Source organism: Telopea speciosissima, chromosome 2 (assembly GCF_018873765.1).
Source record: "Telopea speciosissima isolate NSW1024214 ecotype Mountain lineage chromosome 2, Tspe_v1, whole genome shotgun sequence".
Classification (NCBI taxonomy): domain Eukaryota; kingdom Viridiplantae; phylum Streptophyta; class Magnoliopsida; order Proteales; family Proteaceae; genus Telopea; species Telopea speciosissima.
Genome location: NC_057917.1, coordinates 25383297 through 25527475, shown reverse-complemented (window position 1 = coordinate 25527475; position 144179 = coordinate 25383297). Strand labels below are relative to the sequence as shown.

Below are 144179 nucleotides of genomic sequence, written 5' to 3'. Positions count from 1 at the left end.
CCAGAAATGAGCTGGAATGCAAGCCCGGGCCAGTCTGTGATTTTTCAGGGGTATATTTGGCATCAAAGAAGACAATCATGATCAAGGGTTGAGATTCTCTCATGCAAATACCCCCTTTTTGCATTTATCACTTTTAGAGGAGAGAGAAAATCACCATGGGACCCACTTACACGTTTTCAAGGGAGAGAAGGATTTTGGAATTTTGGAGATTTATATTTCCTATTTTGTCTCCACCTCACCACAATATATGGACCGAATTTTGCTTGAAGGGAGGAGATTTATCTTTTCTAATTTATCTCCTACACACCTAATTGGATGGATCTTTATTCGAGGAGATCGAGTTTCCTATTTTATCTCAATTCTTCCATATCTCATGGACAAGAAATCGTGGAGCACAAGGGAAAGGAGAAGCAATCAAATTACCTCTCTCATCCAACGTGTTCTATCAAGGGGAGTCCCTAATTTTTCTCTCAAGATCTCACCATCTCACAACCCAAAACCATGGTGGAGAAAAATATTGGGATTGGATTGCATGGAGGAAAGAAGGAAAGAAAATAGGTGGGAGGATTCTCTTTGCTCTTTACAACCCTACCTACCCAACGTTTTTTTTTTTTTGGGAAAGAGAGATCTTCTATCTTTTATTGGGTGTAATTTTGGGTAGAAAAAAAAAGAAAAAAATAAAATAATATGGGAATCAAAGAAGGGAAGGAAAATCATGGAGGGGTGTGGTGTATATTTTTTTTGGTGTAAAAAAATTGTATAAGAGGGGAGAAAAATCGTGGCCCAAGGGGGGTGAGCTTGAGAGGAGTAGTTTTATTTTTCTCCTTTGGGGAATTGTCTTCTTCATTGAGTTCTCAAGTTGTATTCTTCAATTGACGCAGTTTCAATTCAGTTTTTTTTTTACAAGCCTTCTAGAGTAATTTTTATTTTCAAGCTTTCTAGCTCTAGGATTTCCAATTCTTGTGAGAGGGATTAGGGGTTCTAGAGAGAGAGAGAGTAGGCATTCTTCCATTCAAGCAATGCAAGCTTCTTCAACAACACTTCAAGTTCAAGTTTCATTCAAGTTCAATCAACACAATAATCATCAACATCAATTGCAAGTTTGGTAGAAGGGAGTAGTCGATCCTATTTTCATTTTTCTTTCCAGTCTCATTCTCTTTATTTCAAGTTCTTATGTTGGGATTTTATTCTTGATTATTCTCATTCTCATGTCTTACTATGTTCTTATAAAAGAATTTTATTTTGATTTTCAGGTTGGTAGATGTAGATGTGAATTCTTTGGTAGAGAAAGCTTTGTCGAATTTGACTCAAGCAATTTCTGGTTTAGTAATTTCTTTACTCTTAGATCTAGGTTTTCATTTGTGTGGTTGTGATATTTCAATCCGTTAATCAATCCCGTATTCCACGTTAGATTTTGGTAGGTTAGATGATGAACAGTTAGGCCATTGGAATCGATAGATGCATGTGTTAGGACCGTTAGTTTAGTCTAATGTTACTTCAAGTAAGTAAGATAGAGTGGCTTATCTCCCTGAGATCGACCCATTAGCTACATTGACCCGTACGCTTGCAGTTATTTTATTTCACGAACAAGTTTTTGGCGCCGTTACTGGGGAGATAATTGTCCACTTTGTTTTACTTATTTTTAAGTAAACCGGAGTGTTGTATTTTCCTTTTCCTCTTCTTTAGAAAAAAAAAAACCCTCATCTTGTTCTTATTCTGTTTTAAAGATTGAATGCCCAATCCAAAATTCTTCCTATGCCCAAACCCAGCCAATCTTGGTCGTACCTTATAGGATTTTATGACCTGTGATGCTGCTCCTTGGTTCGTTTGGGTGGTTTGCATTGGCATCAGATCTGTTGTTTGGAGGTGTTCAACTATCTTAACAGGAAGCGAACAGTGTGAGATCTGTTTTCTTTTGTTTTCAAAAAATAAATAAATAAAAAAAAACATAGGAAGTAGAGTAGGAAACCTCAATTCGGGAAACAGAACGTTGATTGAGCACAACACTATTGTCTCATTCGAATGGCACAGCGGGGACAAGCTCAAGGGCCACAGACATTCCAGGGCTACGATTCTTTCATAGAACTAGCTTTACTAGCGGAATAGTCCTATCAGTTTTAGTGCCAATTTGTTTTTCAGTGGCTAATCAAGGTTCTAAGAAGCATGGTTGGACTCGTGATTCATCATCAGGTAGACTTGTTAGAATCTTACCTTCACCTCCACCAACTTTGACCATGAGAGATCCACCTAGGACTCTTAAGGATAGGTTCTACCCTGCTAGGACTGCACATCCTTTCTACGTCAGTCTACTTGCTACTATAGGAAATAATTATGAACTCAAGTCAAACTTCATTAGTATACTGCCCCATTTCCATGAGATGGCCAATGAAGATGTCTACCTCTTCCTTAGGGAATTTGAGGAGGTATGTGTTCTGATTAAAGTACAAAATTTGTCTGATGATGCAGTTAGACTTCGGTTCATGAACTTTGCTCTGAAAGACCAAGTCAAGAAGTTGCTCTATGGCCTGCCGACTAATTCCATTGCTACATGGGATCAGTTTACGATTGCCTTCTTGAAGAAGTTTTTCCCTCTTCACAAAACTAATAAACTCAAGAGTGACATTCCTCAATTTAGGTAGAAACCACATGAGTCCTTCTCTAGATTTATGGAAAGGTTCAAGGATCTCCTATTAGAATTCCCTCACCACGGTATTGATTTGTGGCAACTTTGCCAAATCATTTATGAGGGCATTGACTTTTAGACCAAGCAGCTACTAGAATCTATGTGTCCCACCAGATTTACATTTTTTATAGATGAGAATGAGGCTTGGACATTTTTGACCAACTTGGCTGATAAGACTAGAGAATGGAGTCCACCCAAGAGGTTGAAAGGACCACTAAGGGTTTCCTCATTGAGGGTGTACCAACCAAGGAAGCTAAATTAGATAGCCTCATTAAAAGGTTGGAAGCCATAGTTCCTAAAGAGCCAGTCCCAGTTAACCAAGTCGACCAGGTCTCCATGTGCAGTTGGTGTCATACTGTCACACCCCCATCCCGACAAGGGATAAAATACTATAAAAGAGGTATGACTAGGATGCTTTCCAACATCCTAACCACTACCAGGATCTCGATGCAGTGGTTTACCTCACAATCACACAAACGAGAATCAGAACTAATATTAGAATAGCGGAAGACTTGTAATAAATACTGCTGATTCTCATTTAAGGAAATAACTACAATGATAATAGATACATAAGGTGGATTATCCTTGAATTTAAAAGTTATTACAATAGAAGCTGTTTGATAGTACAGAGAAAGGAAGGAAACATATATTAAGGAAATACAATATTAAAAGCAACAAGAAGAAAAGAAGTATCAACGGTCATAGACCAACTGTCACATCCATAACCTTTACCGGGTCTTTTATCATCCACCGGCACTATACAACCTGCATCACAATCTAAAAAGAAGGGTTTCCCGAGGGGTGAGCTCCACTAACCCAATGAGCAGGAAATTGAACCACACACACACAACAAATATGGGACTGCAAGCCGAACCTGATGAGCGAACATCCTTGACGTCTCATACCACCAATGATGACTCGCACATCAGATCCGATTTATAGTCATACAACATCCACAACAGTATGATATGCAATATGAATAAGGATGAATGATGTTGATGATGATGATGAGATGTAATGTATGCATGAATGCTATGCTGTGTAGAGTAATGGAACTGTATCCCTGGTACAGAAACTTACCCTTGATCCCCAACGATACAACACCATTAATCTACGACATAGTAGAGCCATATCCCTGGTATCAGAACTTACCCTTGATCCCCAATGATATAACCCTAACTACGTCAGTGGAAGCCTACCTGTCCCAGAACACACCATCGGTCTCCCAGCAAACCTCAGATAATCTCAACCACGGTACCGAAACACACTCTTGATCCCCGAGCTGGATTATCAATAAGGCAATCACGGTGTAGGAACTAACACATCTATCACCCGTATCCCTTTTATCATAATTTACAAACCCAATATGCAACATGCTATATGAATCTATCGTATTGAGAGGTATTCTGGGTGCATCAACGTCCCATACCATCTATCACCTGGGTACCAGCATGACACAGCACATAACAGGCCAAATATAATACATGATAAAAGACATTAAATAACCACAATACCATCTCATCCATTTCCAACACAATCACAACGTATAGCCATTAATTAACATACACATGAACATAATCATAGGTAAATAATGTAAATATGCGTTATGCAAAAAGTATGATAAGTAGCTTGATTGCAACAAAACATAGCATTTAAACATAGAATCAATCAATGAACAAATGAAGTCCAACCCCCACTCACCAATGATTCGTGTAATGTTTGGGGTGTCTATTAGTGTTTGCTTTGGTACATGCTCTCCCGTATGAGCTTGACAGCCTAAAGGTGCGAGAGCAAGTGTTAGAATATGTGTGGTGGGATCCCATTAGGAGTCCCCAAGTGTTACTATTGTATATAGCAAAACACAATACGAATGGATTAAGGAGTTGAGGCAACAGCCTAGGTCCATTCCTGGATCCGTTCAGGCTTGGACAAGAAATTCTTAAGTCTCTCTCTTCCAATCTTCACCATTAAAGGTATTGGGACCATAGGATCCAAAAGGATCACTTCAAGGTCCAACAAGGCTACCATGGGCTAGCCTAGGCATTAGTTTTGGGGATTCAAGGGTTTGGAATCACCTTAGGGCTTTTCCATTTCTAGGTTGAGGTCACAAGTCCCTTAGGACAACAAGGGGGGGTTTTGAGGGCATCAAGGGTAAACCTTGGCACCACAATAGGCCATTTAATTAACATATATTTATGAGGGTAATTTAGGTGATAATTAACTCTCATTAAAATTTAACAAGTCTTACACAAGTCGCCACGACGTGGGCGAGGTCACCGGATTACAGTTATGCTCTAAAGTTGCTATCAAAACATAACCTTAGTGTTTGGGCCCACCTTTTAGGGTCTTTTATTTGGATTGGGCCCACAGTTCCTTCATAGAAAATGTATCCCATTGAGTCTATTTTACAACGCAACTTGAATTACGTCGATACAATATGTATAGACAAAGTTATGGCTAAACTACTGAGCAACAGTCAAGCTGTCAACTGCGGACGGATTCACGAACGAAGGCACTCGTGTGAATCCGTCTATGCATCCATTCGAACCCTGAGACACACCCGAGAGGGACGGATTCATGGACGGAGGCATGATGGTGAGTTCGTCGCTGAGTTCGTTCGCAGCAGGAATGAGTTTTTCAACTCCGAACTTCATCCAAATCGATCCCCAAGGCCATTAATGGCTTCAAGGGCTTGTAGAGATGGTTCCTAAAGCTCATTAGGGTCCTAATAACCCTAATGGCACAATCAATTAAGCCATCTATGGTCCATACCCAATTACCCAAACAAAACTTGGATTTTTGGGTGAAAAACCTAGGTTTACAAGGATTGGGTCATATGGTACCTCAATGGGATGAGTAAGGGTGTGCAATGGCACTTAAAGGGACTAAGAGCAATCCCCACACAAGGGCATTGAGTCCGAAGTGGAATACAAGGTCATCCCCAACCCCAAAATCTAAAACCCTAAACTAATAAATAGAGAAATGGACGAGGAGAGATCGCTTACCTTCAATGGAGGCAGCAAGGACAAGACTAGGTTAGCCTTCTTGACCTCATTCCTTCTCCTTCTTCTCCTCTTCCTTTCTTTCCTTTTCTTCTTCTCCTTCTTCCTTCTTTTCCTTCCTTTTCTCCTTTCCTTGCCCGGAGAGCAAGAGGGGAGGGAGGAGATGAGGTATAAGAGAGGAGGATAGCAGCTTCCTCTCTTCTTCTTCCTCTCCTTCTTCTTCTTCTTCTTCTTTCTTTCCTCTTTCTTTCCTTTCTCTCCCATGATTTCTGATTTGGGAAAATGAAAGAGCTAAGGAGCTCATGCCTTCTTTTATGACTTGAAATGGGCCTTAGGGCCTGTTTGCCTAGGTCCTTAAACTTAAGAATCCATTTAATTTAAGTTGGGCCTTAGGACTAGTTTGGCTAAGGTCCTAAGCCTCTAGGTCCAATTAGTTAGGATATGTTTGGCTTAGTTTAAGGCCCTAAAATGTATTTTAGTCTAGGGCTTGTTTGGCTTGGTCCAATTAAAAGAAAAACCATTATTTGTTTTAGTTAAGCCTTGTGGGCCCCACGACATAGCAAAATCAACATTCAAAGGTCAAGGGTGGGGTCCACCATGTCCGGGGGCATAGCCCCAAGGTCCAGGACACAGGGACGTGGATCCCACACAGGAAAACAATTAAAACCAGCATGACAGCACGGACGGATTATCAGACGGATTCACCAGTAGTGGATCCGTTCGTGGTTTTGTTCCTGCTGTCAAGGCCGAAATCAACAATAGGGGATGTGGGGTTTTGGCCCACATATCAAGGACTTTGAGGGGGTCTGTATACCAAACATTTAGGGTTCAAAGCTTACCCATGGTATGGTCCAATCGCCCATCAAGGTGTCAATACAATCCTTGTGTTCGAGCTTTCCCTTTGATTGTTACGGTCCAAGGTCACATGTGTTGACCATTGGCATCGTGGCGACACCCGTCAGCAAAAATTCAATTTGGCCCAGGATATTAGGGTGTATTTTGGGCGTGGGTGTAACACATACACCTGGTCATCTGGTGGAGGAATGCCCCAACACCTTTGTGGGTAATTTCAACACTAAAAATGTAAGTGCTCTTTATCAGAACAATCCATATAGCAACACTTACAATCCAGACTGGGGAAATCACCCGAATTCCTCCTGGAACCAAGGGAATCAAGCAGGCCCATCCAACATCCACCATCAAGGCCAGCCTGGTCCCCCAAGGCCTAACTTTGCACCACCAAACCCTAGTTTGACTCTCCCTCCTCATCCTAATCTAAGACTACAAAAGAATTTTGCTAGGCCACTTCTTCTTGCACCTTATCAGCAATCCCCTGGGTTTACCAATATTGGAGAGGCAGCAAGAATAAGTGAGCTGGAGAAAAGCATGGCCCTTCTCATGATAAGCCATAATAATATAGAGAAGCAACTCACCTAGCTTGTTACAATCTTGCATGAGAGGGAAAAAGGAAAATTGGCTGGCCAACCTGAGCTGAATCCTAGACATCAGACTCACACTCAGCAAGTAGCCCTTGTTCCTCAACTAAATGATGTACAGAGTCAACAACAACAACCAAGGCCCTCCAACCAATGTAATGCCATTTATTCCTTATAGAGTGGTCGTGATTACCAGTGGGAATTTTTACCCCAAATCTTCATCGTCTGGCAATCCCGTTGGACACCCTTCTGTTGAGGCAAAATCTAAGCCTCCAGTTCCAAGTTTGTCTGAGGAATCTGAGGAAATTTAGGATGATTTGGTTGATAAAACCAAAGATGGTTTTTCTAAGAAAGTCAAAGAAACCACCCCTGAAAGAGTGTATACTCCACCTGCCCCATTCCCAAATAGATTGGTTAGCAAGAAGTCTCCTTCTATGGAGAAAATACTAGATGTCTTTAAACAGGTTCAGGTGAACATCCCTTTGTTGGATGCTATAGCCCAGGTCCTCGCTTATGCAAAAGTCCTCAAAGACTTATGTACCCAAAAGTGACCACCAATGTGCCCAAAAAGGCATTCTTGGTTGCTCATATTAGTTCTCTCATTACACAGCCAGTAGCAGCCAAGCATAAGGACCTTGGGAGCCCCACCATATCTTGCACTATAGGCAACACCATTATTGATCATGCCTTATTGGACCTTGGTGCAAGTGTGAACCTACTTCCTTTTCATGTCTACCAACAATTAGGATTGGGAGAGCTGAAACCCACTAAAATCACTCTTCAGCTTGCAGATCAATCAGTAAAAACTCCTAAGGGGATGGTTGAGGATGTCCTACTCAAGGTTAGGGAATTTGTATTCCCTGTGGATTTCATTATCTTGGATACCCAACCTGTTACAAACATCAAAGACCAAATCCCTATCATCTTGGGTAAACTATTCCTTGCTACCAGTAATGCTTTAATCAATTGTAGGAATGGTCTCAAGAAATTATCTTTTGGCAACACATCTATGGACTTTAATGTGTTTAGGTTGAGCAAGCAGCCCAATATAGATGAGGAGGTACATACGCTTCAGGGATTCCCCAATGACGTTGAGACTTTCTTTGAGCTTGATTTTGATTCGGTATTTCAGGAGTATATGGAGGAGTTAGAAGGAGTTGATAATACCATCTTTTCTGAGGGTTGGAGCATCCAACCACTTGTGGAGCCCCTTGGACCCCTATCCACCTCCATTCCTAAACCCTCCATTATTGAACCCCCCTCCCCCCATATTAGAGTTGAAAGTGTTGCCCTCCAACCTAAAATATGCCTTCCTAGACTCTCCCTGTCATTATTGCCTCTGATCTAACTTCAAGTCAAGAAGAAGAGTTGATCAAGCTTCTGTAAGAACATAAGGAAACCATAGGTTAGTCCATGTCTGATATCAAAGGAATTACCCCTACCATAGTTCAGCATCACATCCATCTTATGGAGGGTTCCAACCCTTCTAGGGAACCCCGAAGGAGGTCCAATCCTGTCATGAAAGAGGCAATAAAGAAAGAGGTCCTAAAGTACTTGGACTATGGGATCATCTATCCCATTTCTGATAGCCAGTGGGTGAGTCTAGTTCAGGTAGTTCCAAAGAAATCCAGTGTCACTGTAGTTGCTAATGTTGACAATGAGTTAATTCCAACCCGTGTCCAAACAGGATGGAGAGTATGCATTGACTACGGAAAGTTAAATGCGGCAACATGGAAGGACCACTTCCCTTTGCCTTTTATTGACCAGATGCTGGAGAGGCTAGCAGGCCATGAATACTATTGTTTTTTGATGGTTATTCTGGCTACAATCAAATTCCAATTGCCCTAGAGGACCAATACAAAACTACATTCACATGCCCCTATGGGACCTTTGCTTACTAGCGTATGCCCTTTGGGCTCTGCAACACTCCTGCTACGTTCCAGCAATGCATGATGAATATCTTCTCTAATATGGTAGAGCACTTTCTAGAAGTGTTTATGGATGATTTTTCCATTCATGGCTCTACCTTTGCTGACTATTTGCACCACCTTTCATTGGTACTCCAAAGGTGCAAAGAGAAGAACTTAGTCTTAAATTGGGAGAAATGCCATTTTATGGTAAAACAAGGCATAGTGCTTGGACATGTAATATCCAAAGACGGGAGCCAAAGTGGATCTCATTGCTAATTTACCACCACCCAAGAGTGTGAAGGATATTAGATCTTTTTTAGGTCATGCTGGTTTTTATAGAAGATTTATCAAGGATTTTAGTGAGATAGCTAGACCTCTAACTACCTTGTTAGAAAAGGACCATCCATTTGATTTTTCTCCCGAGTGTCATAAGAGCTTTGAAAGGTTGAAGAAACTACCTTGCTAGAAAAGGACCATCCATTTGATTTTTCTCCCGAGTGTCATAAGAACTTTGAAAGGTTGAAGAAAGAATTGACCACAACCCCCATCATTTAAGCTCCTATTTGGTTTGAATCATTTAAGTTAATGTGTGATGCATCGGACTTTGCTATTGGTGCGGTCCTAGGTTAAAGACTCAATAAATTACCCACTGTGATCTATTATGCTAGTAGAACTTTGAATGATGCCCAACTCAACTACACTACCACTGAGAAGGAATTTTTAGCTGTGGTATTTGCTTTAGAGAAATTTCATTCCTACTTAATTTGCTCTCATGTCATTGTCTATACCGACCATTCTGCCATTAAGTACCCTTCTGGGTAAGAAGGATGCTAAAGCCTGACTCATCCATTGGGTTTTGCTTCTTTTAGAGTTTGACCTAGAGATACAGGATAAGAAAGCGACGGAAAATTTGGTTGCAGACCGCCTGTCCCATTTGCCCAATGCAAAATAGGATGATTGCCCCATTACAGAGAACTTCCCAGATGAGCAGTTGATGACTGTTTCTAATGAACCATGGTATGCTGACATTGTGAACTACCTTGTGAAAGGTGTGACACCTGATCATTAGTCCACCTAAGAAAAATACTGGTTCCATTCACATGTTAAAATTTTCTTTTGGGACGACCTGTACTTATTCAAGACGGGTCCTAATCAGATCATCAGGAGTTGTGTCCCCGAGCATGAGCAGATTTCTATTCTATTGTTTTTGTCATGATCATGCTTGTGGGGGTCATTTTGGTCCCAAGAAAACTACTGTCACAGTCCTTCAGTCTGATTTTTACTGGCATACCCTTTTTAGGGATGCTTACCTTTATTGCAAAGCTTGTAAAGCTTGCCAATCTTTAGCCCAAGTAACTAAGAGGAATATGATGCCCCTAAACCTGATTCTTGTAGTTGAAATCTTTGATGTTTGGGGTATAGATTTTATGGGTCCCTTCCCAAATTCTTTTGGGAATCTCTATAATCTGTTAGCCATTGATTATGTTTCAAAATGGATAGAGGTCATTGCCTGTAAGACTAATGACCACAAGGTGGTTGTTAAGTTTTTTAAAGAAAACATTTTTTCCCGCTTTGGTACACTTTGGGCTATTATCAATGATAGGGGTACGCACTTTTGCAACCGTTCATTTGAATCTTTGATGAAAAAGTATGGTATCACACGTAAGTTAGCTACCCCTTACCATCCTCAAACGAGTGGTCAAGTGGAGGTCTCTAACAAGCAGATAAAATAAATTTTGGAGAAGACTGTTAACCCATCCCGTAAGGACTGGTCTACGCGGTTGGTTGATGCCTTATGGACACACAGAACAACTTATAAGACCAACCTTGATCAGTCTCCCTACCGCCTGGTATATGGAAAAGCTTGTCACCTTCTAGTAGAACTTGAGCATAAAACATTTTGGGCCCTCAAAAAGCTCAATTTTGATATGTTTGAAGTGGGTACCCACAAGAGACTCAAACTATCTGAGTTGGAGGAGCTTAGGAATGATGCATATGAGAGTGCAAAGATCTATAAGGAGAAGACTAAGGTCTTTCATGATAGGCACATTACTAAGAAGTCGTTCCAGGTGGGCGATAAGGTCTTGTTGTACAATTCTAGGTTACATATTTTCCCTGGTAAATTGAGATCTAGATGGGATGGGCCCTAAATTATTAAGTTTGCTTTTTCTCATGGGGCTGTTGAGATTTTAAATCCAAGTACAGGACCTATTTCTAAGGTAAATGGCCAGCGTTTGAAACCATTTTTGGAGTTGCCTTCTGATAAAGTGGAAGAGATCATGGATCTCCATGAGCCCCTTTATCTTGATGATTGACATTATCAGGTATAATCCCTCCCTTTTCTTTATCTTTTATTTTCTGCATGCATTGAGGACATTGCATGGTTTTAGTGTGGGGGGAGGGAATGAGCTTAATTGGTAGATTTTGATTTTGGCTTGTGGTAGTATGTGCATGTTCTTTTTGTTACTTTGATGCGAAATGAGAGAAAGAGAGACTTAGGTACCCTAATCTGAAAAGAAATAGAAATCATGTTGAGAGGAGGGTAACTAGTTGTATCTTGAGGTGGGATTTGACTCAGACAATAAAAGCACCACCTTATCTGAATGGACGGAAGCACCACCTTATCTGAATGGACGGACCTTCTATTTTTTTTGTGGTTCCTTGAGCCTCTGGTTAGGAGCTAAGACCAAATTATGGCATGGCATGAAAGTGAAAAAGAAGAAAAAAAGAGAGAAAAAAAAAGTAGGGAAGTCAGAGTTGAATTCCTTGGAACTAGACAGGGAATTGATGCCTCAAGAAGCGAGGTAACTTGATCGAAATTCCTTGGAAGGAAACTTTTTGAAAAGAATTCTAGCATTACTGTCTTTATAGATATATGCAAAAAGCAAAGCTACCAAGAACTTGGGCGTTTGGTGTATGCTCCACCATGTCATTCAGGGAACTGTAGTGGAGTAGAAATGGAGTTCACTACTAAAAAAAAAAGAACGAAAGAAAAAAAAAATAAAGAGTTATTGCCTTATTGCCTTGATAAATGGTGTGGTCAAAAATGCTCCAAAGCCTAAATCCTTAGTTCCCTTGATGTCATAAGTGGTCTTGTTTTAGGGTGAAGTGGTGTTTGGAAGATAAAAGGAGAGTCCCTAATTAAGATGTGTGCTCGTTGCTAGAATCAATACGGGGTAATAAAGTTCAAGTGTGGGGGTCCCTTTGTTGTCTTAATCTTAAGTGGAGTGTCATGGTTTCCGAATTTGGGTGCACTCTCTTACCTCATGCCAAGGTTAAAATTTACATAATTTTTGGAATCATGAATTTTGGGTGTACATTAACTGCAAACACCCACGAGACAAAACATGTCTCCGAGGGGTAACCTAGTGGTTTAAAGGCTTGTTGCACATGCTAAGTGCAACCGTGATTCCTACAAAAATGAGTTAGGATTTTTCTTTGTTTTACTTTTTGTTTTTGCTTTGCTCGAAGACTAGCAAAGTATAAGTGTGGGGGAATCTGATGAGCACATTTATGTGTGAAATCTTTAAGGCATAAAGCATGCATTTTACATACTTAGAATGGAGCTACCTTGGGTATTTTTTGTCAATTTCAGGTTTTAGGTCCATTTGTGAGCTTAAAGGCTGTTCTGGACTATCAGGCGCTATATCCTCAAATTTACATGTAAAGTGGTCCAGTTCTTTTCATGGTTGTGAAGAGGGCTGAATTATGAACAAGATGGATGTGATGCATTAAAAGTACGCATTAGTTTTGACTTCCTTACATGTGATTATTCTTTTTGGGCCAGAAATGAGCTAGAATGCAAGCCCGGGCCAGTCTGTGATTTTCCAGGGGTATATTTGGCATCAAAGAAGACAATCATGATCAGGGGTTGAGATTCTCTCATGCAAAGACCCCCTTTCTGTGTTTTTCACTTTTAGAGGAGAGAGAAAATCACCGTGGGACCCAGTTACATGTTTTCAAGGGAGAGAAGGATTTTGGAATTTTGGAGATTTATCTTTCCTATTTTGTCTCCACCTCACCATAATATATGGACCGAATTTTGCTTGAAGGGAGGAGATTTATCTTTTCTAATTTATCTCCTAGACACCTACTTGGATGGATCTTTATTTGAGGAGATTGGGTTTCCTATTTTATCTCAATTCTACCATATCTCATGGACAAGAAATCGTGGAGCACAAGGGAAAGGAGATGCAATCAAATCACCTCCTCATCCAACGTGTTCTATCAAGGGGAGTCCCTAATTTTTCTCTCAAGATCTCACCATCTCACAACCCAAAACCATGGTGGAGAAAAATATTGGGATTGGATTGCATGGAGGAAAAGAAAGAAAGCAAATAGGTGGGAGGATTCTCTTTGCTCTTTATAACCCCCCCTAACCAACTTTTTTTTTTTTGGAAAGAGAGATCTTCTATCTTTTATTGGGTGTAATTTTGGGTGTCAAAAAAAAAAGAAAAAAAAATTAAAATAATATGGGAATCAAAGAAGGGAAGGAAAATCGTGGAGGGGTGTGGTGTATATTTTTTTTGGTGTAAAAAAAATTGTATAAGAGGGGAGAAAAATCGTGGGCCAAGGGGAGTGAGCTTGAGAGGTGTAGTTTTGTTTTTCTCCTTTGGGGAATTGTCTTCTTCATTAAGTTCTCAAGTTGTATTCTTCAATTAATGCAATTTCAATTCAGTTTTTTCTTTACAAGCCTTCTAGAGTAATTTTTATTTTCAAGCTTTCTAGCTCTAGGATTTCCAATTCTTGTGAGAGGGATTAGGGGTTCTAGAGAGAGAGAGAGTGGGCGTTCTTCCATTCAAGCAATGCAAGCTTCATCAACAACACTTCAAGTTCAAGTTTCATTCAAGTTCAATCAACACAATAATCATCAACATCAATTGCAAGTTTGGTAGAAGGGAGTAGTCGATCCTATTTTCATTTTTCTTTCAAGTCTCATTCTCTTTATTTCAAGTTCTTATGTTGGGATATTATTCTTGATTATTCTCATTCTCATGTCTTACTATGTTCTTATAAAAGATTTTTATTTTGATTTTCAGGTTGGGAAATGTAGATGTGAATTCAACTTTGGTAGAGAAAGCTTTTTCGAATTTGACTCAAGCAATTTTTGGTTTAGTAATTTCTTTACTCTTAGATCTAGGTTTTCATTTGTGTGGTTGTGATTTCAATCCGTCAATCAATCCTGTATTCCGCGTTAGATTTTGGTAGGTTAGATGATGAATGGTTAGGCCGTTGGAATCGATAGATGCATGTGTTAAGACCATTAGTTTAGTCTAATTAATCACTGCAATTGGTTCACTCTCGCGTTACTTCAAGTAAGTAAGATAGAGTGGCTTATCTCCTTGAGATCGACCCGTTAGCTACATTGACCCATACGCTTGTGGTTATTTTATTTCACAAACACTTGACATTGTTGCTGAGTGTACTATAGCCAACCCCGAGGCTCAAGATGTGGAAGCACCGACCATAGAAGCGGAGGCCGAACGAGCATGGGTTATGAATGTAGATGGCTCAAGTAATTTAGTCGGGAGCGAAGCGGGGTTAATGTTGATCACTCCAAAGGGGTTTCGCATCCAATATGCTTTAAGGTTCAAGTTTTCAGCCTCTAACAACGAGGTCGAGTACGAGGCCCTGCTAGCCGGACTCTGAGTCGCCAAAGCCATAGGTATCACCTGACTAAAGGTAAGAAGTGACTCACAGCTTGTGGTCAATCAACTCAATAGCAAGTACGAGGTGAAAGATGATCGGATGGTAGCCTACCTTGGTCGAGCCCGAGGCATGATCGCCAAGTTTGAATAGTTTGAGATGACTCGAGTGCCACGAGAGGAAAATGCCATAGCTAACTCCCTGTTCAGACTCGCTAGGCCGAGTTCCATAGTCTATCAAGCTCGGTTTAAATTAAAATTTTGGACGAGTTGTCGTCACAAGGGAAAAAGATCGACTATATTGAAGAAGGTCAAAGCTAGATGGACCCGATCGTCAATTATTTGGAAAATGACCAACTCCCAAAAGACCGAGACGAGGCTAGAAGAGTCAAAATCCAAGCTACCAAATGCACTATGATTAACCGAGTTTTGTAGAAGAGAGAAGCCTCAACACCGTTATTAAGATGCCTCGGACCAAAAGGAGCCGAGTACGCCCTGGCGGAAGTACATAAAGAAATATAAGGAATCATATGGGGGATTGGGTGCTCGCGTAAAAGGTACTTCGGCAAGGGTTCTACTGGCCGAGAATGTAGGAAGAAGCGATGAAATATGTAAAGACTTGTGAAAAATGCCAACTATTCACTCCAGTCCCGCACCAGCCCGCGATGCAACTGACCTCGGTGCTAAGCCCCATACCCTTCGCTATGTGGGGGATGGATATACTCGGAGATTTCATCCCAACCTCGGGAAATAGAAAATATTTGGTGGTCACTATTGACAACTTCACTAAGTGGATTGAGGCCGAGCCATTGGCCACCATCACTGAGAAGAGTATGAAGAAATTCTTTCGAGACAAATTCGTTTATCGTTTTGGCTTTCTCAAAGTATTAATCATCGAAAACGGCAAGCAGTTTGACAACCCGAACTTTCATGAATTTTACAAGCACTTTTACATAGACTTTTGCTCGGTGGCAGTGGCTCATTCAAAAGCCAATGGTCAAGTAGAGGTGTCTAACAGGACACTACTAGCGGGGGTCAAGAGGAGGCTAAAGAAAGATGGGTGGAAGAGTGGCTGAGTGTATTATGGGCCTATAGGATGACTATGAGAAATCTAACCGGTGAAAGTCCATTTAGGTTGGCATACGGGATAGAAGCACTCGCTTTAGTAGAGGTTAAAGCCTCGTCTCACCGAGCCTTAAGCTTCAACGAGAGGACATATGAAGATGGACTGAGAGCCAACCTAGACTTGCTCGATGAAGTATGGGAGAACGCACTACTCATAAATATGATGTACCAGCAAAGAACGACCAAGTGCTATAACTCCCTAGTGAAGAAAAGGTTATTCTGACAAAGAGACCTCATCCTAAGAAAGGCTAGTGGGTCTCAGCCGAAGAAGAAAGGGAAGCTCTCACCAAATTGGGAAGGACCCTACATAGTCTCCAAGCAGATCCAACCAGGGATGTACTGCTTGAAGACTGCGGGGGGTAAGAAGATACCCCAACCTTGGAATTTTGAGAACTTAAAGAAGTTGGAAGCCTCATCAGTAGGCAAATTGAAATTTTTTGACATCAATAAAGAGAAGTTTTCGTTCAAGCTCCTAGTCTACTTTAAGCTATTTATTATTTAAAGGCATAAGGCCGACCCTTATAGGTCGGCAGTCCCAAGGTCATAAGACCGATCCTCATAAGTCGGCAGATCAATAACTTTTAAGACCAGCCCTCGTAGGTCGGTAACTCTGAGGTCATAAGACCGATCCTCATAGATAAGCAGATCCACAACTTTTAAGATCGACCCTCATAAGTCGGCAGTTCCGAGGTCATAAGATCGATCTTCATAGATCGACAGATCCATAATCTCTAAGACCGACCTTCATTGGTTGACAGTTTTGAGGTCATAAGACCGATCCTCATAGATCAGCGGATCCATAATCTCAAAGACCGATCCTTATAGGTCGGCAACGTCAAAGTATAAGACCGAACCTCTTAGGTCAGTAGCAGTCAATGATAAGGCTTTTTGTAGTATTTAAAGAGTACAGTTTAAAAGTGGCCGATCAAGCCGAAATGTAGTCGTCAAAAGAAAATAGTAAGAAACCCTTAAAGAACCAAGGTCGGCCAGAATGGATCGGCCTAAGGTTCGGCCTCACAAGTCGGTACAACCAAAGGCACTGCGTAATCCCCAAGTGAAAAAATTCTAAGGCAAGAAGCTTGGCCTAGAGAGGTTGGCGTCGAGGGATTGGGTCCCCCTCAATTTGGAGCGGTCGGCCACGGGGCCATACTATATCCAGAAATAGTAAATCCGACACAAAACACTTAGAAAAAGAAAAAGAGATTTCATTGATGAAAGCCGATGAGTTGGCATGAGTACCAAAAACCCCGAACAAGCGAGGCCATACATACAAAAACAATAAAAAAACAACAAAAAGAAAAAAGATGGCGAGAGTGGTGGCGTCCTCGTCAAACCGGGAGATGTCCAAGTCAGGATGAGCCTCTCGGAGAGCATTGAGAATCTTTGTCCGACCGTCAACAAAGCCCGAAGCATAAGTAGGCTATTCCTTGGAGGTGTCCTTGGCAGGGAGGTCGGTCAGCACGGTAGTGGGCTTAGTGGTTGGTGCCAGAATCGGCTTAACCTATATGCCCTCCTCGATGGTAGGACCCTCGGCGAGAGTGGTGGCATCCTCATTAAACCGGGAGACATCCAGGTCTGGATGAGCCTCTCGGAGAGCATCGAGAATCTCTGTCCGACCGTTAGCAAAGCCCGAAGCATAAGTAGGCTCGTTCAGTTTATAGAGCAAGTCATTGAAGTCTTTAGACTTCAAATACTCGTCCAAGGTCTCCTTCCGCGCCACCTGAAGGTCGGACTCAGCTTTCTCCCTTAAGTTGTTGGTCGGTCTCTAGCTTCTCAAACTTCTTTGTCGATTCCTCTTTCAAGGTCTTCATCCCCTCTTTTAAGACCTCTAGGTTAGACTTGGCTTTTTCCCTCCTGCTCTCCTCCTCCCGGCGCTGCTTGATGGCATTTTTAGCTTTGTTGCCAGCCTTCTCAGCCTAGACCTCGAGAGAGATGAGCTTTGAGGACAAATGGTCGAGGCAAAGGGCCGACTCAATAGCCTTGGAAAAACCCTGCAAAATTAAGAGGGGGGTCAGCCAAACAACCTCAATAATTATAATTATAAAGTCATACTCAGGAAGGAAACTTACCATCGCCATACCTTGGAAGACTGTGGTCGCCAGTTCGGCATCACTCATGTCAGAAAGGAGGCCTCAGTCAACGAGAAGCCAACCTACATCCAACCATTCCCAAGCTTAAACCCCCGACTGAAGAGTTGAGTCTCCCTGGTATAGCCGCCAGATGGGTCAAATGGGGAGGTTACTCGATGAAGCCTTCCCAAGGGGGTCAGATGGGGTACGCTCGATAGTTTCCCTCAGTATAGAAGGCACGGCGAGAGGAACCCCTGGGGGAGTAGGACCCCTCAGGTTGACTAAAATCTTAGGGTTCTTGTGTTGCTTCCCTCCCTTCAGGCTCGACTCCTGTCGATCCCTCTTCTTTTGGGTGGATGCCGTCGCCTTTGCAGGGTTACCCTCGATGCCGATAACGAAGCCCTTCTCGGTCGGCTCTGTCGCTGCTTTGGCCTAAGCCTTCTCAGTTGCATTCTTCTCCTTCTTCTCTAAGAACTCAACCTTCAAACGGGCCGGGTCGAGCGATTGAGTGTCTGCCACTGTAAAAGGAAGAGCAAGATGTATAAGAGGATGATGAAAAGGATTGAGGTTTGAGGAGTATAAGAGGTTGGAGACGACCACGTACCTGGGGTCAGCTTCCACAGTCGGAGAAAGCTCTCTTCTTGGAGCTATAAGACGTTGAAAGCCTGACCTTGAAGGATCATGTCAAACGAAGCATAATCGTAGTCGTTTAGGGTCGGGGGTCAGTTGACATATTTTAGGTCAATCTCCATCCACTCGGTCCTAAAATGACAGTCGGGAGTAGAGGCAAAGAAAAATTGAGACTTCCAGTTCTTATTGAAGCTTGGAGCATTATCCAAAAACTTGAACGAATCCAAAGCTTTGTGCTAAAAACGTCGGCGGGTGAAGTAAAACCACCCCCTGGTCCTTGAACTTCTTCAAGTAGTAGAGTCGGGAGAAGAGGGCCACGGTCGGTGCCCGACCCAACCTACTGAAGAAGATGTGGAAGTCATAGATGATGAGCCAGGCGTTAGGGGACAGTTGGCTTGGTACCGGGTGTCAGTGGTTGAGGATCTCGTCAACTAGATGAAGGATCAAAAAGCGGTGATCGTACTGAAAAGGCTTATAGAGAGCCACCTCACCAGGTCGGATAAAGCATGCCATCTCGTAAGGCTTGGGGGCTCATAGATCGATCTTAGCGGGGATCCTGTACGTCTGCCAAACCTGAACCAGGTCGGCATCGACCACTGTAATCTCTACAATCACTATGCTGTCGACCACTATCTCTGGAGCTTCGAAAGACGACTCCACAAACTCGTTCCCCATGGCCTCCTAGGACGACCCTGAAGATTCATCATCCTCTGAGGATGCCCCTAAAGACTCATCTTCCCTTGAGGATGACCCTAGATCCCCTTCACGTTCCTCTGAGGTGGGACGAGCAGGATGGTCGGTCTCTTGAGGTAAAGGGACCTCGACAGCGTTGGATGGCCAGGAGTCCACCAACCCGGGCTCGTCTGATCCCGAGTCAAGAACGTCTATTAATGGTGACAAAATGTCAAAACTCTGGTGCGCGACTTCTCGCAGCTCACCGAGAACTCCCTCTTCTAACCCACTACCAACTGACATAAAGAAGGATTGGGAGACTTACTAAGCGTCGAGGCTAGAGAAAGATCGGGTCACAAAGAAGCAAGTGGCAATAGCAAGCTTGGGCAAGCCCCAACGCTGAGGGCACGAGAACAAAGAGTGATTGGAAGGCCGAGTGCACAGGGTCCGTGTGCTCAAGAGTTGGAAGAAAGTGCAAGAGAAGAACAACTCTCACCTATTTATAGGGGCAGGGGGCAGCCAAAGTCGACAAACATCCAATGATCGAGAAGGATCCGAGAAGATCCAATGGTCCAGTTCATGTGATAGTTGGGCTGCCCGAGCGTCATGATGACTCTGGATGATGTGTCACGCGAAAGACAAGGCACCACCTGACGTGGCACTGATAACACATAATGCCTGATCAGGCATCCGCACCATTACTCGAGTCTGTAAGGGTCGGCCTTGGCCAAAAACTGGGTGGCCGGCACTTATAAAGATATACTCACCAAGGTCAGCCTAACCTTGGACCTTGATGAGTGGGGTGCAAGAGATGAGCCATAAAAGTAGCCACCAATCAAAGATTGATAGGTGGCCGATCCAGCGCTGAGTGGAAGAGCCTGGTCACGAGAAAGAGCCAGACACCAATCCACTTCAGGTCGGAAGACCCACCAAGGGGCACTGGTATTTGAATGAAGGAGCCGACCCGACAGGGTCAGATGATGTAAGACCATGCAAATTGACTCCTTCATAGTCAGCAGACAGATCGATCTCTCCACAGTCCGCAGTTGGGCTAACCCCTTTGCAGATGGCAGCCAAGCCGAGTCCTCCTTGGTCTGGAATCAGGTCAAGCCCTCCATGGTCGGCTACCCAGCCGAGTCCCCCAGTTGGTAGCCAGGCCAAGTCCACAATGGTCGGCAGGCAGGTCGACCCTTCGTCACCCGGAGGCCCAAGTGAGCCATGTACACTCAGATATCAAGCTAAGGCCAAAGCGCCTGGAACACCCCGAGGCTAGAGGGTCGGATGTCCCCAATCGAGCCATAATACAAAACAATAACTGTAACCCGCCTAAGTCGTCAGCACATCCCAACGTTCACGGGATATGCTAAGTCAGCTGAATCTGGTCGTTATCCAACGATGGAACCGTATCACACTCAAATAAGGATTCTTACCAAGTGGAGAGTCCACTGTAATCTTGTTGGCGCACCAAACTTCCTTAATGTGGTATCCCTCCTTTGTAGCATACTCCAATCCTTGATTAATGCCAAACAATTTTGTTTCCAGAAAATCATTAGTACCCAAAAAACCCAACCAGATCTGTTTAATGTGGAGATGGTTGTTCCAGCACTTATCAAAATTGGATAGTGAATTAATGGCAGATTATCTAAGAAATAAAAAAAATAGGAATGTCACTACTAGAACATGAGGGATAATCATAATTATTTAGGGTGGGGGGGGCAAATCGAAAGCTCACACAACCATTTATTGGAGATGGTAATAATCCACATCGGATCAGGTTTAACTACCTAAAATAAAATCCTATTCCTATGTTGCCAAATGAAATAACATGTTATAATGAAAGCTGAAAAGAACCAATTAGCCATGGCCCTATCTTTGAATTTGTTTTGTAGGAGAGATTCACAAAGGTGAATAAAAGAGGGATATGAAAGATGTTCTGTTCTCAGCCCCAATGGACCAACCGCTCAAAGATGTTTTGTCCAGTCACATGAAATGAATAGATGTCAAATGGTTTCATTGTTCGAACCAAAAAATACACAACTGGAATCAATCTGGGCCCACTTCAAAAGGGTCGCTTAAACTAGTGTTCAAAAAAATTGGTAATGGCTCTACTACTTTCTTCTGGTTTGACAAATGGATCCCTAACTTGTCAGGTAATCTCTCTACTTTACACCCTTCCCTTTTAACTTCCACTGACAAAACTACATTGGTAAGCCCCTTTCTTCAAGGTACTCATTGGAACTCCACCCTACTCCATTCTTGCATTCATCCACGATTAACTACCCTCATAAGCTCGATTAATATTTCTGATTCTATTGATAAATGGTGTTATATCAAAGCAAAGAATGGTGTCTTAACAACCAAACTAGCTGCTCTTGGACTTACTACTTTTTGTGCTAATGTTTCTGCTGTTGAGTTTTCATGGTGGAAATTCTTTTGGAAACTTCCAATTCACCCAAAATTTAAGTTTTTCATTTGGCGTTTACTAAATGCAGGAATACCCACCAAGGCTACTCTATTGAAATGGATCCAACTTGACTCTACATGTGCTCTTTGTGGAACTGGTGTTATCCTCATGGTACTTGTTCTTATCTTGTGATTGGGTCAAACACATCTGGGCGGGAGGTCCTTTGGGGTTAAGAACTGATTCTCTAGATTTGGATAATTTGAAATCTGTTTGTTTCTTCTTTTTCCTTCAATTCAAGTCGGATAAACATACGCCACTCTGGTTTTTTAGTGTTTTTTTCATTACTTGTTATTTTATCTGGACGGTTAGAAACAAAGCTGTTGTGGCTTTGGAGTTGCCTGATCCCGTTTGGGTCTTGGAAAATATTCACAAATGGATTTTTTATCTTAATATTTCCCCCCCCCCACCATTCTATCCCTGGTTGTAACTAATACCTATGATGATTTTTCAATTTCTCCTTTATCTTTAACCATACCCCTTCTTAACTTTCCTGTTTTAATATGTGCAGGATACTCTAGAACAGGACTAACTATAGCTGGATGGTCCTATGTCTTTTTGATAGATGGCAGACTAAAGTTTTTTGATACAGGAACTCTCCCTAACACTGCAGAGTTAGTAGCTATTCTTTTTGCGATCCGCAGAGGCTATGATCAAGCAGCGTGCATTGGGTTGAAGATTAAAGAAGTTTGGGTGGATCACAAGTTGGTTACTGATACTCTTCCATCTCTAACCAAATGCCCATGGCCGTGGTTTTTGTTTAAAGATTTTCTATATATATCTAACCATACCCAAGGTGTAAAGTTTACTATGGATTGTGATAAGTTCTGTCTAACTTTAGCTAGAAATATGGCTAGAAACGCCTGCTCTGGAACTATTACAGGAGATGTACCTCTATTTTCTACTTAATCTTATTCTTTCCTTTCTGTTTGTGGCCCAAAACCCCTGGTCTTGGTCAGGCTGGGCCAGAGGGCCCAGGGCTGCAAGGTTGTCGCTGGGAAGCCAAAAACCTAGGGACGCTGGAACGTGGGTGCACCCTGACAGTTAAGGGTTGGCCCACATGTCAGGGGCGAAGGCAGTATTGGACGTAAAACTGCATCGTTCAGAGGACATGGAAGAGTCTCACAGGGGTGGACCCCACCACTGCCTTGGCAGTTGGAGGCAGGGTGAGGAAATGGCGCACACGTGGCGACGACTAGTTGGAGCTGAGAAGCATGGACCGAAGAAGGTGGCTCAGGTGGGAGTAACTATGCAGACTGATAACCGCTGGTGCTTATCTTATAAAAGGAAGGCAATGGATCTAAAAATGGACAAAAAAAACACACCTGACAACCAGCATTTGTTTTATTCTCTTTACGTTCTTCGCTTTACTAGTTTTGCTTTTGAGTTCTTTATTGCTGTTCTTGTCATTATCTGAGGCTGAAGGAATGTACAATCACATACTAAAGGAAATGAGGGTGTATGGACAGAGCTCGCATTTGTATCTGGTATGATTGATTAGTGAATTCATTATTTTAGTTTCAATTATTGTTTGTGTCCCAAATCTTTCTTTTCTCCTCATAGATCAATAGCATCTCGGGTTGTAGTCCGTAGTTGTTGGCTTAACCCAAAAGACCTTAGAGCTACTCAGGCAGGAGGGAAACCTACTAGCCTGGTAAGGAGTCAGATCAAGCTATTCTCGGCCTCGTTTGAACCTGCGCAAAGGTTCTGGCATGCCCGCGCTATTCGCACCATGTGCGTACCCCCACGTGTGAGTATTTGGGATTTTTATCACCAACACATTTTGGCACGCCCGGTGGGACCCTCAAAAGTCAATGACTGCTATGGTCAAGTAAAAGAAAGGACCAGGATGTCCTCGTATTCAGAAGGAAACTATGGCGGATGAAGAGATGGAGAACCCCACGACAGTCGAATTTGTAGGCCAAGTTGAGGATGAACCATGCGGTTCACATGGCAGTAATGCCAGCCATGACTCAACGCATCAGCTGGTGGCTATGGTGCATGATGTTGTAGACCACCTTGTGGGCAGTATACAACAACTTGTGGACGTCTTCAGACCCATTTTCGATGACTTACGACATATGATGGCTGCAGTCGATAAGTCTGTGGCCAGTCAGCAAAATCAGTTTGAAGAGTTTCGTGAAACCCTTGTTGCCTTAAGGCAGCAGGCCACGTCAGGGGCAAGACCGAACACGACGGTCACACCACCTGATGGGACTACCACGGCGGTCGAAGGTAAAGGACTCGAGGTAGGCTGAATAGGCTTGCCAGCTCAGGCCGCATATGGCCGCAACTCGAGCCAAAATCCTACTGTCGGGGACCGACCTAGGGTCAGTCTGCCAGTGATGACTTTCATCAACCCCCTGTATTAGGCTGCCTCACCCAGCGCCGTCAACCCAATTGGGAGTTACGTGGTTAACAGCCCTCCCACAGTCGTCCCCAGGGGCACTAGTCAAGCAATCGCCTTAGGGGCAGGCAATGTGCCCACAGCAGCTATCCTAGTTGGACTACAATGGCCAGCTGCTGCAATCACTGCCCAGATAGGGGGCATCAGGCCCAGCCCGGGGTCCAGTAACACGATCGTCATAGGGGCAAATGCTGTCCCCTTAGGAGGATACCACCCTTTGGGGGGAGGTAATGCGACCACCGGCATGTCTGGATACAGGCCCGCAAGGGTAGGCATCAGGGAAAGTGTGCCCAGATTTGAACAGAGGCCGGAGGCGTTCCCAAACACTCAGCCCGGCTTGGCCTATCATGGTAACCCGTGGCCACCCGACACGGTAGGGTATCCCGCTGCCGAAGGGGCACCAGTGGTAATAGACCGGGGAGAGCTAACTAGGATCATCCAGGACAGCATTAACCCTTTCTACAGGACGACCCCACATCCTGCATATCGAAAGCCCTACCCCGAGTATTTTGATATAGTGGACCTCGGGAGGAACCCCAAATCCCAGAGTTCACCAAGTTCTCAGGTGAGGGCAAGGTGTCCACCATTGAGCACATAGCCCGCTTCACCGTGTAATACGATAATTTGGGTGGGTTGGAGGTGGCCAAACTTAAGCTGTTCCCCAACTCTCTAACGGGGTCGACCTTCACCTGGTACTTTAACCTGCCCGCCAATTGGGTCTAGAGTTGGCAAGAGATGGAGGAACTCTTTCACACTCAGTTCTATCACACTGAGACAGAGGTTACCATAGGGGACTTGGCCAAAATGACCCAAGAACCAGGTGAAGCCGTCTAAGGGTTCGTCACCCGGTTCAAGATGGCCAAGTATAAGTGCCCAACTACTTTGCTCGAGGCCGAATAAGCAAGGATGGCCTTGGGAGGACTCAGTTTCAAGCTTTAAAAGAGGTTTGCTAGCCAGTACTTTCCTGACCTCGGGCAGCTGGTACTGCAGGCCGTGCCCTATGAGCAACTCTTGAAGGAGGAGGGCCAGCGGAAAGTGGCCTCCATCAGGACGTACTATAAGGATACTGCTGGTCATACTTTCCCACTGGTGGGGAACAGCGACCAGAAGCAAGTTGATTATGTAGAATTTGAGGTAGACACTGCTGAAATAGCAGAAGGAAAGCCCTACGTGTGTAAGGCCTTATCCAGGCCGAATGACCAGGCCAAGTAGGTCGAGCAATCTAAGACTACTCCTCAGAGGACCTTCGACTCGAAGGTGGTACATTCCTTTGACATTTCGAAGGCCGAGATGATTTTTGATTAGCTGCTCAAGGAAAAGTAGATAAAGTTGCCACCAGGGCACCAGATACCTCCTAATCACAAATTGAAAGATCAGAAGTACTGTAAGTGGCACAATACTCGCACCCATACTACTACTAATTGTGTGGTTTTACAGAATGTCTTGCAGAAAGCTATTATAGATGGACGTCTTCAGTTCCCTGGGAAGGAGAATGGAGTCATGATGGTTGATGAAGACCCTTTCCCAGTTAACATGGTCAGTGCCAACTTTTTGAAGTTGGCTAGACCAAGGGGCTATTCGGCGCCTACCTGGAGCTTCGGACAGACAAGTGCCTCACCTAGGCCAAATCTGGTAGCACGACCGCAGGGATCTCAGCTCAATCCATGGCAACTCCTTTCCAGAGTCAGGCCAGTGCTGGCAGTACAACGAATGGTCTAGAAGTTACAACTGGCCAGACGACACAGGGATTCCTGACCCCACCTGAAAGGCCTAATGTGCCTGTCATGGGCTGAAAAGCAGACAGCGGCCCCAAAGCGGCAAAGGTATGGCAAGTGGCCCGTCGTGAACACCCGCTATGAGTTCAATCCCCCAGAAGACTTGGGGAGAGGAGAGGAATACGGGACTGGCACACCCAAGCTGAATGAGGCACCAAGGCTGCATCAGGAAGTCTGTCCCAGTTACAGTCAGCCAATTGAGGGACAGTAGAACGGAACCACAACCCGATCAAGTCAGGCATCGTCCGATCAGGGCAATCGGCCTGCCCCGAGAGCCAGAGAGGAGGTTAATCCATATCTCGTACAAGACAGGAGGCCGATTTCTCATCAAACAACCAACATCTCCAGGCCGTCAGCCAAAGACCGGCTTGGAAGGGTCTCAGTAAGAAAGCGTCTGACATATGAACAGTACGGACTAGATTACTCTCGTACAGGGCACTTTGGTTGGGAGGCCCCTCAACACCAACGGGGCCACAGGCCGAGGATGGTTGTCCCTAAGACAGATGAAGAAGATTGGAAGGTCGTAAGACACCCGAAGTTCCCAGCCAGCCTTGATCCAGCTCACATGACCAGAGCACAAAAAAGAAGGTGGCAGAGAAAGAGGGCAGCCCAGAGACGAAACCAGCAGGCCCAGGCCAATGAGGGCCACAGGAATGTGTTCCCCTAGGATTGAGTTGAGGGAGGCGTGAGCTCCAAAGAACAGAGCCAGGCGATTAACGAGCCTGCAGGGGCAGAAGACCCAAGTACTACTACTGGGGGAGAAGGAGCTTTGGAGCCAGATGTGTCAGACTACAAGACCAAAGATAGTGACCTAGATGTTTTCGGGGACATAGTGATAAGCGCCAGTCCAAGAATTGACAGTGCGAACACCAGTGGCCCCATCCACTCACCGGATATCAACTTCGGCGGGCTAGTTGAAATGATGTTCGGTATAATACCAACCCAGGTGCAGATCTCGATGGTTTACCTCTTGCCGAGGACGTTCCAGTATCAGCCTAGTCAAGCGAAAGAGCTGGAAGGAGACGTGGATGAAGGGGATTCACCCCCCAGAATCCTCGGGATAGAATTGGTTCCCGCTAAAGAACAGGCTGAGAAGAGGGTAGACTACGACGAACCAAACCAGCACGGCTCAAAGGACAATGTCAGGATGGTCATCACCAGGGAAAAGGAGTACACTTTTGATACCCCAGTACCACGAGGAAAGGTGGCCAACATATTTGAGGAGCCAATTCGCGAGATGACGCGGCATTTGAAGCCGTTGTACATTCAGTCTCACATGGATGGTAAATCAGTGGCCAGGGTTCTGGTCGACAATGGAGCAGCAGTGAATATCCTACCTTCAAGGATGATGAAACGCCTTGATAGAGACGAGACCAATTTACTACCCGCTGATGTCTCAGTCACAAACTTCCTAGGCGGTTCCACTAGGCCGAGGGGAGTGCTCTCGATCGATTTGAAGGTCAGAAATCATACATCCTTGACAGCCTTCTTCGTCATGGACGCCATGGACAATTACAACGCCTTTTAGGATGAGACTAGATCCATGCAAACTCATGTATCCCTTCATCTCTCCACCACTTTTTGGTGCTCTGGCGTAAGGGAGGAAAGATTGAGTTGGTGATGGTCGATAACCGGCCATTCATGGTCGACGCTAGCCATACGGGGGCCGCTCTATATGACGGATGCATAGGCCCTATCTAGTTCACTGGGGCTAATGAGCATGGGAAGCCTACATCCCTAGTTACCTCATCCACGATCTTGGAAGAAGTGTTCCAGTTGAAGGGATCGCGAACAGAAGCCCTGTCGAATCTCGGAGAACAGCAGAGTAAAACTGACCAAGATGATTTATGAAGACAAGCCAGAAGACTGTGGTAGACATAATGCGCCGGCTGATAGTTGCAAGCCTAGAGCAGAGAATGTCTCATGAAATAGGAGTGGTGGTCGAGGCCTTGGCCAAGGAGCAGGCGGTGGCTGGCCTGAAGTTAGGTTGCAAGATCTGCCACCTGCACCATTGAAGATGGAAGAGATGCTGGCGGAGGTCCAAGACCCGTTGGTAGAGGTAGATTTAGGAACAGCCAAGGACCACTGGCCTATTTATGTTAGTGGTCTACTCCCACCTGAGTTAAGGGAGGAAATTGTAAGTTTATTGAAGGAATTTAAAGATTGTTTTGCTTGGGATTATTTTGAGATGCCTGGTCTTGACCGAAAGTTGGTTGAACATCGGTTGCCCATCAAGGATAACTACAGGCTGGTAAAACAACTACCCAGACGAATGGCACCAGATGTCGTGCTGAAAATCAAGGATAAAATCGAACGATTGCTCAAGGCAGGTGTCATCAGGACCGCCAGGTATGTGGAGTGGGTGTCAAACATAGTTTCGATCGTAAAGAAGAACGGGAAGCTAAGAGTGTGCATCGACTTTAGAGACCTAAACAAGGCTACCCCTAAGGACGAGTATCCGATGCCAGTAGCCGATATGCTGGTTGACGCAGTCGCAAAGAATCGTATCATGTCTTTTATGGTTGGCCACGTCGGGTATAATCAGATCTTCATCGTAGAGGAGGATGTCCCAAAGACAGCCTTTCGTTGCTCAGGTGCTCTGGGGACGTATGAATGGCTAGTCATGCCTTTCGGGTTAAAGAATGCCAGTGCCACCTACCAAAGGGGGATGAATACTATTTTTCAGGACATGATCGGCACCTTTGTTGAGGTCTACATTGATGACGTTGTGGTCAAGTCGAAGCATGAGCACGAACACCTTGAGTACTTGAGAAGGGTGTTCTCTAGGATGAGGACTCACGGCTTGAAGATGAATCCAGTAAAGTGTGCCTTTGGAGTGGCAGCTGGCAATTTCCTTGGATTTTTGGTTCATTAGAAAGGAATTGAGGTTGACAAAAACAAGGCCAAAGCCATCTAGGACGCGAGGCCGCCTTCAAACAAAAAGGAGCTACAGAAGTTTTTGGGACAGGTGAACTTCCTCAGGCGCTTCATTTCTAACTTTGTAGGTCAAACAAAGGTTTTCTCCTCGCTACTAAAGTTGAAAGTCGACGAAGACTTCAGATGGGATGGTACTCACCAAGAGGTGTTTGACCAGATAAAGGCTTATTTAACAAGGCCTCCAGTTCTAATGCCTCCAAGAAAGGGGGTACCACTAAAATTGTATGTATCCACAACAGAAGGATCAATAGGGAGTCTACTCGCATAGGACAATGAGGCCGGGAAAGAACAGGTTGTGTTCTACCTAAGTCGGGCCCTGATGAAAGTAGAGCAGAAGTATCTTGCCATTGAGAAGCTTTGCTTGGTGTTGTTCTTTTCCTGCAGCAAGCTTAGATACTATCTTTTTCCGACTACGGTGAATGTGGTTTGCCAGACCGACGTCATCAAGTACATGCTCATGCGCCCAATTTCTAGGGGAAGGATTGGAAAGTGGACTCTTGCTCTTACCAAGTTTGCTCTCCAGTATGTGCCCCAGAAAGCAGTCAAGGGACAGGCGTTAGCAGACTTTCTTACGGATCATCCTCCCATGGAGGTAGCAAGGGATATGATGGAGGTACCCCTTGTCGGCCTGACGCCATGGAAGCTTTTCTTCGACGGATTCAAGATCGAGCAGGCCGTCGGGGCAGGGGTTATCCTGAGGTCACCAGAAGGGATAGAGACTCAAGTGGCCTTTCGACTCGATTTCTCTTGTTCCAACAACCAGGCCGAGTATGAGGCCCTCATACTAGGGATGGGCCTGCTTCTCGACCTTAAGGCTGATATCGTGGAGATCATCGGAGGCTCGCAGTTGGTAATCAAGCAGTTGGCCGGGGAATATCAGTGTGAGAGCGAACACTTGATGGAATATCTTACGTAGGCCAAGAAGCTAATCGAGGGATTCTAGGATGTGGTGGTTCGCCACATCCCACGGTCAAAGAATCAGGCCGCGAACGGGTTGGCCCAGGCGGTGTTTGGCATTGGTCTGCCAGAGGGCAGTTTGGAAAAGACCATCGTCATCAAGAGGAAAACACAGTCTGCTATTCACGAGGCTAGTTACCTGGAGGTCAACCACGTTGAAGACATGCAGCTTGATTGGCAAACGCCAATCATCCAGTATTTGAGTAACCCTAGGCCAAAGTTTGACAAAAGGATCAAGGACAAAGCCACGGGATACGTGTTGATTGGAGAAGACCTTTACAAGAAGGGTAAGGATGACCTACTGCTCAAATGTGTCAGCCTGAATGAGGCAACACTGGTCATGGCTAAAGTCCATGAAGGCATCTGTGGAGCGCACCAGGCTGGCCCTAAGATGAGATGGTTGATTCGGCGTCATGGGTATTACTGGCCAACGATGACAACAGACTATGTCAAATATGCCAAAGGATGTTGGGCATGTCAGACCCATGGACCAGTGCAGCGATTACCAACAACGGAGTTTAATCCAGTGGTCAAGCCATGGCCATTCAGGGGATGGGCTATGGACCTCATAGGGAAGATTACCCCATCGGCTACGCGGGGGCATTGCTTCATTATCGTGGCCACTGACTATTTTACCAAGTGGGTTGAGGCCGTGCCAATGAAGGGAGTCAGTCAGGCCGAGGTCATCCAATTCCTCAAGAGTCATATCATTCACAGGTTTGGGCTTCCAGAGACTGTTAAGTGTGACAACGGGAGCGTTTTTGTTGGAGATGAGGTGGTTGCGTTTGCGGCTGAATTGGGAATAACATTCACCCATTCCACCTCGTACTACGTGCAAGGCAATGGACAGGCCGAGGCAAGTAACAAGATTCTCAAAGGGTGTTTAGCAAAGGTTGTGGATGACAACCCATGAAGATGGGCAGATATGCTCTCTGAAGTACTTTGGGCATTCAGAACGTCACAACGAACCAGCATGGCCACCACGCCCTTTGCTTTAACATTTGGCCACGATGCAGTGCTGCCCATTGAAATTAGTGTAAGGTCAACACCGGTGGCATTCCAACAGGGACTCACGCCAATAGCCTACAGCGAGGCCATGCTGGCTGAGCTTGATGACCTGGGGGAGGAACGTCTGGCTGCGCTAGACAGGATGCAAGTCCAGAAGAAAAAGGTTACAGCAATCTACAATAAAAGGATCAGCCCAAAGCATTTCCAAGAAAGGGATATCGTCCTAAAGGCCGTGCTCCTAGTTGGGGCGAAGGACCCCAGATTGGATAAGTGGTCCCCAACATGGGAGGGACAGTTTACGGTTTGTCAGGTGCTTCGTGGAGGAGCTTACAGATTGCATGACCTGGATGGATGCATCTAGATCAAGCCTATTAACAACAAGTTCCTTAAAACTTTCCATCCCATGATCTGGGACTTGGGATAGATGGAACAACGGTGGAGCGCCCCAAGAGTAAGGCTGCAAATTGATAGAAAGAAAGCAGGCTATACTCCTAAGGGAAACAAACATGGCCTAAGTAGGCTGAACAAAACAAAAGGCAAAAAATAGACAAAGTACCACTGTTCTTCGGACCAAGGGGGGGGGAAGGCACGTAGGCCTACTTGAAAAAGTCCTGAGGGGTGGATTCCTGAATTTCACTCCACTTCTTCTCCATAACTGATAAACATTCATTGGCTACAGCCAGGCTGGCTTGGTGGCCTGGTCTCGGTGCTTTCTGCTGCTTGGCTTGGGCTTTGGCTAAGGTCGCCTCTGCGGACACGGCCTCGAAGCCGAGAAGTTTCTTTTTGACTTCCTGATCCAAAATGGTCCTCTCAGACCAAAGAGTGGCGAGCTGGGCTTCCAGACCTTGGATGTCCTGATCCATTCAGGCCAGCTGATCCTGCCCTTCTCGTACTCCATCCAGGATCATCTTGAGGTCGTCTCGTAACTTTTGCAGTTTCTTGTCCATGGCATCGCTCTCTTTGAGAAGGGCTTTGTAGGTCTGAACATTCTTGAGGGCAAGGGGGGTCAAGGTGGTCACGTCGAACATGAAGGCAACCAGAAGGTCTGGCGATGATAGCAGGCTCTAAAGTGCCTTGGCGATGGCTGTCAGGTTCCCAGCACCCACGGCGTTGCGAAAAGGGGACTACAGGAAGGAGTACAAGAGTGCTTTTGCTTGAGCCACCTGGGCAGGGATGGATCCAGAACCCAAGGCGTTGCCAGTCTCTTTCTTGTCTTCAGAGGATCTCAGGCCGGCCAGAAGTGCTTCTAGGTTAACAACCTGAAAGGAAGGACGTGTCAGCACTGGTAAAACGTGAGAACCAACATCGGGGCTAAGGCACACATACCGTTGAGGTCACTGTAGGGACAGCGTGGCTTGGAAGGGAAGGCGGATCAGGCTCATGAACTAGGGTCTTGGACCCGCTTGGTTCGGCCACGTCATGGCCACCAAGAGCGTCAGCGCCAGTATCTTCCTCTTCGGTTTCACTTTCGGAGGCATCATTTGAGGGAGAAGAGGACTCAGACCCTGAGGAACTGGTAAGAACAACTTAGGGGGACTTCTTGGTGACGTTCTGCTTCAGACGTGTGCTGGATCGAGTGCGGTCTTTGACTGAGCGAGAGGTGACAGAAGGAGATGCTGCCATGGAGGCGTGAGGCCTGGTGCTTACGATCTGGCCTCTTTGAAACATACTTGGAAGGGAGGCTTGGCGTTGAGTGGCCTTCGATGGGTTGATGCTTTTCAGCCTCTTACTCACTGGAGGGGGCTCTTCTTCAGATTCTTCGTTGTCTTTTGGTGACGACCCATGATCGCTGCGGGGTGATTGGGCTGAGGAGGCAGACCGAGCTGAGGATTTGGCTGTAGCCACAAGAGTGTCAGTCAGCAAAGAGTGGCCAAGGCAATAAAGCAAGGAAAACAAGGAAAGGTGAGAACGATGCTTACCAGCGGCTTGCTTGGAGACTGATGCTTTCTTCCACTTTGGGGCAGCAGTCTAATGACTGGCAGTACCTGGGGATGAGGGAGGACGCTTGCTACTCTTGTGACAAGACCGAAGTGGGAGGAGAGAGGTGAAATATGCATCCCACCAGGCTGTAAACTCTTCAGTTGCTGTGGGCTCTCTGACAAAGAACTATAGTTCAAACTTTGAAAGGACTAAGGCATTCATGGCCGAAGCATGAAGTATATCGGCCACACTCGAATATACTAGCCTATCTAGCTCACAGTCCATAATTGAGTAATAGTTGGGGCAGGGGACTGCTTGGCAGAGACCGAATTGGCACGCGTAAAAATGAGGGTTGTACATCTTGAAACCGTAAGTGTTGTTCCTCGATGGCTCTAGAGTAACCCCGGTGTGAAGGTCTCGGCGTACCAAAAACTTGCCCTATAGGGCCGGGGCGGATGTAGGATAGTCGATGGCTAGTGAGAGCCACTCTGGGACGGCCTCTTGCGTTTGAAAGGGGAGGAAGAAATCACCACTTGGGTCGGGCTCAAAGGTGGAAAAGAAGTGGTAGTACTCTTCCAAGGTCTTCAGATCATGGTGGGGAGAAGAAGCAAACAAATAACCAGCCACAGTTCGGACTGGAAGCGGCTAAGGCACGGCGTACAAATCAGTGAAGTAAGCGTGAAGCCACATCTGGAGGAGCCAGAATGGGCCACCGTCGTAATCAAAGTCAGACTCGGTGATGTCAATGCAGCCCCGGGAAAGGGCGACCAGAGTAAAAGAGGCTAGATCGACAACACGGCCTTGCCTCAGGGCATTGGCCAGACGGAGGTAGGTCTTGGAAATCTTATTCGATCGAACACAGGCGACGTAATGGCAGATCCAAAACAGAAAGAAGGTCGTAAGCTCCCAGGGGGAGACGGAGCCGTGGGTCTCCTGGTAGGTTCGCAAATAGAGACTTTAACTAGCAGACTTGGTAAATTTAAGGCCGTGCTCTGTCTCAACCTCGCGATCATCGGTCAGGCCAGGGGATGAGCCATTGAACTCTTCTCCTTCGGCCTTCAGGCCGGTGAGGGCTCTGACGTCCAGGAGGGTTGGGGCTGCCATTCCAAAGCAAAAATGGAAGGTGTTTGACAACCATGACTAGAACTAGAGAGCAGCCTGGAGTAGGGGACGGTCAAGGGGAACGAAGGTGGTCTAGAGTTGGATGGCATGCAGGACACTGAGGTTGATCAACAGGTCAGAGTGGTCGCAGACCACTCGATCGACCCAGGTCTTCCAATCCAGAAGATAACGGGGCCACAAACGCCCAAAGGCCTTGTCCTTGAGTTGCAAGGGGGCCGACGATTGGAGGAGCAGCTATTCTTGATCATACTTTGGAAAGTTGGACAAGTCGGTAGAGCGAGAGACAAAGACGGGGCCTAGTTTGAAGACGGAGGGCTTGGAGCAGGGGATCTGTACCTCAGTCTGGACTGTGGGAGGCAGGAGCGAGCGTTTCTGCGCCAACAAGTCTTCCACCTCTTGCGCCGCTGCGGGTTTTGCAGGCTTCCTGGCCATGGCGTTGGGGAGAAAGGGTTTTGCGAAGGTGAGAAGTGAGAATGGAGGGAAGACGATGAATGAAAGAAGACTAGCAAGAGGTCGTTCGTGAAACCCTCGGTAATGGGCGAAAGCTTTTATGTTGGGCTGGAATTTGTGCCGTCATTATGGTGGTAGGATTTGAAATTCAAAACCCTAATGGCCCGAGAAGACGAAGCAGCGAAGGGGTTTTCGCGCGATGGATCAACTGAAGATGGTTGCCGTTTCGGTCACAACCCCCTTTGAGCTTGGGCCACATGGCATCGCTCAAGGAGGTTGTGAGGGGCATTTTTTGTGGCCCAAAACCCCTGGTCCTGGTCAGGCTGGGCCAGAGGGGCCAGGGCTGCAAGGTCGTCGCTTGGAAGCCGAAATCACAGGGACGCTGGAACGTGGGTGCGCCCTGACAGTTAAGGGTTGGCCCACGTGTCAGGGCCGAAGGTAGTATTGGGCGCAGAACTACGTCGTTCAGAGGACGTGGAAGAGTCTCACAGGGGTGGACCCCACCACTGCCTTGGCAGTTGGAGGTAGGGTGAGGAAATGGCGCACATGTGGCGACGACTGGTTGGAGCTGAGAAGCATGGACCGAAGAAGGTGGCCCAGGTGGGAGTAACTATGCAGATTGATAACCGCTGGTGCTTATCTTATAAAAGGAAGGCAATGGATCTAAAAATGGACCAAAAAAACACACTTGACAACCAGCATTTGTTTTATTCTCTTTACGTTCTTCGTTTACTTGTTTTGCTTTTGAGTTCTTTATTGCTGTTCTTGTCATTATCTAAGGCTGAAGGAATGTACGGTCACATACTAAAGGAAACGAGGGTGTACGGACAGAGCTCGCATTTGTATCTGGTATGATTGATTCGTGAATTCATTATTTCAGTTTCAATTATTGTTTGTGTCACAAATCTTTCTTTTCTTCTCATAGATCAATAGCATCTCGGGCTGTAGTCCGTAGTTGTTGGCTTAACCCAAAAAACCTTAGAGCTACTTAGGCAAGAGGGAAACCTACTAGCCTGGTAAGGAGTCTGATCAGGCTGTTCTCGGCCTCGTTTGAACTTGCGCAAAGGTTCTGGCATGCCCGCGCTATTCGCACCATGTGCATACCCCCGCATGTGAGTGTTTGGAATTTTTATCAGCAACACTTTCTCATAAAAAATAAAAAAAAAAGAATAATTTGAATTTGAGGTGGATGGGAAGCTTCCAAAGAAAACACCACCAAAATGAATGCTTGTAATTTGATGGCATTAAGAAATGGGCTGCTTTTTTAGTTGAAGAAGTACCATTTTTAGTGATTGATCGAACATGTCCAAGAGTCTGCACTATTGGAAAATCTGAAGCATAGCAGTTGGGTAATAAGTGCAAGACTGAAGGGTATCAAAAACATTACAAACTCGCTCATCATGAGAATTATTGTGTGCAAGTGCAGTTAGACTAGGCTAACTAGGGCCAGGAATAGAAGAAACCCTTAAATAGAGGGGAAAAGAAAATGTATAGAGAAAGGAGAAAAGGTTAGGGAAGGTCGGAATTCCATCATCCAATCGGTGTTGTAAATCATTAACATTAACTGAAAAAAAAAGGGTGTCAAAAAATGAAACTGGGAACTCAAGGATAAAGGCCTATTTGCCAAACGAAAGCTCCGAGTAGAAAACAGGGGGTAAGGAAACGCCAAAGAAGAAAGCTGAAGCCATGGACTCGCCTGCGCGAAGAAGCGGAGGAGGGCTATTTGAAGGGCTGTACAGGGTCCTCATGCGTCGGAACTCTGTGTACGTGACATTTGTTCTCGTCGGTGCTTTCGCAGGAGAACGGGTAGGGTTTCGCTTCAATTGCATCACGTTCTCCTTTTGGATCTCTGTTCCCACTAATTTTTCCTTAAAGATTATAGAGATTTTCCTGATTTGGTTTCTGTTCTTCTGATTTGAACTGGTGTTTTTGTCTCTAATACTACGATTCAAGATCAGGTAGTAAGGTCGGTGATGGTTGCATCTTACTTTTAACGATAGAATTCAAACCGGAGTAGCTATCATCTATTTTAAAGCTATATTGATTAACAAAGGTTAGGTATGACTTACCAGAATGACCATATATTTCACCTCAGTCGTGGCTTGTGATACGGTTGCGTAATACTTCAATTATATGATATTAAATTCACACCGGATTCTCACGTTTTCATTCCATTATTGTATTGATTTAATTAGTTGTAATTAAATATAAAACGAAAGGTGTTTTTCTTTTCCCGTTGTGGCACAATAGTGTTTCCTATCCCCTTACTTCTTATTTTACCAATGAGGTGGTATATTGGGAACAGGCGGTGGACTACGGCGTACACAAGCTCTGGGAGTACAATAATCTTGGGGTATGCATCGATAACCTCACAAACCTCCACCATCTTCTGATATGTTGAATCAATTTTTAATATGGTTTTATCATTTTGTGTTTATTGTTGTTGTTGTCATGACAATGTTACATCTTTTAGGCAATAAGTAGTGTTGCTGAATTGAGCTTTTGGTTCATAATTTTATATGAATTTTTTTGATAATTTGATGAATAAGTTTGTCTGGTAACTGGATTTTTCAAGTCTCTAAAACATGTTGATTTACTGTCACATGATATCAGTAAGAAAGTATGAGAAAATAGTTCATTTGTATTTGGAAGTCCATCTTTGTTTCACATGTTAGTGTTTGGAGTAGTTTTGTTTCCTGAGACTGAAGATTGAAATAGAGCTCTTATATTGGAGCTGATATTCTCTGCCCCTAGGAACAACAAGCTCATGCCCCTTTGTTTTATTTCACTATTTCAAGGCCCAAGGCTTCCAAGGCACATAGCTTTCTTCTTTGGCATTTCCGGTACCCCTTTTTCTACTCGGACTTTTGTTTGGCAAATGGGCCTTTTATCGTTGAGTTCCCAATTTCATCTTTTTGACTCCATTTTATTTTGGTTATGGCTAATGACTTCAACACCGATTGGATAATGGAATTCCGATCTTCCCTACTCTCTTCTCCCTTTTTTTTTTCTTAAAAAAAAAATTATTGAGGGAAGAAATGTGACATGGCCGACATGTCGAGGGCAAAGGCTTCCAAGGCACATAGCTCTTGGAGCCAAGGATTATGGTCAAACTCTCTTACATATTATCCACAATGCCTTCCTAGCCAAGAAATCAACAATACAAAGTATTCCGCAACCTACATAAAGTCTGCATTATAAAGTTCTAGCTATTTCTTTCAGCCTTTAAACTATTTTGATTTTGATGTTATCTTAAGTTTGCAATTTCCAGTTTCAGCATGTTACAAGCATGGAAGAAAAACGTGACCGAAACCTGTCGAAACCACCGAGTTAACTCAATTTCGCAGGTTTTTTAGACAAGTTGAAGGGGGATTTTATAAAATCCCTGGATTCGACCTGGTTCAATGGTTTCGGCCATATTTCGGTGGTTTCGACATATATGCCCATTGAAACTAGGGGAAACTTGGCTCGAAACTAGGACATACATGTATTTATGCCAGTAACTGCCAAAGACCAGGCCAGAAACTAGGACAAACACTTAGTTATGTCTAATATCATTTAAGTAAATGTTTTTGTATTTGTATTTTTTTTAAGATATTATTCATAAATAAGCAAATACCCCCTATTTGAATCCAATAAAAATAGTTAAAAATTTAAATTCTAAAAGAAAAAAAAGTCAACCCCTCAGTTCAAGAACAAAAACTAGATTTTTGACGGTAGGTGCAATTTTCAACTTTCTAATGTAGGGGTTTTTCTCAAATTTAAAAATTCCATAAATCTTAATATGGTAAAATATTGCTAAAAATCAAAAGTGCGGTAAAATATTCATTTGTTTTGATGTCCAAAAAAATATTTGCATTCAGAGCGATTTTGATAGCATTCGCTCACACCAAATTAAGTTTGACTGGTACATAACTCCTTCAATATAAATCAGATTTAAGCAATGTTGGACTTGTTAGAAAGCTTTGTTTTGAAAGCTTTCTAACAAATCCAAGATTGCTTAAATCTCATTTATATTGAAGGAGGTATGTTCTAATCAAACTTTATTCGATACCATGTCCAAGAACAATATACAGTATCAAACTTGGATCAAAACCACAAGTACTATTTGTAGTGTTTGCTATGTGAAATTAATGCATGGATTGGGTTTTATATGTCAAAAATAGGCAGCACAACAAGAATCAAGGCAAAAAAAACAACTTCTGGTCCTCGAAACCAAGGTTCGAGTTAGCCTGGAGAAAGTCCTAGGTTTCGACTGAGATATGGTCGAAACCGAGACGAACTCAGTTTTTGGCTGGTTGAAACCTAGTCGAAATCCGAGTTTTAGAACCTTGGTTACAAGTCATACAACATCTAAGTAAGACTAACCTCTACTCCACTCAACTAACTAAGATTTATCCCACGTACTTAAGGTTTGCTACTTCAAATCTGCTTTGTGTAACAATAAAGCAAGTGATAAACCAGAGAAGAAGGAGACGATGGGAGAGACTGCAAAGAGAAGTCACAAACTTCCTTGGTGGTCTCTCCCCTTCTCGGTTGTATTATTTAAAGGGAAAAATTTTAACTCATGGAAGTAGAAACCTTCCTAAAAACAAATTACACAGAAATAGCAACTTAACTAAAATAGAAACCTAAGAGAAATAGAAAGTTTAGGAAATAGAAGGTTTGAAGTGTACATGACACATATGTACCCCCACGGTACATATGGGTCATGTACCCCCACGTGGTAACTTTAATACTTTGCATTCCCCTCTAAGGTTTTTGTCATGTTTTAACTCAAGTATTTGTGTCTTTTCTTACAATTTGACCTGAGGTTAGCTTGCTCTGTCCTTTCAACACTCCCTATATACACAATATTTTTCCCCCGCTGCTCCATTCACTACTTTTTCATTTGTTTGGCTGGATTATGTCAATTAACTATCCCTCATCATATCTTGTACTGGTGTAGCTCTAAGTTTCTTAGAATGCATTATTTATTCAAAAAAAGTTTCTTGGAATGCATTTATGTTTGGATAGATTAGAATTCATTCATAATTGAGTTTATACTTTTTAGTCTTGCCACTCTTCCTACTCTATGTTCGTATTTCTAGTTGTGTAATTCTGTTATATGCATATGTCGTTTTGTTATGTTGCTTTAAACTTAGCTCTGTGAAACCATTGCTGCTTATATAGAGAAAATGTTTAAGCACACGCTAGAAGGTTTGTATCTATGCATTCCACGGCAATGGCAGTGTAAAGTGAGAGATATACTGGTTTAGAGGTTTGATATGCTTTGTACCCTCCAAATAATGTAGATCATAGTGAAGAGAAGGAAGGTTTGCAATTCTGGTACAAAACCTGCATATCTGGTTTTAAGATCTCCTAGATGATTTGATTTGAAGATCATCTAGAAGATTACAAGAAGATTGTGTGAAGATCTTTTAGAAGATTACAAGACAATTTCGAGGAGAATATTCTACTGGATATTCCAGCAGCCTTTTTGGCAACCATGGGCTCTTATTTAGAAGTTTCTTTTAATGTAAATCGTAGTTACTAGCATGGTTCGAGAACTCGGTTTCGGTACTTGTTTCGCCCAACCAAAAAACCGAGGGACCGAGATCTCAGCGAGTTGGTGCATTTTTTTTTTTTTTTTAAATTCGGTTGGGTTTTGACCTAGTTTGGTTATGAAAGTTTGTATACAGACTATTTTGGGCCATTTAAACACAATGGCACTACCAGATTGTCCAAAATCAAAGTCCAAATAAGAGTTTGACTTCGGACCCTAGTTTGGTAGGCTACGTCGTACTAATAGGTCTTATTCTACACATAATTTAGTAATTGAAAGCAATCAAAGCATACAATTAATATAAAGCAATTTAAATAAGCATTAGAAATGTATAAGTGTAAAATACATCAATTTTAACATATACCTCTATCATGCCTAGCCATGTTGTCGAAGCATATAAGCCTCTGAATGTGCCACATAGAATTCCCATGTCACAGTACTACTGAAGAATCACACGTAGTCTTTCATACAATTCATATAAGTGTTGTCATCAACTAACCGAAGGTATATTATCCTATGACTCTGAGTTGGGACTATGAATATGTCATCCACAAAACTTGACCCAATGCTTCGACTGTTGAACTCATGTGTAGAGTGTAATGACTGCGGCTGCCCAAACTAACCATAACTACTATATTTGGAACCGATGCTCTCATGGCTGTACTCATAGTCATACTGAGGCTGAGATGCATGCCAAGACTGACACTCACTTGTAGTATCTATACTCATGCTTCCGTGCAATCAGACAAATTATTGGTGGAAAATGGGAGCAAAACCATGCAATTTGGGTTTTTTGTGTGTTCTCTGTTGAGACCAGCGAGAGTAGCAAGATCTCAATTGGTCTCGGTTGAGATCTGCACCTTTTATATGGGCCAGATGATTAAGTGAACCGACTTAGTAGGTAGCATAGCAATACTTTATTTACTATTTTACAGTCACTATTTACTTTCTATTTTAGTGACTCTTCCTTAGCCATAGAGATTTAATATTATTGTAAGTGACCCTCCTACCATAATAGAGGTTTCCTATTTTGTTTTTCATTGAGATTAAAGAGGGGTTGTACTCCAGCCAATGATTTTAAATATACTGTTTTTCCTTGTGAGATGCAAGATGGATTGTAAGATGCAGTTGCAAGGTGAGAGGCTTTGCATGGTCGGTGTGATGTTGATCAAGGCTTAGTTGGGATGCTCAAGTCATATCCTTTTTATTTTTGCTTTCATATGTAAAAAGAAAAAAAAAATTCTGTTGCTTTTGTTCGTCTTTATGGTACCAATCCTCTTTTAGTTGATCTCCCAATGGTTCTTTCCTCGGTTCAAGATCAATTTCGCACAATTTGGTATAAAAGCCATGGAGAGACGATCGACGAAGTGGACGGTTACTGAGTTCCATTTTTGATTGAAGGTAGATCATGCGGTTTTGATTCCTCGACTTTCATATAATGAAACTAAGAGAACAATGGAAACTCAAATGAGGGAACAATTTCCTTGGTTGAAGTAACAAATAAAAAAAAACCACAAATTTGTAACCTGTTGAAGCAGCAATGATCTTTATGTAATAATTTTCAAGAAATTGATGTGACAATCAGCTGAAAGAAATCCCGACAGCTTTTAGCACTCTTAAACTCAATTTGACTGAAAGTAGGATTTGGAATCAAGAACCCATGGAAGGGGATGAGGGAAGGGAATGGTTATCTCACCTAACCTATCTCAGGATTTTCACAAAGGCTAAAGCCAATATTTCATTAATCAAATTCGAGTACAATGCTGGCCTCCCTTATAAACTTATTACAAGGCACAAACATAGACTTAGACACTAAAAAGGAAAGGCCTAACCCTATCCTTAACTAATAAGGTAACCTAAATTGACTGGGAAAGTGAAATAGTAAAGAAAACAGACTCAAAATAGGACTCTGACTAAACTAATGAAGTAAATCCCGTTTTCCTACTTTCTACCCATATTTTAGGCTCATTAAATTAGCCAATTACAAAATAAACCCATGGGATCAAAGTCTTGATATGTATATGACCCAACCCAAAGCTTATTTCCACTAAAATAAGCCATAATTGACTTATCTACATCACTAGGCTCCTTGGTTGCCTTGGGCGCCTCGCCACCTTGTTGGTGTCACATTGATTTTAGACCCTCTCCAACGCCATGGTCGCCTTGCTGTCATGGTAACTATGAACCTTAGTTACTAGGTAGCTTAACAATTAAGTACTATAGTTACTATTTTTACAATTATTTGTTACCTTCTATTTTGGTGACTCTTTCTTAGCTATGGAGAGTTACTATTATTTTAAGCGTCCCTTCTACCATGATAGAGGTTTCCTGTTTTGTTTTTCATTGAGATTATAAATAAGAAGAGGGGTTCTACTCTAGCCAAAAATTGACAAAAGAAAAGGTGATGGCTTTATGCTGTTTTTCTTTGTGAGGTGCAAGATGGGCTGTGAGATGCAGTTGCAAGGTGAGAGGTTTTGCATGGTTGGTGTGATTACGATTGAGGCTTGGGTGGGATGCCCAAGTCATATCCTTTTAATTTTTTGCTTTCATATGTAATAGAAAAATGAGAAAAAAAAATTTGTTATTTGATTTTGTTCGTCCCTATATCACTGATCCTGTTGCAATTGATCTCCCTCTGGTTCTTTCCTCAGTTCAAGATTGATTCCGCATGACCAATGCTGTGGTATTGTTCATGGCAATTCAATAGTTTGGATGGACTATCTCAACTTCTGATGTTACAGTTCCCAATGTGAGATTTCTTAATGCTTTAAGTTGGCTATTTGTAACCATGATGCCATACAAAAGGCTTGTGGGCGACAAATATTAGTATGTACTTTTTATGTGCTGTTTGACTGACTCCACAGATTCAAGGAAATTTTCTTTTGGTAACTTCATCTAGGGCGATCTAATGTATGTAGTCCTAGATTGGTAGAGGACCAACTAGGAGCCAGACAATCAGGATCTGTTATGAATAGGTGAATCAGCTAGGTCAAATAAATCCAATATTGCTTATATCTGATGATTCTGATTTATATTGAAGGAATTATGTACTGGTCAAACCTTATTTGGTGTGCGTGAATGCTGTCAAGTAGGGGCATAGATTAATCTGAATTTTTTGTTCAGGCTGATTCACCTGTTAGTAAATAAAACATGACTATTATAAAACGCATTAAAGATTGGAAAGCATCTAGAATGTATTCAGTTTCATTGCATCCCCTTATTCTTGTTCTGTTCGTGCCTAATGTTTTGACAGTTGTAAATCTTTCTTGCATCAGATCAAATAATTTTTATCCCCCCTCCCCCTCTTCCAAGTATGAGTTCTAAACAGAAATATCTTTTTGTTACCATGCAGAAACGGTACGAGGACATTCCGGTGTTGGGTACAAGGCAGTCTGAATGATAATTAATCATTTCTCCTCTCCCAAGTTTCCCAGAAATTGGACTGTACATTGGGGGTAGCAACAATTTTGTTGGTCACGGAAACATCTTATACTGAACTTTAAATTAGTGCTGTGTTCAGGTGACTAAAATTTCTAAGGACCAAATTGTATATGGATGGTTGGATTTAGGGTTTGGTTAATCTGAAATTTCACTAATTTGGTTTCAGTGATTCTTTACCCATTCACTAATCGGGTGTTGTAGGTCCTTTGGAAGAACATAATCGCATATCTTTGTTTTCCTTAGCATGGATGTGCGTGGATGCAATCTTTCGTGCTTTTGGATTCACAGTTTGTACCAGTCATAAGTTTCGACCTGGAAGCTGATATTTTCTGGAAATAAATGCATTTATCCAATAGTAACTGTTGGATAAATGGCTTGTCGTAGTTCTATAGCTGCAAGTAGTAGTCTGGTTCCGAAACTTTGTGAAGACTTTCTTTTCTTCGTCATTCTCAACTGTTGTCAATTTTCAGCCCAAGTAGACGTCTCAATCTATCAAACCAAGAGTATAAAAAATGCTTGTAAATGTGAAGTGTTATGTTATATGGTTGAAGTAAGTTATTAAAATTGACAAATGGATCCCCGAACTCACTATATTGAGTATAGATAGATGCCATGAGTAGATGACAAAAATCTGAAATTCCCAATGCAAATTTTATTTTGGCCCCAAAGTTAGGGCTATCTAAGTGATAAAACATGGAAATTTATAGTGAGAAATATTCATCAAAAACTGCAATCAAATTTATAGCCAGAGATCTTTGGTTGGGAGAGAATTTTGGGGGTAGACTGCAGTAGTATCTGAGGTGTTAGCTTCTTCAAACTCTGGAGTCCGGTGAGTCTGGTCCTTGGCAATGCAACTTTGACCTTGAATGCCACTCGGAAAGTGAAGGCATCAGGAGGGAAAAAGGAGGGGGGGGGGTATTGGGAAATATAAACGTTTGGATTCTCTTAACCAGAAAAAAAGGCACCTTGATGGATTTCTTCTGACTATGTGAGGCACGAAAGGTTCATCTACATCACACCTGCCTAAAGACATAAAATGGTGAGATGTATTTGAGGCACGAAAGGTTTATCTACATCTTACCCCAAAATGGTGCCCACCCTTGACATCACTGGAAAGCTTCAAAAGCCATTCACGTATATATATATATATATATATATCAAAACTTGCTGTAAATATATCAATATTACAAAATTACAGTACCAGAAATGCTTCCATGTTTTCCAATGCAAGACCCCAGAATGGGCCCACCGAGGGAAGCAGATGATGAGAATAGCCAGCAAAATTGCTTGAATTACAACTGGCAGTACAATGATAGTTCTTGTGATAGATAACAAGAAGATACAATGTAGAGATACTAAACAGAATTAATTATTATTAAGAATGAATATAATTTAGCTTCATTGACCTGCAAGAAGTTCTATTTCACCATAAAAGAGCTTTTACAACTACAGCCGCCCACTGCACTTGGATTTGAAGATACCTGCACAATGGAAAGGAATTTAACTCCCATTACATTATTTTGTCAGGGTGGATGAAAAGGATGATAAGAGTTTTCAAGCCACCTGAAAGATTTAAGTTGATATGGACCACTACATAATTTTACTGCATGATATCATTTTGGACAGGGCATGTGAAATTTTGTAATGTGTATCTAAAAATGAATTATGTCAGCACCCCTTCATTGAGACCAGAAGCCCCAATAACAAAATACCGAACCCTCCCATTTGTAAACTGGAACAGAGTGCACTGTTACAAGTTATTGACAGAAGCACCTACATAATCTCATGCCCAGAAATGATAATGGTCTCCTGAATATAGGTAACAAATGTTTCATCATAGATTCCACCTTGAACATTAAAAGTATGGAAGTAGGTCCAGACATTCATGCAATTTCTGAAAAAGTATTAGGAAAAATTGTAGAGGCAAATAATCAATGGCCCAGCACACACACCAAAGACACACTCGTGCTACGATACAAATCAATTGTAAAAACGCAAGTCTCCATGAATCCAAAATTCATTCATTTGTCTTCCGTGTTCTGACTAAAGAATTGGCCATCTAATCCCATTGCTAAATAAGGCCCAGATATGGATTTTAAGGTTGAAGTTGGCACATCTGAATGTATTACTGGTACATGATCACTTCACAGTTCCCTTCTACGTTCATGGATATGGTTTCATGGAACAGAGCTTAATTTTCAACCAAAAGTTCAATTATTAGGATTTTATTGGGTCAGTCACTGACGATCTGTCAGAGGATCATCACAAATGTACTATTATGATACTTATGCATTATCTGTGTCTGATATCCTGCAAAACAAGGTCTATATCTGGAGCCAGTGAGGATCCAATGCTCAGCCTAGTGCCCCCACCCGCCAAAAAAAAAAAAAAAGGACCTAATGCTCAGTCAACTAGGAATACAACTGAGCACTTTATAGATTTGTCAAAGATTCTTGGGGTTCGATGTCAATAATGCACCAATGGATAATCTGCTTCTTGATTTATGGAAAAAGCCAATGTTTTTAAACCGGACCGGATACTAGACCGTTCAAGGAAAAAGTTAAGCAGTTGGATGATTTGACCACCAGGTCCGACAATCCAACAGGAATCAAATCTGGAATTTTCTGGTTTTCTGGAGAACCATTACTGTAAAAAGGTCCAACTGGTCTGACCATGGTCAAATTGCCCAGTCCAATGGAGCTTTGAAACACTGCCAAAAAGCCACATTCCTAAACCAGGATATTGTATATCATGTCACACCCGCACCTTCTTCAGAATTCAGATTGCACAAGAACTGTCATCATCCAAATGTGAGAGAGGAGAAGGTATTGGACATAATATCACTACTTGTACATACTTTTTCATATCTGAATACAACAACAATAACAACTCAGCCTTATCCCAACTGAATGGGGTTGGCTACATGGATCCTTGCAAAGACAAAATATTAATAATAATAGTAAAAAGAAAAAAACACAACAACAACTCAGCATTATCCCAACTAAATGGGTTGGATACATGGATCCTTGCCCTCCAATCAGCTCCCTTCAAAGGACATACTTGAAACCAGGCCTAAACAATGCATGTCTTTCCTCGCTACTTCTCCTAGGGTCATTTTAGGCCTGGCCCTAGCTCTTTTAGTTCCTACAATCTGAATCAAATCACTCCTCTGTACCGGTGCATCCGCTGAACATGGCCATGCCACCTCAAACAACTTTCTTGGAGCTTTTCATGTATTGGGCAACTCCAAAATCAGCTTTAATATGTTATTCCTTACTTCATCCTTCCTGTTTTTTCGCACGTCCATCTCAACATCCTCATCTCTGCTACACTTAGTTTATCTATGTGACACTTCTTAACTACCCAACATTCCGTCCCATACATCATAGCCGGTCGTATGACTGTCCTATAGAATTTTCCTTTAAAATTCAGAGGAATACGTCGATTACATAACACTCCAGACACACCTCTCTACTTCATGCACACTACTTTAATTCTCTGGAAAACATCATCCTCTAGATCAACTTCTTTATTTATTATTAACTTTAGATATCTAAAATAATCACTATGCGGTATCTCTCTCCCCTCAATTTTCATCATTTCGTTATCCGTCTTAGTGTAACTAAATTTACACACTACATAATTTGTCTTCATTGAGGGCGGGCCTTGGTGCAACGGTAAGGTTGCTCCATTGTGATCAAGTGGTCATGGGTTTGAGTCTGGATACAGCCTTTCTGTGAAAGCAGGGTGTAAGTGACCCTCCCCAGACCCCGGAATGGCGGGAGCCTCATGCACTGAGTATGCCCTTTGTATACACTGTCTTTGTTCTACTTATCTTAAAACAATTGAAATCTTAAGATTACAAGAGAACAAGAGAGCAAGAGAGAAATATGTGGGTAGAAGGTTGAAGGAGGGAGAGAGAGAGAGAGAAAGAAGAAGAGAAGAAATTGTGGTAGAATGTTCTCTATCACACCTATATTACTCCACTAACATAATACATGGAATTACATACAACTCCCTAGGGAGGTGAAAAGTAAAAGAGGACAATTACAATATAAGACAATAAGTAACTAGACTAGTTCCCAAAGTACCCTTAATACATAACTCTAACACTTCCCCTCAAGCTGGAGAGTAAATGTCATATATTCCTAGCTTGCAAAATAGGGTACTAAACTGATGATGAATGAGCCCCTTTGTGAAGATATCTGCCAGCTGATCACCAATCCTTACAAAAGGGGTGCATATGTAGCCAGAGTCAATCTTCTCCTTGATGAAGTGTGTAACGCCTCAAGAAGACGGCATAGTACCAGCCTGATTGGGAGATCGTTAAGGTGTCCCCACCAAGAGACGGCTTAGTACCAGGGGGTTTGGGAGATCGGTGAGGGGTTGCAAACTTAGTCCCACATCGGCTAGAGAGGAAGATCCTAAGGTATTGATAAAGAGTAGCGTAAGATGAGTTTTAAAGCCGGGAGGTCCACGGACCAAAGTGGACAATATCATGCCAAGGGAGAGGCTGGATTGTTACAATGGTATCAAAACAAAATCCCCACACCGGTGGTGGGGACATAGCGGGGACGCTGTGCCCGTAAGGGGAGAAGAATGTAACACCCTAAGAAGAAGGCATAGTATCGGCCACTTGGGAGATCGTTGAAGTATTCACACTAAGAGGCAGCTTAGTACCAGGGGGTTTGGGAGATCGATGAGGGGTTGCAAACTTAGTCTCATATCGGCTAGAGAGAGAGATCCTGAGCTATTAATAAAGAGTAGCTTCCTCTACTTGGTATGACGTGTTTTAAAGCCGTGAGGCCCATAGGCAAAAACGGACAATTTCATGCCAAGGGAGGGGTTGGATCATTACGAAGTATCTATCCACCTCTATGTACTTTGTTTTGTCATGTTGCATAGGATTGTGAACAATACTTATAGCAGCCTTATTATCACAATAGAGGCGCATAGGTGCCTCAATATCAAATTCTAGCCTCTTGGACTAGCCTTCTCAACCATAAGAGCTCACATACTACATGAGCCATAACTCAAAATTATGTCTCTGCACTTGTCCGAGCCACAACTGGTTGTTTTTTACTCCTCCATGTGACCGTATTACCATCCACAATGTACAATAGCCAGATGTAGATCGCCTATCAGAAACTGAACCAGCCCAACCAACATCAGTGTAGCCTTCAATTCTTAAATAGTTGTGTTTGGCATATAGAAAACCTTTTCATGGGGAAGACTTCAAGTATCTGAGAATCTGGTATACAACATCCAAGTGCCCACTCTTGGGGGCATGCATAAACTGACTCACCACCCCAACAACATAGATGATATCTGGGCGAGTCAAAGAGAGATAAATCAGCTTCCCTATAAGCCTCTGGTATTTCCCTGCATCAACAAGGGAAGGTCCACAGTCCTCTCGTTGCTTATGATTCTGATCAATAGGAGAGCTTGCTAGCTTGCAACCCAACATCCCCGTCTCTTTCAACAAGTCGAGGACAAACTTTCTTTGACAAAAATTTATTCCTTTTCTTAGATCTTGATACTTCAATCCCCAAGAAATACTTTAAGGGTCCTAGATCTTTAATCTCAAACTGTTGGGCCAAGTAGGTCTTCAGTCTATCTATCTCAGTCTTATCATCTCCAGTCACCACAATGTCATCAACATAAACAATAAAGGTTGTGATGGTACCATTACCTTGCCGGATAAATAAGGTGTGGTCAGCTTGGCTCTGGGAATACCCATTCTTCAAAATGGCCTGTCTAAACCTCTCAAACCAAGCCTTCGAGGACTATTTGAGACCAAACAGTGCCTTCTTGAGGAGACACTTTCCCTTTTGTTGAGGGAAACTTGAAGACAGGTAGAGTCTGCATGTACACTTCCTCTTCTAGATCACCATGGAGGAAAGTGTTCTTCACATTTATTAGCCGCCAAAGATAAGAGAACTCTTATTGAGTTGTGTTTAGCTACAGGAGCAAACATCTCTTGATAATCAATCCCATACACCTGACTCTATCTTTTGGCCACCAACCTGGCCTTGTATCTCTCAACTGTACCATCTGATAGAAACTTGACTGTGTAGACCCATCTACATCCAACTAGAATTCTTCCCCTGGGAAGATGAATAACTTTCCAAGTGCTAGCATTTCCTCAGGCATGGCTTGCTTTCACTTGGGGTCAGACATCCTCAGTGATATTCTTGGGAATGGAAATGGAGGAAGGGCAGCAGTAAAAGCAACACTTGTGGGAGATATAGCATTAAAGTAGACAAACTGGGCTATGGGAATAGTACAAGCTCTCTTTCCCTTGAATGGAAATGGGAAGATCTAACTCAGAGGGAAGAGAAGGAATGTCACCTGACTGAGGAAGGTGGAGCTCAGGATATGGATCCAAAGAGACTCTTGGTAGGTCTTCTTCTTCCTTCTCTTTCTTTTGTACACAATTAATTCTTTATTGCCAAAACCAACACCTGATTAATCATCAATATCAACAAAAACCCCTTCTTTGTGTTTCCCAATATCACAGAAATTAAGTAAGCAAAGGTGAGAGGAAAGGGATATCATAAGCCTCTTAATTCCCATTTCCCACTCTTCTCCCCCTTAAGAGGATGCTGATGAAAAGGAGTGAAGAAAGGTATGAATTCAAAGAAGGTAACATCTTTGGAGAGAAGTCGCCTTCGGGAAGAGAGATGGTAGCACTTATATCTCTCGGTAGAGGAGGAATATCTAAGGAAAAGGCATTTGAATGCCTTGGGGTGAAGCTTAGTCCTAGCAGATTTATTGACATGGATGTAGTAGACACACCCAAATACCTTGGGAGGAAGAGAGAAAGCAAAAGTTTGAGGACACAATGTTTCCAAAGAGGATTTGGAGCCAAGAAGTTTAGTGGGCATGCGGTTGATTAAAAAGGTAGCAGTAAAAAGCGAATCTGACCAAAAAGTCTTAAGAACATGCATGCCACAAAGTAGATTCCTAGTGATTTCCAATAAATGACGAATTTTCCTCTTAGCTACCCCATTTTGTTGGGGTGTGTCAACACAAGCAAATTGATGGATAATGCCATTATTGGTAAAAAAGCTTTGGAGTCCCCCATACATGTACTTCCCCCCTTTATAGAACGAACACTCTTAATTTTAGTATCAAATTGAGTACAAAATATTTGATAGAAGTTTTTGAATGCATCATAGACCTCACTTTTATGTTTCATCAAAAAGATCCATGTAGTGCCGGAACAATCATCAACAAACGAAATAACGATAGCTAAACAAAGAGGTAGTGGGAGAAGGACCCCAAACATCAATGTGCATAATATGAAAAGGAACTGTGGATCTATTGCCATGGTAAGGATAAGGAGAATGACAAAGTTTAGCAAACAAACAGGGTTCACACTGAAAGATATGGGAGGAAGGAATAAAAGAAACAAGTGTGGTAATTGTTTCTTCATAACACCAAAGAGGGGTGGCCCAAACATTGATGCTAAAGCATACTGCGTCAACAGTACTACGGTCACTTCGCCCACATGCATCAGACTGGGCAGCAGGCAAAACAGATGTTTATGTATCAAAAAGATTAGAGCCCCTTGTCTGCACGTCTACTGCTAATAATCTTCTTTGTCACCAAATGTTGAAAAATAAAATGGGATGGAAAAAAGGTGACACAACAATTTAAGGATTTGAGGAAAGAGAGACACTGCAAAGTGACTACTTTAGATATCTGGGGTCAATCATAAATAAAGAAGGTGACATAGAGGAGATGTTTCACAAAGAATTAAAGTGAAATAGATGAAGTGGAGAGATGCGTATGGAGTGCTCTATGACCGACATATTCCTTTAAAGCTCAAAGGAAACTTCTATAGGACTGTTGTACGACCGGCTATGATGTATGAGGCGGAATGTTAGGCAATTAAGAAGTGTCATATTGAGAAGCTATGTGTAGTAGAGATGAGGATGTTAAGATGGATGTGTGGAAAAACTAGGAAGGATAAAGTAAGGAATGATCGGATTAGAGCTGACTTGGGAATTGCCCCGAATGACAACCTCCAAGAGAGTCGTTTAAGGTGGTATGGTCATGTCCATCGGAGGCCTAGGGACGCCCCAGTAAGGAGAAGTGATATGATCCTGATTGAAAGAGCTAAAAGAACTAGGTATAGGCCTGAAATGACCATAGGAGAAGTTATGAGGAAGGACATGCAAAGTCTAGGTCTCGTTCCAAGTATGACCTCGAATAGAGCTTATTGGAGGGCAAGGATCCATGTAGCAGATCCCATTTAGCTGAGCTGAGATTATCCTAACCTATTAGGCTGTGTCTCTTTCCTCTTACTTTCATCTTTCACCTTCCATTTTTCTTTTTATTTCTCATCTTTCATTTGTCATTTTTCATGTATCATCTCTCATCTCATTTCCCAGCCCTCTTCTCCCATTTCTTCATTCCCTTTTTTACCTTAATTTGTATGGATCCATGTAGCCGACCCCGTTAAGTTGGGATAAGGCTGAGTTTGTTGTTATTGTTGTAACAATTTAAGGATTTGGTTAGGTGGCTCACATATAAAAGGTTAGTATTAAATTGAGGAACATAAAGGACAGAGTTAAGGGAAATAAAAGTAATATAGACATTGCCCTTACCAGAATAGAAGGGAACCATCAGCAACCCTAACCTTATCTTTACCAGAACAAACAGTGTACGAATCATAACATTGAGACATAACTGTCATATGGTCAGTAGCTCCGGAGTCAATGACACAAGAGGCAGTGTAAGGAGCAAATGTAGAGGCCTACAATGTGGAAGCTGAAGAATTTGGCACTGTTGGCATAGAGGAAGAGTTGAACAGATATTACACAACCCTACAAAATGCTGCAATATCACCCTGAGTGAGGGTACTGGAGACTGTCTGTAGTCGAGATGGAGGTGTCATAGGTTCAACCTCAATCATCATAGTGTGTGTTCTAGCTCCCCTCTCTTGCTGCCATGCATACCGGGTGGACAGCCACGAAGCATCCAACATCTCTCTTAGTGTGCCCAGATTCATCTGAATCTATCACTATCATTCCCTCGGGGTGGAACTTGGCATCTACCTCCAACATCTGACATAATGCAGGAACATGGAAAAAATGGGGCTCAAACACAAGCCAAATGGGGACTACACACTCTACCCAAACAAAGACTATTCTTCCCAGGTAAGACTTCTCCAAACAACTTCTGTCGATTCACTGATCCCAGATAGGCTGAAGACACACTTACAAGATAGGGGTAACACCCAAAATCAAATGGAGAGTAAATTCTCAACCCAAACAACAAAAAAAATCCTTCTCCATGCTGGGAAACAAGGTCCAGCAAGCATACAACTCAAAGAAACTTAACTCAGCTACCTTCTTCAAAGTACTTCATGACAACAATTTGAGGGGCTCAAATGGCTCACTTCACCAACACAAAGTAGCTGGAAGCATCACATACCCACATTACAGGCAAACCAAAGAAGAGAAAAAGAGTTCGCGATACTATGGAGATTCCTAGAGAATGAGTTGTGTTTCTTCAGCACTGCACTTCAACAACCGAGACCATAAGGGAATGAAACGTACCCCTTAGGTGATTCTAAGAGACCAAGCCTTACTCCCAATGTATGCTTGATGAGAGAGAAACAAGAACATGACCAATAGGCTGGCGGTAACAGTGTGAAGGTCTCTTTGTCCTTTGAATGATCTTCCTAGTCTTCAATCTTCATTCATAGGGTCTTATTTGTGATGGGAAAACTCTATCAGGTCTTTTATGTGTGTTTCTTGACCAGGTATAGCCTCCACACAATACAGTCCACAAGGCAACAAACAAGAAAAAAACAGGGAAGGCGGTACCTTAAAGTCAGGAAAGAAAGGAGTTGTGGCTCAACAACCCTTCTTTTCATGAACCGAGGGCAAGAGGGGATGAAAGAAGGGCCTAGGGTGATCTAAATGGATCTTACCCCAGCCTCAATGGTAACCAGATGAGAGAGAGAGAGAGGCCCATTCCAAGCAAAAACTGGTGATTAAGGGGAAGAATCTGCCCCACTTTGGTTTGAGTTTCAAAAGCTCTATTTCTTCATGTGAGGCATCCTCTTGATGTTCCAATGATCTTCAAACAAGTTCATCTCATGGTTTCTTCAAATCTTTCACATAGTATTCTCATCCTAGGAACCACTTTAGTTCCAAAGAGAGGAAATGGGAGCAGAGAACTCGAAGCACGACTCTCAAACCTAAACCATGAGCTATGATAATTGATAACAAGTTGAAATCTTAAGATTACAAGAGAGCAAGAGAGCAAGAGAGCAAGAGAGAAAAATGTGGGTAGGAGATTAAAGAAGCAAAAGAAGAAGAGAAGAAATTGTGGTATGTTAGAAAATATTCTCTAACACACCTATATTACTTCACCAACATAATATATGGAATTACATACAACTCCCTAGGGAGGTGGAAAGTAAAAAAGGACACTTACAATGTAAGACAATAAGTAACCAGACTAGTTCCTAAAGTACCCTCAATACATAACTCTAACAAAAACCTCTTGATTCCAATGTTGATCCTCCATAACTCCAACTTGACGTTAATCCCTACTTTTGTCTCATCCACCAACACAAAATCATCAGTGCAAAGCATGCACTAAGGAACCTCATCTTGATATGTTCTTAGTTAAATCATCCATGATAAGTGCAAATAAATAAGGGCTTAAAGTTGATCCTTGATGTAACCCAATTGTAATTTGAAATTCACTACCTTGACCTCCTACGGTTCTCACACTAGCCACAAATCCATCATACATATCTTTAATTATTTTCACACTTAATCACCACCCTTCTCTTCTCTAATACACATCAGATTAACTCTTTAAGGACTCTGTCATAGGTTTTCTCTAAGTCAATAAAGACCATATGTAGATCCTTCTTGTAAACTCTAAATCTTTCCATGAGCCTTCTGAGTAAGTAGATAGCTTCTGTCATGGATCTACCTAGCATAAAACCAAATTGGTTCTCCGAGATGATAGTTTATTCTTAGGTGGGATTCAACAAATCTCTCCCATAATTTCATAGTATGAATCATTAGTTTTATGCCTCTATAGTTGTTACAATCTTGAATATCACATTTATTTTTGTGGATTGGAACCATAATGCTTCTCCATTCATCTGGCATTTTCTTGTGCTCATAATCTTGTAAAACAATTTGGTTAACCAAGATAAACCACATAATCCTAAGCTCTTCCAGACTTCTATCGCGACCCCATTTGGGTCAGGTGCTTTGCCTACTTTCATCTTTCTTAAGGCTTCTTTAACTTCAGACACGCTAACCTTTTGTATATCTATGGCATGTGGTGTCTTGATGAATAATGCCATCTTCCAAACCACTTTACTTGAAATGTCTCCATTTAGTAGGCAGTAGAAATACTTTTTCCATCTCTTCATAATGTCTTCAGCGCTTACTAGCACTCTACCATCATCATTTTTAATACATCTAACATGGTCGAGATCTCTACTCTTCCTTTCCCTCATTTTAGCTATCTTATCTTATAGATAGTTTTTTCTCTTTCCTTTGTGTTCAGATGACTATAGAGATCTTCATACTTCTTTGCCCTTGCTTTTCCCTTCTTAGCTTCATTTCTAGCAGACGTATACCTTTTTAGATCTTCTACATCCTTAGTCCTTTGCCATGTCTTAAAACTAGCTTTCTTAGTCTTAATGGCTGCTTGAACCTATAGACGATAAAAAAAAAGGTATGAAAAAGCTAAGAATTGAACCATGTTTTATACTTTTCTAGATCCTCTACAATCTTCTTAGCTGCTTGAACCTATAGAGGAGCTAAAAAGGTATGAAAAAGCTAAGAATTGAATCGTGTCTTATACCTTTTTGAACCATGTCTTATACTTTTTTAGATCCTCTACAATCTTCTTAGCTTCATTTTTGGCAGACGTATACCTTTTTAGATCCACTACATCCTTAGTCCTTTTCCATGTCTTAAAACTAGTTTTCTTAGTTTTAATGGCTTCTTGAACCTCATCATCCCACCACCAAGTCTCCCTATTGGGATGACATTTTCCTTTTGATTCCCCTAGGACATCTTTAGCAACCTTCTTAATACAAGTCGTCATATCATTCCACATCATGTTAGTGTCTCCCTCACAGTCCCACTTTCCTTGTTTGATCACTTTTTCAGTGAATGATTTGAAGGTAACCCCCTTTAAGATCCACCACCTTATCCTAGGGTAAACAAGCTCGCCTTCCTTATGATCCTACAAAATGAGGCATATATCCATGATGACTAATCTATGTTGAGTGGATAAGCTCTCCCATGGTATCACCTTATAGTCCTTGTATAGTAATCTATCGAACCTTCTTGTTAGGAAGAAATCTAATTGGCTACTATGATGCCCACTTTTATAGGTAACTATATGCTCCTCTCTCTTTTCAAAATAAGTGTTTACAATGGATACATCATAAGTGACGGAAAAATCTAAAACTAAGATCCCCCCTTAATTCCTCTCGACAAAACCATAACCTTCATGTACACCTTCATAGCCTCTGCGGTCTATCCCAACATGTCCATTCAAATCACCCCCTATAATAATCTTTTCTCCTTGACTAAAATCTTGCACTAATTCATCCATGTGTTCCCAAAACTATAACTTACTATTTTCATCCAATCATACTTGGGGTGCATAAGCACTAATTATATTGACAACCTCTTTCTCCAAAACATGCTTGATAGATATAACCCTATCTCCAAATCTTTGGACATCCACCACATCATTCTTCAAGTCTTTATCCACTACTATTTCCACTCCATTTCTATTACTTTTATCCTCGTATACCAAAGTTTAAAGTCATCCAACTCCTTAGCTTTTTCATTTCTGAATGATGCAGATAAATCACATATGTGGGCTAATTTTAGTGAAAATAAGTTTTGGGTTGGGTTATATATATGTTGGGTCTTTAGTCCATGGGCTTTATTTGTAATAGGCCACTTTAATGGGCCTAAATTATGGGTAGGAGATAGGAATATGGGATTTACTTTATTAATTTAGTTTAAGTGTGTTATTTCATTAAGTAATTGTTATTTCCTTGGTTGTTAAGAATAGGATAGAGTCTTGTATGAATAGAACTTCTATTCTGACATTGGATAGAGTTCTAATCATGTGGGACAACTATTCTAACTACTAACAATGGAGTTTTAGTCATCCGGGACATCTACTCCTATTATGGATAGAGTTTCCTATTTCAAGTACACTTTCCTTTCCTATTGTAGGCACACTTTCAGCTTCTATAGAAACAATGTACGGCTTAAAGCCTCCCCAATGTTTAATTATTGAATGAAGTTGGCTTTGCTGCTTTAATGTTCTGTGAAATTCAAACTTTGCTAGGAGATGCAGAGGTTTATTGGTAGAATGCCAATAATGGCTGGTGGGATTCCAGCTGAGGCTAGGTGAGATGCTTAGTCATATCTTCTCTTCATCTTCTTCTCCATTGTTTAACTACTGTTACTAGGTCAGTACTTTTCTGAGGTTTATTTCAGGTTCCTATGCATGTTATAATCTGGAATCCTCAGTTCCTTACTTGCTGATTCATATATTTCTATTCTGATTTCGGATCTAATAACCGGATTCTAGACTGGACCTTCCGGTGGTGTTAAAATTATTTATTTGATTTCAGAACATTAGAATCCTATCATTACTAGGATTTCTGATTTCTCATGTTTGTTATCTACCATCTGATTGCTAATTTAGAATTAAGTTTTACTTCATAACTCAGATCAACATTCTTAATTTATTTATTTATTTATTTATTTATTTTTTTTTTTTTGATGAATAAATCAATTACCAATCCCCAGGAGGGGGCAGGGGGAGAAACAAAAACGCAAACTTCAGGCCATCCTAAAAGAGGGAGGAGGCGGCAAAAGAGAGCTGTCTAAACCCCAGGAAACAACAATATGCCTGTTCCTTGGGGTGTCAATAAGCCTATGGGGGATTCTAGAAAACCTAAGACCTGTAACCAATAACCTTATAGAGGAGAAAAGAGAGCAATAACCTTATAGAGGAGAAAAGAGAGAAGAAAGAAGAGGAGAAGAGTAGCTGCACGGGGAGGAGCCGTATGTGTTAGTTTACTTCCTCCCTCAAGTATCTTATTTGTAATAAAACCATTACAATCATAAAGGGAAAAAGAAACTAAACCTAATCTAAAATAGGCAACTAACTTAGACTAGGAAACTGACTCCTGACTCCTAACAATTAAAGACATAAAATAATAAAGGAAATCATAATGGACTCAACCACAATAGGGACATTCCCCCCTATCGTGGTACACTTCTCAATACTCCCCCTCAAGCTGGAATATACAGATATCAAAAGAAAAGCTCCAGCTTGGACTAAAAAGAATAGAAAATCAAACTCAACACCAGTCTTGAATAGTAGTTGTAGACTTCAGTGAGCACAGAGGAAACTCCAATCAGCCATCATAAAACCAGTAGAAATATCAGTCCAAATACTGGACTATAGATAACATCAAATCCAAAAAACAGTAGATAGGTAACGATGACAGATGTTCTCTAATAATTGCGGAACTTGATTTCTAATAAGAGAAGACTCGATCTCCAATATAAGGAAAGAACTCGATCTTAAAAGGAAGAATCAATTCAATCGCACAAAGTGGAATTTTCCTGTCGATCTTCAAAAACACCATATCATGCTTAAAAAAAGTAAAGATGGAGGGCAGCAACTTCGGAGTTTCCCTTCAAAAGTAAAAATCTTCATTGAAATAAATCTTGAGAAATCTTCACCAAAATATTCTTGAAAAAAGGTAAGACTCTCCAATTGATGATTTGTGCAGAGCAGATATGCAAATAGTAATATCCAATTCCAAACTCCCCCTCATGTGTAGCAGTACACGTGAACACATAACGGCCAATAATCAACATCTCAAAGCACGGGCATCACAAAAAAATTCCATAAACAAGAGCACCACAAATAACAGCCGTAGATAAAAGAATCCCAATATCAGTTTCTAACCTCCCCTCACTGGAGCCAACAACCACCATGCAAAGGTCCAACCTTCAAAGAAATACAAACCCCACATGTGTTCGGGGCCCACCTGGGCAACTATACTTCAAGAATTTTAAAGAAATGTTGAAATTAAAAGGGCAATGGCAGTTTGGTATATGACCAGCATCTCAATAATTTCCAATCTCCCTCTCAAAACAAACCACAACCTCAATATCATTTAAGTACCAATTTGCCAAAAAACAAATTGATGTGATTTGGGCCCACCAAAGCAATAATATGGCATATATGTATACCCAATGGCAATTCTGTAATTACATCATGCAATCTCCAATTGATGTGGAACCCGGGTCAAAATACCCAATTTCGTTCGGGATGGATCCATCCAAGTATACAATAGGCAATAACAAGAGGTAATGGCAGAACTGTAATTTAAGTGAAATCCATATGTGCATAAGCAAGGCCAAATTTAAGAGAGGAGTGGCAATCTGGTAATAAACCAGAATTTGTAAGGGGGCTATGGGTAATTGAAGAAGCAGTGGGACATAATGGGAATTAAAATTACTGAAAGGGGACTAAATTGGAAAATAAATCAACCCCCTAATAGAAAGGGTAAACTAGAAAGAGGAAACGAACTAATGGCAATATGTAATTTAGGAAAGATTAAAGAGTAATAAGATAAGTGGGAAAAACAAAATAAATAAAAGAAAGGAAGAAGAATCACGAAAGAGAAAGATGGACCTTAAAAAGGTAACGTGGCTGTCTCTTAAACCTAGTCAGTCACGTTATGTTTAAGGAGTTGCTGGTGGACTTTGCAAAAAACAGGAAGAAGAATATTGTGGCTTGTCTTCCTCCTCCGGCAAACTAGCAGCGAGATAAGGAGCAAATCAATACCAACAATCGAGGCAAAAATCAGCACATGAAGCTATCGATAACAATATCAGGCAAATCGAGAGGCAGAAACTGATTCTTCGATCAGAAACAACAGCAGCTCATGGAGAAAAGTAATGCAATCTCCAAAAACCAAGATCAGAAAGCAGGGAAAGGAGGAGGCGGAACAAAAGCTGCAACTTCAACCTCTTTTCAACCAATTCCAAGAACCAGCCACAAGAGGAAAACGAGAACCAGCAGCAAACGGATCTGGTTTAGATATGGGAGATCGAGATGCAGCAGGTCTTCTACTTTTTCGATCAGCAAATCAATAGCATCAAAGAAAAACCAGCAGAAACCAGGAGTAGCAGAAGGGTATCGATTAGCAGAAATCTTCGATCATAAACAACAATAGAACATCAACCGACCAGCAAATACCATCAGAAAACAAAAGCAGGTCCTTCAATCTCCTTTGATAGTGAAAGCAGCCCACATAGTAAAATATCGAGTAGTCGTACGACATGATTTTAGTAGCAGCGATCATGAGAACGAAGGACAACAATATACGCCAGCAACATCAGAGATATAGATTCAGCAGCCGAGTTATTGACTCAGATCGCAACTTGTGATAGCAGCATCAGAATAGAACGAAAATAAATATCGATGGAGCACAAACGAACCTGTAGCAGACATCTTCATCAATCGAATGTAGCAAATCAGTAACTCAGTATACGAAACCCTAGTTCTTCCTCTTTTATGAACTAGGTTTCTTTCTTCAAACTAAAAACCCTAATCGACTCTCAAAACGGCTATTACGGAGATAATCAGGTATTGGTTACAACAGCTCTGATACCATGTAGAAAACCTAGGACCTATAACCAATAGCCTTATAGAGGAGAAAAGAGAGCAATAACCTTATAGAGGAGAAAAGAGAGAAGAAAGAAGAGGAGAAGAGTAGCTGCAAGGGGAGGAGCCGTATGTGTTAGTTTGCTTCCTCCCTCAAGTATCTTATTTATAATAAAACCATTACAATCATAAAAGGAAAAGGAAAAGGAAACTAAACCTAATCTAAAATAAGTAACTAACTTAGACTAGGAAACTGACTCCAAACTCCTAACAATTAAAGACATAAAATAATAAAGGAAACCATAATGGACTCAACCACAATAGGGACACTCCCCTATCGTGGTACACTTCTCAACAAAGATAGAGCTGAGCTTGGAGGAAACATTGAAAGAGATGGCTTTCTAAATCAAGTCGAAGGACCAAGAGTTGGAAGTCTATCTCCTCAGATTCCTCTCCATCCAAATGTGACAAACAGCTGAGCCAAACACAAGCTTTCCAACAGTGTCACATAGAGTGCATCCTTGGAAGGTCATGTCCATCCAAAGCCACTCTATCAAAGGGCAAAAGTCTCTTGCTGCAGGGCCAAATGGACAAGAGGGCTTTTTTCCAGATGCTGAAGGTAAAGGAGCACAAAGAAAAGGTAGACAATGTACTCAGAACCATTCCAACAGAAGATGCAAGAGGGGGAGACAGGGATATTATGATGGAGGAGGAAGGCTTGGGTTGGGAGGCAAAGGTTAAGGGTTCTATAGACGAGGGATGAGGCCTTTGAACCAGATTAGTTTGTGCCAAGGGACAGAGGGGCTAGGGTTACGAACAAAATTCTAAGCTGATCTAAAGCTAAAAAGGCTGTTGGGGGAGGGGAGGAGGGGGAGGGAGGGACGGCCAGATCTGAGAGAGGATAGGGATATGGAGGGTGGGGGGAGACCAAGAGCCAAGAGAGACGATGGAGGAGAGGGGAGCAGATTTGGGAATGCCAAAGGAATAAATCGATCTGGGTCCAAAGACATTGTAGAGAACCCCTAGAGGGTGCTAGGGATCAAGCCAAAGGGAGGTGGTTGATCCATCTACAATAGCTGAGGAGATGGCTCTAAGGGCAAGAGGGCGAAGGAGAAGAATCCAACGCCAGACCCAAGAAGAGTCGGAGTGGATTGAAACAGTCTAGATGGAATCATTTTGAGAAGATGGGAGTAAACCTAGTGTACCCAAATTGAGTCATGTCTAGAGGAGATTTTCCAAATGAGCTTCAGGAAACCCACGGTATTGGAATCGCGGATGTGGCGGATGCCCAGGCCCCCTTCAGCCTTAGGGAGGTAGATGGATTTCCAGTTGATTGGATGCAAAAATTTGGAGGCTTCTTTCCCTTTCCAAAGGAAAGCGCAGAAGAGATTTTCCATAGCTTTGATAGTAGCTTTAGGGATACCATAAATGCCACACCAATAAATGTAAGATGATTGGAGAACCGATCTAATGCATTCCAGCCTATCCGCATATGATAGGAGTTTGTCTTTCTAGAGCTGGAGTCGCTTACGGATTTTGTCAAGCATGGGAGTATAGTGGTGGCTAGAAAGCCTAAAAGGGGTGAGGGGAAGGCCCAAGTACTTGACAGGAAGGACTCCATGGAGAAGCCAGTTAGACGCAGGAGGGCATCTCTGTCAGACTCGGGTATACCGGCCAGAAAGATTTTGGATTTGAGGAGGTTGATGCGGAGACCAAAGAGATTCTCAAAGAGGTAGAGGGAAGACATGATGGCAGAGATAGAAGAGGGGGAAGCCTTTGAGAAGATCATCAGCAAAAGCCAGGTGGGTAAAGTTGACGTGTTTGCATTTTGGGAGATAAGGTGGAGATCCGTTTTGGATTGGAGACTCCTAGAAAGGACTTCCAAGGCCAAGGAGAAGAGAAAGGAGGAAAGGGGGCAACCTTGGCAGATACCAACTTTGGAATGGAAGAAATCGACGGGGGAACCATTAACCAAAACTAAGAAGGCGGGGGAGGAAATGCAAGTGAAAATCCAGAGGACGAAAGGAGAGGGGAACCCATTTGGGTAAGCACATCGCAGATGAAATCCCAACGAAGGGAGTCAAAAGCTTTGTGGAGATCAATTTTCATGAAGACCGTGGGTGAGTGAGATTTTCGATCAAAACCATGCACAATCTCCGAGCAAAGAATGATACTGTTTGTAATATTTCTACCAAAAAATGAAGGCAGATTGATTGGGACTGACCAAGGAAGGGATGACAAGCTGAATCCTGTTAGCAAGAATCTTTGCAATGAACTTGCAGAGAAGATTGCAAAGAGAGATAGGTCTGAAGTCAGACAGGGAGGAGGCTCCATCTTTTTCAAGGATGAGGCAAAGGAAGGTATGGTTGATCCGGGCAAGTTGGCTGGGTTTAAAGAAGAAGCTTCGGATAGCTTTGAAGAGGTCTCCTTTGATAGAGTCCCAACAACTAAGGAAGAAGTCCATACTGAAGCCATCAGGACCAGGAGCTTTGTTGGATTTATGGGAGAGGATCGATTTGGACATTTCATCATCGGAGGGGATGGACAAGAGGAAGTATGTCATGAGGGGGGGGGACAAACTTGTTGATGAGATTAGGGGGAAGGGGGACGGAGGGGGAGGGGAGATTGAAGAGGGAGGAGAAGAAGGAGACAGTCTTAGATTTAATGTCAAGAAGGGAGGAGAGGGAGGACCCATCCTGAGCAAGGAACCTCGCAAGGAACGGTGGAAGTAAGCCGTGATAGAGTCTCCTAGTTCTAGCCACTTAATTCGGGATTTTTTGCGCATAAAGCTTTCTTCTTGTAGAGAAAGGAAGGAGAGCTCCTTAGAAAGCTTTTTTCTCTTCCAAAGCAAGCTCAAGGAGGAGCGGGTCCATTTGGCGCCGGGATTGAACAAGGGCGAGATCAGACTGGCAAGAGGAGACACGAGACAGGAAATTGCCAAAGGTGGAATGGTTCCAACTCTTAAGGGCACACTTGGTGTGAAGGAGCTTTCTAGCAAAGGCAATAAGGGGAAGGGAGGGGCAGAAAACTGGAGAGCGCCAAGCTTAAAGGATGGTGGGGAGGTAGAGGTGATGGGAGGTCCACATATCGAAAAATTTTAAGGGCTTGGGACCGAAGGAAGAATAGGGCTGTATAAGGAGATGGCAAGGGCAGTGGTCAGATAAACCCTGGAGAAGGAAGTTAGCATGGGAGTGAGGAAAGGTGGAGAGCCAGGTTTCATTGATAAGGAACCGATCGAGCTTGCAAGCTATCTGATCATTAGCCACTCTCCTGATATTACTTCTGAGTTCTCCTACTATTACGACTTAATCTGGTTATGTTTACTTGCTGTCTTTCCACTGGTATAAGTTCTTAGTTCTGGAAAGTCCCATCTTAAATAGGATTCTTCTGTAACTTTGAATCATACCATTTGATACATTTCAGGTTTTGTTATTCTGTTCTTTAATCTGAATTGAGTATTTGACCAGCTTTTGGACCATATCTGAATCTTTGATTTGCTGCTATTAAATTTCTCTTTAAATCTGGGAAGTCAGTTCAGTTGCAAGCCTAAGCCAACAAAATGTAGTATTCTAATCACCTAAGGAATTAGGGTTAGAAAACCACATGTAAATCCAGGGTCGCAGAGATTAGGCACTCAAAATAAAAACCAGAATTTAGCACCTACCATAAATAGAAACTCACAAAATGGTAACTTAAATTTATCAGTTGCTGAAATTAGAAACCAGATTTAGAAAGTTCCAGATTTAGTTACTACAGATATTTAGTAACTATATCAAGCAAGTGACTGAAGTGAGAACCATAGTAGAAGCACATAGCAGATTTAGCAACCACGCAATACTGTTATAGGAAGTGAATCAGAATTAGTAACATTCTGTAAAAAAGTAGTAGAGAGGGTTATCAGGGTTGTAACAGCACTCAAGACCAGGCAGTAAATTGCCAACAAAAAGTGACACGATGGACTGATAGTAGGCTGTATTGGCTATAGAAATCCAGGTCTGAAACTATGACGAACAATGCTAATAGTTAGGCATCAGAATAGAAATTCGAAGGATAAACAGAAACAACAAATAGAATGCACCAGATGGAGAAATATGCAGAATCTGACCTGTAATGGAAGAAGGAAAAGAAGATAAAGATATAAGACAAAAAAAAAAGATATGTTAGGCCTCTCACCTAACTGTAGAGCAGGAATCCCACCAACTCCAGCCTTGGCATCCCACCAAGGCTACCCTATTGCATCCCACAGTAGAGCAGTTTTGAATCCCACAAAACCATGCTCCGTCTCTCACATAACTCACAAGCCCAAGGCTATAATATTTCTCAAATCAATGGTAGTGGGTATGTTCCCCAACTTTTTATTTATAACTTGACGGAAATAAGAAAAATAGGAAACTCCTATGTATGAGGAGGGATTGCTCAAATCTTCAAGGATGCCATCTCAATCATCAATACACCTTCTCCACAAAAAAAACAGGTTTTCTTCTCACTTTTTCTCTCTTTTGTAGGTTCTGTACGTTCTGGTATGAATTTCGAGAAGCCTGAAAAAATCTGGGGCTAAAAAGTCCTTATGAAATGAGTTCAGAAACTCCATTTTAATACTGGCCATAGGATCTTGAATCAGAGGATGCTTGGATGAAGCTCAAACAGAATCTAAGTGAAAGATAGAAGTGTCACGCAGCGGCTCAAACCAGAGCCATCAGATCAGCTCTCAAAACCGTGGGTAGATTCTGGCCCGCTAGATCTCTTCAATTGGGTCATATTCTCGAGCAATGCTTGAGGACCTCTCCATTGGAATCTACGATGACACCGTGGATCAAATACAGACCACAGGATCACGTGACCAAAACGTGGCTTGTACCTTAGATTGAAACACTACAATGATCGCGTATGTGCACGACGTATCGAGGCCACAACGAACCGGAAATCGAGCGATGGTATCTTTTGCGTCAACCAATCATGCCTCGAGCGCATATTGACTTCAGATGCTCGATCGAGATCTAAGGCATGTGGAACGTCAAGAGCCGACCGATCGAGATCTAATCTTCAAGTACGGCTACCATTTGCGCGCGTGTACCAAAACTCAGTGCACCCGACCACTCAAAAAGCTTGGAATGGAATCTTTAGAGCCAGACTGATTTTAAAAAATGAGAAAACCATGAGGAGGGAGGTGAGCTACTGTCTTATTTCCTGAGATACAAAATTGATGTTCGAGAGCTATTTAAAAAGCTCCAAACCTCCTCAATTTACTTCTTTTCTGCGCAACGATACGGAAATCATCACAACTTCTTCATTCAGAACTAGATTGATGCAATTCCAGATGCGTTGGAAAGAGGACTCAATGAACTACAACTCCCATTCTCATAGTTCCTTACAAATCAACCACTAGGTCCACTCAAATTGTCTGCAAAGTTGACACATCAGCATGAACCTATTAAATCACCAGGCGAAGCGCATGTACACTGCACCCAATACTGCTACATGTTGTCAATTGCTGCCAAACACCATCATACACTGCCACTCATGTCCGGTAGCTTCATTATCATTGCCACACTGACACATGTCAAGATCTCACTGCCACTGCAACACCTGCACTCCCACATCAATCAAGTCGCCAAGAAACGATTGGCATCTCCCAAATAATACATCTCTGCCTACTTGGTCGCGCCACAGTCACATTGAAAAATAAATTTTGAGAACTATCCAACTATAACTAAGTAAAGTTATGGCAGATACCCAGAAGGTGCTCAGGATGTGCGGCAATTCGCTAAACCGACCCAGATTGTTGATCTAGGCATACGCACCCAAATATGTTATCACATAACCGAAAATATATTGACACCAGTGAATTAAACCCACGTGTAGACCACTATTTTTGGGTCTCTTGGTTCTGTTTTTATTCAGTTCTAGTCAAATCATAGTTGAAATACAATATTGTAAAGTGTTTTAAGTAGGAGTTTCTAATTCTGCCCCAACAATAAGTGAAGTAGCTGGTGGAGAATTGTTAAATGTGTTACTGTGATCCCAAAAACAGCTGTTAGTAGACTATACATGCAACCCTTGGAAGGTGATAAACACTCTCACCCGATGTACCTTAAGAAAAGTAACAATAAAGAGATAGTATTTGAGATTTTTAGCATCCAGGATACATATAGTCACTCGTTGTTCAAGCTCTCTGTTCAATTTCAAGTCTGAATTGTTATAAAAGCCAATTGATGATATAGCTAGAGCACTGGTAAAGCAAGTGGCAATCCAAGGTGGTGAATCCTTGGTTTGGAACTGGTAGTGAAGCCTTCTTGCAGGCCATAGGTGGTGAAGCCTTTGGTCATATCCCCTCCTTTCCCTCTTCTTTTTTTCCTTCCTTTTTCTCTTTCCTTCATCACTATTCAGCAGGTATTCCAGCAGCCATTTCCCACTGTCGTGGTCTCTATCAGGTGATATCTGCAGTAATTTTGTGCTTAGTTAATCCATTGCTATTTCTCTCCAAGTTCTCCTCATTTATGTTATTTTTAAGTGCTGTTACAAGTCTGCGATAGGAGTATTTGACAGCATTAGGATCTGAACTTCAGTCATTAATTTCTAAGAATCTAACCATTAGCTGGAGTTGAGATTTGACTATGTTATTCTAATGTAGTCCTAGGTTTGAAAAGTCAAACTAGGAGCCAAACAACCAGGATCTGAACTGAAGATAGTTCGGTTAGGTCAAAATAGGGGAAAATTGTGAAATTAGGTGTTGAGGGATTTAGAATTAGAGAATAATGCTTGGATGGTCTAAGGTAGACCCCAAGCAATGTATTTATAATAAGGAGTACAAGGACATATTTGCCCCTATCATAGCCAACATGGTTGTACACATAATATAAAGAAGAAAACGTCCAGAATACCCCCACGGTATTGTGGCCCATACAATCCAACACTCCCCCCTCAAGTTGGTACATATATGTCATGCATGCCCAACTTGACTAAAATAGGATGAAACACTTTGCCACTCAATCCCTTAGTGAATACATCGGCCAACTGATCAGCAGACTTCACAAAGGGAACACAGATGAGTCCGGCTTCAAGCTTCTCCTTGATGAAATGTTGATCAACTTCCACATGCTTAGTACGATCATGCTCGACAGGGTTATGAGCAATGCTAATGGCAGCTTTATTATCACAATATAGCATCATTGGAAGATGGACAGCAACACCAATATCCTGCAACAATCCTCTAAGCCACAAAAGTTCACAAATTCCTTGTGCCATCGCACGAAACTCTGCTTCAGCACTGGACCTTGCCACAACATTCTGCTTCTTGCTATGCCATGTGACAAGGTTTCCACCCACAAAAGAACAATAGCCAGAAATGGACTTCCTGTTAGTAGAGCCAGCCCAATGGGCATCAGTATAAGCTTTAACCCTTAGATGACCATTGGGAGATAATTTCTTTTCCTAGAGCAGACTTCAAATATCACAAGATGCGAAGGACTGCCTCCATATGAGAGGAATAAAGATCATGCATAAACTGGCTTACCAAACTTACAGCAATGGCTATGTCTGGTTGTGTATGAGAGAGGTAGATCAGTTTGCCCACCAATCGCTGATAACGACCTTTGTCAACAGGTTCACCTTCGTTCTCCTTAAGTCTTGTAGTAGCTTCCATCGGAGTATCTGAAGGATGACACCCTAGCAACCCAGTCTCAAACAATAGATCTAGGATATATTTTCTTTGAAAAAGAAAGATGCCCTTTGAAGACCGGGCAACCTCTATCCTTAGAAAATATTTTAAAGTTCCTAGATCCTTTATTTCAAACTCACGGCCAAGGAAGAGCTTCAATTTGTTGATCTCATCACCATCATTTCTAGTCACAACAATGTCATTAACATAGACTATGAGGATAGTGACCTTATCACCAACTTGTTTGATGAACAAGGTATGATCAGCATTGCTTTGCTTGTATCCCACGGAAACCATAGCCTTGTGAAGCCTACCGAACCAAGCTCTAGGTCACTGCTTCAACCCATAGAGAGCACGCTTAAATTTACACACCTTGTCCTTGGTAGTATTACCTGCAAAACCTGAAGGAATGTCCATACATACCTCTTCCTCTAGTTCTCCATGGAGGAAGGCATTCTTCACATCCAACTGCTAAAGATCTAATCCAAGATTCATAGCATAGGATAACAACACTCTTATAGTGTTGAGCTTTGCTACTGGTGTGAAGGTCTCCTGGTAGTATACTTCATATGTCTAAGTAAAGCCCTTTACAACTAGACGTGCCTTGTATCGATCCACTATTCCATCTGCCTTCTGTTTGACAACAAACACCCATTTAAATCCCACTAGTTTTTTCCTAGGAGGAAGAGCCACAAGATCCCACGTATTATTTTTTTCCAATGCTCTCATTTCTTCCAACATTGCTGCCTTCGACTTTCCATCTGTAGATGCTTCTTGCCAATTTTTAGGAATAGAAACAGAAGAAAGAGAGGATACAAATGCACGAAAAGAAGGAGAAAGAGAACTATAAGAAAAAAAACGAGATATAGAATATTGAGTGCAAGTCCTAGTACCTTTGCGATGAGCAATAGGTAAGTCGAAAGAGGAAGGCTCACCAGGAGAAGAAGGATCTAGATCCTGAACCGACAACTGGATAGATATTGGTGCTACAGTGGATTGAAGCTGCCCTTTGCTGGAACATCTCTTTTTATAAGTGAGAATGTTGGAATTGTTAATGGCCTTCTGAAATTTACTAATGGTTCTCTGTACTGGAGTCAACTCTCCCTGAATAGGAACATCACCACCACTTGTTTCCATGATCTCCCCCTATAAAGGATTCCCTTCGGGTGAAGGGGCAGCGGTCAAAAGAGGCTGGACAGCAGCCATAGGAGGCTGGTCATCGGTCAGAGGAGGTTGGGCAGCCATAGGAGATAAAACAGGGGGGAATCTCAGGAGAAGGAACCACATCTTCACTAGAACTCTCGTCCTGAAGAGGTGGGGAAGAATAATAGGAAAGGATTTCATGAAAAATGACATCCATACTAACCATAGTACGACGGGAAGGAGGATGGTAACACTTATAACCTTTCTGGGTAGGAGAATAACCCAAAAAAATGTACCGTAGCCCACGAGGTTCAAGTTTTCCAGGAGATTTGGTATCCCTAGCATAACATACATAGCCAAACACTTTGGGAGTAACCACAAAGGAGGAATTCCCAAGTAAAACATCGGCTGGACTATGGGAATCAAGAACTCGGGAAGGTAACCGATTAATGAGATAAGCTACAGTTAGGACAGCATCACCCCAATATTGGGATGGAACATGCCGAGCAAACATCAATGCTCTTGCCACTTCCAACAAGTGGCGGTTCTTTCTTTCAGCCATACCATTTTGAGCTAGGGTATCGACACAACTAGTCTGGTGTATAATCCCATGATCAACAAAGTATTTTTGAAATTGTGATTCCTTATACTCAATGCCATTGTCACTTCTCAAAATTTTGAGAGTAGCCTGGAACTGAGTTTTGATCATTTTATGAAAATGCTGAAAATATGCAAAACCTGATTTTTTTTGTGCATAAGATATACCCATGTGTTTCTAGAATGACAGTCAATAAAGGAGACAAACCAACGGTAGCTAGAAAAGAGAAGTTTTACGACTAGGTTCCTAAACATCAGAATGCACCAACTGAAAACAAGAAGAACTCCTTTTATTTGATAGAGAATAAGTTGACGTGTCTGTTTTGCCAGACCACAAGCCTCACAAAAAAAATCCTCCTTATTACATTTGGTGACCAAAGTAGGAAATATATGTGCTAAAATGCCTAATGGAGGGTGACCTAATCTAGAGTGCCATTGGTAAAGTTCAGAAGAGACCAAGGAGTTCTGGTGTAGTGGAGAAGCTAATGTTGGTGGAGAGAGACGACCATCATCAAGTAGGTACAGTCCACCGTGCACTTTACCCAATCCAATCGTCTTCCCATATGCCAGATCCTGAAAAACACAATGGGAAGGAAAAAAGGTTACTTTGCAGTTAAGATCACGAGTAATACTACTAATAGAAAGAAGGTTAGTAATAAAATTAGGAATGTGCAAAACAGAAGACAAAGGAAGGGAGGAAGTGCAGTTGATGATTCCTTTTCCAAATATGGAGGAAAGGGAACCATCAGCTACTTTGACCTTGTCTTTCCCAGAAGTGGGAGAATTCCGATGGAATAGACTAGAGGATTCGGTAATGTGATCTGTAGCCCCAGAATCTATGATCCAAGGATGTGAAGCTACAAAAGCACAATCAAAGTTCGAAAACTCGGGTCTCGGCGCCAACTCGGACCCTTGAAAAACCGAGTCGAGTCGAGATCTCACCGAGTTGGTGCACTTTTTTTTTTCTCGACTCGAAGCCTCATCTCGGTGGGTTTTAGACCTAGTTTGGGTCTGAAACTTGGTATTCAGCCTATTTTAGACCATTTAAACACAATGGCACTATCAGATTTTGCAAAAACAAAGTCCAAATAAGAGTTTCAGTTAGTGGGAAAGCAGGAGAGACACTGACTTATGCTAGAAACCAGGACAGACACAGGACAAACACACTTATTTATGCCTAATACAAATACAAAATCATTTACTTAAATGTTATTAGGCATAAATAAGTGTCTGTCTTGTCTATCTTGATTCCTGGCATAGATAGGCGTCTGTATACCAAGAATTTCCAGCAAGATCTCGAGATCTGGCACTCATATAAAGGACCTAGATAGGCATTTTCCTATGTCAAACCGAGATCTCGGGGCGAGATATTGACATTTTGAGACTCGTAGGCAAACTAGTCTCGAGATTTTGAAAAACCGAGAAACTCGGCGAGATCTCGCGAGTTCTCGAACTATGAGCACAATGACCATCAAATGGAATACTTAACTGGGCAAAGTGTGAACTGGAAGGAGCAGAAGAGTTGGCAGTAGCTGATGTAGTAGAGGCAGTAGCAACGGAAGACCTTAGCACACGTAGGAATGCCTGTAGATCATCCTGGGATAGGCCAATGTCAGCAGCCGGGACTGTAGGAACAGATTCAGAGTGGTTTGCCTTAGTTTTTATCTTCTTCTTGGTAGCCCGTTTGGCCTCAAAGTCAGCTAGTTTCCCGTGAAGCTTCCAATACTTCTCCTTAGTGTGGTAAGGATTGTGACAATGCTCACAAGTAACAGTCCCTGCAGCAGAATCACCAAGAGAAACATGTCTGACAGGTGCAGGAGTAGCCTAGGCAGCAATCTGGAGGGCTGATCTGTCAGTAACAGGAGGGTGGAGCATAGCAGCCCGACGGTTCTCTTCAGAGGAGGCCAAAGCATAGGTTTGTTCAAGTGTGGGAAAAGGGGAATGACCCAACACTTGAACACGAGTCTGGCCATACTCCATGTTCAAACCAGCCAAAAAATCATACACCCTGGTTTTGTCCAGATGCTTCTTATATGCAGTGATATCAGCAGCTGTAGTGGGATGGTAATCAGAAAAATGGTCCAATTGCTGCCAGAGACTGCACAAGACAGCATAGTACTTGGAGACAGATAACTCCCCCTGAGTATTATTATTGGCCTTCTTCCGGAGTTTATATACCTATGCATCATTACCAAGCTGTCCATATGTCTCCTTGCAAGCAGACCAGATTTGATGGGCTGTATCAAGGAGAAGGAAACCATTGGCAAGGTCTGATTGCATTGAGCCAATCAAATAGGATATGAGTATACCATTGTTGGAGATCCATCTGGTCAAGAGAGGTCCAGGGGCAGTCGGCATAGCAATAGTACCATCAATATGGCCAGTAAGCCCACGGCCAGCAATAGCAAAGTATGTCGAGCGAGACCAGATCAAATAATTGCTCCCATCCAGTTTGATAGGATTAGGGAGGAGATCACGATTGTCATTCCTACCAAGCCCATCAGCAGCAGAAGTGCTAGTAGAGACTTCAAAGTCTCCCATAATGCAGCAGAGAAACCCAAATCACAGAGAAGGGCTGTGGTGATGAGAAACCCAAGAATTCCTTCAAGTTAAGGGCTGAAAATTGGAGGAGAATCCCCTTTCAATGAGAGAATATATGTCTCCCAAAATCAGCAGCAGCAGACAAGTGAAACCCCTAGATCGATATTGTCAGGATTTTGAAGAAAACCCTGTTTTGCTGAAATCGATGTAGGGAAGAATGGGCCCAAAAACTGAATTGTTGAAGCTCAAATTGAAGTCGAGTGTATCTTTATAAGTAGAGAACCACCCTTCAAAAAATCAGAACCAATAGAAGTCAGCAACTCCTAGATCGATAATTGTCAGGGTTTTGATAAAAAACCTATTTTTGTGAAAAATCAATCTTAGGAGGCCTTCAATGCAACTGGAGATAGGAACTGAATCAGAGAAGAGAGCCTGCTGCAGTTCTTGGTCTTCAAAGAGGAAGATTGGTTCCTTGTAGCAGAGATGGAAGCAATCCCAAAAAAAATTGAAGTTCCAAATATCGCAGGCAGGTAACTTTGTCCCCATCAATCAAAAAATTGCAGCATGGAAAGAGGTAATTGAGGGCAGCAACTGGATCTGTAGATCACCTCATCAGTGCTGCCCTAGTGGGAGAATGAAAGCAAAGGAGATTAAGACAGAAGAAGAAGAAGAAGAAGAAGAAGGGAAGAAAAAATCGAGACTGAAGGGGAGGGAAAAATCGAGAATGGAGGGAAGGGAAGGTCCCTAATTCACAACCTGCTCTGATGCCATGTTGAGAGATTTAGAATTAGAGAATAATGCTTGGATGGTCTAAGGTAGACTCCAAGCAATGTATTTATAATAAGGAGTCAAAATTACAAGGACATATTTGCCATTATCATAGCCGACATTGCTGTACACATAATATAAAGAAGAAAATGTCCAGAATACCCCCATGGTATTCTGGCCCATACAATCCAACATTAGGGTTAGGGTTTGATGGTAGGGTTAGATCAAGTTGATGTAGGGGAGTCTATCAATGAAGATTACGTTAAGTTTTAACAAGTCTAGGCCTTTTAATTAGATTCGGCAACAAGGTTAGGGTTAGGTTACGGGTTTTTAAAAAGAGGAAAAGATGGATTTTTAGGGTTTATGATGGTCAGATGAGGGAGCAATCTTGGATCGAGTTTTCCCTAGTATGAGAGGAGAATTCGATCAAAGTTTGGTGTGATTTGGCTGGCTGCTTTGGTCTGGGCAGAATTTAGGTATTCGGAAAATTGAAAACAAAAGGGGGAATCTTAGGGTTTGGGCTGTGAGAGGATTAGAAGAAGAATTGTTGGGGATGTGGATGATTCAAACACACTGTTGTTGCAGAAATTCCTTGGCAGCAGCTTGTTTGATGGTGAAAACTTGAATAAAACTCAGAACTTAAAAGTAGAGCTTCAAAGGAACCACTTGGGCTTCACATCGCAAGGTGTCGATTGGATCCAGCACCAATCCCACAAACGAACCACCCGGCCTTCCCACCGCAAGGTGTCAGCCTTCCCACCGCAAGGTGTCAATCAGATCAAAAACTGATCCCACCAGCCTTGATCAAACATAAGACAAAAATCTTCAAAAGAGAAGAAGAGCAGCAAAAGCTTTTCATTAATATCAAAATTTGTGTTCAATACTTGGCCCCCTTACAACCTTATATAAAAGACTCAAAAATAGACTCCTACATTAAAAAGGAAAGGCCTAATCCAAACCTTAACCTATTAGGTAACTTAAACTGACTAGAAAACTGAAATAGACTCAAAACAGAGTCCTAATCCAGCCCCACTAAACACTTAAAAGAAAAATACTAAAATCACTTAAATTGAACCATTGGTTGAACCAGTTCAATTTATGAACAAAAACACCAAAATAAAACTAAGTATGGAACTAAAACAACTAATCCTGTATGCAACCTAATAACCCATATTTTAGGCCCATAAAAGCGGCCTATTACATGGAAAACCCATGGGAACAAAGGTCCAACATGGATATAACCCAACCCTAGACTTATTCCTAAGCAAACAAACCCTATTTGGCGATGAATCTGAATCATATTCCCTTCCCCTTCTACTCCCTTCGACGGGTAGATCATGAATTATGCTAGTTCTTCCAACTTACTGTTTTCTGTTCTCCACTAGTTTCAATATTCTATCCATGTGGAAACAGCCTCTCTGTGAAAACAGGGTTAAGGCTGCATACATTATGACCTAAGGGTGTCAAAATGAAACCGGAACCGAATATCGGAACCAGAACCGACCGTTTACAATTGAATCGAACCGCACCGTAGAAAAATGATCCGGTTTTTATTTTATAGGTTCTCTTCCCGGTTCGGTTTTGATTTGCACCTCAAAACCACGGTTCTAAACCGAATAATAAACCGAATAGAAACCGGTACCTCTTACTCGAATACTAGCACATGCATCAATTGGATTAATTAATAACATAATAATTAATTTAATAAACATAATTATTGTATCACTCTTGAAATATAAGATAAGTAAAATGTAATGGGTTAACTATATATTATATTTGTTCAAGTATGAATTGAAAATGATGTATGATGTTAAAATGGATTAACTAAACCCTACTTTCTAATAAAAAAAATAGTTTGTTTATCATGTGAGAGTGGAGAAGAACAAAAATGGAAAAATAAAGAATAGGAAAGGAATAGAACGACGGTTAAGGATGGGAATTTTTTTTTTTTTTTATCACATAGGCATGGGAAATATGATGAGTGAGGGAGACCGGTAGACAATGGGGAAACATGGGAATATAAAGGCCTTGAAAACTAAGGATGTCTTCATTACTAGTTCTCAAAACGACACTACATAAACCACATGTAAACCGGTTGTGAACCGGATAATTAAAATCGAATAGAAACCGGTAAAACCAGACCGTATGCAAAACGATTATGATTTTAGCTGATTCCTATCCGGTTCAGTTTTGATTTCTCCTTATCAAAATGTAAACCGCACCGCAACCGAACCGAACCGAATAACCAGAACCGCACCAATCGACACCCTTAGATCCTCCCCAGATCCCGCAGTGGTGGGAACCTCGTGCACTGGATAGTACACCCTATGTTTCTTCTTATTGAACCATTAGTTCTCTTTGATAATTTACCACATAGTTATCCCTATAGGACCTTTATGATATATTAATTTCAACCTCATCTGGTTTATAGATTGCAAGTTTTATTCACTTCAAGTTTCTGCCATATTTCTCAGATTTTAGGTTCACTGCGGTTTTGGTTTCTGTAGGTATGCTAGTGTTTGCTTTGTTTCAGCCTAGCTTACCTCATCAATTGGTTTCAAAGCTATGGCCAGCAGTATTCCACAGCCATCCCAGTCAGTTAGCATTGATGAAAAATTGGATCACCTCATAGAAATGATGACACAACTCACTCAACATGTCACTCGCATAGAGCCGCAGCCTTCCCAACATCACACAAGTCGAACTTCATGCATGACACTTTGAGGCAACTGAATACTTGATTGGCTCGAATTCAGAAAAGTTGGGGCATATCAGAATTACCATCTACTTTATATAATGATCTCAACTTTATACCACCACAGGAAGAGAGGAGAGCATCAATCAAAGCACAGGAACCTAAAGTCGAGGTTAAAGTTGAAGAGATTACAACAACTAGTGATAATAAGGAAGAGACTGCTTGATGTTCCTATTGTAGAGGCCTACATTGAAGAGGTTGAGGCAAACGAGGTTAAAACAGTGGACGGTGAGGTCGTGAGTAAGAAATTCAGCACCATAGCTAAAGTGGAGGTTGACGAAGCAGTTCCGAAGACTTCTACGTATGCACCCTTCACAGCTAAGATTGATCCTGAGATGGAGAACCCTGGAGAACCCAGAATTTCTGATTCCACCCATGTTCTTTGGGAGAAAGGACCACGTCTTGAGGACTTCATCTCTAGCTATTGTGAATTGCCAGAGTACTTGTAAGGGCTAAAGTTGGACGTGCACCACACCAAGCAGATCCCTCGACTTATAAGGATGTCAATCGGTCCGGTTCCGGTTATTCGGTTCGGTTGTGGTGCAGTTTACATTTAGAAGAGATGAAATCAAAACTGAACCGGATAGGAATCAACCAAAATGAGAATCTTTTTGCAATCAATCAGGTTTTACCGGTTTCTATTCGGTTTTCGTTATCCAGTTCACAATCGGTTTACATGTGTTTGTAGTGCTGGTTTTGGGAAACGGTAAAGAAGAGAACCTCAGATTTTCAAAACTGTATATATTCCCATGTTTCTCCATTCTCTTCCGGTCTCCCCTAATCATCCTGTTTCCCACGCCTATGTGATAAAAAAATAAAAAAAAAACATCCCATCTTCACCAGTTATCCTTTTCCTTTCTTGTTCCTTATGTTCCCATTTTTTTTCTTCTCCACTCACACATAATATACAAACAACTTCCTCCATTAGCAGGTAGGATTTTATTAATCCATTTTAACCTGAGCCATCAATTTCAATCCATACTTGAAAATATATATTATATAGTTAGTCCCAAGATATTTTACTTATTTTATGTTTCAAGTATGATGAAACAATTGTTACTTATTAAATTAATCATTATTTACTATTAACCCATTTGATGCGTGTGCAAGCATTCGAGTGAGAGGTACCGAGTTCTATTCGGTTTTTCTGGTTCCTATTCGGTTTAGAACAGACGATTTTGCTGTTTAAAAAACCGAACTAGGAAGAAAACCTATGAAATCAAAATAGGATCATTTTTCTGTGGTGCGGTTGGGTTCGATCGTAAACGGTCAATTCCAATTTCGGTATTCAGTTCCGGTTCCAATTGACACCCTTATCAACTTACTAAAACTCGAGGTCGAATTTTTTCAAGCTGGGGAGAGCTGATTCAATCCAAGGAAGAAGAAGATTTGGTGGTACTGTTCATAAGGAGTTGTATGGCCCCCTTAATGGACAACTTTGGTGGAGGATCCCGTTAGAAGATCTTTGGTTTCTACTGGAATATTTTGTGGAGTCAGAAATAGCAAGTTCCTATTTTGTTTAGTAGTTGTTTATTTCAAAGTTAGTAGTTCCTTTGTTAGTAAGCAAGTATACCACTTAGTATTTGTTATTTTGGGACTTTCTATTTTGTGGAGAGTTCCTAAACTCTATCGTTTCTCAGTTATTTAGGACTTTCTATTTTAGCCAGTTACTAAATTTTCATAGTTGCTTTATGGTAAAGGATCTCTCACTATATTAGAAAGTTTCCTATTTTGTCATTATGATCACAACATACAAATAAAGAAGAAGGGCACACTAGCCCACAGAGTTGGATGTTTTGACAAACCAGTTCTATGTGAGTGTGTGAATGGTGAATCAGTCACAGCCCCAGTGGTGAAGCAAGTGGCAACCTGATGCAGGTTTATCACCAAAATGGAAATAAGCCTAGGGTTGGTGTATATATATACATATGTTGGACCTTTGATCCCATGGGTTTTCTATGTAATAGGCCACTTTTATGGGCCTAAAATATAGGTAATTAGGTTGCATACGGGATTAGTTGTTTTAGTTCCATACTTAGTTTATTTTCTATACTTAGTCTATTTGTAAACTTAAATTGAACCGGTTCAAACTGTCCAATTTAACTGATTTTTATTCTCTTGTTGCTTAGGGAATATTCTTTTTTTATTTAAGTTGTTTTTAGTCCCCACACCCCTCCACGATTTCTACAGAGGGAGTGACTTGTATTAGGAATCAGCCTAGTGATCAAACTCCTAGGCTGAATAGAACTTGGGCCATTGGCCATAGTATAAATAAAACAGATCATGGGAGGCTCCCTCACAATTCAGAATTTAAAAAATACTAGAATCCCTCACTTCCCTCTTTTCCAAAACCCAAAACCCTAACCCTAGTTGCTGTCCAATTCCATCTAATCTACTTCTACCCATCCAAAACCTATAAAACCTAGTTCATTAGACTCCTCTACACCTGCCTAGCTTTGCCATATAAGACACATACCCATTATCCTAATCCTAACCCTAAAAATTGGCCTAAAACCTCAATTCTGCCCCCATCAAACCAGCAGCTTAACAGGTCCTGGTTGTTTGGCTCCTAGTAGGCCTCCTACCAATGTAGGACTACATTACAACCCAAGATGGTGAATCCTTGGTTTGGGACTGGTGGTAAAGCCTTTCCCACAGGCCATAAGTGATGAAGCCTTTGGTTATATCCCCTCCTTTCCTTCTTTTTTTCCCTTACTTTTCTCTTTCTTTCATCACTATCCAGCAGGTATTCCAGCGACTATTTCTCAATTTTGTGGCCTCTTATCAGGTGATATCTGAACCTTTGTGCCTAGTTAATCCATTAATATTGGCCTCCAAGTTCTCCTTTCATTCTGTTTTTTTTAAATGCTACTACAAGTCCACGACAGCAGTATTTGTCAGCATCAGGATCTGAACTTCAGTCAATAATTTCTGAGAATCTAACCATCAGCTTGGGCTGAGAATTGACTATGTTATTCCCTTCCCCTTCTACTCCCTTCAACCCAAGTATGATGTCCATCGGACTGGTAGATCATGACTTATGCTAGTTCTCCCAACTTATTATTTTCTGTTCTGCACTACTTCCTATTTTCTGCCCATACATGTTTCTTCTTCTCTAACCATTAATTTCTGAAAATCTAACCATTGGTTCTCTGATATTTTTACCAGTCAGCCCCATAGGACCTCTATGATATATTAATTTCAGCCTCATCGGATTTATAGTTTGCAAGTTCTACTCACTTCAAGTTTCGGCCATATTTCTCAAATTTTAGCTTCACTGTGATTCTGGTTTCTATAGGGTTGTTGGTGTTTGTTTTGTTTCAGCCTAGCCTACCTCATCGGAATCACTTCAGAGTTCAGCCAATAAAATTGTTACATAAAATGACAAATAAGATATTTGAAACTTCCCAACATTGTCACCAGCATTGATATGGTAGGAGAGAATGGAAAATGAAAGATTGAAACACAGAAAAAGAGTGCATTGGGACATATACTTGGAGGCCAATTTTAGGTCACTTCCAATCGTAAGGAAAAAGAAAATGTCCAAGATACTGAGTAGCCAAAACACAAACATATATGTACACAATTGATAAATAAAATTCTTTGCAATCAGATACAGAACCAAGAAACTGACCAGGAAAGCAGACCGAATCAGCTCTTCAACATAATCAACAGTTGCACCTTTGACAAAGTCATAAGAGATTTGATCGACCGCCAGCTTAACACCATCCTTCTCAAAAATTCTACAGCCATCCAATACAATAGACAAAATCAAGAAATAATGAAAACTGCAAATCCTTGAGCGTCTTGTAGGTAGAACCACCAAAATGGTGTTTCACCAACATCACTTAAGAAGGAAATTACAAGAGAACCAACCTATCATCTGGATTAGTCTTGTCGTCTAGCAAAAATATATACTGAAACCCAGAACATCCACCTGTCTCTACAGTCAACCGAAGCATTTTATCCTTCGTGGGTGCTTCTTTTGCATGCAGTTCTTTCATTCTCTGAAGACATTTGTAAAATCAATGAATAGTAAACATGAACTGACTTAAAATCTCCACCCCGAAGCAAAGGATTGGAGATTCCAAGCAATGTTGAATAACTAGACAAATAATGTAGCATTCAACTAAACAAAGCAGAATGGTTTACGTAGTTGCATAAAGCCTCCAAGTTAAAGTCATTGGTACTGATATATGACTTCAGCTCACAACCCATTGCCACCAACTAAAAGTTTAACTGCAAAAAAGTTTCACAGTTCCTCTAAATCTCATCCTCACCCCAGGGCACATGAAAGCTGTTATGGAAGCGAGACAGAGAGAGAAATTTCTGGGATTAATTGGAAAAAGGAAATCTTGAGCCTGTATATAGGCTTGTTAAATGAAGCTGCCAAGATCCATCAAAGGATGCGAAAAGGGGAGGAAATTAAGACATGTAATATGCCAAATATTATTAGTATATGTTGATAACGTAAAAAGGCCAATGATCTATCCATTTTCCCAATTCACCTCACTTTAAGTAATAATCCCCCATCCCAACAGGTCCTGCAAATGGGCATTTTCCTGGCCATAGAAGTGTTCTCATCTTCAGTTATAACATCATCACCCTAACCAATTGCAGACACTCAAATTATAGGTAGTGCAACCAAGTATGAATCCTAGTACCAAAAGGCCATGTTCATGATACACGGTATATCCATCTCCTTGATCTACGTATTGAATATTGCGGCCCTATCAAAGTTCAGACAAAACTATATGACAATGATTGCATTCAATATGCAATCCATGCTGCTGTCTGTAGTGCATGGTGCTATCCATTAAACCGAATACTTTCATGTAAAAGTTAACATCACTTTGTGAGTTCCTAAACTTCCATTTTGTCTAGACAACTTAGTGCACATTTGCAAAGACAGAGGTCTAACCACAGCATGGAGTCATCCCCCCCCCCCCTCTAAAAGCAGAATACACAATCTAGTTTTTTGGAACAATTGGTTGATCACTGTGTAGGAAACTTTTTTTGCTTTTGCAACCTCACTCTTTTATGTACGATTTTCCCCCAAACAGGGCAAATTTCTGAATAAAAAAATAAAAGTTATTCTTTTATAATCTCTGAAATAACCAATCCATTTTGTTCTCCCTTCTTTGATTTCCCAGTAATTCTATCAAACAATATATGATCTTCCTGAATGCTTCAAAGCGTTAAAAAGAAAATTCAAATACTAGAAACACGTTCTACCCACTAAGATATGCACAAATTTCTCTAAATATCTTGCAGGCCAAGAGAGAGAGAGAGAGAGTACTCGAATGCAATTATCCGTCATGTGTACGGCATCTTGAGCTGTTGATGGATTTCCGCCAACAGCAGAGCTAAGAAGTCTCTGATTGTATCGAATCCGTGCGGAAATGAAGGGCGTAAGACGGAGAAGAAGAGACCTGGACATGGCTACCCTCACCGCAACATAGAGTCTTGGCATCCACTTTCAGACGGTTGTGATTATGATTCCGGACTTTCAGAGATGTCAGAACTTTTCCTATCAAACTTTAAAGCAGCAGATGAAGTACTTCTTCAATTATTCGATGACGCGTTTCCACGCTCAACTTTCATTAACCAATTCGCAATCGTCAAATAAATACCGCTTGGCACTTTCCCAGAGTGAATCCTACTGGGCGATTTTTCAGAGATCAGATCCTCTTTCCTTATATGAAACTACAAAGATGGGAGAAAGGGAAGATCAGTTTTTTAAGAATCGGAATTCGGCCGGGAGCTTTTACATATATATTTGATAAGGAGGGGGGAGGGGGGGGGGGTGGATAAGATACTTGCCAAGAGACTCGAACTGGAGACCTCTTGGTGAGCATGGGCATAAAGCGCACCACGGCTCGCCAACTGAACCAAGCAATTGTTGGTATAATCCGGATTTTCCATTGATCTGATACAGTCAATTCACACTCAAAAATCCTAACAAAATTCTTATTTTGGATCTGAGGACTGATTCTAAGGTTCTTGAACGCCCATTTGAACAGATTCCAACCCAATCCGGATCAAAATCACCAATGACTGAGGGTCGGACAGGGGGTGAACAAATAGGGACAATACAGAGGAAACGTCGTAAGTACCTAATTATGTACGTGCAGCGTTCAATGGTTCAAGGAATCGGGAGTGGATCGGCCTAATCGCCCAGCCAATCTTGATTCTAACCGATTCAATTTGGTCAATGCAGGGTATTTTTCTAAGGTTGAGGCTGATTCCATTGGAATCGGAATCAGAAACAACATGAATCATCTTGTACTCTATAACCATGCGTGGCAAATAAAGAGAGGGTAAATATAGGTTAGCAAAGCATTGAACTAAAGTCTCTTCTTACTCAAAATACATTGAAAGTGAGGCTTGTAGAAGAACAAATTGCAAAGAAATGGCCCCCACCATTGTTTAAAATTTTGGCAAAATTATACTCTAAAATTTTGGTTTTGATGTAAGAGATTGAAATTGAATTCGACAAATTTTTGAATAATTATATATTTTAGAATATTTCAAATTTTGATATTTTGTTTTATTTTTGAATTTTTTTCTTTTATTGACTTTACCTTTCATTGATTTAACATTATTTGACTTTTGAATAATTATTTAATTGCTCATATCATTGTATTGCATGATAGATCGCATTATTTTATAGGTTGTTGGTCATTTTCAATTATAATGCATTGGGATTTCAATATATATTTTGAAATACAAACTGAAATTTTGAAATTTATTTCATTTCAGGTCTCCTAAGTCCTAACCTAAATTCCTAATTTCATGAAATTTAAAAGCTTGTCCAGGAAAAAAAAAAGCATATACTTGACTCTCCACTTACATTAGCGAGAATATCATTTGCAAATAGTATGGTGGCTTTCACTCCAGCAAAACACTCATGTGCTCCTCATTTACATTTGAAACAAGATCTTCGTTAAACTTTTGTAGAACTAAAGATCAAACAATCAATTGGAACGGTGAAGACTCTTATTCCCAAGTCGACACTGAGAGGGGGGGACACTGAGAGGGGGGGGTAGTACAACAATCTCTTGTCCATTGCACACATTGTCACTATTCTAAACTATAGAGCAAGCAATTGTAAACACCACTTGCTGAAGCAATTCCAATTTTATCGGCTACAATTCGTATGCACCCTTGCCTTCAACCAAGATAAGTCATGTCTACCAAGGGTTGCGTGTCCATCTTGTAAAATCCACAGCGTTCCAAATATACAAATGGACAATACAAGCATGATATATATGGTTCAACAATGTGCCTACATCCACAGGGCAATACCCAACCATGGGCTTCATGTATTACCCAGTATTGAACACTTTAGCTACTACTACAGTTCAGAAGCTACAACTCCTACTTTAGACAATGCCCCAACATTTTCAGGGGCTCCAAGCCCCCTTACAATATCACCCATTATCTATAAGGAATTTTAACAAACACCTATTGAGCACCTAGTCAACTAGGCTTACAATTGGCAAAATCAAAACAAAAATACCATTCCTGTAATACCAAAAATATAATCACCCAATAGGATCGCACCACGTCATCAAAGAACGACAACCCAAGATCCAATAAATCATACCCAAGAACCAGACCCATGAAAAGAACACCAAGTACGGCCTCAGGAGGCACGTAACCCCCCATTCCCATATGGAAACTACTAAAGAAGAAGTTGTAACAAAGGAAAGAAAGGATCTTGTTCCTAAAGAGATCTCTCTCAAAAATATTCTCACAGAGAATAGAAACTACCATATTGGGACTCTCGCATGAATCGCCTACTCCTTAGCAAAATGCTATATATATCCAGGTATAACCTCTTACAAACCATCTTCACTATTCTCAATTGTTGCTCAAAAAGATCTGACTTAGACATCGGAGAGTCCCTCGCAGGTGAAAATCGACTCTCTTGTGTCCATCTTGTTCTCTTATGCAAGTCTGAGCCCAGGAGGACTTTTGGTGGAGATTTCTTGACGCAACAGTTTGGCGCCGTCTGTTGGAATGATTGTTGGACATCTACCTTAACAATAGCGAGATCAACGCGTGCTACTCACAACATAAGGAGGAATTCACCACCACAGGAAACCTCCCGCAGAGGAAAAAGAAGGGGATGGGGAGAAAAATCTCAACCTTCCCGAGAGAAAATGCCTGATACACATTCTTGTCGTCATCATGAAAGTGCCCCACTACCAGGAGCACTGTAAAAAACGGTGCCTCTGGATCCAGACTGGCGAAGATAGGCCACCCGAGGAACAGCTAGGGATGTAAATGGATCGGATTCGGCTCGGATAGTGCTATATCCGCATCTGCATCCGATTAGCTTTCGGACGGATTTGAATAGTGCTAAACGAATACATACACGGATACGGATCAAATATTTTATCCATTTACATGTAAATATAGCTTTTCGGATAGCTATAGCCTATCTGTATCCGCATCCGTTTAGCTTTCGAACGGATTTGGATAGTGCTAAATGTATACGAACACGGATACGAAAACAGATTTTGGCTATTCATTTACACCCCTAGGAACAGCTGCCTCCACCGTCGTCGGTACCCCAGTTTCAGGACCCCCAACGTTCTGGTCACAAATGCCCAATTCAGAGACCTACACGTCACACCCCCATTCCGATAGGAATAAAATACAGTAAATAGGGGTGACTAGGATGACACGTGTCACCCTATCAAGCTACCAGGATCACTGACACAGTGTCCCATTCCACATCCCTATACTAACATCAATATCAAAGTGCGAAAGAAGGTAAATATTACATTACCAAAAGTATACAAATTTGCGGAAGCGTTTAAAGAATAGTTACATTATGTTCAATCACTAAATGATATAGTAGGTTAACACCATGTTCGGACTGACCATAACATAACTATACAAAATATACGTATAACAAGAATGTTTATACATGGCCCAAGGCCCATAAGTAAACAAAAGGTGGGACCAATCCCAAGTGTCAGTACGGTCCATAAGAACAGTCATCGCAAGGACAACCCTCGTCGTGTTCTTAAACACAACCTCAGGTTCCTCAGTGCCTGTATCATCGTACTTAGAAGGCTGGGCTTCAATCCAGCAAAATAACCACCATCTGCATCAAAATCTAAAATGAGGTGTACACAGGGGGTTAGGTCCACTGAGCCAGTGAGGGGATGGAGAATACACAAACACACAGTTCACAAATAGTCCATGATGTATGCAATGTTAATAGATTTTACACCTAGCAATCAACTAAGTCAAAGGTATATGCTACTGTGATAACTCGGGTAAACACCGTGGGTCACTTAACTTATCGCCAGAGTGAAACCTCCGTTATCACAAGGGAGCCTACGCCGGTCAAAGCCTCAATACCACCTAGTAGCGGACCTCGATAGCCATTACTACCCATGGCCTGGCCTCTCTCATCTCCATAGGTGACAGGTTCTCTGGCTATCCAACACCTAAACCCCCATTGGTTAAGGTTGTAGCATAAGGGTACAGTGATCCTAGCCACAATTATACTACATGCAAGATCCTATCGTCTTGAGAGGTATTCCGGGTGCATCAATGTCCCATACCATCTAGCACCCGGGTACCAGCACTGCACGGCGCATACAGACCAATATGACAAGAATTTAAAGGCCATAATCATATACTGGGATTCCGGCACTGGTATTTCTCTGGCACCAAAACCCGATGCTAGATAAGTCATATGTGTCATTATATTCACATCAATCATAACAAGATAAATAAAATGCAATATGCAACATGCTTGATAATGATGCATTAACGTATATAACATGTTTAATAAATATACAAACCCAAACAAAGCCCAAAATCCACTCACCAAGGATTCGCATAATGTTCGGGTGTTTGGAAGAGGTTGTCGGACACACGTCTCCGAACAAGTTAGACTGCCTAGGGATGCATGAGATCAGTGTTAGAAGAGTGTAGGTGGGTCCCCTGATGAGTCCTAAGAGTCACAATTAAGTTTAACAAGAAACAACATGGAAGGACTCAGGGACAGAGGCAGCAGAGTGAGTCTGTTCCTGGTTCCGTCCAAGCTAAGGGGTCAAATCGCAAAGGACAGATTCACTGACGGAACTTACCTATGTATCCATTTGTGCATCCATCCGATTTCTGAGACATTCCTGAGGAGAAAGGATCTACGGACGGAGGCACAGGGTAAAATCGTCCCTGGTTCCGTTCGAGCCAGACACTAGAATACACTAGACGGATCTACAGGCGAAAGCATGATGCTGGATCCGTCCAAGTTCCTGTCCAAAATTTGAAGGATTTTCACTTCCACCTTCAACCCCTGAGATCTAATGGCTGCAAGATCTAGTGAGGGGTGTTCTGAACCTTCTAGGGTCCTTAGTACATAGACCAATCATTGGCCTAGGGTCTTCAAAGGTTTGAACCTTTCATTAGTCAATCTAGGGTTATGGTTAATGGGACTTAAGAACAACAACAATGTTGCAAATAAGGTATTCTTGGGGTTCAATAGTAGTCTCCAAACCCCAAGAGGAGTCCAACATACCACCAAGAATAAGACTTGGGTCCCAAGTAGAACCCTAGGTCAATCCATACCCAAAATGAGATCCTTAAAACCCAAAATGGAAAGGTGGGGGAGGAGAGAGAGGTGTGAGTTTTACCTTTAGACACTTGGAAGCCAAGATTCCACCTCCAAGCAATCAGGCCTCACCAACTTAGCCTTCTTCCCTCTTCCTCCTCTTCCTTTCACCTCTCTTCAATGCCCAGTCTATGGTGGTTGTGAAGAGTAATGGCCAATAAAGGCCAAAGTCCTCTTGTAACTAAGTTATAGCCTTGGGGCCTATTTGGTTTGAGTCTCTTAAGTTAAAACACATTTTAAAACATTACTTGGGCTTGTGGGCCCACTAACAAGGCACACACACAACAAGGGGGCCAATGGTAGGGTCTACCATGCCCCGCATAGCTACGAGGTCTGGGACACTGGGATGTGGGCCCCACACAAGAAAACACTCAAAAAGCATGAGACAGCACCAACGGATCATTAGACGGATTCAGTCCTGTGAGTCCGTCTATGACTCCGTCGTTGCTGTAAAGGCTGAAACACACTGAAAGTGATCAGGCTTTGACCCACGCTTCAAGGCCATAAAGGGGAGGACAAACAAGTACACATGAGGTTAGTAACTCACCCTTTGGTCATCACGGTGTGTTCCCCATGACTCTGAAGAGCTTCCCCACAACGATGCTGCGTTAATCTCTGAGCGAAGTGTCCAAATGGGGCGACATTGGGGTGTGCCCTCCGATACTCCTTGCTTTTAGGGCTGGTACTAGGAGGGTAGTCAATGAAGTCGCCATCGATGAATTTTCCCCACTGCTGGTTGAGGTACCTTTCTTCGATGGGCAAGCCTGCGTAGTGGTCAATGATCTTATGACTGGGCTTGACCACCAAGGAGAACAGCTCACTGGCATACATGATAGTACCATCTACATGTCATATGGATGACAATAAAATATTAGAACCTCGGGCGAGGGTATAACATTCCCCCCACCTTACAAGAAATTTCATCCCCAAAATTTGTCGTACCTTTTAAGTAACCCAGGGAAGGGTACTTCGCCCGCATCTCCACTTCTGCTTCCCAAGATGCTTCTTCCTCCAGATGATTGCACCACTTCACCTTCACATAGTGGATAGGTCGGTTGCGAAGATGAACAATCTTACTATCCAGAATCTTCTCGGGCTGTTCCTTATAGGACATATCAGCTACGAGCTCCAGTGGTTCTTGAGATAGAACATGGCTCGGGTAATGAACGTACTTCCGCAACATGGAAACATGGAAGACGTCATGCACACCATCCAAGGATGGTGAGAGTACCAATCGATAAGCCACCGACCCGATCTTTGCAAGGATCTCGAATGGTCCAATGAATCTCAGACTCAACTTGCCCTTCTTACTGAACCACATCACTCCTTTAGTAGGTGACACCTTAAGAAACACCTTGTCGTCGATAGCAAATTCTAGATCCTTTCGATGCTGATCCATATAACCCTTTTGGCTAGATTAGGCTGCCTTGATTCGCTCACAAATCAGATCCACCTTCTCAATCGTCGCCTGGATCAACTCGGGACCAAGGATATGACGTTCACCTACCTCATCCCAGTATAGAGGAGTTTGGTACTTCTTACCGTACTGGGCTTCAAGCGATGCCATCCCAATGGTAACTTGGTAACTGTTGTTATAAGCAAACTCAATGAGTGAGATATGCTCATCCTAGCTGCCTTGCATATCAATGGCACAAGCTCGAAGCATATCTTCCAATGTCTGGATGGTTCTCTCTGACTGTCCATCTGTCTGAGGATGGAAAGCAGTACTAAAACTTAGTAATGTACCCATTGCTTTCTGAAATCCGCCCCAGAACTTAGATGTAAACCTGGGATCACGGTCAGAGATGATGCTAACAGGAACTCCATGCAAGCGAACTACATTATCGACATACAAGCGAGCTAACCTGTCCATCGAGTAAGTGACCTTCATTGGGATAAAGTGAGCTATCTTCGTCAATCTATCAACGACAACCCATATAGCATCGACACCTCTAGGTGTATGGGGTAACCTAGTGACGAAGTCCAAAGTAACATGCTCCTACTTCCACTCCAGGATGGGCAACGACTGTAAAAGGCCATGAGGTCGCTGCCTATCTACTTGCACCTGCTGACAAGTAAGACATCTCGCCACAAACTCAGCTACATCCCTCTTCATTCCACTCCACTAGTGGTGACCCTTCAAGTCTCTGTATATTTTTGTGCTACCTGGATCGATTGAATAAGGAGAGTCATGAGCTTCGGATAACACTTCCTTCCTCAACTATGTATCACTAGGAACGCATAGCCAGTCTATAAACATGAGGACTCCACTCTCAGTCAAGGCAAAGCCTAGTTCTTACTGTGCGTCCTCTTTGATTGCTTCAATGATTCTTTGAAACTCTTCATCGGAGGCTTGGGCCGACTTGATCTTTTCCACTAAGGTTGACTGTACTGATAAGGCTGCCATAGACAAGGTAACACCCTCTACCAGTAGCTCTTGGTCCATCCTCCAAGCTTCTTCAATAAGCTCTTCACTGGACGCCAAAGACGCTAAAGACAAGGTCTGTGATTTCTGACTTAGCGCATCAGCTACTACATTTGCCTTACCGAGGTGGTCATGGATGGTGCAGTCATAGTCTTTCAGCAACTCAAGCCACTGCCGCTATATCATATTGAGTTTCTTCTGTATGAAGAAGTACTTGAGACTCTTGTGGTCACTGTGAATCTCGCTCTTCTCGTCGTACAAGTAATGTCTCCAGATTTTCAGAGCGAAAACCACAGCTACAAGCTCTAGATCATGGGTAGGGTAATTCTTCTCATAATCCTTCAACTGTCGAGAAGCGTAGGCCACTACCTTCCCATCTTACATCAAAACACAACCCAAGCCCATTTTGGATGTGTCACTGTAGACTACCATCCTTCCAGTACCATTTAGAATAGTGAGTACCGGAGTAGTAATCAGCCTCTGCTTTAGCTCCTAGAAGCTATTCTCATAGTTCTCAAACCACTCAAACTTCACTCCCTTTCGGGTCAGTCGAGTCATAGGAGTGGAAATGCTTGAGAAGTTCTCAATGAATCTTCTGTAATAGCCTGCCAGACCCAAGAAACTTCGAATGTCTGCCACATTCTTGGGTGTCTCCCAGTCGACTACTAATTTTACCTTGTCAGGGTCAACTTCAATACCCTTAGCGGAAACAAGACGCCCCAGAAATGCCACTTGTTGTAGCCAAAACTCACACTTACTGAATTTGGCATATAGTTATTTCTCTCTCAAGCGATGTAATACTAGGCAGAGATGATCTGCATGCTCTTCTTTACTCTTAGAATAGATCAAGATGTCATCTATGAAAACGATAGCATACTTATCTAGGACATCATGGAACACCCGATTCATTAACTCCATGAAGGCGGCCGGGGCATTAGTCAACCCGAAGGACATGACCATGAACTCATAATAACCATAGCGAGATCTAAATGTTGTTTTGCTAATGTCACCTTCCTTGACCTTCAGTTGATGGTACCCCGATTGGAGGTCAATCTTTGAGAAAACCTTGGCACCTATAATTGGTCGAATAAATCATCAATTCTGGGTAAAGGATACCGATTCTTGATCGTTAGTTTGTTGAGCTCACGCTAATCAATGCACATCTGCATATTACCTTCCTTCTTTTCACAAACAACACAGGCGCTCCCCAAGGAGACACACTAGGTCTAATGAAACCTTTCTTCAATAAGTCATTTAGTTGCTCCTGTAACTCCTTCAACTCAAATGGAGCCATTCTGTAGAGAGCCTTGGGCACTAGAGCTGCACCAGGTACCAGGTCAATCTAAACTCCATCTCACGGTCTGGTGGCAATCGTGTCAGATCTTCCAGGAAGACATCTGGAAAGTCTCTTACCACACTTATCTCTTCCAAAGGCTTGACTTTCATCTTCGTATCTACCACAAATGCCAAGTAACACTGACATCCCTCATCCAACAGTTTTTGAACTTGGAGAGCAGAGATAATAGCTTTATTGGGTTTCTCCCGCCTAATACCTTTGAACACAAACTCTACACCACTCTCTGGTTTGAATGGGACTTTCCTTTCGGCACAGATTAGGCTAGCTCGGTGAGTGGACAACCAATCCATTCCCCAGATGATGTCAAAGTCCTTCATGTCAAGGACTATCAAACTTGCCACTAGTCCATGATCACAAACACGTACAAGATAAGGATCATAATTCCTATCAAGTTCGACCTTACTGCCCGTTGGTCTACTAACCACTAGGTTTTGAGCCATCTTCTTTGGTTTGATAGGCAACTTCTTTGCAAAAGAAGGGGATATGAAAGAGTGTGACACACCCAAATCAAATAAGGTATAAGTAGGTAGGGAGCAAATATAAATCATACCTGACAAACAACAAAGAACCCATCATAGAAACAAAATCTACATGTATGCAAATCTCAAGAGTCGAGTGCATTACCTGTGATAACGTCGGGATATGCCCGGGCCTCTTCATTGGTGACAGAGTACATGTCACACCCCAAACCACCCCCTAGGAGGATTAGGTAGGTCACCCGAATTGCATAGTAGCAATCTACCAAACCCCAAGGATCTAGACGTTGTTAATCCATTCCTAAACACACACATCCACAATAATGAAAGATATAGATCACAGAGTGCTGTAGAGGCTAATATTTAAATTAAACATTAAAGAAACTAAAAAAAGTATATACACAACCATCATTGTTTCAGTTCTCTCTCTCTCTCTCTCAGATTAATAGTAGTCCCATCTCTTTCCAACCAAGCTTTACAAAAAAATATAAACAAGGCAAGGCAACCCAAGCCCCCAAATAAAGCTATACAAAAGAGGGATCCCTAATACAACCAAAAAGAATCCCACGATCAGAAATAGGGTCAGCTGCCCACCCATCACGGGTCCTCATCAACTTTCACAAAAAAGACTCACACCAGAGGTATGACCTCCGTCCGGGTCCACACCAACACAGTCATAATAACCATGGCCCATCTCCGCGAGATGAGCCTCCCCGCCACTGAAACATCCACTTGTAAAATCATCTAACAAAAGCATATACAAAAGAGTGTGAGCTCCATTGAGCCCGTGAATGAAACATAACCATGCATGCACATGCAAGCACAACCATATGAGTCCTATATGTAATGCAGTTCATTTTATTTATTAGGCACCTAACATCACAACTAAGGCAGGTAAAAGTACCACTACAATCCCCAGTACATGTATCCCTGGTGCGGGCTTTCAATACCTTCCTGCGACACACCTATTGAGTTGTCAGAGAGGACCGATCGGCTCCCGCATCAGTCACCAAGGTCAGCCCGACCAGCCCTCTGGGATTAACTTGTGAAGCACCCATCCTTATTTCAATATAACATATTTCTTTTGCTGGCATATAGCCACATAATCACCCTTTCGGTGCAAAACATTTCTATTTCCTTTTTCTCATTCTTTTCCTTTTTCTCTTTCATATGGGTACTCTCACAGACATCCAACACCTTAACCCCTGTTGGCAAGGGTACGTAGTACAGATGATGATACTCTAGCCCAATGCATTCTATATGGCATAGTATGAGTCGAGTGGTGTCAACCGCATCCCATTCTATAGGCTACCACAGGCCTCATTTTCAAGCCGACTACGACATCTAATCTAGCAGTTCACATACGAGGATTCACTGTTCATTCTTAGTATCCATCCGTCAAGCATTTCGTATTTAACAGAATATAAAGCAATTGAAATAAGTGAACAAAGTAAATAGCATTATTGTAATTGTCATGACTCATTAGTCATGTTACATTTACACACACGGTGTAATTCACTCACCTTGTTCTAGTCCTACTTGCTCAGCTGTCAGCTTGGTCCCGACCGGTATCTAACACTGCACCTTGAGCTTGGGATCAAAACCTAGTTAATAGGATCATAAAACTGTGTCAAACAAAGTTTAAGATTATATTAGTGTCCTAGAGTTGGTCTAGGCTTAATTGGACTGACTCTGTATTTATACAGGTATTACTTAGAATTCTCTGGGTCTTGCACTGGGCTTTCGGGTCAATCTCCCAGTGCATCATCCAGAGATGTAGGATTCATTTGTCTAAGTATTTCCACAGCATGGTCTACCTATACATGGCTCTATCAACCTCATAAACTAGTGCAAGGGTTTATAGCCCAACTGAAACTAGTTCTGTGCCTGGTTACCTGGCCCTGTGGGGCCCACTTGAGCATCCAAGGTATGGATGAAAGCAAGGACCAATGTGGAAGGGTATTTTTGTCATTTCCATCATCCCCATGCTGTCCTAGGCCCATTGGTGAAGGTCCAAAAAGTAGAATTTAGATCTGAGCCCAGTTAGCATCTCTGGGAGTTTCACTAGGCGTTTGGGTCAATCGCCCAGTGCATTGCCCAGAGCCTGGTTAACACGAGTTTCAGCTCAGCTTCTTGGATTTTACTGTAGGCCTGGCCATGATTTCGATCAAGAAATCTAGTAGGATGATCATGGACCTAAAATAGGGCTAAATGGATTGGTCCTAATCGGTTCAAGGTTAGGTTACCCATTTGGAAGCTGGGGTGAGCTCTGACAACATAGAGAATGGTTGTCCTGGCTGAGCTCAGGCTTTGGATCCAGCTTTGGCTGCATGCAATTCATGAATTACATGTATTTACTCAACACAAGTTTGGTCTTATGCTAAGGTGTGAAGAAATCCCTTTGCATGCAGAGATCCATGCCCATACAACAAGATCTAGATGCAAGTCTGCAGTGCAGCTCATCTCAGAGACTAACTTCCATCTCTACTGCAGTACCAACATCAGATCAGCTCATTAGATGGTCAGATCTTCCCTAGGCATTCAGGTGGTGCTCTGAGCACTACTGATCAGAGACACACCAGTCTGGCATGAGAACTGGGATCCAAGATAATGAACAGCAGTGTATATGGACTATAATCATACCTCTGATCTTGTATGGAGGCTAAGAACAATGTCCAAACTAGCCTTGGTCTCTTCTTCCTCCCTTCTCCTTCTCTTTCTTTCTCTTCTTCTTCCTTCTCCTTCTCTTTCTTTCTTTCTATTTCAGTAGAGGTAGCAAAACGAATGGGAGGGCTGGTCCCTCCTATTTATAATTTTAGACCACTTAAGGCATGTCTGGCCATGGGTCCCTACTCCCAAGAATGCATTTTTGGGTGCATTCTACGCTATTCTAGCTGCACAGGTGGGGTCCACTTGGTTCAAGAGGTGGGTAATAGTTTCAAAAATCCCCATCTACCTCTAGGGGGTGTTCACAGGCTGTATGCATGGTTCCCAAGTGTCTGGAGTAAAAAATGTCAATTTCAGACACTTTAGGCGTTTCACTAGGCGTTTGGGTCAATCGCCCAGCCATTGCCTAGAGAATGTAATTTTGTTGTATTTACCTTGGGCCTGCACAGGGGTTAGGCCTATCACTTGCGCACTCCACCAATACCCATTCTAAGACCAAATACACATCTGAACAGGTGTGGCCCCCCATATTTGGGTAAGAGAGAGATTACCTAGAGTTGGAGCTGTACATCAAGCTGTGCATAGAGCAGCTGCATGTTGCAACCCATCTTCTCATAGGTATACTGGATGACATCCTTGGAGGTTCTCCACTAAATTTAACCACTGGGTTGATACTCCACAGTGTTTTTAGATGATTGGTCATAGGCTCCTGTCCTTTAGGCAAAAATTCCAGCCAGTCTGGGGCAGGTTTAACATTCCTCCCCACCTTACAAAAACTTCGTCCTCAAAATTGGCTTACCCAGTAGCTCGAAGAGTTGAGGATACTTTTCTAGCATTTCTTCTTCGCGTTCCCATGAGGCTTCCTCCTTTGAGCAGTTTCCCCACTGAACTTTAACGAAGGCGACCGTGCAGTTATGGAGATTAAGTTCCTTTCTATCTAGTATCTCCGTTGGCTGCTTCTCATAGGTCATATCAGCATCCAGTTGCTCGGGTTCAGCTGAGAGCACATATGTCGGGTTATTGATATACTTCCTTAACATCTACACATGGAACACATCATGGACACCTTGCAAGGACGGTGGTAGGGCCAGTCGATACGTTATGGGTCCCACCATCTTCAGGATTTCATATGGGTCAATATATCTTGGGCTTAGCCTACCCTTTTTGTTGAAACGTAGTAATCCCTTTGTTGGAGAAACTAGGAGAAATACCTTCTCACCAACTCCAAATTCAATGTCTTTCCTTTGATTGTCGGCATAACTCTTCTGTTTGGATTGGGCCGCTTTTATCTTTTCTCTTATCACACCTATCTTCTCATAGGTCGCCTGTATCATTTCAGGCCCAAGATACTTCCATTCTCCGACTTCATCCCAATACAACAGTGTGCGGCATTTTTGGCCATATAAAGCTTCGTACGATGCCATGCCAATGATGGAGTGGTGACTGTTATTGTAAGCAAATTTCACCAAGGGAATGTGGGTGTCCCAACTATGTTTCATTTCTAATATACAGGCTCTAATCATATCCTCCAGAGTCTGAATGGTTCTTTTAGACTGTCCGTCCGTCTAGGGAAGGAAAGTCGTGCTGGGATTTAGCTGGGATCCAAGTGCCTGTTGCAGACTCTTCCAAAATCTTGAAGTGAATCGGGGGTCCCTATCGGACACGATGCTGACGGACACGCCATGCAGGCGGATTACATTTTCAATGTATAGTTGGGCAAGCCTTTCTATCGAATAGGTTATCTTGATGGGGATAAAGTGAGCTGCCTTCGTCAGTCCGTCAATAATCACCCAGATTGCATTCATCCCTTTTCTGGTATTAGGTAAGTTAGTCACGAAGTTCATGGTAATTCTTTCCCATTTCCATTCGAGAATAGGGAGTGGTTGCAATAATCTATACGATCTGTGTCTCTCCGCCTTTATTTGCTGACAGGTGTGGCATTCAGACATGTATAGTGCTACGGTCTGCTTCATTCCAATCCACCAGTAGTACTTCTTCAAATCCTTGTACATTTTTATGCTCCCAGGGTGGATTGAGTAAGGTGAATTGTGTGCCTCTCTAAGAATTCGGTCCTGCACATTATAATCACCAGGCACACATAATCTGTCTCTGAATTTCAATGCCCCATCACGGGCCAATGAGAAGTTTGGGTCCTCGTGGACTCCTTGCTTTATTTCCTTGATTATCTTGGCTAGATCGGGGTCTCTGGGCTACTTCTCAATTATCTCTTCCCGGATCGACGACTGTATGTCCATAGCTGCTAGTTGCATAGCCGTCCCCTCGATCATGTGTTCTAGATCAAACTTCTGAGCTTCTTCTATTAGTTGTTCGCTAACAACCAAAGAAGCGAGGGATGCGATTTGGGATTTTTTGCTCAATGCATCCGCCATTACGTTGGCCTTGCCAGGGTAGTACTGAATCTCACAGTCGTAATCCTTTACTAATTCTAACCACTGCCTCTGGCTCATATTTAACTCCTTTTGAGTGAAGAAATACTTCATGCTCTTGTGATCGCTGAAGATCTCGCTCTTTTCACCATAGAGATAATGTCACCAAATCTTTAACGCGAAGACTACCGCAGCCAACTCTAGGTCATGATTGGGGTAGTTCTTCTCGTGTTCCTTCAACTGCCTGGAGGCATAGGCGACCACCTTACGTCTCTGCATCAACACACCGCCCAATCCTATGCGGGATGCGTCTGTGTATACCACCATACCACTGGTACCATCTGGAATGGTCAGCACTGGTGTCGTCACCAATCGATTCCTTAGCTCCTGAAAACTTCTCTCGCAAACTTTGGTCCACTCAAACTTTGCACCCTTCTTCGTTTGCTTTGTCATGGGTGCTGAGATGCATGAGAAATTTTTGATAAATAGGCGATAATACCCGGCTAAACCCAGGCAGCTACGGATCTTAGTGGTATTCTTTAGAGTCTCCCACTCGAGGACCGCCTTCACCTTGTCTGGGTCTACCTTGATGCCATCCTTGGTGACAATATGCCCCAAGAATCCGATCTGGTAGAGCCAAAAATTCACACTTACTGAATTTGGCGAACAGTTGGTGTTCCCGCAATCGTTGCAATACGAATCTAAGGTGTTGAGTATGCTCCTCTTCACTTTTGGAGTAGATTAGAATGTCATCGATGAATACAATGACAAACTTGTCTAGCACATCGTGGAACACCCTATTTATCATATCCATGAATGCAGCTGGGGCGTTGGTTAACCCGAATGACAATACCAAGAATTCATAATGTCTGTATCGAGTTCTGAATGCTGTCTTGTGAATGTCGCTGCTCTTGATCTTCAACTGGTGGTATCCAGACCTAAGATCAATTTTAGAGAAGACCATTACACCTTGTAATTGATTGAATAGGTCATCGATGCATGGCAACGGGTATCGATTCTTGATCGTAAGTTTGTTCAGTTCTCGATAATCAATGCATATTCGCATGCTACCATCCTTCTTCTTCAAGAACAACACGGGTGCTCCCCAAGGAGACACACTTGGTCGAATGAGTCCTTTCTTCAACAAATCCTATAATTGGACCTATAGTTCTTTTAATTCTATAGGTCTATTCGGTATGGTTCCTTGGATACAGGTACTGCACTAGGGAATAGATCGATCGTGAACTCCATTTCACGATCAGGCGACAGCTGGGTCAGATCTTCTAGAAAAACGTTGGGAAATTCCCTAACACCGTCAAGTTCTTCCATTGGCTTAATCTTCGCATCGATATCCGTTACCATGGCTAAATGGCCCTGACATCCTTCATTTAATAGCTTTTGCACTTAAAGGGCAGATAAAGTTATCCTTTTGGGCTTCCTCATCGGTTCACTTTGGTAGGTGAAAACCGAGCCATCATTCAACTTGAATATGATCTTCTCCGCACACATGACATTTTCCCCATAGGCGGATAGCCAATCCATGCCTAATATTACATCGAAGTCCTTCATGTCAAACTTGATCAGTCAGGCGGTTAGGTTCTTCCCGTAAATTTCCACCAGACAGGGGTCGTAAACTTCCTTCAAGCTCACAACACAACCAGTTGGGGTGCTAACTAAGTCATGCCCTATGTCCCTTGGTTGGATGGTCATCCTACCCACAAAAGCATTGGAAACAAAAGAGTGGGATGCACCCGAGTCAAATGACACTCACACGGGGGCAGACGAGATGGTTAAGGTACCTAAGGTTTGTATAGAATAAGGAGGCAATTAAATTTTCTAGCATCTATAGGTTAATTCCTACAATTTAGCAGTGTTAGGCAGACTTACCTGTCATCACCTCTGGATTCGCCTCTGCCTCTTCATTGGTCAGCACGAACACTTTTCCTCGCGTTCGATTATCCCGTGGCTGAAAGGGTCGAGCGTGAGACTGGATTGGCGGGTATGTGTTGTATCCGCGATGTATGCATTCCCTGACCATGTGTCCTATTTTGTGGCACATGTAGCATTTGTTGGACAGTGCAGCTGGGGAAGAGGCCTGACTTGGTTGGCTCATTGCAAGTCAGGATGGCGGAGCTGTAGTTGTCACTTGGCTTATAGTGGGTTGGGCAGGCCGGTTGTAAATGGGCGAAAAGGGGTTTAGCCCACGTCTTGCCGTTGATATTGTGTCGAGTTAGGACTCGAGCTAGCTCCTTGAAAAGCCTTGTTTGGCCACCTGAAGTTTCGATAGTTGCTTGGCCTCTTGCCCAAACCAGGCGACGTTATAGCCTTCTCTTTCTCTTTCAATCTACCCTCCATAGTCTTTAACTTGTCGACCATTTGATCGTAGTCCTGAATGTCTAGTACCAAAAGAATAGACCCGATCTTCGGTTTGAGTCCCTTTTCAAACTTCTTTGTTTTACTGGTTTCGCACTTCATATGCTCCGAGGTGAAATGAAATAAATCTTCAAACTATTACTAGTAATCCAACACGGTTTTTTATCCTTGCACGAGAGCAGAGAACTTGGCTTCCTTCTTGTCTCTAAAACTCTCAGGGAAATAATTCTTAAAGAAGACCTCTTTAAACTGCTCCCAGGTAGGATTGGGATGAACTGCTTCCAAGTTAGGCTTTGTTGCCTTCCACCATGCTTCCGCCTCATTTTGTAGTTGATACCCAGCGCATATCAATTTCTGCGCATCAGTACATTCGAGTACGTCGAATGACTTCTCCAAGGCGCTAATCTACCTTTCCGGTTGCATTACCTTAGAATTTAGTTTGGAGAACGCAGGTGGCTAGAGCTTCTTAACTCTCTCCATCACCTTAGTTGTGGAGCCTTCCGCCGCATGTTGAGGCGCAGGTGGTGGAAATTGTATGGGTCGGTTAGGTGGTGGTGGTGGCACTGCTCGCTGTTGCATTATGGTCGCAAACTGTGTAGACATTTGGCCTAACAACTCCTATTGTTGCTGCATGGTTCGCATCATGGTGGTCATGATGGTGTTCACCTCTCCGGCTGCCATAACTGGCTGAGGTGCAACTGCAGAAGTTTGGGCAGCCATCGGTACAGGATTTGGGGTGACTTGTGGTACCCTCAGCTAAGTAACCGATATTTCAAAGTTCTGAGCTTCGGCTCCGTCTAGTAGCTCAACTTCTGGAACAAATCGAGGGCATCTTCCACGACAACCACCCCGGTTGGATCTAGTATTGACCATGATTGATTTTCTGAAAGAAGCTTTGTGTTTAATATTCCCACACCCTTAGCGAGGGAAAAGAAAAAAAAATTGCGGTTTTAACTAACACATGTGGGTTATCATTTTTACACTTCTGGTGTAATGATACTAGCATTTTTAGCAAGGAGTAATAACTACCAAGGATGTTCCCAACTAGGTTGTCATTGCTAATAGTTTTATGTATGAAATGAGTTTTATGTCATGGTATTTTATGCAAGATCACAGATCAAGGGTTCATGGTAGTATGCAACTGTTTGGTATATACCTGCATCTAGTATGCGAGTCACTCCAGTCTCTTCCCGATCATAAAGGCTTGAATGTGGTATCCTAGATCACAGCTAACCTCGTCTACTAAGGCAAGATAAATGGCATGATCCTCTGTGCTACTAGTATCCGCAAGTGCCAGGTAGACAATCAATTGCTTCTCTGCCCGAGACTGAATCCCCCGAATCCAAGCTAATCTCTTTCTTAGCCGCCTAATGTAGAGCATGTTGCTGGGGTCTTTAAGCCCGAACAACACAGTCAGACCGTGTCATGAAGAAGTTTTGGCTATTAGGTTCCTATGGTTACCTTAACTCAATAAATATACTTAACACTACAGGAACTAAAACAACATAATTAGGATCTTAAATGGAACAGCTCGAGGTTGTACATAAAGCAACAGTGTTCTATCGAATCTAGCACACCACTCAGGTACAGACATGTGCAGTGAACAAACTATCTTTTTCTCCCTATGATCTACTGTGTTTTAGCCATGATCCGGCTAGTCTATTTGCAAGGTATGACCTATATGCAGGGGAGGTGTCATTGGTGGAGCCTAATTTCTTGTAGTAACACAGCTGCTCACTACCATACATTCCTAAGTACCTATGTTTGAGTTTCCACATACATCACCCACACAGAAGTTCATGCATCCAGGGCTGTATGTATGTTATTTATGTATACATATTTACACTCGTAATAGGTTGCCGAAGAAAAGAAAAAAAAATTTCTAATTCATGCATTGCATTTGCTTATTTATCCCATATATTACTTGCCATTGTGTATTTATTTATTTGTTATTACATTATATATATATATATATACATATTTTTTTTTTGAGTTAATCCACATTAACAAACTAAGTGCTTCGAGGGACCCAATATGCCTTTTTTATGCAAGAAATCATAAGCCCATTCAAAAAAATATCAAATTCTACTATTTTTCCATTCTCTGGGCGTTTCACTGGGTGTTTGGCTCAATCGCCCAGTGCATCGCCCAGAGAATCGGGACACAGTTTTTATTCAGTCCGAGAGCTCATTTCCTCACTTCTCTTTTCATTTTGAGAGCTCTAAACCCCCAAGGCTGTGCCCAAGAGTGTTCATAGGCTACTCCACCATCATTTCCAAGCATCCAATCGATTTTCCCGTGCACATACGCGAGCCCTAGGTAAGTTTTGCTACATTTCCCTTTCCATTTGCATTTCTGTCTTCTTTTCCTCTTTCTTTTTGTTTAGTTTTGGTTTATATGCCCTAACTCCCTATTCTTCTTCCTCTTGCTATGTTGCAGCCATGTCTTCAAGTGGCAAACACAGCACGACAAGGAAGGTAGTGACCCGCAAGCGCCTACGGTCAGACCCATCGCCGCCATCACCATCTGCTGTGCCACCTCCATCTTTCGGATATGATTCTTCATCCGAAGAACCTGAGTTTGATCGATACTAATTTTCACAGTATGAGCATTCCCGTGATTGGGAGAGGTTCTTTTCCAAGAATATAGTGAATGGTAGGGTGGTGCAAGTAGATGATTTCCACCAATTTGGCCTTTTTACGAAATTCAATGCCCTAGGTTGAGCATCGATGTTGTCGCCTACATTGCTGTGTTACCTGAACCTAGTTTGGTATTTTTATTGTAATCTTGTACCGGCTTCTGGGGTACAAGGATTTGGTCTTGAGAGCAGAGTCAAAGGGGTGGACATGAAATTCACTCCAACCACCTTGGTCAAAATTTTAGGGATACCAGAGACTGGTGACAGATGTTATTACAAGCCTAGGGTTGACATCTCTGACACGTTTTCATTGGAGTCTAGGAGGATGGTCTTCAAGGCTCTGACTAGGGTAAAAAAGACTTCAAAATCTGAGGGGGATTACAAGCCAACTGCGAGGATCTTGAGTAGGTGCATCTCTTACAACATCTACCCCAAGGGGAAACATATCAAAGGGCAGCAATGACCATTCTCCATGACATGATACACAAAAAAGTGGAGGTGTATGTGGATGACATGATTGTCAAGTCGGTCACTCGACAGGGGCATTTTGCGGCGTGGAGAAAGTTCTTCAAATGAATTAAGGAGTACAAGCTAAGGTTGAACTGTTAGAAGTGCATGTTCAGAGCAACAGAAGGGAAACTCCTAGGATTCCTCATAAGCAAGAGAGGGATAGAAGTGGATCCAGATAAGATAAAGGCCATAATAGAAATGCCATCACCAAAAACAAAGAAAGAAATCTGGGGTTTCTTAGGACGAATTCAGTACATAAGTCGGTTCATAGCCCAGCTAACCATCGTATGTGAACCCATCTTCAAGCTCCTAAAGAAAGAAGAACCAAAGCAATGGAATGATAATTGTCAAGAGGCATTCGTAAGGATAAAAGAATACCTAATGAATCCACCCGTCCTTGTTCTGCCAGTATTGTGTGAACCACTGTTATTGTACTTAAAAGTCGATGAAACATCAATGGGATCCATGATGGCTCAACAAGATCAGAAGAGTGGGGAAGAACACATGGTTTACTACTTAAGCAAGAAACTGTTGGAGTATGACACTCGTTATACCCCATTGGAAAAGACATGCACTGCTTTAGTTTGGGCGACCAAGAGGCTGAGACATTTCTTGATTGCACATAAAGCCGGCTCATCTCAAGGATGGATCTGATCAAATATCTCTTCGAGAAGCCAACATTGATAGGAAGGATGGCCAGATAGTTGTTGCTATTGTCAGAATTTGACAAAACATATGTCAACCAGAAATCCATAAAAGGACAAGCAATCTCAGACTATCTAGCTGCATACCCAACCGGGGTATATTCACAGCCGCTAGAGGACTCATTCCCAGATGAGGATTTGGCATATGTGGAGGAAGAAGACTGTGAGGACTGGTGGCAATTGTACTGTCATGGTGCAGCCAATCAAAGAGGATATGGGGTAGGAATATTGTTCATAACCTAGATGATCTCTATCTGCCATCTACATTCCAGCTAGAATTCCCTTGCACCAACAACATTGCAGAATATGAAGCATGTGCAATCGGTCTCGTAACCGCCATGACATTGGAGATCAAAAAGCTGAGAGTCTATAGGGATTCGTTGATCATGATTTGTCAAACTCAAGGGAAGTTGAAGACAAAGGATGAGAAGCTAAAACCTTACCAACAACATTTGGAGAACTTGATTAAGAGCTTCAATGAAATCACCTTCGAATATTTACCGAAGGATAATAACAGATTCCCCGACGCCCTAGCTACTTTGGATTCAATGGTTAAATGTACTCCAGATACTTAAGTTCACCCATTTTTTGTAAATAGAAGGCATGGACCAATATATGAAGAGTCAGTAAGTGCTCTAACAACTGATGGGAGGTTGTTGTCTGCACCCATCATTGACTTCATCAGAGAAAGGAAATATCCTTTGAACTTCATAGCCAGTGAACAAAAGAGGTTGCGGAAGCACGCCATGCAATTTGTACTTTAAGGTGACCTGCTATACAAGAGGTCCTATAATGGTATACAATTACTGTGCGTAGATGAGGAATAGACCCAAGTCATAATGGAAGAAATCCATTAGGGAATCTGCGGGCCACACATGAATGTTAGGATGCTTGCCAAGAAAATCCTTAGAATGGGATATTATTGGGCAACAATGGAGGTTGATTGCGTATCATTCATGTGGAGATGTCACAAATGCCAGATATTTTCCAATATCATTCACATTCCTCCAACGAAGCTTCGTTTGTTAATTGCTCCCTGGCCATTTTCAACATGGGGCATTGACATAATTGGGAAAGTCACGCCAAAGGCATTCAATGGACATGAATTCATCCTTGTGGCCATAGACTTTCACCAAATGGGTGGAAGCGTAGTCTTATGCTATCCTGACAGCTGCAAAGGTAGCAAAGTTCATCAAAGAGAACATTATATGCAGATATGGAGTGCCACATGCCCTCATATCTGATTAAGGAGCACATTTCTAGGGGAATGCAGATAATTTATGCATCAAGTTTGGTATCCAAAGGCATCAGTCTATGACTTATAGACCACAGACTAATGGAGCAGTGGAAGCAGCTAACAAGAATGTCAAAGTCATATTGTAGAAAATGGCTGATACCCATAAAGATTGGGCAGAAAAGCTCCCATATGCGTTATGGGCCTATCGAACCTCAATTTGAACCTCTACTGGGGCAACCCCTTTTTTCTTGGTCTATGGGATGGAGGCAGTATTACCCGTAGAAATCCAAGTGCCATCTCTCAGAGTATTGATGGAAAGCAAATTGCCTGAAGGAGAATGGATGCAAGCAAGATATGATGAGCTTAACCTACCTGATGAAAAGAGGATGAAAGCTATGGATCACCTCAAGAAATACCAACTTAGGATGGCAAGGGCGTTCAATAAAGGAGTTCTCCCACGCAACATCGAAGAAGAAGATTTGGTACTTCGAGAACAAAGATCACTAGTTCATGACCCAAGGGGCAAGTTTAGGCCTTATTGGAGTGGACCTTACTGTGTGAAGGAAATCTTGGCTAGACAAGCAGTTTGTCTTACTAACTTGGATGGAGAGGATCTAAAGGGCCTTGTCAATATGGACCAACTTAAAAAATATTTTGTGTAGCCATTTGGTTTACATGAACTACGTTTGACCTAATTCCTTTCCAAAGGATGCGTAGGAAACTTGGCATGCTCAAGTGGGGTCTCAACAACCAACTCCCCACCAGGGACATTTCTTTAATTCTGCCACCCGGCATCTCTATCATTCAAGAACCCTTTTTGCCAGTTTTGCCACTCGGCACTTTTGTCTATTATAAAAAGAAGTCGCCATTTGGCATTCTTCCATGTGTTAGGAGCTGATTAATCCCAGAGTCTACAAAAAAGAAAAAAAAAAAAGAGATTTGTTCCAGTTTATTAAGGAAGCTCTTCGATTGAGTGCAGGTAACATGCGTCATCCACAGAAGGTAACCTCCCTCGAAGAGATCTTGCGAAAATGGACTCTTAACATGAATTCTAACGATCTAACTCTTCTGAAAGACGTCTGATTGCCAGTCCTAAGAAGGATCATGTGCCTAGAGATTCATCACAACATGCTTCAACAAGCACATCAATGTTGGGATCCAAAACTGTATGTTTTCAGATTTGGATAAGGACAACACCCATAATTGATGATGTCTGAGCTTGCATGCTCTCACCACCTCCAGGGAGACTCTTTTGCTCCCCTTGTGCAGCAACTACGAAGAAGTTTTATAAGATTTCTTCGGATGGATCAGAAGGGAAGTCAAAGAAATTATGAATTACAGCAAGGTGGATATTCTAAAAGTAGCAGAGATTTTCTCCAGGCAAAAAGGAGTCAAAGGAACCCAACAAAAGGCAGAAGGAGAGCATATCTCTTTTGCATGATCGAAAGATACCTGTTATGAACTCCAAAAAGGGGTGTTCCCCCTATAATTGCAGACCTCATTTGGCAGCTCCTAGATGGGTGCGACATCGTCCCCACCATACTGCGGAGATTTTAAAGGTCTGGATGAAATGAGTGTTTCCCAGAGATATAGAATGGGTTACTGCACAGGATCACCCACGATCTTACAGATATAGTTGATGGAGAGATTACGGTTGGTCAAACCTCTAGCCGATGCCAGATTTTAGCTAAAATATTTCCAAATTCAAAGAGAGATGGAGGAATTCCATGCAATCAAGGACTGAAAGAAGTATTTGGAAGAGAGGACACACAAGCAGGTTCAATGGAACTGCCATTGGTGGGACATGAAAACCCCAGTTCTCGAAACTCCAGGCTACAATGCTGTGAGATTAATGGGTTTGACTCATACTACTTTCTACTTGCCTCATCTAGTACCAACACAGTATCAGTCACCGCCCAAGATGATGGAAGTGAAGATTTAGCCACCAGAAGAATTGACATAAAAAATTATGAATCTACTGGATAAACTATGGTGGAAATATGTAATTGCAGGGTGACATTGTTGGTCTATGTGTCAATTCCCCACCTTTTTTTTCGATTTTCCTTGTCCCTCTACCATTTCCGTGCATGTGATCAGGGATTAAATGAAATTGTGCGTTGTAAAGGAAAAAGCAAGTGCCAGACTAACATCTTGTTCCCATTCCATAAGCATAATAAGATAAAAAAATAAAAAAAAGCATCATCTAACCATCATCCAACATTCCCATATATAAAAAACATAAAGTATGAAGAAAATGGATGTAACGAGAAGGGAAAGAGACGAGACTAGTTCTCATCATTAGAGGATAAAGTCTCAGCATCCGGCACCTCATCATCATCATCAACATATCCCTGATCATCAGCATCCTCATCATCGTGTGGCACGAATGGGTCAGAGGTGATTCCTGCAAATGCCAACTGTCTCCTAAGATGTCTATTCTCTTTAGCTTCATTATGGCTGCAGTTCTCATAATAATCTTGAGAATCCCTCATATCGCCAAGTTGGCCACTTTAGATTGGTTTCATTTTGAGAAGGTAAGGTCTTAAGAAAAAAACAAAAAAAAAAAAAAGAAAAGAAAAGAAGAGGAAGGAAGCACCCACCAGTTGTTGGACATAACATGTCCGCTCAGAAAGCACCGCATCCATGCTTGCCTACATCCAATGCATATTAGCATATCGCTCGGCGTTAATCTATTATGACAAAAAACTAGAGTCAGCACTAAGGATGAGGAATTCAATGGAAGAGAAAAAAAAGTGATGTACCCCATCAAAGGGAAGAGGAAGTCCCAGGTCATGGTCAGAAAATTTGCAGACTAGGAAGAACAATTTGAAGATTAGTGTCAGAGAGAGAAAAGGTGGCCCATCCCCAGTATCCTAGGACGAGGTCGCTCATCCCGGCAATGCAAAGACCGATGCTAGTGCTCTAAGAGTGGCAGGAATCCGTGTTGCAGCTATATGAGGGAAGCATCTCATATGCACCAGGAATCAGGGGACGACTTGGATACTGCAACAAGAAGAAAGCAAGATTGTCGAAACAAATGAAAAAGAAGAACATAAAGTAAAGGCAAAATTGAGAAGAATACCACAGGGCCCTCTTGAGTCAGGCGAACATAGACCACCTCTCAGAAGAGAAATTATTGATAGTTGCGATCAGCTAAAGTCAATCCCAGGGCAGGGATTCCGACCCTCAACTCTCCAATAACGGGAGATAGAGAATGCATATGGGAAGGAGGAGGATGAGGTACTAGCTGTGCGGAATACCACTGAAGGGTGACCCTCTCTCCTAGATAAAACTCAGCCCCGACCGGTCCTTCAAAGACTATCCGCCTCATAAAGATGCCAATGGACCTGGCAAACATGATCAAAAAAGTTAGTCATTGTATTTTAAAACAATAACATGACGAAAGTATTGACATTACCCGGTTAAATGTCAAGTCGTTGAACTGCGCACTTGCCACTCCCCAATAATGGTGCACCTCGATCCCCCCAGTGTGTCACTCTAGGGATGTAGGGGACAACCTCATCAGGAGAAGAGGGCACATGAATCCCCAAGAATTCATAGAACTACTCCTGTTAATGAGGAATAACATAAGGAAATGGAAGAAAAGAAGAAAAAGGGAAAAGATATGAAACTAAAATGTACCCAAAGGACGTAGGCGCAGCCAGTGAGACTGGGTGACCCCAATGGTAACCTATCCATCATCCCTAAGAAGTGGCCATAAGCAAATCCTACCCAATCAAAGGTCTTGGCATCCTCAAAGTCTGTGAAGAACTGAGCAAAGGAAGTATCTGCATGGCCTCGTCTATCACAGAAAAGGACATCGGAGATCAAGTACAGGAGGAAGCTTCTAGCAGCCTGGTCTAGCAACTCATCAGAAGAACTATTATCTATCCTAGTCATCCCAATTCTTCTTCAAGGACAGTACGAGCATGACACGCTCAGTCACCTCGAAGCTGAGAAGATCACTAATCTCCCTCAGAGACCTCATCTGGTCTAATGGAGTCAATACAACGGGCCTCCTAGTGAAGGGAACACCATTAATCATAAGAAATCTAGAGGATTGATGGTTACCTCCACTGCATGCACATGAAAAGTGTGGGTCAATGGCCACCAGCAATTAGCTAGAGCTCGAACGACTGGAGTGTCGAGCTTCGGGGAGACTACTTGGGCCATGCGACCAAGCCTAGTACGATCCAGCCTCTCTCTCATAGTAGGATGAAGCTGCCCATACCACGATCAAAATCGTCCGTACGGCAGTATTTCTTATAACGAGGGGCATAGAGATCCTACAAAGTTAATAGCTGAAATGAAAAACTAAACCAAGCATATGCTATGAAAGAGAAAGAAGGCAAAAGTCACTTATATCAATGAAATCTTGACCCCAGTTGATGCAGCATTTGTGACAGGATGTGTCCATCACCGTGGAACCAATGTACCACTCTGCTTGCATGTCACCCACTAACCCTAAAGAATGGCTCCCAGACCGAGCTTTCTTCATAGACATGATGAAGAAGGAAAGCCAAACACACAAGAAAGAAGAAGAGAGAAATGCAAAAGAAGAAGAAAAAAAAAGAGAGGCAAGAGGGCAGAGCTCCAAAGAGAGAAGCCCAAGAGAAGGAAAAGGGAGGAATGAGGGACATCCCGCCTTTTATAGCAAAAAGGCCTTGGGTGTGCCTTGCGGTGCCGCGTGACCCGCGCCATGCACGGTGGCACCGTGTGTGGCCGACAGCCCCGTACGACTGCTCCGCATAAGTCCACGCGAAAAAAAAAAGTTTTTTTGGGCCTCAATGCCATGTTCCCTTGGGCCTCATCGCCATATCCTAAATTATTCTTTTGAAAATTTTGGACCGGAAAACATCCTGTCTTTCAAAATTTTGGTCGTGATGCTGTCTCATCGTTACACTTTCAAAAATTCGATCACGATGCCGTCTCATCGTTACACTTTCAAAAATTCAGTCGCGATGTCGTCTCATCATTAGACTTTCAAAAATTCAGTCGTGATGTCGTCTCATCGTTAGACTTTCAAAAATTTGGTCGCGATGTCTTCTCATTGTTGTACTTTCAAAAATTTGGTCGCGATGCCATCTCATCGTTACACTTTCAAAAATTCAGTCGTGATGCCATCTCATCGTTACACTTTCAAAATTTTGATTGTGTTGCCGTCTCATCATTGTACTTTCAAAAATTTGGTCGTGATGCAGTCTTATTGTTACACTTTCAAAAATTCGGTCGCGATGCTGTCTCATTGTTACACTTTCAACAATTTTGTCGCGATGCCATCTCATCGTTATACTTTTAAAAATTCAGTTGCGATGCCATCTCATCGTTACACTTTTAAAATTCGGTCATGATGCCGTCTAATCATTCCACTTTCAAAAATTCAGTCGCGATGCAGTCTCATCGTTACACTTTCAAAATTCAGTCGTGATGTCGTCTCTTCGTTACACTTTCAAAAATTCAATCGCGAAGTTGTCTCATCATTTCACTTTCAAAAATTCAATCGCAATGTCATCTCATTGTTACACTTTCAAAAATTTGGCCGCGATGCCGTCTCATCGTTGTACTTTCAAAATTTTGGTCGCCATACCATCTCATTGTTACACTTTAAAAAATTTGGTCACGATGTCGTCTCATCATTACACTTTCAAAAATTCAATCGTGATACCGTCTCATCGTTACACTTTCAAAAATTCGGTCGCGATGTCGTCTCATCGTTACACTTTCAAAAATTTGGTCGTGATGTCACCTCATTTTATATTATCATCACTCAATCACAGTGCTATCACATTATCAAAAGTTCAGGCGAGCAATGCCGCCCCAAAGATAAGAATCCCAGTAAGCAATGTTTGAACGCTAGGAGGAAATCCGACCAAGCAATGCCCAAAGATCAGGTTCCCAGCAAGCAATGTTCGAATGCCAGGAGGAAATCCAGTTGAACAGTGCCCTAAGAAGCAGGATCCTTGCAAGCAATGTTCGAAAGCCAGGAGAAATCTAGCCGAGCAATGATGCCTCATCAGGTAAGAGCACGCCCAGGCAATGCCATCTGAACCTCAAAGGATTTACCGAGTGGTTTACCAAAACGAGGTTTTATCATTCAAAAATCCATCACCCATGATCAAAGTGACGACAATTTTCGCTCACCGAATGGTTTTGCTGAAACACGTTTTATCATTCAACTCCGCCACCTATGAGCAAAGTGGCAGTGATGCATGCTCCTTGTGACAAAATCAAGCGGTCTTTTGTCTTCGCCCTTCAGCTGTTGGCACAAGCCTTGACAAAGAGGGGTAAACAGTAGATACTGAATTTTGTCACCCCCTAGTGATGACGACAATCGGACATAGATGGCTAGCAATGTCCCCGAAAACCGACACTGTATAGCCCAGAAAACATCCCCACTCACCCCGTAGGGCGTACATTATACGAACGCAACCCACCAGACGACCCTGCACAAACAGCGCTATGGCCCCGTAAGGCAGCGTCGCACACACCAACGCGGCCCTGTGGGTGCCCAAATCAAGATTTTTCCCCTTTTTTGCTCTGTCACGGCCACACCATGCAGCCACGTACATTTTCCACGGCACCGCCAAACCCAAAATTTGCCCATAAAGGTTCCCCCCCCCTCATTTGCATAATGCAAGTTTGTGGGAAAAGGGGCACCCACAGAGCTCCAATTTTGTAGTTTTTTTCCTTGTTTCGAGGCTCTCCCCTAACTTGATTCCGAGCCTTCGAGCCTCGTCATTCTGTCTGAAGTCCAGGCTATCTGAGTCTGGCTTCCTTGACCCTTTTTGCCCAAATTTTAACTTTTCGTGACATAACCCCTCTGTCCGGCCTTTGAGCCCCTAGTTTCCAAAGCCTTGGAACGTTGTTATTCTGCCCGAGATCTTAAGATCCGACACTCACAAGCCGTTACTCTGTCCGACGAAGGGACAAAGCCAGCCTTTTACCTCCACCTGACCTCGTGCAGGTATACATTTCTTTTGTTAAATTTTTAATTCTGGTACAATGTAGTCCTTTCAAATATTCTCGTGTAGTGTACAGTAGTTAGTGTAACATAGTTTAATTTAATTAAATATTTTATGCATCATTATTTATCCATACATTTGGGAATAGGACAATCATAAAGGGAGAATATTCAAAAACAAGCATCTAGTAGAAAGACTGGTTTATCCGAGCGAGGTGGGTGCCTAACACCTTCCCACTCTCATAATCTGACCACTAGCCCCGAATCTCTGACCAGACCAACCGAAGTCTCATAGCCCTTCTAGGGCTACACCAATGGGTCGTAGGCCTTAAACCTAGGTGGTGATTCCATTTAATGTCATTGTATGACCCCCCATTACCTGATAAATTGATATATACCCTTGAGAAGACACATTTCTTCTCTCCCTCCAACCGAGGAGCATAAAACCCTCCATGCACCATCAAGCGCCGGAAGACTGGATCCTCATAGTCGCGAATCCCTCATCTTATACTACCACTTACCGGGGCACGGGCGCTTCTTGAAACTCATGTTCACTTCAAAAATAATAAAATATTAGAGAAGGAGAAGGAGAGGAGAGCTCAAGAGAAAAATTTGCAAGAGCTTCGCATAAGAAACAAGAGGTAAGAATGACCCCCCTCTCTTATTTATAAAGGGAGACTTGGGCACTGCACGGATTTTTTTAGCCTTCCACGATCCGGGTAGCCTTTCACAGATCTGTGTAAGGCCCCTGGATCCGTGGATCTGGTTTGGTCCAAATTTTGGTCTAGTTCGGCTGGTTTTGGCCTATTTGAGCTGATTTAGCCGGTTTTGACCCCAGAGTGCGTCATTTTCAACCGTTTTTCGAGCATGTCTCAAATGAACATGATTTTATGTGTATTGACGCATTTATTAAATCATATTTGGTTGTTCTCCAAGTTAAAGTATCTGTTTTGACTATGCCTTGGACCCATTTTTTGCCAACTTCGAACATCATGAATCACTTACCGACACATGGTTTTTGTGATTTAGTTCATTTTATTTCCTTAAAAGGTTTATTACATCTATATTGACTATTCCCAATACTCACTTCGTGATTTTGGCAGTTATTGTAAGACTGCATCGTTTTCACACATTTTTTTATAAAAAACCAATCTACAAGTTTTAACCTTATGGGAGGTTTCTTAACCTTAAAAGGGGTTTGTTAAACCTTATGAGGGATTTTTGTTCACACAATTTTGTTAACCTTACGAGGGGTTTTATGTGTCACAATTTTGTTAAATCTTATGAGGGGTTTTGTTCACACAATTTTGTTAAACCTTACGAGGGGTTTTATCTATCCAAATTTTGTTAAACCTTATGAGGGGTTTGTCTATACAATTTTGTTAACCTTATGAGGGGTTTATCTACACAATTTTTTTAACCTTACGAGGGGTTTTATACGTCACAATTTTATTAAAACCTTATAAAAGATTTTGCTCACATAATTGTGTTAACCTTACGAGGGGTTTCATTTGCACAACAATGTTAATCTTATGAGAGGTTTACATGAAGGATTATTAGAGCCTTATGAAGGACAACCATCATGTTTTTGGTTTTGGTTAATGCCATTTCATTCAATCGATTGATTTTATCGGGTTTCGTCTTATCATTCGCATTTTGCATCGCATCTCGGTCACCCCTGAGCAGGGTACCGGCAGTACATGCTCTGGTCGAAACCATGGCTGTAACCCCCATCCAAGGCAAATTAGTCACCGCACGGAAGTTGGACCGCTGATGAAGCTTTACCGGAGCTCCGTGACCTTTCACTAGTCATTTTTATGGCTGGAATCAACTCTCAAAACCTGCAAAATGTTTTGAATTCGATTTTTTTATGGCCACCGCTGAGTTTTACCCGCAGCTGAGACTGGAGTCGTGGTCGCAGGAGGAGGATGGTAGTTCGCCAGTATCTTCCCAAGCCGCTGGCCCGCTCATTCAACCATCGCAAGAGTCTTGCGGCAGTGTGATCTTTAAACCCTAGGCTTTCTTCACTGAACAGGAAAAAAAGGGATTTAAGGCTTCTTTTCCTGGGTTTCACCGACATCTGTACCCTCTTTCTTTCAACATAGGTTTTTGGTCGAAGGAAACCTCCTTTGTCATAGCTTCATCCATGTTTTTCTTGGATTGATCAACTCTTGATACATTTGCAGTAACAACTAACAAATCAGGGGAACCAAGCTGAGCAGCCTTCTCTGCAACTTTTTTAGATATGCTCCTTTCTTTGCATAATCATATGCTAGATTCTATAAATTAATAGAAATAAGATAATACATGAAAGCTCCTGCAAAACAGTTTCTAATCATAATGGATTCATAAGAAACATAAATTAAAACAAACCTCTCCAATGCCAGAAGATGCACCAGTGATGAGAACAACTTTCCTCCTCATTTTCTCAAGAAAGATGTGTCTGGGAATAAAATGGATGAACTTGAAAACAAAGAGAAAAGATAGTATAAAACAAAGAAAAACTACAGTGATTGGGGGAATCACTAAGTTAAGCAAATTCTGAATCAATTCCATGGCTCTATTAAACAATAAACTTTGAAACAGGGGGAGAGAGATCCTGCCCTAAATTTTGGAGTTCTTGATAGTTTTAAGAGGTAGAAAAGGGATCCTTTGGTTCTTAACAGTTGTGAAGTGTCTCCAAGTCTTCTGCCATTGAAGAAACCTTAATAAGTCATCATGGTGTGTTTGGTTCAAAGGAAACCCCCTTCTGGTTGACCAAGTTCCTGGAATTTCATCCCTGAAATCATCTGCTGCTATTTAATTGAAACCCGTAATCACTGCCGGCCCTGTTTTACCTCCAGTCAATGGTTTCAGCATTGTTAGGTGATCACTGGAACCAATTCTTGTTGTAGTCAATAGGGTTTGATGATGTGATTTAGTGTTTAAAGTGCTGAATCGATTGGATTTCATAAGGGAGATAACTCTCTGTCAGCTGCGGACCTAGCTCCTCTTTGCTGGAGCCGGGACCAGGTTGAGAGAACGATGGCATTCGATTGGTGGAGGACACCAGTTTTGAAGAGCAATTCGAGGTCATGGAGGATGGAACAGAGGGAGGCAGAGGCCATATCAAGGTCGCTTTGCAGGAGGAGTTTGCCGCCGGTGTATGAGGGAGGGTCATGGTAGAGGTCGGAGAGGGTGTTTTTGGGCCAGATTTGTTAGGGAAGAAGGAGAGGGAATATCCCTCTCCGATTCCTTGTTTTAATTAAAAAAAAAGAAAAAGAAATCACATATTGTACATGTTGGCTATTTTAGATCTAAGGGTAAAAAAGTAACTGCATTGGTCAAGGATAATTTAAGAATTTAAAAATATGTAACTTATTGATTTTATAAAAGTAACGGTACGGATTAATTTGTAATATAGTGCTCATATAAGAGGGATAGGTGAATATTTTCAAATAAGAGGGGATGACTTGAGTATCGTTTCATTTTAAGGGGGTATTACATAATTTACCCATAAAAAATGAAAAAATGATAAAAAAAAATCGAAATATCCTAAAATCTGAACACTATAAATACCCACCTTATTTCAAACATACTTCAGTTTTTTGGAAAAACTTAGAGCTTTTGGAAAAGCACTTGAGTTTTTGAAAAAAAAAACTTGGCTTTTGAAAACCTCTTTCTGATTTGAAAATCCTAATTTATCTCCCTCATTGTGGATTTCAAAGATCCTCTCTTCTGGCCCGTTGGAAGAAGCATTGAAGAAAATTGGATTTTCTCCCTTTTCTTTGATTTTCCAAAATTGATTCTTCTGGTTTGAATTTTTGAAATCCCCCAATGCCCCGTTACTCTACAGAAAGTCCTTGATAAGTCTCTCAAAGTCCCTAGTTTGCAGTTAATGGGGATATATCCAAACCCGACCATATGAGAGGTATAGCCCTTTAAGTGAGAGAGAGAAGAAGTCCTTTCCCCACCACTTGAACCGAGGTTCTGTTTGATCATCAATGAAGTTCTTCTGGCAAACCGAGGTTCTGCCCGCATTCCATCGGCAGACCCTAATATAGAGCAGAAGCGCTATCAAAATCTTTGTATGATGGCCAAATCTAGGTATCTGCATCTTCTTGGTCTATTCCAACTCTGGCATAATGTAGACCGGTGAAGTGACCGGATTATAGCATACACTTGTGGATATTTTATGTCATCCCCATGCATATGTTATACTTATTTTGCATCATAAAAAACCAGATAAAATATCATCTCAGCCTTTCAGGGGTATTCTAGTAGATATCCAAAAAAGCCCAAAATGACCATCCACTATCACTAAATTGGCGTATTTAATCGTTTTAGGAGATTTGCCATCAAGCGTTCATTTGCTTTCCGAATTTTTAGTGATGTGTGTGTGCGTTATTTCCACTAACGATCTGATTGACGAAGCTCCGGTTATACACTAAATTGGCGTATTTAATCCTTTTAGGAGATTTGCCATCGGACGTTCATTTGCTTTCCGAATTTTTAGTGATGTGTGCGTGCATTATTTCCACTAACGATCTGATTGACGAAGTTCCGGTTATACACATACTCTCAATCATCATTGCTTTCCGAAGTTTTAGTGATGTGTGCGTGCGTTGTTTATAATGATCTGATCGATGACCGAGAGGTTCTTTTAGCCCCATCGATCATTATTTTTCCTAGAGTAAATGACTCTAGCATCTGACAGAATCTTACTATCTTATGCTGGTCCTTCCAGAATTATAGCTTTCTAGAGTAAATGACTCTGGCATCTGATAGAATCTTACTGTCTTATACTGGTCCTTCCATAATTATAGCTTTCTAGAGTAAATGATTGGCATCTAATAGAATCTTATTGTCTTATACTAGTCCTTCCAGAATTATAGCTTTCTAGAGTAAATGACTCTGGCATCTGACAGAATCTTACTGTTTTATACTAGTCCTTCCAAAATCTTGATTTTTCGGCCCTTATACCATCATGTCTTCTAAAAAGACCTGTCGATCCATGTATTGTCACTTTACCGACTTTTTCTAAAAATACGTTTGATCCCTCCGTGAGGTTCGAAACGTTACTATATGCATATGGATGCACTTTAATCAAGTTTTTAATCAATGGTGATACCCAAAAAAGATTTTATTCGCACTCGTTGCACTTATGCCCTTTGGGGGCATTTTGGTAATTTACCAATTAAAGGCCTGAAATCCCATTCCAATAATACTATTCAGTATGTCTAGACATCTTAAGTTTATCAACATCACTTTTGACCTGTAACACCCTCCTAAGTGTCATTTTTTACACCCATTTACCATTATGTCCTTGGGGGCATTTTGGTCATTTTGTAACCAAAATTTGTTTAGGACTCAAAAAGGACTCCTAATAATTGCAACTCATGTTTTGACACATAAAGGAACATCTCCATGTATTTTCTGTATTTTTGCCCTCCAATGGCATTTTGGTAATTATTGCCATGTTGAGCTGGATTGCACTTTAGATATTTGGAATATCTCATATATGTTTGGTTAACATATTTAATCATGTTTATTACCAGTAGTGATGCTTAAATATGATTTTTTTGCATTTCTGCCCTCTAGTGGCATTTTAGTAATTATTGTCATGTTGAGCTGGATTGCACGTTAGATATTTGGAATATCTCACATATGTTTTGTTAACTTATCTAATCATGTTTAATATCAGTAGTGATGCTTAAATGTGTTTTTTCTACAAGTCTACTCTCCATGGGCGTTTTGGTAATATTTACCATTGTAAGCTGGAGTGCATTATTGGTATTTGGAATAACTCATATATGTTTTATTAACATGTTCAGTCATATTTAATATCATTGGTGATCCTTAAATATGATTTTCCTGCATCTTTGCCCTCTAGTGGCATTTTGGTAATTATTATCATTTTGAGTTAGAATGTACTTTAGATAGTTGGAATTAAGGATGTCAAAACCTAGCCCAAACCATTAAGACCGACCTAAAAAGCCCGGACCGAACCGAGCCGATCCTTATTGGATTGGTTTTGGACTGGGGTATGACGGGACTGGCTGAAAACCAAAACCACACCGGACCGACCGATAGCAAACCGAAATCCAAATCGAATGAAACCGATAAAAAAAATCATTGAGTATAAGGTTATGAATAGGTGAATTGATAAAGAAAAATCATTGAGTTAGTGAACAAATTTCTGGTTGTAAGGGGAATTGTTACAAATCAATGACTATGAGGTTATGAAAAAAAGAAATTTCATTTTAACAATGCTTCTTCCATTAATCTCCTTGTTTACTATACAAAATTAGTTGGTTGTCAAATAAATGATTTGAAAGTAGGGTTCATTCTGTGATTTCAATATTAATTGTCTTCTCAGTGACTATTCTTTGATTTCAATTTTAATTATCTTCCCCTTACAATTAATGATAAATAATTATATGATTTGTAACAATAATTATCCATTGATTTGAATATATCTTCCATTCTTCCCCATATAATTTATTCTTCTTTGTTTGAATTACAACATGAACATATTAAATCAATTTTCTTATTTATGGTTGTATACTTGTTTTGACTTGGGGAAGGTGAATTAAGGTGTTTTTATCGAATCTTTCCTCACCATAAATTATGAATTTAAGATTTTACTGTGCCGCAAACTTGAAAACAAACCGATCTAAACCGGTAATAACCCGATATTAAAAAATGAAATAAACCGAAAACGCACCGGACCGAGACCAAAACCGATCGAAAACCGAAGTTTCTTAACGGTTTGGTTTTGGTCTCACCATTCCAAGATCGAAACCGATTCAGCCCGACCGAAATCGAGCCGAACCGACCGTTTGACACCCCCTAGTTGGAATATCTCACATATGTTTGGTTAACATATTTAATCATGTTTAATATCAATAGTGATGTTTAAATGTGATTTCTTGCTAGTCTGCTCTCTAGGGGCATTTTGGTAATATTTACCATTGTGAGTTGGAGTGCATTATTGGTATTTGGAATACCCCATATATGTTTTGTTAACATGTCTATTTATGTTTAATATCATTGGTGATCTTCAAATATGATTTTCTTGCATTTCTGCCCTCCAGTGGTATTTTGGTAATTATTTCCATTTTGAGCTGGACTACACTTTAGATATTTGGAATATCTCACATATGTTTGGTTAACATAGTTAATCATGTTTAATATCAGTAGTGATGTTTAAATGTGATTTTTTGCAAGCCTGTTCTCCAAGGGCATTTTGGTAATATTTACCATTGTGAGCTGGAGTGCATTCTTGGTATTTGGAATACCTCATACATACGTTATTAATGCATTTAGCCATATTTGGATCAATGGTGATGTTCAGACATGGCTTTATTTACATTTTATGCCTTTATGCCCTCAGGGGCATTTTGGTAATTTATATTATTTTATGCTGGTTTGCATATTTAATGTCTTACGATGCATGATCATGATATTTTGACAGTAGATCAATCTTGCATGTTGTTATGTGAGACCTTGTTTAGAGAGGATTTGTGAACCCAAGCATCTAACGCAAAGGACCGGCTCCTCCAGGCAGAGTGGGGTGAGTAAAACCTTCCCATCTCCGTAACCTGACCTGTTACCCATTCTCTAGTCTGATCATATGGAAACAATTGTAGTCATGTCCTCTAACCAGGATTTGGGCTACCCATTTAGGGTTCTAGGCCCTTCACAACCTAGGTGGCGACTCCCTTTTGTTATTTTAAATTGTGCTTTCCCCGCACCCCCATCACCGGTTCATAAGAGTGAACCACAACACCATCTTTTGGCATTCAATTAGAGTCGTTAAGGAACAGGAGACAATCAATTCCGTGAAGCATCGTCATTGAGGTGTCAAACCCCCGCCCGCACCAAAAGGGAGGGAGAGGGGTACACCCCGGTTGGTCGGTACACGTTGTTTTTGGTACTCTACACCAACACCCTCAGATTTACTTGATGTCAACTTATCATCATTTTTTTGATTGCTTAGCAGATTCGTTTTGACATTCTCAATAGAGATGGTCTCTTTACCATAAATCATGATGTCTCTAAAATGCTTATATGATGGAGGTAGAGAATATAACAATCACATGGCTAAATCTTCATCATCAATCTTCACATCTGCCACTTTCAAATCAGTAATTATAGAGTTAAAATCAGAAATATGGGATTTAAGAGAATTACTTTCACCCATACGAAGAGTATACAGCTGTTGCTTTAATCTCAACCTGTTGGTGAGAGATTTGGTGAAATACATGTTATCTAATTTCACCCATAAATCCGCAGTTGTCTTATCTGAGAGAACTTTTTGCAAAACATCATTCGAAAGACATAACTGGATAGTCGAATGGGATTTATCATCCATCCCGTTCCAATCATCCTCGGACATAGTTACAGGTTTCTTCGCCTTCCCAAATAGGGGTTCTTCAACTCTTAATGTGTAAGAACAGTCATCATCGGAACCTGCCATAAGCTGAAGCTAATGTTGCCATCGAAATTGTATATATTGTATTTCGTGATATAGAAGCCATGGATGCAGTGATCGAAGCAACCAAGGGCTCTAATACCAGTTTGTTAGAACAAACACCAACCAAAACACGAACAAAAATGAAATGGAACGAGACGACATGGAGACTTAACGTGATTCACACACCAATATGGTGTGCTACGTCAACGGGCGAAGGCAAAGTTATTTCACTATGTAAATCGGAGAAAATTAGAGTAGAGATCTCTCAAGAACGGAGCTGCTTCTCTCTCTCCCAGAAACCCTAAATCGAAAACCCCAAATCTCACTCTCTTTACAACAAAGCGGGTAAAGAATATAAATACTCTTCTATCGGATCGGGTCGAGCCCTCTCCTACCAGCACAAATCTCAGAAAAAGTTCCATTCGGGTCTCCATAAAAAATGTCGGAGTGGGTCATTCTCCGAAATGGGTACAAGAATTCGAGACATACATAACAGTGATGAAGACTAAGTATCTACCGAACTCATATTTTCTTCACCCACCCCCTCATTCCTCCTGGGGTTGGAAATCCATTTTTGGGATGCAAACTATTTTGAGACAAGGTGCTTTCTTCGAAGTGGGGAATGGTCAATCCATAAACCCATGGACTGATTACTGGATTCCATAAGTATTGATGAGTTCGGCACCCTTTCCCCTACCTCGTGATGCCCCTACAAAAGTGGCTCATTTCATTGACAGCGGCACTGGCTCCTAGAGAGTGGAGGAACTGTTTAAATGGTGGCCTTCGAACATTGCCCTCAACATGCTGAATATCTCTCTTCCCCTGTCAAATCGAGAGGATAGGTATGTTTGGCTATTCACTTCGAATGGATTATTCTCAGTTGCATCAGCATATAAGGTTACCTTATAAATTCATGGAGGCAATCCTATTGTAGAGTGGCTAAAAGTCTATCACCTTCCTACAGCCCTAAGAAGCTAGATGTTCATTTGGAAGCTCATAAATTGTCGACTGCCCACTGCAGATTTGGTAGCCTCTTGGGGTCTAAATATTCCCAAGCATTGCACCATTTGTATGGCACCTGCCCTTGATATTGATCACTTATGTCTCCATTGTCCGAGGGCTAAGGAGGTGTGGAATAGATCCATATGTAACTGGTTTGGAAACATGGGCAGTACTCAAGAAGGATTGGGATGGGCTTTAAAGGCCCTATCAAGGGGGGACCATCTGATTTGTTGCTCGCCGCACTGATTAGCATTTTGTGGCACTTATGGACCACTTACATGGATAGGGTTTTCCGGCAAAGCTTTATAAGTGTGGAAATCATTCTTTGGTCTAGCAATAACTTTGCTAAAGATTATTTACCAGCTTGACCTAGAGATCATCAAGATCATGGTCATAAGAAGGTAAAGGTGGATACGTTCTCTTGTAAGAGAGAGGGGGCCAGCAAAAAACGTGGAGCATTGCCCCCCTCTATGTTTTGGTCCTATTTATAATATCAGGGTTTTAATTAAAACCCTAGATGGATTACTTTAATCCTTGTGAGAGTCTGACTCTCTCTCTCTCTCTTTGTTTGGCAGTGCTGTTTAAACTCAAAGTGCTTCAAAAAGGTGAAAAAGCAGAATCTAATAAGGTAAATATTAATTAGTTACTTTATTTAATATTTTTGGATAATTACAATTAGCACCATATCCATTAATTAAGTAAAGAACCAATTAATTTAGCAAATTCCAAATAACTCCCTATATGATAACAAATTATCATATACAACCCCCCACTAATCAACACCATCATTATGGAATCTAGGGCATGTACACATGTACTGCCAAACCCCAATCCATACACATGTCCATATAAGAGCGTCTGTGCATCTGATCGGATCCCACAAAACTCGATAAAACACTTTGTTCAAATAATCATATATCATATATTATTTTATGTAAAATAGATTTTTGCAAAACCATTTCCAAAATGGTACTAAATCCAGATTCTAATCTGACCATACACTGACAGTCTCAATCTTGGTGTTCCCCAATCGGGCAGTGGTGACCATGTTGAGTAACTCCTTTACTCACAAAGTGTTCACGCATTCCCAGAACACCGGCTTTGACTCGCTTGAGTCTCAGTCATTGATGAACCAAAGAATGCGATCACACTTTGTAGCGACAGGGTTCCCTCATGTAAAGGGTGTTGGTGACACATGTCTATCCCTTCCTACATCACAAAGTAGATTCTTCGCCAACACACACATCAAACATGTGAGTACTCGCATTCGTACCCTGACATGACATGTCTAGGCATATCCAATGTGACGACCATATGATAAGGGTATCCAGCCCAAACCCTAGTCATGACTACCATTTTAAGTAAAACTTATGGACACATAATGCTCAAAAAGTTTATATCGCATGTGAGAATATTAAAATAAAATGGATAAAAGTTCAATACAAAGAATAACCAGGTTGAATCGGACCGAACCTGGTTTGATGGACACACACAAGTCCAACAATGTCCCACTTGTACATCAAAGCCAATTCCCCATACATTTTAAACCCATGCCCTCCATGTGTTTCTCAAACATTCCTGGAGACAAACCCTTTGTCATGGCATCAGACACATTTTTAGTTGTGTCCACTTTGGAAATACTCACGTCACCCTGCTAGATATTCTCTCTGATGAGATGATACTTCCGCTGCACGTGCTTGTTCCTCTGATGAGCCCTAGGCTCCTTAGCTTGTGCAATGGCCCCTCTGTTGTTACATAACATGGGAATGGAGCCCTTGACAAGGTCAGGGACAACCTCCAAATTTGATAGGAATTTCCTCAGCCAAACACCTTCTTTTGCTACATTACAAGCTGCAAGGTATTTTGCTTCGGTAGTGGAATTGGCTGTAGACTTATGTTTCTCACTCCGCCACACAATGACACCTCCACCCATTAGATATACCATCCTGAACGTGGATTTTCTGTTATCCTTGTCAGTTTGAAAATCCGAGTCTGTGTATCCCAAGACTAACAACTGATCAGATCCAAAAACCAAGAAATATTCCTTAGTCCTTCTCAGGTACTTAAGGATATTCTTGACAGTATTTCAATGCTCCCGTCTAGGGTTAGATTGGTAATGACTTACCATACCTACTGCATAGCAAATGTCTGGCCTCGTACACAACATAGCGTATATAAGACTCCCTACTGCTGAAGCATAGGGAATCCTCTTCATCTCTTCAATGTCTGTCTGAGATTGAGGACATTGAGATCTAGAAAGATTGACTCCATATCGGAAGGGAACACTTCCCCGTTTGGAGTTCTCCATGCTAAATCTGGCCAAAACTTTGTCTATATAGGTAGCCTGTGACAAGCCTAGCATCCTTTTCTGGCGATCTGTCACGAGTTTGATCCCAAGGATATAGCTAACTTCACCAAGGTTTTTCATCGAAACGTTGTGGATAACCACTGTTTTACTAATGAAAGAAATCCTACATCGTTGCCAATCAGCAATATGTCATCTACGTATAAAACAAGAAAACATACTACTCTCCCACTGATCTTCTTGTAAACGCATGATTCATCCATGTTTTGATCAAAATCAAACGATTTGATTGATTGATCAAACCTGATGTTTCAGCTCCTGGAAGCCTGCTTCCGTCCATAAATGGACATTTGCAACTTGCACACTTTTCTTTCTTCCTCCGAGGAAGAGAACCCCTCTGGCTGTTCCATGTAGATTTCCTCTTGAAGGAACCCATTCAGAAATGCAGTATGCACATCCATCTTCTAGATCTCATAATCAAAGTGTGCAGCGATAGCCAATAAAATCCTGATGGATTTCATCATCGCCATTGGTGAAAAGGTTTCTTCATAGTCTATAACCTCTTTCTGGGTATAGCCCTTTGCCACCAGTCTCGCTTTGAATCTTTCGACCTTTCCATCTGTGCCCTTCTTCCTCTTGAAGATCCATTTGCATCTAATTTTCTTAACGCCAAGTGGTGGATCGACTAGAGTCCAGACCTTGTTGGAATGCATCGAATTGATTTAAGAACGTATTGCCTCCAGCCACCTAGTGGCATCAACATCCTTAAGAGTCTCAAAGTATGTCATCGGATCATCATCCGACTCAACCGATACCATGTGGAACTCTTCTACTGTTTCCTCTTGGTTAGAAGAGTAAGCCTGGTGGGTGCTCTAATAGTCCTCCCACTGCATTGAGGTTCTTCAGGTGTTGGTATTTCAGCGGGTATGTCAATTGGTCTCACTTCTGGAAGTGAAGTTTCTGAGCTATCCAATAGTTCTTTAATGACTACTGGTTCGGACCTCTTGGTCAACATTTCTTCCTCCAGAAATGTGATGTGTTTACTTACAATGACATTTTGGTCAACCGGGCCATAGAAATAATAGCCTATCGTGCCTTTGGAGTAGCCTAAGAAATAGCATCTTGAAGTCCTAGATCCAACTTGTCTCTGTCTGTTGCTTTCGCACATGTGCTATACAACCCCATACCCTAAGATGTTGAAGACTGGGCTTGCACCATTTTCACAACTCAAAGAGTGTCTTGGCTATAGACTTGGATGGAACCCTATTCAAGATATAAATCGTTGTTTCTAAAGCGTACCCCCAGAAAGAGAGAGGCAGCTCACTATAAGTGAGCATCATCCGAATCATATCCAATAGGATCCGATTGCGTTGTTCGGATACACCATTTTGTTGTGGTGTGCCTGGATTAGTTAATTGAATAACTATCCCTTTTGATATGAGATATTCTTTAAATTCATTCGATAAATACTCCCCTTCATGATCTGATCGTAAGGACTTGATGCATTTATCAAGTTGTCTTTCGACATCGGCTTGAAATTCTTTGAATTTATCAAAGGCTTCCGATTTCCTACGCATCAAGTATATGCAGCCATATCTAGAGTAATCATCGATGAATGGTATAAAGTACTCATACCCATACCTTGCTTGTATGTTTATGGGTCCACACACATCAGTGTGTATCAACTCCAACAGATCTGTGACTCTAGCACCTTTATTGCTAAAGGGTTTCTTGGTCATTTTGCCCTAAAGGCATGACTCACAGGTGGGGAATGGTTCCACCCTCAGACTCTCTAAGGGCTCATCCCTCACCAATCTACTGATTCGATCCAAATTAATGTGACCTAATCTTAGATGCCACAGGTATGTTGAGTTCACTGGAGCTGCTTTCCATTTTAAATCAACATTTGAAACAACATTCGTTCTAATCGGGCAATCTAGGAAGTACAAACCACATTGCATATATCCGGATGCCACAAAAGAATTATTAAAACGAATAATCAATTTAGTATTAAAGGGGAAACTATATCTATCCAAAACAAGTTTTGAAACTGAAATAATCTTCTTCTTAAAAGAAGGTACATAATAGCAATCCTTTAAAACTAAACAAGCATAATTAAAATTCAAAGTAAAAGTTCCCACAGCCATCGCTATGGTCTCAGCTCCAGTGCCCATCCGAAGATGCACCTCATTTCTTTCCAGGTTCCTTGTCTCTTTGAACCCCTGCACATCATTGCAAATGTGAACAGTGGAGCCATTATCCACCAACCAAGGATTGATCGGTTCAAAAGACAAATTAGACTCATAAAGAACGTGAATATCACATGTACCTTCTTTAGCAGCCTCTGTTTCATTCGGCTTTGTGTCTTTCAAAGTTACCAGGTAAGAACGACAGTTCCTTTTCTAGTGACCCTCCTTCTTGCAATAGAAGGACTTGCCTTTGCCTTTATTGCCAGACTTCCCACCCTTGGATTTTAGGGTCTTACCCTTACTTCCTTTTTCTTCTTCTTCCCATTTGAAGAAGGCTTCACATCAGTTGCATTGACCTCAGCCTTGTCCTTTTTCAAGGAAGCTTCCGCCTCTACCAATGCATTAGCAAGCTCAGTGAGCTCCATCTCTTTATCTGACATCTTGTATGACATTTAAAAGGGTGTATAGGCAGAAGTGAGTGACGCTAAGATCACATCGATTTTGTATCGTAGGCTGAAATCAGTCCTCATGGATTCTAGTTTTTCAAATAGATTGATCATCTTCATTACATGATCCATCACTGGAGTCCCTTGGGACACCTTGGAGTTGTGGATTTGACTCACCACATCAGAATGGGCATGTGTCAACTGCCTATTGAATAATTCAACAAGTTTATCCATTTTACCCCCAGCTATGCGTATATCCTTGACCGAGTCCAGAACTGACTTTTCCAACGATCCTAGGATATAAAGTGATGCCTTGGAATCCCTCATGAGGAAATCTTGCATCTCTTCATTTGCCTCAAAATCATTTGGGTCGGGTTGAGGAGGAACTTGTTCATCTAGAACCATGTACAATCCTTCAGTAGTTAGGAGCAACTTAATGCTTCGGTACCAATCGACATAGTTTGTACCATTAAGTTTGTATTCGCTAATGAGTGTTAACAGGTTGGAATTAACGGCAGTCATCGTATAATAATCTACACATGTATAAGTAAAACACATGCTTATTAACAACCATTGAAATTAAAAATGACCACATATACATCAATGGTTTTTCATGATTTGGGTCTCTCTCATGACCCAAAAGATGAATTGGATACCTACAACCCTTGCATGCATAACTTACCCTGTCGGGAGTCATTATACACACCGCGGTAGTGTGGACTAAGCTGTCCATCTCATGGGCTTCCAATATTTTTGGCCACCTGGGTGTCATGTGCAAATCCTATCGACTGACATATACCCAAGTCATGTACTTACCTATTGCATTAGTTAGAATTATGGAATCATGAAAGATGGCCAACTGTTGTAGTGTCGTCTCACTATCCATACCCTAACATATCTAGATAGAGGTAAATATAGATAATCGTGTGACAGATATCCTGGCAATGTCCTGTCGGCTTATGCGGGGTCATGTCACACAATTTCTACATTTATCTTCAATAGGAGGCCATGGACATGCCTACCGATTTAGACTAATCCATATCATACATGTATTATTATCAAAGAGGGATTAATCAACTCTCATATATCAAGGATAGATTTAAATAGCATAATTAATCAATATCAATTAAAAGTGATTACAGGATGGCGATATTTTTATCAGAAGCAATTAAAGAACCCACCTAATAAAAATAAAACTAATAACTTGGGTGCATCAATCATGCCATGAATGCCACACATCGATCATCTCCTCGGCCCGATCACGTCTTCAAAGTAGGTGACTTGCATCTCCAAAAGCTTTGAGCGCCACATGTGGATCACCATCAATATGCCCTGGGAGTCCTAGCTCCTCTAAAATTACAATGGAAACCTAGGAGAAATTCTATACACCCTTTCCATAATAAAGAAACCTCGCATGGAGAAATCAACCCACTATTTGGGCTGCCTATGGGGTGGAGTACATTTGTTTATAAAAAAGATAGGGGGAGAGAGAGAAAGAGAGAGAAGCATCACATCCACCCAGAACCCCATGTATCACATACATCAACAATCCATCCATTTTATTAGAATGTCATTCCTATAATCACATTATAACATAATCTCATGCATGGGCATCATTAAAGCAAGTGAACCAAAAACCATGGATTTATTCAATTATTGAACCACCACATCACATGTGATAACATGTATCAAAGCTCATAAAATTAAAATCATTTTTAATTGCAAGTGGGTGGAGGGAGGGATCCCTTCACCCATCAACTTCCTCCAAAAAACAAAACAAAAATTAAAATTCTGTTTTGAAAAAATAACCCTTTTTTTTATTACAAAACTGGAGGGGAATCAAGGGCACGTATGCAGCCCGCATGCACCCCTTGCGTAGCCCATGGGCTCAAAGCCTACGGACAGCAGTCCATGGCCACAGCTCTCAAGCCTGCTACCCGCAGGCCACAGCCCACGGACAATGGCCTGCAAGCCACAACCCGCAGGCAACAGCCCGTACTTGGGTTGCGCACAAGGGCAAGGAAAGGGGGAGGGCGTGCACAGAGGCTTGGTAGTGTGCGCTCCCCCCCCTCCCCACATAACTATGATTAAAAAATTTTATAAAAAATTAATTATCATATCCCACTTGGATACCATGTTCAACAATTGAAAAAAATAAATTAACAACCAAATCCATCATCACATTTCACATGGGTAAGTTGTTACACTAACAACCTTGTAACTACCTATGTGCACATGGGAAGGTTATTACACCAACCATATAATCATCCATGTGCAAACTTGCATCCTACTCATGATAATTATATTATCCATAAATTATTTGATATTCATGGGTAGGAAATGTGGCTCTGATACCACAGTGTAGGTCAAACTGCGGTCCATGGGATCAGGTCGGTTCACCTTGGTAAACCAATAGTAATATAAGTTTGAGAACCCTAATTTAGGAAACTCTAAGATTGTCCCTAGGGTTGCCCTAGGGCACCCAAAAATGGCATGGGCACCCTGTTTTCAATTTTTGGGTCGACCTTGGTTGCCCATGGTGTCCCTACAGGAACCCTAGTAGGGTTTGGTATGACAAACCAATGTCCATTCCAATCATCTCTAGTCTATCACATAGAAAGAGGGATCCATCCCATACCCGAATGCGCAGCAAAAATAAATCGATTCGGGTTTCTTTCACATCCCATGTATATTTAATAATTAATAACAAGAGGAATCAATAAAGAATTGCTAACCTGGTGAGCCTCAAGTGTTGCTCCTCTAATAGACAATGGTTCTTCCCCCAATGAGCGTTCCAAGTAAACAGATCTGAACCTCCAATGGTGCTACCACGGTTCTTCAAGCCAATCCCAGATGCTCTCAAATTTTTCAGCACAGATCTCGGTTCCTCAAACCCTAGCTCTCAATTGCAGTAGAGAGAAACTAGAAGAAGAGAGATCACAAGAGGGAGAGAGAGAGAGACCAAAATGCAGGAGAGAGGGGGCCAGGCAGAAAATGTGGAGCACTGCCCCCCTTTGCGTTTTGGTCTTATTATAATACCAAGGTTTTAATTAAGACCCTGGATGGATTACTTTAATCCCTGTGAGAGTCTGACTCTCTCTCTCTTTGTTTGGCAGTCCTATTTAAACTCAAAGTGCTTAAAAAAGGTGAAAAAACAGAATCTAATAGGGAAAGTATTAATTAGTTATTTTATTTAATATTTATAGATAATTACAATTAACACCATATCCATTAATTAAATAAAAAACCAATTAATTTAGTAAATTCCAAATAACTCCCTATATGATAATAAATTATCATATAAAACCCCCCACTAAGCAACACCATCATTATGGAATCTAGGGTACATGTCTATATAAGAGCGTTTGTGCATCTGATCGGATCCTGCAAAACTCGATAAAACACTTTGTTCAAATAATCATATATAATCTATTATTTTGTGTAAAATAGATTTTTGCAAAACCGTTTTCAAAACGGTACTGGATCCAGATTTCGATCCGACCATACATTGACAGTCTTAATCTTGGTGTCTCCCAATCGGGTAGTGGTTACCATATTGAGTAACTCCTTCACTCACAAAGTGTTCACGCATTCCCAGAACATCGGCTTTGACTCGCTTGAGTCTCAGTCATTGATGAACCAAAGAATACGATCACACTTTGCAGCGACAGGGTTCCCTCAAGTAAAGGGTGTCGGTGACATATGTCCATCCCTTCCTATATCTTGCAGTAATACATGAGGGAATCAACAAAGTAGATTCTTCATCAATACACACATCAAACATGTGAGTACTCGTATTCGTACCCTGATATCACATATCTAGGTATATCCAATGCGACGACCATATGATAAGGGTGTCCAGGCCAAACCCTAGTCATGACTACCATTTTAAGTAAAACTTACGAACACATAATGCTCAAAAAATTTATATTACATGTGATAATATTAAACTAAAATATATAAAAATTCAATATAAAGAAGAATCGGATTGAATCAGATCGAACCAGGTTTGACGGACACACACAACTCCAAAATAGAAAGCGAGCACTTGATTGTAATTAATTCATTGAATGAACAAAAATCAGGGGTTTCATGGAGATTAAAATACATCTTGGATTACACCCTCGCCCCTGCTCTTGTTAATTTCCTATTGTTTTTATTTCACTTTTGCGGGATCTTGTTTGTCACGAGGATTTTCTATTAATAAGAAGTTTTACTCAAAAACAAACTATATGGGTCCCACCATATTTTGGAATGATAAATATAACGTGTGAAATTATCAGCACTTGTGTAACCTAACTTACTACTTACTAGTAGCTTTTATTTTCTAAAAGAAGTGACTGGATACCCACTGACCGTGGGATTGAGGGAAATTCGAAAATTTTTCCCGTTGTTAGACATGGGAGATGCCAATGCATGTGCGCTTGTAAGTCCTCCTTCTATTTCAAGAAAGGATACATGCTTGGGACGGACAGAACGAGTCAACTGACTAACGTATATTTCCTGACATCAATCAGTCAGCCCATGGGATTTCCATACCAGAAGTTGACTGAAGGTCTTTGTTTTGGGTATATGAAAGTTGAAGGTCCAAAGGCCAGAAAAAATTTATAATATGTTTTGATTTGACAAATTCAAGGCTCACATCGTGATCATCTCCCGTGGTTCCTGAATCTGCACATTTTAAGAACTGAATGATGTATAAAGTTAAAGAAATTAAAAAAAAAAAAACCTTGGTTATAGAAAATCAACTTAGCATGTCCTGTGTCCCTTTCTACTTTTCTGTGGGCTGCCATGCCAGTTTATAATTGAGCTGTTTCAATCGCAAGTTGTATAGACTATTGAGTCGAGGGGACCCTGACTGGGTTGCTCGCGACAATTCTAATCTCCCAAACATCCTTACGTCAAAAATCTTTTGGTGCAGCTGTGCTGTATAGAATACGGGCAAACCCTGAATGAACCAAATTATATAGGGTAAATTACAGATCACCCCCTGATTTTCAAATGAAATTCAGATTATCCCCTGATTTTTGAAAAAACTTAAATCATCCCTTAGTTTGGACCCCAATATGAAAAATTAGTTCCTAACGTTAGTTTAATGCTGTTAAGTGATGACACCCAGTTAAATAAATTTAAATCCCTAAACTACCCTTTAGCTGTGTCGATTTATGATTTTACCCTTGCAACTAAAAACCCCAAATTCATTGTCTTCCTTCCTCACACCTGCAACTCAATCTCAAGCTTTGTCTTTGAACCAGAAGCTCGGCCAGTTCGATGGCTTGTTCAATGGCTTCTTAGGCTTTAGTCCCTGCACATATGGTATTTAGGGTTAGGGTTTCTTATGTCAAAAAGGGTTTCGACAATCGAAGGTTGTGCTGAATGGGTTTCCCTCTTCCCTCTCCTTCTTCCCCAAATCGCTGAGCCGATAATGGAGAAAACCCATTTAGGGTTTTAACAACTACCACTATGGTCTCTTGCAACGACCGAACCAGAGGCCGACGGCCAAGCTCAGACACGGCGAACAGACAGTCAGGGTGTATGATAGTTGACCAGGTTTTTACCATACTTTGCGGCATCCTCCTCGTCTCTTCAAACCTGTTCTTCGAAGTGACAAATCCCAGGCAGAATTCATTCATTCTCTACTAATAACCCTAGCACCAACCCGATCAAGCTTGTGAACCATTGCAGAAGACTTCAAACCTCGTCCATGGTTGAGGAAAGCTTCCACCATTCCGATATCCAATCTCTTTACCCTTCTCCATATCATCAATGATTGGAAAAATAACCTGGCCCAACCAACTTACACCCGAATGAGCACTTCAAGAAAACTCTTCTTGAACCTTCTTGACACAGCCAAAGATTCCCAAGCCAAACAACAAGCTTCTCCAAAAATAAAAAAGATCCAATCTTTCAAGAACTAGGGTTTTCCAAAACCCTAAAACAACTCACCACTCAAAAGAGCACAAGAGCAAGAGAGACAAGAGAGAGAAAGAGAAATCGGGTACATGGGGAGAGAGCAAGAGAATTGGCCAAGCATACTTGGCTCTCTCCCTTGTTTATATAAGTGGGGCACTAAAGAGCCCCCTTGATCAGTCCTTGTGAGAGTCGACACTCTCTCTCCTCAAGTTTGAATTAAAATTCAGTGGGGCTTTCTTGATGGGTTTCTAATTGGTGAAGAAGTAGAATCTAAAGGGGAATTTAAATAATTAATAAATTTTATCTTTAATGAACAATTAAATAATTGCATCACATCCATTTAAAATTAAATAAAATAATTATTAATCAGTAAATCGTAGAAATACCCTCACATAATAACAACTTATTATGCTCCAACCCTCCACTAATCAACATCATCATTAAAGAATTTAGGGTATTATTTCAATACTCTCAAACCCCATTCCATAGTACATGTCCATATTAGTATGTCTATGAACGTGATCGGAATCCACAAAACACGATTAAATACTTTAATCAAAACCATAGATATTATTTATCAATTTATGTGAAAATAAGTTTTGCAAACCATTTCTAAAATTATACAAGATCTTGATTCTCATTTGACCATCCACAAACAATCTATCCTTGTTGTTTCCCAATCGGGTAGTGGAGATCATGTTGAGTGATTCTTTCACACACAAAATATTTGCGCATTCCCAGAATACCGGCTTCGGTTCTCTTGAACTTTAGTCATTGATGAACTAAAGAATGCGTTCACATTTTGTAGTGACAAGGCCCTCTCAGATACTGGGTCTCGGTGACACATGTCTTTCCCAGACCTACATCCAGTAGTAATACATGAGAGAATCGACACAAGTAGATTCTTCGCCAATACACACCAATATGTGTGCTCGCATTCGTACCCTGACATCACCATGTCTAGGCATACCCAATGCGACGACCATATGATAAGGGTGTCCAACCTAAACTCTAGTCGTGACTACCATTTTAAGTGTAAACTTACAAGCATACATTTCTCAAAAATTTTATATCGCATGTGATAATATTAAACCAAATGTATAAAAGGTTCAATACACAATAAATCGGACTGAACCAGAATGAACCGATTTTAATGGATATACATAACTAGCAAACAGTCACCAGAGCTTTACCTGCGCACCAAGTTCAAATTAGACCTGGTTTGGGCACGGGTGTACTACCTGCGACTCATAATAAATACGAGCTGAGGGAGTGGGGGGCCTCTGATACAGATAAAATATGTCCACCACTCACAATACGACATGTGGATATATGAAGGGTAAAGAAGTTGGAAGCCTGTTCCAATATATCTTTAGCTCAACCTTCTCAATATAGAAACCTTCTACAAACCAAGCACCAGATAAGAAAATCATACTTAGTATAGGAAATTAGAAACTTCGCGCCACGATGGCCAAAGAGATTTACTATAACGAGAATCTAGCTCCCTACTAATGGAAGGAATCCCCACACAGCCACAGGTATTAGAAGCTTTCCATAAACAGACTTTCCATGCTTATCCCTACTTCTAAAAGGAAACTACTATCTTGGGAAAGATGACATATCCAAGAGGAACTCTCATCACTGCCTCAGACTACCAAACACTCCAGTATAAATAAAGCCTCCTCCTTGGAGCAATATATGATCAATTATCTTGATCAGTTACTCTAGGACTCCTATGATTTTGCTCTATTGTTCCTTTCAGTTGCCAGAAAATTGACTTGGCATTGGAGAGTCCTCGCCAGAGTCCGCTCTAGCCCTCTCATGATGTCCAATTTTTTGTGATCTATAGGTTCATCAACCACCGCAGCTCATATCAGCTAAAAGATAGTTTTCTTCAGCAACAAATTGGTTTTAGTTCAATCAGTTTGACCGTTTCATTTCTGCCAGTTTCAAAAGAATCCAAACGGAAGCCGAATCGTTAAGAGTTTGGTTGTCTCAATTTGATATTTTTCAATCATTTTCAAAATTAACATCTTCTAGAGGTAACGGATACAAGTAAGGTTGGAGGGATAAGGGAGATGGTTGATTAGAAGTATAGAGAAAGAAGGAAGAAGTTTCAAAATTACTACCAATTATCAATTACAATTTCTACAAAAAAAAAAAATAAAATCAATCACAATGTGTAGACACTGATTTTTGTCACCCCCCTAATTGGCGATGATGACAACAGGACATGGACGATGGACGACGCACACTCCCTCCTTTTAGACCCAAGATACTTGAGCCATAAGACCAAGAACCATGCTGATCACAAAATGGCCCATTTTAGGTCCAAAAATAAGGAAAAATGGCACTGCGCCCCCACGGCGCCATGGGTGCCTTCCCACGGTACCGTGGGGATGTGTACCGGATTTCCACGGCACCATAAGGGGGTGTGACATCAGCCTGCTGACGTCACCCACGACGCCGTGGACATCTCCACGGCGCCGTGGAGGACTTATCTGGCCAAGAGAGAGAGGGGGTCCCTCCCTATAAATAGGAGGGTCCTCTCCCACATTTCCCAAGGAATTTTGGGTGGAGAGCCCAGTCCGACCCTGCTGCAGATCTATTTACACAAGCAATAACACTCATATAGTTAGAGAGAATGAGGATATGATGCAGATTTAAGCTTCTAGCCAAAAGTAAGCCATCTCTTATTGCTTCCGCCTCCATAGCTGCTGGAGAAAAACTGCAACCAAACTTGCACTTTGTTGCAAAAAATGCTTTTTTATGATCTTGGATCACAACTCCACGCCGTCCATTCAAGCAGTTTTCCTTCCACGTGTTGGTCAAACAACGGTCTAGGGATCAAACCATGGTTCCCTAGGGAAACCAATATATAGAAAAATTAGGGTTTTGCACGCCCTGGGTTATCCCATGGTGTCCCATGGGTGCCCCATTAAATTTTAGGATTTCTCATGGTCACCCATGGGAACCCTGGTGCATCCCTATTAGGGTTTCTCCTTCCCTATTGCATCCCATAAAATTAATTATCACAATAGGGAAGGAGCAATTCATCTCTGGTCCATCCCATGGCAAGAGGGATCCATCCCATACTCGAATGCGCAGCGGAAATTAATCGATTCGAGTTTCTTTCGCATCTCATAAATATTAATAATCAACGAACTGAAGGAATTAATAAAGAATTGCTAACCTAGTGAGCCTCAAGTGTTGCTCCTCCAATAGACAGTGGTTCTTCCTCCAGTGAGCGCTCCAAGCAAACAGATCTGAACCTCCAATGGTGCTACCAAGGTTCTTTAAGCCAATCTCAGATGCTCTCGAACTCTTCAGCACAGATCTAGGGTTTCTCAAACCCTAACTCTCAAACACAGATGAGAGAAGCAAGAAGAAGAAGAGAGATCACAAGAAGGAGAGAGAGAAACCAAAAATGTAAGAGAGAGAGTGTCTCCTCTAAAAACGTGGAGAGCTTCATCCTTCTTCATTTTTTGGTCCTCTATTTATAATATTTTGAATTAATTAAATCCCAGCAGGATTTAATAAATCCCCAGTGAGAGTCTGACTCTCTCTCTCTCTCTCTCTCTCTCTCTCTCTCTCTCTCTCTCTCTCTCTTTTTGGCAGTTCTGTTTAAACTCAAAGTGCTACACAGGAGAAGAAGCAGAATCTAAAAGGGAAAGTTTTAATTAGATTCTTTATTTAATTATTAATGGATAATTACAATTAGCACCATATCTATTAATTAAACAAAGAGCCAATTAAATTAGCAAATTCCAAATAACTCCCTATATGATAACAATTATCATATACAACCCCCCCACTAATCAACACCATCATTATGGAATCTAGGGCATGTACACATGTACTGCCAAACCCCAATCCATAGTACGTGTCCATATACGAGCGTCTGTGCATCTGATCGGGTCCCGCAAAACTAGATTAAACACTTTATTTAAAATAACTATAAATAATGTATCATTTTATGTAAAATAAATTTTGCAAAACCATTTCCAAAAACGGTACTGGATCCAGATTCTAAACCGACCATGCACAGACAGTCTCTATCTTGGTGTTTCCCAATCGGGCAGTGGCGACCATGTTCGATAACTCCTTCACTCACAAAGTGTTCACGCATTCCCAGAACACCGGCTTTGACTCGCTTGAGTCTCAGTCATTGAGGAACCAAAGAATACGATCACACTTTGCAGTGACAGGGTTCCCTCAGGTACAGGGTGTCGGTGACACATGTCTATCCCTTCCTACATCTGGTAGTAATACATGAGGGAATCGACAAAGTAGATTCTTCGCCAATGCACACATCAAACATGTGAGCACTCGCATTCGTACCCTGACATCACATGTCTAGGCATACCCAATGCGACGACCATATGATAAGGGTGCCCAGCCCAAACCCTAATCGTGACTACCATTTTAAGTAAAACTTAGGGACACATAATGCTCAAAAAGTTTATATCGCATGTGACAATATCAAACTAAAATGTATAAATGTTCAATACAAAGGTGAACCGGGTTGAACCGGACCGAACCAGGTTTGATGGACACACACTTGTCCAACAATCTCCCACTTGTACATCAAAGACAAACACTCCAGGAGACAAACCCTTTGTTATAGCATCTGATACATTTTCAGTTGTGTTTACTTTGGAGATACTCACGTCGCTCTGCTGGATAATCTCTCTGATGAGATGATACTTCCGCTGCACGTGCTTGTTCCTCTGATGAGCCCTAGGCTCCTTAGCTTGTGCAATGGCCCCTCTGTTGTCACATAACAGGGGAATAAGACTTTTGACAAGATCAGGGACTACTCCAGAAATGTTAGGAATTTCCTAACCCAAACACCTTATTAGCCGCATCATATGATGTAAGGTGTTCATAAAAATTGGGATCGGCTGTAGATTTCTATTTTGTACTCCTCCACACAATGGCACATCCACTCATTAGACTCGTAACGACTCACAATACCTATTGCATAGCAAATGTCTGACCTCGTACATAACATGACGTACATAAGACTCCCAGTCGGAAAGGGACACTTCCCCGTTTGGAGTTCTCCATGCTAAATCTGGCCAGGACTTTGTCTATATAGGTAGCCTGTCGCAAGCCTAGCATCCTTTTCTGGAGATCTCTTACGAGTTTATTCCCAAGGATATAACTAGCTTCACCAGGGACTTTCATCGAAAACGTTGTGGATAACCATTGTTTTACTAATGAAAGGAATCCTACATCATTACCCATAAGCAATATGTCATCTACGTATAAAACAAGAAAACATACTGCCCTCCCACTGATCTTCTTGTAAACGCATGGTTCATCCATGTTTTGATCAAAATCAAATGATTTGATTGATTGATCAAACCTGATGTTCCAGCTTTTGGAAGCCTACTTCAGTCCATAAATGAACCTCTGCAATTTGCACACCTTTCTTTCTTCCTCTAAGGAAGAGAACCCCTCTGGCTGTTACATGTAGATTTTCTCTTGGAGAAATCCATTTAGAAATGCAGTCTGCACATCCATCTGCCAGATCTCAAAATCAAAGTGTACGGCGATTGCCAATAAAATCCTAATGGATTTCATCATCGCCATCGATGAAAAGGTTTCCTTATAGTCTATACCCTCTTTCTGGGTATAGCCCTTTGCCACCAGTCTCACTTTGAGCCTTTCGACTTTTCCATCGATGCCCTTCTTCCTCTTGAAGATCCATTTACATCCAATTAGCTTGACGCTAGTTGGTGGATCGACTAGAGTCCAAACCTTGTTGGAATGCATCGAATTGATCTCAGAGTGCATTGCCTCCAACCACCTAGTGGCATCAACATCCTTAAGAGCCTCAGAGTATGTCATCGGATCATCATCCGATTCAACCGATACCATGTGAAACTCTTCCACAGTTTCCTCTTCGGTTAGAAGAGTAAGCCTGGTGGGTGGTCTAATAGTCCTCCCACTGCATTGAGGTTCTTCAGGTGTTGGTATTTCAGTGGGTATGTCAATTGGTCTCACTTCAGGAAGTGACGTTTCTGAGCCATCTAATAGCTCCTTAATGACTACTGGTTCGGACCTCTGGGTCATCATTCTTCCTCTAAAAATGTGACGTGTTGCTTACAATGACCTTTTGGTCAACCAGGTCATAGAAATAATAGCCTATCGTGCCTTTGAGGTAGCCTAAGAATTAGCATCTCGAAGTCCTGGATTCCAACTTGTCTATCTGTTGCTTTCGCACATATGCTATGCAACCCCATACCCTAAGGTGTTGAATACTGGGCTTTCGCCCTTTCCACAACTCAAAGGGTGTCTTGGCTACAGACTTAGATGGAACCTTATTCAAGATATATATCGCCGTCTCTAAAGCGTACCCCCAGAAAGAAAGAGGCAGCTCACTATAAGTGAGCATCGTCTGGACCATATCCAATAGGGTCCGATTGCGTCGTTCGGATACACCATTTTGTTGTTGTGTACCTGGATTAGTTAGTTGATTAACTATCCCTTGTTATATAAGATGATCTTTAAATTGATCCGATAGATACTCCCCTCCACGATCTGACCGTAAGGACTTGACGTGTTTGTCGAGCTGTCTTTCGACCTCGGCTTGGAATTCTTTGAATTTATCAAAGGTTTTCGATTTCCTACGCATCAAGTATATGTAACCATATCTAGAGTAATCATCGGTGAATGTGATAAAGTACTCATACCCATATCTTGCTTGTATGTTCATGGGTCCATACACGTCAGTATGTATCAACTCCAACAGATCGATGGCTCTAGCACCTTTATTGCTAAAGGGTTTCTTGGTCATTTTGCCCTGAAGGCATGACTCACAGGTGGGGAATGGTTCCACCCTAGACTCTCTAAGGACCCATCCCTCACCAATCTACTGATTCAGTCCAAATTAATGTGACCTAATCTTAGATGCCACAGGTATGTTGAGTTCACTAGAGCTGCTTTCCGTTTCAAATCAACATTTGAAACTACATTCGTTCTAACAAGGCAATCTAGGAAATACAAACCACTTTGCATATATCCGAATGCCATAAAGGAATTATTAAAACGAATAATTAACTTAGAATTAAAGGAAAAACTATATCCGTCGAAAATAAGTTTTGAAACTGAAATTATCTTCCTCTTGAAAGAGGGTACATAATAGCAATCTTTTAAAACTAAACTAGCAGAACTAAATTTCAAAATAAAAGTTCCCACAGCCATCGCCATGGTCTCAGCTCTAGTGCCCATCCGAAGACGCACCTCATTTCTTTCAGGTTCCTTGTCTCCTTGAACCCCTGCAAATCATTGCAAAGTGAACAGTGGATCCACTATCCACCAACCAAGAATTGGTCGGTTCAAAAGATAAATTAGACTCATAAAGAACGTGAATATCACATGTACCTTCTTTAGCAGCCTCTGTTTCATCCGGCTTCTTATCTTTCAAAGTTGCCAGGTAAGCACGACAGTTTCTTTTCCAGTGACCCTCCTTCTTGCAATAGAAGCACTTGCCTTTGCCTTTATTGCCAGACTTCCCACCCTTGGCTTTCAGGGTCTTACCCTTACTTCCCTTTTTCTTCTTCTTCCCATTTGAAGAAGGCTTTGCCTCAGTTGCATTGACCTCAGCCTTGTCCTTTTTCAAGGACGCTTTAGCCTTTACCAGTGCATTAACAAGCTCAGTGAGCTCCATCTCCTTCTCGGACATCTTGTAGAACATCCTAAAAGGTGCGTAGGCAGAAATGAGTGACGCTAAGATCACACCAGTCTTGTATCGCAGACTGAAATCAATCCCCATGGATTCCAGTTTTTCAAATAGATTGATCATTTTTATTACATGATCCATCACTGGAATCCCCTCGGACATCTTGGAATTATGGATTTAACTCACCGCATTAGAATGTGCGTGTGTCAATTGCCTGTTGAACAATTCAGCAAGCTTATCCATTTTCCCCTAGTAGTGCATATATCCTTAACTGAGTCTACAACTGACTTTTCCAATGATCTTAGGATATAGAGTGATGCCTTGGAATCCCTCATGAGGAACTCCTGCATCTCTTCATTTGCCTCAAAATTGTTGGGTCGGGTTGAGAAGGAACTTGTTTATCTAGAACTGTGTACAGTCCTTCAGCAGTTAGGAGCAACTTAATGCTCTGGTACCAATCGACATAGTTTGTACCATTAAGTTTGTATTCGCTAATGAGTATTAACAGGTTGGAATTAACGACAGCCATCGTATATTAATCTACACATGCACAAGTAAATAACCACATGCCAATTTATGACCATTGAAAATAATAAATTGAGCACACACATCAATGGTCTTTCATGATTTGGGTTTCCCTCATAACCCAAAAGATGAATTGGATACCTACAACCCTTGCATGCATAACTTACCCTGTCAGGAGTCATTATACACACCGTGGTAGTGTGGACTAAGCTGTCCGCCTCATGGGCGTCCAATATTTTCGATCACCTGGGTGCCATGTCTAGATCCTGTCAGTTGACACACACCCAAGTCATGTACTTACCTATCACATTACTTAGAATCATGGAATCATGAAAGATGGCCCACTGTCGCAATGCCCTCTCACTATCCATACCCTAACGTATCTCGATGGAGGTAAATATAGATAAATGTGACAGTGGTCCTGGCAATGTCCTGTCGACGTATACAGGGCATATCACACAATCTCTACATTTATCTTCAATAGGAGGCCATAGACATGTCTACCGATTAAGACTAGTCCATATCATACATGTATTATGATTAAAGAGGGATTAAGCAACTCTCACATACATATAATGGATGGAATAAAATAACATAATTAATCAACATTAATTAAAAGTGATTATGGGATGGCGGCATTTTTATCAGAAACAATTAAAGAACCCTCCCAATGAAAATAAAACTAATAACTTTGGGTGTATTTATTATGCTATGGATGCCACGCCTCGATCATCTCCTCCGCCCGATCACGTCTGCAAAGTAGGTGACTTGTATTTTCATAAGCTTTGAGCGCCACATGTGGATCACCATCTACATGCTCTGGAAGTTCTAACTCCTCTAAAATTACAATGGAAACCTAGAAAAAATTTTATACACTTTCCTTTCTATAATAATAAAGAAACCCCGCATGGAGAAACCAACCCACCATTTGGGCTGCCCATGGGGTGGAGTACATTTGTTTATAAAAAAGATAGGGGGAGAGAGAGAAAGAGAGAGAAGCATCACATCCACCCATAATCCCATGTATCACATACATAAACAATCCATCCATTTATTAGAATGCCATTCTCATAATCACATCATAATATAATTTCATACATGGGCATTAAAGCAAGTAAACCAAAAATATAACATGGATTCCATCAATTATCGAACCATCACATCTCATGTGATAACATGTATCCAAACCCATAAAATTAAAATCACAATTTTAATTACAAGTGGGTGGAGGGAAGACTCCCTTCACCTATCTTCTTCCACAAAACCTATTAATAAAAATACTGTTTTGAAAAATCTTCTTCTTTTTTTTTTCTTTTTTTTAATGTTAAACTGGAGGGAAAACAAGGGGGGTGCATGCAGCCCACATGCACAGGCTGCAGGCACTCCCTACGTAGCCTTTTGGCCCATGGCTGCAGGCTAAAGCCCACGGACAGCAGCCTGCAAGCCCGCAGCCCGCAAGCTTGCTGCCCGCAGGCAGCAGCCCATTAAGGCATACGCACAAGGGCAAGGAACAAGGGGAGGGCGTGCGCAGTGGCTTGGCAGTGTGCGCTCCCACCCCCCCCCCCCCTCACATATAAAACATGATTAAAAAAATTAAATTAATAAAATTAATAATCACTCCTTAATTGGATACATGCTTCAATAATTGAAATAAATAAAACAAACCAAATTCATCATCATATGGGTAGGTTGTTACACTAACAACCTTGTAACTACCCATGTGCACATGAGAAGGTTGTTACAATAACCATAATTTTAACCTCCCATGTACAACTTCCATCCCACTCATGAAAATCATATTAAATTATTAATTATTCAATATTCATGGGTGTGAAATATGGCTCTGATACCACATTGTTGGTCAAACAACGGTCTAGGGATCAAACCATGGTTCCCTAAGGAAACCAATATACAAAAAAATTAGGGTTTTGCACGCCCTGGGTTATCCCATGGTGTCCCATGGGTGCCCCATTAAATTTTAGGATTTCTCATGGTCGCCCATGGGAACCCTGGTGCATCTCTATTAGGGTTTCTCCTTCCCTATTACGTCCCATAAAATTAATTATCACAATAGGGACGGAGAAATTCATCCCTAGTCCATCACATGGCAAGAGGGATCCATCCCATACTCAAATGCGCAGCGGAAATTAATTGATTCGAGTTTCTTTCACATCCTATAAATATTAATAATCAATGAACTGAAGGAATTAATAAAGAACTGCTAACCTGATGAGCCTCAAGTGTTGCTCCTTCAATAGACAGTGGTTCTTCCTCCAGTGAGCGCTTAAAGCAAACAGATTTGAACCTCCAATGGTGCTACAAGGTTCTTCAAGCCAATCCCAGATGCTCTCGAACTCTTCAGCACAGATCTAGGGTTTCTCAAACCCTAACTCTCAAACACAGATGAGAGAAGCAAAAAGAAGAAGAGAGATCATAAGAGGGAGAGAGAGAAACCAAAAATGTAGGAGAGAGAGTGTCTGCTCCAAAAACGTGGAGAGCTTCATCCTTCTACTTTTTTTGGTCCTCTATTTATAATATTTTGAATTAATAAAATCCCAGTAGGATTTAATAAATCCCTAGTGAGAGTCTGACTCTCTCTCTCTCTCTCTCTCTCTCTCTCTTTTTGGCAGTTTTGTTTAAACTCAAAGTGCTACACAGGTGAAGAAGCAGAATCTAATAGAAAAAGTTCTAATTAGATTCTTTATTTAATTATTAATGGATAATTACAATTAGCATCATATCCATTAATTAAACAAAGAGCCAATTAAATTAGCAAATTCCAAATAACTCCCTATAGAAAAATAATTATCATATATAACCCCCCCACTAATCAACACCATCATTATGGAATCTAGGGCATGTACACATGTACTGCCAAACCCCAATCCATAGTACGTGTCCATATACGAGTGTCTGTGCATTTGATCGGGTCCGGCAAAACTCGATTAAACACTTTATTTAAAATAACTATAAATAATGTATCATTTTATGTAAAATAAATTTTGCAAAACCATTTCAAAAAATGGTTCTGGATCCAGATTCTAAACCGACCATGCACAGACAGTCTCTATCTTGGTGTTCCCCAATCGAGCAGTGACGATCGTGTTGGATAACTCCTTCACTCACAAAGTGTTCACGTATTCCCAGAACACCGGCTTTGACTCGCTTGAATCTCAGTCATTGACGAACCAAAGAATGTGATCACACTTTGCAGTGACAGGGTTCCCTCTGATACAGGGTGTCGGTGACACATGTCTATCCCTTCCTACATCTGGCAGTAATACATGAGAGAATCGACAAAGTAGATTCTTCGCCAATGCACACATCAAACATGTGAGCACTCGCATTCGTACCCTAACATCACATGTCTAGGCATACCCAATGCGACGACCATATGATAAGGGTGCCCAGCCCAAACCCTAGTCGTGACTACCATTTTAAGTAAAACTTAGGGACACATAATGCTCAAAAAGTTTATATCACATGTGATAATATCAAACTAAAATGTATAAATGCCCAATACAAAGGTGAACCGGGTTGAACCGGACCAAACCAGGTTTGATGGACACACACTTGTCCAACACCACGCACCATCAACATGGATAACAAATGCTCAGCTAGAATCGGAGGGGAGATTGAAGAGACAGTAGCAGGAATTTTAATTGAGACCTTATTGCTAGTAAGGCCAATCCTAGCTTCTTCAACAATACGGTAAAAAACCTGAAAGAAAGATGTTAATGTTAAATTAGAATGATTAAAGATATAATCATTGCGGAATTTCCAAATACTCCATATCAGCGATACCCATTGAAGAACAGCATCACCTGGATCAGGGAACATAGAAGATACGTTAAGGAATTGGTGTAATATATCAGCCATGGAAGATCCTGAAAGGGCTTGAGAATCACTCCTAAAAGGAGAAGCTTTCCTGTGAGATTTAAAATATATTTAATATATGTTTTATTTTATATTTTAAGTTTCAAAAGGTTTTGATTCCTTTGTTATGGTGTAGGACCCATGTAATCAAGAAATAATGGTTGAATTCCAAAGGTTGTAACATACTATGGGTACCCTAAAGTCTATTCATGGTCACTATCATGAGTGGGAAGGTGGGTCAAGGATATTGAATTGGATTAATTTTTCAATTCATGGCCATAGGCATGTCTTTCCCTTTATGGGGTTTTAAGGCCTTTTATGGTCTTTAGTGAAGAATGGCCTTTTATGGGGTTTTAAGACCTTTTATGGTCTTTAGTGAGGAATGAATGGGTTTTAAGGCCTTTCATGATCCATAGTGGGAGAATGGCCATGAATTAGGAATTGATTTTTAATTCATGTCCATAAACTTCATTCTCCAATTAAATTGGTCATAAGTGGATGGTTATTCTTGAGAATTCCAAGGGTGTGCAAGGATTGGTTTTGGGCCTATATAAACCCAACCAAATGCATTGCAAAATATATATCTTGATACATATTCATGCCCATTCTTTGCAGTCACAAAAAAGTCTTGTTTCTCTTTTCCTCTTTTCTTCTAAGTGTGTTAGAGGTTTGTTGTGCTAAAGCTTTTGGCTCCTTCAAGGGACTAGAAGAACTGCTTCATCTTCTAGTTGGAGGTTGTTTTATCTTGGGGTAGTGGTGCAGAATAATCCTTGGCAGTAGGAGGCATCAATTATCTTAAAGGCAGCACCACAAGTGTGACTTAACCTCAAGCTTGTTTAAGTTGTTGCGGGTGTGACTCTACATCAAACTCAAGTTTTGTTCTTTTCATTTCAGCCAAAGGTCAAACCTAGTTTCTACTATTTCTATTGTATTACAATTTGTGTTGTTTCAAATTATTTGTAAGGAATTGTAATACAATTATCTAACAAGTTTAAGGTAATTAATTGTTATAAGATTTCATGATTGATCTTGAAGTTGTAAGCAATAAGGGTGATGCTTCGAACAACAACACCGTTGATGGAGCTGTCAACGAAAAAAATCCTTCAAACAACAGTATTGAAGGAGCAATCAACAACCAAGAAGGCGGAGTTTCTATTAACCGCAATGGTAAGGAGATTCTTCTTTTTCCTACCATTGACTCTATTCCCACCAATGTTATCCCGTCGATGACGGAGCTTATCCCAGATTTGGGTAAGATGAGGATTGTCTCTGAATTTGACAAGATCGAATAGTTTGGAGGTTAAAACTTCCAACGATGGAGGCAAATGATGTTGTTTGCTTTAGCCCAAATTGGGGTGGTGTTTGCCTTGACTGAACCCATGCCGAAAAAAAATAATGATCCCAAAAAGGAGGACAAAAGGGTGGCTTGGATTCAAGCGGATTACCAGTGCAAGAATCGATTCTTGAACGCATTATCAAATTATCTATACCATGTGTATAGTTCTTTGGAATATGCGTGTTCGATTTAGAATGCTTTGGCAAAAAAAAACTCTTTTGAGGATGCTGGTTCAAGGAAGTACTTGGTGGCTAACTTTCTAAACTTTGCTATAAAAGATAGTGACACCGTCTCAAACTAAATTGATCAATTTCAAATTTTAGTTGGAAAGCTAGCAAAGGAAAATATGGTTCTACCAGAAGAATTTGTGATCGGTGCCTTGATTGAAAAGCTTCCATCTTTTTGGGATGCCTTTAAGGCGTCTATGAAACACAAAAAGACGGAGTTGACTCTAGACCAATTGATTGTAAGGATCAAAATTGAGGAGAAGAATCGACACAAGGACAAGGGTGAAAAAGTCCTTGGGGAAAGACGCCTAAAAGCAAACTTGGTAGAAATCAACAAACAAAACAAGAAAAGAAAGAATCGGCAAGACAATGATGAGCCTTCTTTCAGGAAGAAGAAACTTACTTGTTTTGTGTGTGGTAAGCTAGGGAACTTCAAGAAAGATTGTCAATTTAGGAAGAAAAA

General features: G+C 41.7%; 3 protein-coding genes, 1 long non-coding RNA gene and 1 other non-coding gene across 5 annotated transcripts; 2 read left to right on the top strand and 3 right to left on the bottom strand.

The window, feature by feature from the left end:
• Positions 1-2606: 2606 nt before the first annotated feature.
• On the bottom strand, positions 2607-2713 carry LOC122653293. Its single transcript, XR_006331730.1, has one exon. It is a non-coding gene; the product is annotated as a small nucleolar RNA R71 (small nucleolar RNA).
• A 26358-nt stretch (positions 2714-29071) lies between these two features.
• LOC122650587 lies at positions 29072-30622 on the top strand. Its single transcript, XM_043843987.1, has 2 exons — positions 29072-29602; positions 29696-30622. Exons 1-2 carry the CDS (start codon positions 29072-29074, stop codon positions 30620-30622), a joined length of 1458 nt encoding a protein of 485 aa, XP_043699922.1.
• A 5199-nt stretch (positions 30623-35821) lies between these two features.
• On the top strand, positions 35822-43353 carry LOC122652203 (cytochrome b-c1 complex subunit 9, mitochondrial-like). The gene is made up of 3 exons (XM_043845883.1): positions 35822-36015; positions 36515-36562; positions 43107-43353. Exons 1-3 carry the CDS (start codon positions 35896-35898, stop codon positions 43152-43154), a joined length of 216 nt encoding a protein of 71 aa, XP_043701818.1. The 5' UTR covers positions 35822-35895; the 3' UTR covers positions 43155-43353.
• A 992-nt stretch (positions 43354-44345) lies between these two features.
• Positions 44346-80893, bottom strand: LOC122649573 (iron-sulfur assembly protein IscA-like 2, mitochondrial). The gene is made up of 4 exons (XM_043842775.1): positions 80672-80893; positions 79249-79379; positions 79007-79115; positions 44346-44676 (listed from the first exon to the last, which is right to left on the bottom strand). Exons 1-4 carry the CDS (start codon positions 80843-80845, stop codon positions 44614-44616), a joined length of 477 nt encoding a protein of 158 aa, XP_043698710.1. The 5' UTR covers positions 80846-80893; the 3' UTR covers positions 44346-44613.
• Positions 80894-129391: 48498 nt separating this feature from the next.
• Positions 129392-134743, bottom strand: LOC122650212. Its single transcript, XR_006331396.1, has 3 exons — positions 134733-134743; positions 132964-132966; positions 129392-129535 (listed from the first exon to the last, which is right to left on the bottom strand). It is a non-coding gene; the product is annotated as an uncharacterized LOC122650212 (long non-coding RNA).
• Positions 134744-144179: the final 9436 nt, after the last annotated feature.

Excerpts from the sequence above, each read along its gene's own strand:
- LOC122649573 (XM_043842775.1), bottom strand. The coding sequence starts at position 80,845 with ATGCCAAGACTCTATGTTGCGGTGAGGGTAGCCATGTCCAGGTCTCTT. Across the intron at positions 79,116-79,248 it reads AAGACTAATCCAGATGATAG|AATTTTTGAGAAGGATGGTG; the intron begins GTTGGTTCTCTT and ends GGATGGCTGTAG. Across the intron at positions 44,677-79,006 it reads TGATTCGGTCTGCTTTCCTG|GTATCTTCAAATCCAAGTGC; the intron begins GTCAGTTTCTTG and ends TCCATTGTGCAG.
- LOC122652203 (XM_043845883.1), top strand. The coding sequence starts at position 35,896 with ATGGACTCGCCTGCGCGAAGAAGCGGAGGAGGGCTATTTGAAGGGCTG. Across the intron at positions 36,016-36,514 it reads GTGCTTTCGCAGGAGAACGG|GCGGTGGACTACGGCGTACA; the intron begins GTAGGGTTTCGC and ends TATTGGGAACAG. Across the intron at positions 36,563-43,106 it reads GGGAGTACAATAATCTTGGG|AAACGGTACGAGGACATTCC; the intron begins GTATGCATCGAT and ends GTTACCATGCAG.
- LOC122650587 (XM_043843987.1), top strand. The coding sequence starts at position 29,072 with ATGAAAGTAGAGCAGAAGTATCTTGCCATTGAGAAGCTTTGCTTGGTG. Across the intron at positions 29,603-29,695 it reads TCATCGGAGGCTCGCAGTTG|GATGTGGTGGTTCGCCACAT; the intron begins GTAATCAAGCAG and ends GAGGGATTCTAG.